This window comes from Phyllopteryx taeniolatus, chromosome 3 (assembly GCF_024500385.1).
Source record: "Phyllopteryx taeniolatus isolate TA_2022b chromosome 3, UOR_Ptae_1.2, whole genome shotgun sequence".
NCBI classification, from domain to species: domain Eukaryota; kingdom Metazoa; phylum Chordata; class Actinopteri; order Syngnathiformes; family Syngnathidae; genus Phyllopteryx; species Phyllopteryx taeniolatus.
The window spans coordinates 26,258,915-26,363,194 of record NC_084504.1 but is presented as its reverse complement, the minus strand read 5'-3'; the positions used below and the strand labels follow the sequence as shown (position 1 = coordinate 26,363,194).

The 104,280-nt window shown below is 40.8% G+C and overlaps 7 protein-coding genes across 15 annotated transcripts; 4 read left to right on the top strand and 3 right to left on the bottom strand.

Annotated features, from left to right (window-relative positions):
* Positions 1–242: 242 nt before the first annotated feature.
* On the bottom strand, positions 243–9,024 carry rmi1 (RMI1, RecQ mediated genome instability 1, homolog (S. cerevisiae)). 3 transcript variants are annotated; one of them, XM_061767934.1, is made up of 9 exons: positions 8,914–9,023; positions 7,681–7,868; positions 6,762–6,872; positions 6,017–6,166; positions 5,875–5,945; positions 5,670–5,793; positions 3,295–3,385; positions 2,985–3,216; positions 245–2,468 (listed from the first exon to the last, which is right to left on the bottom strand). In XM_061767934.1, exons 2-9 carry the CDS (start codon positions 7,834–7,836, stop codon positions 1,601–1,603), a joined length of 1,803 nt encoding a protein of 600 aa, XP_061623918.1. In that variant the 5' UTR covers positions 7,837–7,868; positions 8,914–9,023; the 3' UTR covers positions 245–1,600. The 3 variants fall into 3 exon arrangements, with proteins under 3 accessions (XP_061623916.1, XP_061623917.1, XP_061623918.1); XM_061767932.1 differs by having other exon boundaries at positions 243–2,468; positions 2,985–3,385; positions 8,914–9,024; XM_061767933.1 differs by lacking the exon at positions 8,914–9,023 and adding an exon at positions 7,957–8,882 and having other exon boundaries at positions 243–2,468; positions 2,985–3,385.
* On the top strand, positions 9,023–24,493 carry hnrnpk (heterogeneous nuclear ribonucleoprotein K). Of its 4 annotated transcripts, XM_061767937.1 has the most exons (17): positions 9,092–9,164; positions 10,345–10,423; positions 10,714–10,871; positions 12,888–12,985; positions 13,136–13,192; positions 13,885–13,928; positions 15,280–15,352; positions 15,435–15,548; positions 16,876–17,004; positions 17,930–18,249; positions 18,531–18,578; positions 20,475–20,514; positions 21,164–21,179; positions 21,439–21,471; positions 21,916–21,974; positions 22,306–22,475; positions 23,852–24,493. In XM_061767937.1, exons 3-17 carry the CDS (start codon positions 10,817–10,819, stop codon positions 23,880–23,882), a joined length of 1,287 nt encoding a protein of 428 aa, XP_061623921.1. In that variant the 5' UTR covers positions 9,092–9,164; positions 10,345–10,423; positions 10,714–10,816; the 3' UTR covers positions 23,883–24,493. The 4 variants fall into 4 exon arrangements, with proteins under 4 accessions (XP_061623920.1, XP_061623919.1, XP_061623922.1 ...); XM_061767936.1 differs by lacking the exons at positions 10,345–10,423; positions 23,852–24,493 and adding an exon at positions 23,585–23,783 and having other exon boundaries at positions 9,023–9,164; XM_061767935.1 differs by lacking the exon at positions 10,345–10,423 and having other exon boundaries at positions 9,024–9,164.
* A 1,368-nt stretch (positions 24,494–25,861) lies between these two features.
* On the top strand, positions 25,862–37,139 carry qng1 (Q-nucleotide N-glycosylase 1). 2 transcript variants are annotated; one of them, XM_061767929.1, is made up of 7 exons: positions 25,862–25,982; positions 26,333–26,416; positions 28,945–29,092; positions 30,698–30,810; positions 33,436–33,579; positions 35,929–36,124; positions 36,195–37,139. In XM_061767929.1, exons 2-7 carry the CDS (start codon positions 26,396–26,398, stop codon positions 36,422–36,424), a joined length of 852 nt encoding a protein of 283 aa, XP_061623913.1. In that variant the 5' UTR covers positions 25,862–25,982; positions 26,333–26,395; the 3' UTR covers positions 36,425–37,139. The 2 variants fall into 2 exon arrangements, with proteins under 2 accessions (XP_061623913.1, XP_061623912.1); XM_061767928.1 differs by having other exon boundaries at positions 26,333–26,527; positions 28,946–29,092.
* A 153-nt stretch (positions 37,140–37,292) lies between these two features.
* LOC133475293 (kinesin-like protein KIF27) lies at positions 37,293–50,459 on the top strand. Of its 2 annotated transcripts, none has more exons than XM_061767922.1 (15): positions 37,293–38,524; positions 39,095–39,292; positions 40,374–41,245; positions 42,868–42,999; positions 43,069–43,227; positions 43,378–43,544; positions 43,942–44,030; positions 44,112–44,249; positions 45,228–45,439; positions 46,265–46,312; positions 46,396–46,566; positions 46,887–47,063; positions 47,195–47,389; positions 48,267–48,465; positions 49,102–50,459. In XM_061767922.1, the coding sequence occupies exons 1-15, from the start codon at positions 38,227–38,229 to the stop codon at positions 49,557–49,559; spliced, it is 3,513 nt and encodes a 1,170-aa protein (XP_061623906.1). In that variant the 5' UTR covers positions 37,293–38,226; the 3' UTR covers positions 49,560–50,459. The 2 variants fall into 2 exon arrangements, with proteins under 2 accessions (XP_061623906.1, XP_061623905.1); XM_061767921.1 differs by having other exon boundaries at positions 43,909–44,030.
* Positions 50,460–50,585: 126 nt separating this feature from the next.
* Positions 50,586–56,782, bottom strand: gkap1 (G kinase anchoring protein 1). Its single transcript, XM_061767927.1, has 12 exons — positions 56,622–56,782; positions 56,115–56,363; positions 54,963–55,151; positions 54,805–54,882; positions 54,391–54,547; positions 54,287–54,315; positions 53,169–53,318; positions 52,893–52,979; positions 52,754–52,817; positions 52,007–52,077; positions 51,691–51,768; positions 50,586–50,732 (listed from the first exon to the last, which is right to left on the bottom strand). Exons 2-12 carry the CDS (start codon positions 56,346–56,348, stop codon positions 50,691–50,693), a joined length of 1,179 nt encoding a protein of 392 aa, XP_061623911.1. The 5' UTR covers positions 56,349–56,363; positions 56,622–56,782; the 3' UTR covers positions 50,586–50,690.
* Positions 56,783–58,238: 1,456 nt separating this feature from the next.
* Positions 58,239–62,830, bottom strand: LOC133475291 (probable gluconokinase). Of its 2 annotated transcripts, XM_061767920.1 has the most exons (6): positions 62,549–62,830; positions 62,391–62,432; positions 61,848–61,878; positions 61,677–61,763; positions 59,986–60,029; positions 58,239–58,962 (listed from the first exon to the last, which is right to left on the bottom strand). In XM_061767920.1, the coding sequence occupies exons 2-6, from the start codon at positions 62,426–62,428 to the stop codon at positions 58,599–58,601; spliced, it is 564 nt and encodes a 187-aa protein (XP_061623904.1). In that variant the 5' UTR covers positions 62,429–62,432; positions 62,549–62,830; the 3' UTR covers positions 58,239–58,598. The 2 variants fall into 2 exon arrangements, with proteins under 2 accessions (XP_061623904.1, XP_061623903.1); XM_061767919.1 differs by having other exon boundaries at positions 62,391–62,829.
* Positions 62,831–64,081: 1,251 nt separating this feature from the next.
* Positions 64,082–87,706, top strand: frmd3 (FERM domain containing 3). The gene is made up of 10 exons (XM_061767930.1): positions 64,082–64,407; positions 76,958–77,062; positions 77,479–77,521; positions 79,959–80,037; positions 81,734–81,831; positions 83,894–84,017; positions 86,189–86,276; positions 86,421–86,509; positions 86,736–86,799; positions 87,015–87,706. Exons 1-10 carry the CDS (start codon positions 64,297–64,299, stop codon positions 87,111–87,113), a joined length of 900 nt encoding a protein of 299 aa, XP_061623914.1. The 5' UTR covers positions 64,082–64,296; the 3' UTR covers positions 87,114–87,706.
* The last annotated feature ends 16,574 nt before the right edge of the window (positions 87,707–104,280 follow it).

Genomic DNA, 104,280 nt, shown 5'->3' with positions numbered 1-104,280 from the left:
GAACTTAATTCTCACTTGTGACCAAATATTTATAGTTACCAACCAATACAAAAAAAAGTTTACAATTTTTATTTTCTTCAGGCAATCTTAAGAAAAATTAAGTTTTTGAAAATATGAGCTGTCATCAAATGGTTGCGGTGTTACTTGATGGGTAAAGAAGAAAAAAAAAAAAAAAAAAAAAAAAAAAAAAGAGCATAATGGCGTAAACGGAAAAATAAAAGTGGCTTTTTCAAATACACAGGTCAAAGGTTTGGCGACACTGAATTTACTGTATTTTGTATACTGTATTCCATTGTTTTTTTTTCCCATGCATGGTAGTATTGAAGAAAATATGGAATATTTTAGCACTATTTTTACATTCTTTGTCTTATTTGTGTGGGGCACAACACCACACCACACCATTGAGTTCAACAACAACAAAAAGTGTTCTAAATGTTAAATCATCAGCATTTAAAAAGTAATTATTTGCGTTCTTAATGTGCTCTACTGATTGGTCATGCGGCTAGTTAACGGGTTGTAATTTTCATTACATCTCATGTATTGGATGGCTTTCATTGGATTGTGCATGCGTACCAAATGAAATGTCCAGTGAGTGTATTGTACCGTCAACTATTGTCAATTGTTCCACCAAATACATTTCATCCACTATCCATTCCGATAAAAACTCAGTGGACCATTGCATCATCGACCAAAGCTTAATTTGAATTCATTATATCGTGGCATGATCAGTTTGTGGAAAAGCAGCCACAAGCTCCTGTGCAATGGCTGATAAGAAACAAATGATTGTGTGTTTCTGCCTCCTGCTTTCATTTCTATCGTTTACTTTCTGTGGTGCAGTTCCCAAAAGGCAGCATTTAATCAAACCTTAAAACGTTTCACTTATCTCGAGGACTTAATGGAAGTTTATTAGAAAAAAAAAGTTCCATTTACAGAACACCAACCACCTTTCAAACAATTGTATACAGTTAAAATTAACAAAGCGTCAACAACAGTTTGTGTCACGCATACGAACTCATTAGGACAAAAACACAGAGGACCTCGGTAATGATGAGAAATAATACAAAATCATGACCACTTCCTCATTTTCCTTTCCTCATATTTGCTCCCCCGGGGGCGACTTTATTGAAGACCTGCGTTGCCCTTGGATATTCAATTATTTCCCCAGCGAGACGTAATGGATGTAATGAATGAATGCAAAGGCGGCAATTCATTACAGCAATTTGAATATAAACTCAGGTCCTCTGCCGCACTCTTCTCGTTACAGTTCAAAATACGCCCTACAATTCAGCATTTAGTAGGCATTTGACGTTTTAATGCGCACGGCATAATGAAGGACATTGCATGCAAGGAAATAGTTGTGTGAATAAATGAATGAAATCCCTCTCTAATGGCAGCATGTTATATTCGCGTGCAGCAGATGGGATGCATTGCGACATGGATTCACACGTTGTCTCCTCCAGATCGGAAGCAGAAGGGCAGCTTGATCGTAGTCATTTCCGCAAAAGGAAAAAAAAAAAAAAAAAAAAAGCACCTAGGTCTCATTAAAAGAACTGTGCTCATGTTAAATGTCTATGTTCTCATTACCACCCTGCTCCCATTCTCATTTCCTGTCTCGCACTCTCTGCTCCAGCTCGCGGCAGACCCCCTCGGTGACAGGCTCGGCCTGGGTCACCACCGCTCCCCCGCCCCCGCCCCCGCCGCCCACCTCCACAGTTATGAGGCAGCACATGTCCACCAGTTCCTCCTGACAACGCCTCATGCCGGCATCCAGCTGGGACCTGCGGGCCGGGTCACGCCTCATCGCTCCCTTCTCGGCCACCGTGAAGCCCAGCAGGCCCGTCAGGACCCGGTCGGACAGCTCGGCGTCCAGGTAGCCGCTCCCGTCCGACAGTGTGGCGCGGATTCGCCACAGGCCGTCGCTAGCATTTAGTTTTCCCAAGAGTGTGACGATGAAGGCTTTGATTGTTATGCTAGTGGGTGTGGAGATCTCGTCCAACAGGCACAAGTACGTAAACGGGGGTGAGGTTAGGGTGATGTCACCCGGTGGGTCCGTTTTTGCTCCTGCAGTCATTGAGGCGTGACTCGCCATATGAAGTACACTTTCTTTCCCAACTATTTCATTCCCATGTAACTGGCCGGACTCTGAATCTTGTGCTCTCCCCCCATAGGATTCAATGCCCGCGGCTGAAAAGTCCATGTCCTCCATGACGTCACCTCCGTCCTGGTCCACGGAAGGTTCATGCGGAGGAGCTGAGCGAAAGGAGTATTGCGGGCCTTCCTCCATATTGTCCAACACGAGGTCCACAAAATCCTCATCCGGAAAGTCGTCATTGTCGTCACCATGCCACGCCGGGCCTTGCCGGGAAGGCGAAGGTTCGACGACATCGGACTGCTCTTGCTCGTTATTGCGGCGACCGTTTGGGAATGCATTGAATCCGCTCACGTTGGAGGGCATAGAGGCTTCACTTCTAGAAGACAAGGTCATAAATGATCTAAAAAACTGAATTTACACTGCATGACTAAGTGCCCAATTACCAGTTAAATGCATCTTCAAGTGCTGATATCACTGCGTTTACATTTGACACCACCCACATGTCCACAACACCGAGGTAAATAATAATTAAAGCTGCCAGCAGCAATGAACGGCCCCGGGCACCCCATTTCGAATGGCGAATCTTCGAAATTATTATTTGACACCATGCTCCACCTTTATTAGGTGGCATAGGAATAGGCACAGGAACAGAGGAATTCAAGTGTTAGACCAAGTAAGATAGTTCCAATGTCCCAACAGTCTAAAATGCAGCAATCAGATTTTCTTTGTCTAGAAGCAGCCCGTTTCTTGCCTGATGTGTAATGTCTTTGCTCAGAACCAGAGCAACAAATGGTGACACACAAGCTTAAATCTAAAATGTCATGGCGATTAAGACCGAGATGAGGAGGTTCCGCGACAAAATGTCAAGACATCACATTGACAAACTGCCCACCTGCTGGATGAGGCACTCAGGCTCCTGACGTTTGAGGTTCGGGAGAACTGAGTGGAAAACTGGCTGAGCGTCCTGTAGCCGCTGTCTTGAACAGGCCTAACCGGAAGCCTCTCCACCACCTCCACCTCCTCCTGCTCCTGCTGCTGCTGCAGTTCCTCCTGGCCCTCCAGACCAGCCAGTAGTTCTAGATCATCTAGCTCTATGTCCTGCCCTCCCTGGTTTGTGGCATCATCTTGAGCAGTTTTGGTAGTGTGAATGACTTTGGTAGCACTTAATCGAGTTGAAACAAGTTGCCATGGAGCTTCTATACCTTGGTGTGTTGGTGGAGCTTCTCCCCTGACTTCCTCCTCCTGCTGCTGCTGCTCTTCGGGAAGTCCCAGGACCCGACATAGAATCCTTCCCTGTCAGATCAGCGCAGGTATGGCGTTTTTTCATTTGTTTTGGATGCGTTTACCTCATCAGCAGTCTGGTATAACAAACTATGATGGCATTCAGTAGAACGCTGACCTCCACCAAGGCCAGAAAACAGATGATATTTTTCCCCTCCAGTCCTGTAAGTACGCATTATAAAATAAGCGCTAACTGCTGGTTAAAATAGGTGTGGGTCAACACCCCACTTGGCCCCAATTCAATCAGACTGTAATACCAAAGGGTCAAAATACCCAAATACCTTAATATACTAACATTTTCTGGATGTAGTGGGTCAAAGCCTCCAATGTATATGACTATTTATATATCTACAGTGGGTACGGAAAGTTTTCAGACCCCCTTAAATGTTTCACTCTTTGTTATATTTCAGCCATTTGTTAAAATCATTTAAGTTCATTTTTTCCTCATTAATGAACACACGGCAGCCCATATTGACGGAAAAAAATCATAATTGTTGAAATTTTTGCTGATTTATTAAAAAAGAAAAACTGAAATATCACACAGCCATAAGTATTCGGACCCTTTGGTGTGACACTCCTATTTAACTAGGGTGCTGTCCATTTCTTCTGATCATCATTGTGAGATGGTTCTACACCGTCATTGGAGTCCAGCTGTGTTTGACTATACTGATTGGACTTGATTAGGAAAGCCACACACCTGTCTATATAAGACCTTACAGCTCACAGTGCACGTCAGAGCAAATGAGAATCATGAGATCAAAGGAACTGCCTGAAGAGCTCAGAGAGAGAATTGTGGCAAGGCACAGATGTGGCCAAGGTTACAACTAAATTTCTGCTGCACTTACGGTCCCCTAAGAGCACAGTGGCCTCCGTAATCCTGAAATGGAAGACGTTTGGGACGATCAGAACCCTTCCTAGAGCTGGCCGTCCGGCCAAACTGAGCAATTGGGGGAGAAGAGCCTTGGTGAGAGAGGTAAACAAGAACCCAAAGATCACTGTGGCTGAGCTCCAGAGATGCAGTCGGGAGATGGGAGAAAGTTCTAGAACATAGGTGTCAAACTCAAGGGCACATTATTTTATGTGGCCCTCGAAAGCAAATCATGCTCGTCAACTTCCGTGTTTTTTGCTCAAATCTGTGCCCAAATTCCAAATTGTCATAATAATAAACAATAATGTTGAGATATTGCATTTTTCTGGGACCAAACCCTTCTTCTACAGTAACTTAAACAATACTTGAACAAACTATTATCCTTGTCTTCTGATTTCAAAAGTAAAAGTAAAGTACGAGTTTGCTAAAAAACACCTGAAGGACTCCAAGATGGTGAGAAATAAGATTCTGTGGTCTGAGGAGACCAAGATAGAAATTGTTGGCCTTAATTCTAAGTGACGTGTGGAGAAAATGGCAGATGATCCCCTAATCCTGGTGTAAAAAAAACTTGTTGCATCATTCCCGAAAAGACTCATGGCTGTATTCGCTCAAAAGGGTGCTTCTACTAAATACTGAGCAAAGGGTCTGAATACTTATGGCTGTGTGATATTTCAGTTTTTCTTTTTTAATAAATCTGCAAAAATTTCAACAATTCCGTTTTTTTTTCCTGTCAATATGGGGTGCGGTGTGTACATTGTGGGGAAAAAAAACTACTTAAATGATTTAAGCAAATGGCTCCAATATAAATCTAAACAAATTAAGAGGGTCTGAATACTTTCCGTACCCACTGTATACTGTATAGCTATTGTTTGTGTGATTTTAACCATTTCATTTTTCAGTGTGCTTGGGTTCTCTGAAAAGTGCTTTTATTATTAACATTATCATCATTATTATTGTTGGTTCTTATGATTGTTACTTGGCCCCAACACAGGGAGATTAACACATCTTAATTAAGGTTGAAATACCACAGTTCTATTAGCTGGATCTTGTGGGTCAACGCCTCACTCAAGGCAAGTGGACTGTAATTGCAAAAGGTAAAAACATAACAGCTTCGTATTTGGATCACCACCCCGATTGACCCCAATACAAGCGGACTGGAAGAGCAAAAGTCAAAAACCAGAGCTTCATCTGGTAGATCTGGTGGGTCAAACCGCCACTTGGCCCCAACGCAAGCTGCAGGTAACAACACAAGTTTAAAATAACACACCTTGGTCTAAGCCCAACGTGCTCCCAATGCAAGAAGACCATAACAGCTTATGGTTAAAATACTGCTAACTAACATCTCAAGGTTATAATACCACAGCTCCATCTGATTACTTTTTTTAAAGTTAAAAACTACTTCTAAGTTTCCAATTTGAGACAATCAACCTGGTTGTTGTTCTCGGCCAGGTCTTCCACTTCCCCGCCCAGGACCTTCACATTGCCTGGCCCCAAAAGAAGCATCCCGAGTTTGCAGATCATCTGCCCTTGCAGCTGCAGCTTCACACCAGGTCTGGAGGTCAAAAATACAAACCATCATTTGTGTTTCTTCCATGTCTTACGTGACAGCTTGCAAATATGTGTCTTTCTTCACCTAAGAGCAGTGCTCAGCGCAGGTATCGGCTGATACTCCATTGCCTCCAGGCTCTGGACTCCATCAGTCACCTGCGACAAAGATGATGCTCATAACAATCAAACAATTAAAAGGCCATCTAGATCATATATTGTGCACTAACCTGCAGCAGGAGCATACGTGTGGGTCTGGCCTCCCACGACCTCTGATTGCTCTGTGTGACGGCCGAAACGTCGTCATTGGCGCAGTCGGTGCCCCTCCGTTGCTGCAGCTGACCGTACGCGGGCTGACTGATGTCCAGTAATGAGTCAACCTACAACAGAGAGGGAATGCTCCAGCACAGCACAGCACACTGCCTTTTCCATGCTGCCTTTATTTTTGCCTGCTGAGTGAAACAATAATGCCCTCAAAAATAGTGACATCTAAGACCGCCACCTGTGACCAAATAGACGCTACATGCAAAAATACAGTTTTAATACAGTGGATCCTCTATGATCAAACACAATCCATTCATTTGTTTGCATTCAGAAACCATATTTCCCATAGGAAATGATGGAAATAGAAATTCACCTTTATTAACTGTACAGACAATATTTAAGTAACATGTTAAAATTTAAAATGGGGAAAAATATTAAAGCCCAAGAACAATAAATCACTCTTTATTGACGAAGGCATATTGAAAAATTGGTCTCTAAAGATTTGTGGAAAAATTCCAAAATGTATGATTTTACAGTAGATGTGTTCCACTGGATTGTAAATTGAATCGCTGCACAACTTTATGTTTCGCTATGTCCTGGTGTTTCTTGCAAATTTAATTCTTACTTGCCTCATTTAAATTAATGTCCTCCCTTCTTTGTCTGATGAAGTTACGTGTACGTTCAAAAATAAGTGACCACAATAGTTCGTACCTGTACACAGAATGTACCGCTGAGCTGAGTCTTGTGGGCTTGAGCAAGTCCTTCAGGGAGAACCGGGTAGTCCAAGTTCTTCAAGTCAGTCAAGAGCCACTGGTCAAGCGCCTAATGTAATAAGGAATGGATGAATGATTTTTTTATTGAAATGTGGTTGTAAATGCAGTATTTATAGAACAGTCATTTAATTTGAAAACCTTTGAAACCTACAGTACATTGCAACATTACTTAAGTAACAATGTAAGTCAAGTTGACAAGATACTGTAGATTACATTTTAAGGATACTGTTGCTTTATTACTCAAAAAAAAAGTATAATCTGAAAATACACATACAAGCTATTTAGTCATTTTTTGCTCGGTTGTTTTGTTTTGCTCATGCAGGACATGTTTTCAGTTCAGTCTCAACAAAGTGGTTGGAATTTAGCTTGCAGCAAAGTTATGTCCAATTATTTTGTATTTCTGAGTACAAGCAATATGCAAGTGAATAAAAGAAGTTTTGATGCTTTTTGTTGTTGTTGTGACAAATAGCAAAGCTGTAGTTACATAAAATTGAGTGCAAAAAAAATCATTTTTATGTTTGTACTTAAGGACATTTCAGAGTTTATACTTTTTCTAGCACTACTTTTACTATTATTTAAATAAATTAGTTCAATCAGTACTTCTACTTTTACCAAGCATGTAAAGCATATGATACCATGCATGGTCATGGAATTAAAATGCTCATTTGGTTATTGATGTATTTTGCCTGTACGAATCACACACGCACACAGATTAGATTAAAGAAAACATGGTGCAGAGAAGCAGTAAAGGATAACGTTTTTTGGAATAACTATCCCATATTGCAAGAAAAGCTACATGGAAAATGTACATCTGCAGTATTGCTTTTTAATTGTCAGTACAGTAAGTTCCTACCTACCTGTTGGTTAATTTGCTGCTGCGACAGTCTGTCTGCACCTCCTGCCTCTTCCTGAAGCCACGCCACACAGGCCTCCAGCCAAGCGAAAGGCACCCGGACATGCCAGGTGGACTGCAGCCAGGCTTGGGTCACCGGGACCACAGCCTGAGGAGCCATCCTCTGTCTTCTATCTTCACTGACCTACCACACTGTAAAATGAATTATTATTATCTGACAGCGAAAGGATGGAAGTAACATGTTTACGTGACAAAAAAAGGAACAAGGCAGCATGGTTACCTCTTGGTTAGAATGAATGTCTTATATACTGAACACTCTATAAAGTGTCTCATTGATGTAAATATGAGCATGGATAGTTGTTTGTCCAAATGTGCCCTCAGGTTGACTGGCGAACAGTTCAGTGTGTGCCACGCCTCTCGGCCAACTGTCAAATGTTACTGGGGCAGGATCCAGCTCCCCGCGCGGTCGTATGGAAAATTGACAGGTGGATGTGACATAAACAATGTCCATTCGAAAATCCAACTTCTGTAGTACTTTCAAGACATCAGGAGAACCTGCACATATGTTTTGTGCCGGATACCCGATGGTCCATGCTAGGGTGTCCAGAGTAGAAATGTGTTTGCTGCTTCTTCTTGGGGGCGATGAAAGTGGCCAGCGGTCTCTCACTTTTGAAGTGACTTTGGAAATATCTCTGTAAAGTTCATTGTTTAAGTACTTTGTCTCTCCGGCTAATATCCAGGGCAGCTCTGTATAATCTGCTGTAACACCCATCCAGACTTCTTTGTTTTTTCAAGGTCCATGTTTCTGGATCATAGCGAAGTACTGGCTCAAACAATGTTTGAAAGATGTTAGTCTTCATTTGTCTACGTTATTCAGCTTTCCAGAGCTTCTGTAGTTTAATGGTAGCTTTCCAGACGTGTCCCTTTCTGACATGTATGCCCAAGCACCCGACTATTTCAAGTCTTGGAGGTGTTGGAGTTTGTTGTCATTCGTGGTGCATATTAGTAAAGCAGATGTTGTGTAGCTCATACACTTGATTTTTATTTAAGTTCATCTGTAGCCCAATATTTGCTGCCTGTATTTCCAAAGCCAAGAGAAGGTCTGGAAACATTCATTCACTCACTCTACATTCAATATAATTAACGCCACGTTGACAACAAACAAATTAACATAAACAACGAGCATAAAACAGACGCTTCAACACGTTGGCCATAGGTGAAAGTAAAAATAACATACCTCGAGAGTCCAGACTAGACAAAAAAAGGTGTAAAAGCGCCACTAATTTCGCAAATCAAACGACTTCCGGGAGACGAGGGTGTTGAAACGCCCATAATCGTGATTGATCGCAAGAAGAGCCAATCAGACGTTCGCTTAAGGGCGCCTTTTGACTCGCGCTCCGCCAATCGGCTCGCGCGTTCTGTTGCTTACTTTCTTTTCCGTAGCGAAGGAAGAGGGAGCCGCAGCGAAGAGTCTCATCGCGCGTTTGGGTTTGTACGCTAATTTGTTCGTTTTAGTGACACATTTAGATCACAAAATACCAAGGAATCGTCCATACGCCGTTATAAACCTTGTTGTTGAGTGGATTGCGCCCCCGGCGTCACCTTTTCTCAGTTCGCAAACATGGCCCGCGCCACTCCTGTTCAACTGATTTTCTAGCAAGATGGCGATATTAGCTTCTGGTAGCTAAACGGCTATCGACAAGTGCTCTGATGTGTACCCCTAAAGGCCCGCAATTTGTCGAAGAATACGCCCGAGGGATTGCTGAAGTGTCGTGGTTTCTTGTCCACGAAGCAATTAATGTACTGTTATAACTGGCGCGACTGGTATTTAATTGTAATGTAACAGAGGCGTTCTCGACAAAGCGCGTAGCTAACGTACGCGCTTCCGAGCTAGCCTGCTCGCGTATCCTCCTTCCACTCACGAACTGTCGTCAGCGCAGTCGTAGCTTTCACTGAGTAAACTCTTTCGTCAACATTTGCGCCCCAATCAATATATCAGCAATAGACACCAAACTGTTTATTTAATCATGGTTTTGTTTGCCTTTCTTTAATTGTATATATCTTACTGGACAAGTCGACGTGTTTAAAAGTCCATAGTCGGTAGCTCCTCGATCATTCCACACAGCTCCAGTCGCACCACGAGTTCAGTGGTACCTTGATTTACAACTTGAACTCGTTCGTAACAGTTGGCTCATAAATTAAATTTCTCCTTTAAAATTAGTTTAAATTCCATTAATCTGTTCCAATCGCCCTTGAAATCACAATTTATTGTTGCTTGTTTTAAGAAAAATGGCGCTATAGCGTCTTGTATAGGGATGGACCAATTATCAGTCGGGCAGATTATTGGTACCGGTATTTGGCATTTTGATTAATATTGGCATCAACCTTTTTTTTTTTTTTTTTTTAATTTATAAATATTGTTTTTAGAATCCTAGGGCCAATAGGAGAGCAATTTAAAACTTAGTGAATTTAAGGGAACTGTTTATTTATTAAAAATTTCAGTTGAGATGCTGATGAACTTCCTGCACTTTTTAATTTTTGTTTTAAAACAAAGAGTAGTAAAATATTAACATTTCAGTTTTATAGATATTTTTGCAAACTTTATTTAGGTGTGAATGTGAGTGCTAATGGCTTGTTTATATGTGCCCTGCGATTGGCTGGCGACCAGTTCACGGCGTACCACGCCTCTCGCTCGAAGATAACTGGGATTGGCTCCAGCACGCCTGTGACCCGAGTGAGGATAAGCGGTACAGAAAATTGATGGATCGATGGATTCTTTACTGCTGAATGTTTTTAAGGAATTAGTTATTTGTAGACAAAAGACAAAAATGTCTAAGATTGCAAATCAAAATAGTTGTTGAGTAAACATATGCTTAAACGCATTTAAACAAAGTTCAGTGTTGGAGTTTATATTATTCCAAATTTGGAAATTTTCGAAATGCATTGCTCAGTGACCAAACCCGTATTTCCAAGCAAATATGTTAAATTAACAGTTACTCCTCCCCCTCACCATCACACTTTTACATTCTGTTGACAGAGTACCACAGCCAAGCAGAGCCTGTTTTCTTGTCCCTCCCTGTTGTCACCTGTTTTCCGGACCGGTGTCCCCAATCCTTGTTTTTTCACGCTCAGAGAGTATCATGGACATAAAAGACGACCAGCAAGACGATTCTTCATTCAGCACAGAGACAAACGGTAATAATTGTGCGCTTTAAAAAAAAAAAAAAAAAATTATGCAGTAGCAATACCATGAATTCTCGCTATTTGTGGAGGTTAGAGACAAACCCTTAAATATTTTGAGGAATGGACATAATTGTTTAATCTCTGAATATACCTCAAACTATGATTCTAAAACACTATAATACCCTTTCAAACTCATCTTACAACATTACCGGAATGCACCGGAAGTAGAGCTGGGCAACATGGACGCATTTTTGTATCCGAATAATAGGGCTGGGCGATATGGGTGAAAAATGTATTGCGACATAAGTATATCAGTTATATCACTTTTTTTTTAATTTTTTAAATTTTTTTTATTTTTTAAACCCATTTAAAATAAGGACCCGGAAAGAAAATGCTGAATTTTGAACGAATCGCCACTGTGCATGTTACTTAACAGGTCAGCAAAATGATCCCTAAAGCTTTTTCTGTCAAACTTACTTTCTATTGCTATTGATCATGTCGATCGCGATTTATATTGAATATGTCCCCCTACCCGATAACAATATATTCTGATATATTTTTCCTTAAAATGACATGAAATTAATGGCAATTTTCTGTGATCTTTTCTCGATTTAATTATGAAAATGCATTTTATATGGATCACACAATTAAATTAATAAAAGATTCAAATATAAAACACAAATATCGAGTTGCCAAAAATATACCATCCAAAATCTGATAGTACAGCCACATTTCAAGGAATGCAGTAAAGTGCATAGAACTAATTACAACACAGTACTTCAAGGCACATTCTAGTTTGCTTACCATTTATCCAATAAAAGTATTACTCAGAGAAGGAAAGAAATTATAGGATTCACAGGATTATATCGTACGATAGAGGTTTTATTTGGTATCTACGATGTATATCATTACATGCGCAGCTCTAACCGGAAGTGCTTCGGATGCCGGCATGTATGCAGGCCCCGAAGCCTGGAACAATAAGTTACTACTTTCTTATTAGCCATTTTCATTACATTTCTGACTCAGTAATACATAGATAACTCTAATATTTTAAATGCGCCCATCCCGGTTAGCTCTTTAGTTGGGCACTTTTTGTACCTTGTGTTTAGCAGCTAGTAGTTACCAGCTGATCAAGGGTTAACTTCCACCACTGCCAAAAGCGATTCTGTCCTTTCTGTTCATCAACTTGAACAACTTACCACTCCCACTTTCTCTGGTGTAAACCCCACATGGCTGTCAAGCTGGTTAACTGTCACACAAGGGTATAATGAAATGAATGAATAATTTTTTTTTATGTAAAACACTAAAATGTCAAAAGTGCACAAGCATTCTGGAAGCTAGGCAGTTGGTGGCTAGTGTGAAAACCAAATGTAGCCGTCGGCATTGTTACTCGATGCCCTTTTGTTAAATTGCCCAAATGGATCAACTCAAATGCGCGACACAAGTAAAGAATGAGTGTAAGCAAAGTCTTTTTGTTCACATTAATTGCTCGATACCATCTCTGGTTGAGTCTTATCACGAGGAACAAAAACAGGAAGTAGAAACCAACTAAAAAGAAAACTAGAAACTGTGCTAAACATTGCCCAACACTTCTGGTCAGTCATCCACGTGACTATCTCCAACTATCATGACACTGAAGCATTCGCTAGACAAAAGTACTTGGACACCACTGCAGACTTTATTCCTTTAAATGACTGTGTACTTCAGTGTCATCTCTTTTGACTTATCACATTCTGCTTCCTCTCATGTGTTTAAAAAAAAAAAAAAAATCTGTCTTTAAAATCAATCCTTTATTGCTGGCTGAAATGAGGTCTGGGTAGTTGTGCTGGCAGCTTGTGTGATATGCAGATGCCACGCACAGGGACAGTCCAATGTCCGAAGTTTGTATGCCTTTTGAGGTATATCTTGGTCGACCTCCAAAACCGGAAAGTTTTAAAGCGTTTGGTTTCTGAGGTTCCACTGTATTTATTTTTAAGCGGTGTAAACGTTAGCTGGCTTCACGTTGTCTGTTTATCTCCTTTGTGGCAGGTAAGCGCCCCGCCGAGGATGGAGATCCGCAGAAATCGTTCAAGCGCTCCAGGAGCTCGGATGAGATGATTGAGCTCCGCATCCTCCTGCAGAGCAAAGTAAACGAGCCATCCTTTTAATTTTTTCTTTTAATGTTCCAAGTTGTATATGTGCTGACATGCCACCTTAATTTGGGATATTTGTGTGCCTTTCTTCCTCTCTGTTCCGCTGTCTGTGTAATGTGTGTTTATTTCTCTTTTTACTGATAGAATGCAGGAGCTGTAATCGGGAAGGGTGGCAAAAACATCAAAGCACTGCGTTCAGACGTGAGTACATGTGAAAGTTTTGTTCCTCTTTGTGTTCCCCCCCCATTTCCACAGCCTCTTTAAACCTCCTCCTCTAATGGGCAATGGGGTTTTTCTTTGATAGCAATGTCCCTGGGTAACTCTTTTGGCTTAAGTTGACCATGTTAACCTAGTTTAAGGTAGACGAGTCCTACTGTAAGTGTTTCGATCTGAATGAGGAAGTTCAAAGAAGAGCACAGTGTGGCGTTCAGGTAACCTGGCCAAGTCTTCTTCTTATTTCATTAAGTCATTGCCTCCAGTTTGCCCTCCCCCTCCCACTCCCCTCTCCCACTGTCTTCTGGTCTGTTCCCCCAAACGTTGAACTCTTCATGTTCTTAATATGCCATGACCTCTCTTTTTCCAATGTCAACCTTCTCTCCTCCTCTCTGCCAAGCCAATCTCTGAGAGAATTCAACACACATGATCAGTGTAGAGCCTGTATATTAAAACTGTTTCCCCTCTCCCCTCTCCCTTGTTTATTATTTTGCTGTTGACTTTTTTGCCCACTTCCTCCTCTGTTGCCCATGTTCTGGACGGCCCCTCCTGCGCCCGCCCACCTGACACCCCGGTTGGCCCTGCCCATAATCGCGCCCCGTTCCCTAAACGGGCGCCTTACTCGAATGACATCCGCGCTCGAATGGCCCCGGCCCCCCTGCCCATGCCACCACGCCCAGTACAATGCCAGTGTGTCAGTCCCAGACAGCAGTGGGCCCGAGCGGTATGTCCCTAAGCTCCTCCCTCTCACTGCCTGACTACAGGTCAAACAGACAAGAGAAGATCAGTCATAGTCATCCTGCCTCTTTCTCAGCTCACTGTATTTGATAACCTACTTGTATTCACTGTATTGTAGCCACAGTAAAAAAAAAAAAAAAAAAAAAAAGCCTAAATGTCCGATGCTGTCCTTTTACATGCCTTTTTTTTTTAGTCACATCAATTGTTGTCAAGGTTTTTCAGTCTACCACTGGTCTTTTTCCTCAATCTTGTTAGAATCTCCTTTTTTTTTGCCAGCCAAATTGCTTTTGTTTTTTTTCATTAATGATTATTTTTCCTATCTTCACCCTCTTTTAAATTGAGTTTTATGGGTGCTTTTTTTGTTAGTTTGTTAGCGCCATCAATGTTCAGCTGTCTCTTACGCCGACCCATTCTTTCCTTCTTTCATTTGTAAAACAAGCCTTAGATGGCCACCCATTCCCTGGTACAGTGCTTTGTGTGTGTGCGTGCGTGTGCGTGTGTCGCTCACCCGCCGTTTGCTTCATCTCGGTGTAGCCATTAATTGCTGCTATGGTTTGAATGTACAGGATGCCGCTGACACAATCCTGCTCATATCTGCATCATTTGGTTGCATTCTATAGCTTCTCCCATTATCCTATTGGCACCGACTACAATAGTGGAAATTTAAAATTGGCCTCAAGTACTCGCTCTCATTTTTTTTACTAGCTGTTTAATTTTTGGGCTCAGTGGATGCAGACGTCAAACTTTCTGTTCAAGACAATGAGATCATGTGGTTACCTGGTCTTTAACAGCTTGTTTGATGTTGATAGTCAAATTCTTAGAACTGTAGTGAGCATCCACCCCAGATTTATGCTTAACAATTCTCTTTAGCACTCATTGGTGCCTTTTTTTTAAATTTTTTATTTTTTTTCCTCTTCTCCTCCCCACCAGCCAGATTGTCCCCAGATTTCACTCTCCCAGTCTTGCCCCTCCAGTGGTCACTGATTGCTGTCATTTTCTTTTGGTTTTCCTTTTTTTGTCTCTCTCCTTTTTTTCTTTTTTATCTGATCTGGACCAAAGACCAAAAAAAAAAGTCTCCTTGTTGAGTTTTGTAACTTTTTGACAGCTACAGCGTGGCGTTTATCACTGCTCTACCATCTAAAGTTAATAGAATAATGGACTTAATAGTTGAATAAGTTTGATTAGGTTGAATACATGGACTTGTTGTTTTTCTTGTGGAATTATTTGATCTAATATGCTTTTCCCCATGCCTCCCTTCCTTTCGGGATGCCTCATGGGCTCCTGACACCCCCACCCTGTTTTGCCACTGCCTTTTCATTGGCATATGTAACATAAAGCATCCTGTGCATCTGCGCTGACATAGAGACCATCGGTGAGATCCTGCTCAAGATCATCCCCACCCTGGAGGAGGTAAGGACCCGACAGGTTTGCTGCCTCTCACACTGAACTGGGTTAGATGAGCTCTATTAACATGTTAACACATACTCTGCAGTACCAGCAGTACAATGGCCTGGATTTTGAGTGTGATCTGCGTCTCCTGATCCACCAGAGCCTGGCTGGCTCCATCATTGGAGTGAAGGGAGCCAAGATCAAGGAGCTCAGAGAGGTGTGTTTTTGTTTTGTTTTTTATTTTAAATAACGTGTAATGAAACATCCATCCATCTATTTTCTTAGCCGCTTCTCCTCACTAGGGTCGCGGGCGTGCTGGAGCCTATCCGAGCTATCATCGGGCAGGAGGGGGGGTACACCCTGAACTGGTTGCCAGCCAATCGCAGGGCACATAGAAACAAACAACCATTCGCACTCACATTCGCACCTACGGGTAATTTAGAGTCTCCAATTCATGCATGTTTTGGGGATGTGGGAGGAAACCGGAGTGCCTGGAGGAAACCCACGCAGGCACGGGGAGAACATGCAAACTCCACACAGGCTCTAACCAGTCGCCAGTGTGCCCCCTGTAATGAAACAATAAAATGATTCTCCTTGAATTATTGGCAGCACTTAACATTTGGATTTGAGTAAATCCTCTTCACACTTAGTAACTATAGAATATACATGCTTTTACAACAGTTGTCATGCATTCCTCTGCCTTCCAACTTATTTGCATGAATTGTTTGAACACCCCAGAATACAATTAACTTTAATTTTCTATACCTCATTTCTTCAAATACTGCCCTCCCCTCTAATGGCCGTTGCACAGCAGAGACATCTCATTTTTCCTACAGGGGTAAAAATATAATACAGGCGTCGCCCTAGACATTATCACAATGCACACCGCCTGCAAAACAGATGTGAAATATCTAAAGTTGAGGGTAGACTGTTGCATTTAGTCTCAAGTCTGCATTTCCAAAATTAGGGTTTTAGTTATTCAAGATTACAACACAAGATCCTTATGTCTATCTAATCAAATGTCTTAAAATGCCATATACACTGTAAACAAGACTGCAAACAACGTTAAACATGGATTGCAATATCTTCAGATAATATGTACCTACTCGCAAGCTGCAATCGCTGCAAAAATATTTTGTGCTTGGACACTACTGTATCAAAAACATTATCGCCCGCTTCTGGTGGTCATATTTATTTGATGAGGGGTTTTAAATTTGACCTGACCATTGAAAAATGTGAAATGTCTTTGTTAAATGTGCAGATATCCTGTATTTATTATATAATGTTGTTTTTAAAGACATTTAATATGAAAATACTTGAGCACAAGAACGCCTACCCTGATGAATTTCATACCCATAATAGATGCCTGGTACTCTCAGCAGTTGAGTAAATAAAGGCGCATGGCACCAAAGATTAATTGAACTATATATGTAAATACTGTATTTGTATGAACACGGCCATCCTTGTTTTGGATCTTGAAACATGATGTAATCCTTTCTCAGGATTGTAAACATGTCCTCCTGTGTCCATTTTTTTTCCCCCAGAACACAAAGACCAGTATCAAGCTGTATCAGGATTGTTGTCCTCAGTCGACGGACCGTGTTGTCCTGGTTGGCGGTAAAATAGAGCGCGTGGTCGAGTGTGTCAAGACCATGCTGGAGGTCATCGCTGTCGTAAGTGAGAGAGAGAGACACAAATGTGTTAGGCAGCCTTTTCTACACAGGATAAAAAATGTCAGGTGCCTAAGTTCCTCACATCCCTTTTGTTGCTGTATTTGACTTTTTTAACAAATGTCATTTTTAAGTTTGTCCATCCTAGAAGGTGTATGTGTCATACTACCTGTTAGTGCACGTTGTTTTACATTATATACTATACGTGTAAATTTATAGTCCGTGCATATTTGTTTCAAACATTTAACTTAAGGCTGGATTGACATTATATGATACAAGTGTCACATGTTTTTGTCGCACAATTGGGATACAAGTCATGGTAGTGTAAATGGGGGAGTTGGAATGTGATCTCTTCGGATCACAGTCAGGCCTCTTTCAAATGTGGATACCAATCCGATTCGTATTCAATATATGCCAATACGATTCCTCTGTCAAATCCGGAAATCTGAGCTTCTTGTCGTCATAATACACTGATTGATGTATACACACCCTAGTCTGCCAGAACAACACAAATAAATGCATTAAAAAAACAACCAGTGTAACTCTGAACACCAGCGAGAGCAGAGACTATTAAATATGTTGTCATTCATGAAACAAATGGTTGCCGATAGTGGCCACTGATGTGGAGTTTACCCTCATTTAAATCAATGGCGATTTAAAATTTGGGTGATGTGTTGATTAGTTGTCGCTGTCTGGTGTTGATACTTGTGAAGTTACGTGTGGACAATTTGCGCATCTGCACATGAGGGTTGTTTGTGTTCCATCAGTGTAAACAGTCATATCAGTTATGTATTACTAGAAATGTACATTAAATACAGTCAAAAAATGCATATGTATTAAATAAGAATTGGGAACTTGTACCGGCAGTGTAAATCCAGCTTTAAATGAGTAGGAGCACATGATCCCATAAATTCGTTTCTTTTCGCAGGCTCCCATTAAGGGCCGCTCACAGCCATACGATCCCAATTTCTACGATGAAACCTATGAATACGGAGGGTTCACGATGGCATTCGAGGAGAGGGGCAGCAGCAGCCGCCGGCTATTGAGCAGCTACCCCATACGAGGAAGCAGGCCAAGCGCAGGCGACCGTGGCTATGATCGAATTTCCTCCAGCAGGTCGTCTCGGGGACCGCTGCCCCCCTCTCGCAGGGATTACGACGACATTAGCCCCCGGCGGGGTCCTCCCCCGCACCACCAGAGTAGGAACCGTGGTCAGACTATGTCCATGGGTCGCTCACACAGAGGCGGGTAAGACATTCATTTCGTCCCTCTTATCACGCTTTAAATTTAAATTAAATGTACACGTGTGTTGTTTGCTTGACTATTTTAATTCCTATAGTGCACACACGCTTTACATTGTCACTTTCATTGGATAAATGGTGTCCAGTTTTTTGAATGAAATTCAGTGCTGTGCAACGCACACAAGGATGTATTATATTAGTATTTGTCCATTTCATGAAGTGTATGTTTTCATGCCAGGGTGTCTCAGTGTTTGTCCTTTTTTTTTTTCATCTCCATCTTTTCCACAGAGATGATCGTTACTATGACTCATACCGTGGCTCAGATGAAAGGTCAAAGTAAGTTTTTTTTGTTTTTTTGTTTTTGTTTTTTTTTTTGGTTTTGGTTTCCTGTCTCCCCTGGTGCTGCTCTAATTTGTCCCCATTAGTCCTTTATTTGTTAGTCTCAATATTTAATTCCTCATCCCAATTCCCCTTTTTCCAATAATGGTATTCTAAGTGCTGAATGAATAGTAGTATGCTCTCCATTTGTGCTAATGATCCTTTTTTAACACGTGGTGGTGTGGATGATTGTCAGATGCTAATATGAGACTGCTTGCAGGGAGTCTGTGGTTTACAACGGGTCTTGACACAAGGGGTTTTTGAAGTTACGAGCTGCGCACAATGAGCTAACTAGTTTGAGAAGTGGTTTAGGAATATATGGTTACGCAAGTTTTTTCATGCAATTATTTTATATTTATTGACTGGAAAATAATTACTGCAGCTATGACTTTCCACTATGCGATAGTGTTCCAACTTGCGTACAAATTCATGTTACCGTTGGAGCAATGGAACTCCATCGTAAACCGACTCCCTGTATTTGACTAAACTGTCTCCATCATAAACCCATTACCATTTTACCATTTATTGCTGACAAATAAAAGCAGACGTTAACTGCTGTAATATGAACAGGTTAGAAACACAACACTTTTTAAAAGTAAAGACCCTAATTTATAATGTAAATCGTTAAAAAAAACACTGTCTTTAGATCACAAATGACATTGTGTGGCAAGCTACCAGGCTAGTGCGACAATCTAACTCGTTACTCCTTGGCAAAATGCACAAACGGATGGACACACATGCACGTTACCAGTGTTTGTTCACAAAAGGCTGCTCAATTCCGACTGGGTCCAATGGTAAATGGAAACCAGTAATTGCACTAAACAAACACTTATGCAAGCTGGACAAAAGTACTGTAAGGTTTCTTGTATAATGCACATTTTCTTTTCCTTAAAAATGATTAGAAATGGAGGGTGCGTGTTATACATAGGTAGAAGGAAAATGGAAAAATTGCCACATTGTATACATGAATACTGTTACCTACCCCCAGGTTGTGAAAAAGGTGTACTTTTATTCCAATATGTAATGTCTAATGTTACAAATGTAGGTATAATACGGTAACATCATTTTCGCTGCTCACTGAGAATCATGACGCCACCATTGGTAGTGGCTCTGCTGGTCAGCCTCGTGCTTGCCCCCGGCCCTTCCCCGGGCCACTGACGTAGCCGGTCGACTGGCGAGGTGTCGAGAATACTGGTAAATTGTTTATTCCTATGTGTTTATTATGCATGTATTTATTTGAAAAAAACTAATAAAATATGCGTAATACTTAATTTTTTGAGCATGGATACCAGCAATTGTATCATTACAGAGACAGAGAATCCAGCCTCCGTTTTTGGAGGTGCATATTATACTAGAGAAATTACAGCATGTAATTGGAGTAACTGGAGCGTTTTCTGCTATAAATTAGTCTGTTTACTTCATACCAATCCACCTCGTCGATACAACAAATGATTCTAAACATAAGGAAATCAGAGACAGAAAATCAGATTCCAAACAAATGTCCTCGGCAGTAGAGACAAGGCTAGCAAATAAATGCACATTACGAGGGGTGGGAGCAGCAGCAGCAGCCTTTGGCTCTGATCTTCATCACCACCACCTGTCACTCCTCTCACCATAACACTGTCAGAGCTGTTCCTGTGACTGTGTGGGAAGATGGCTGGGAGGAAATGTGTTTATACTGTAATCTTGATCAGCGTGTGTGTGCAGGTTGACCTGGACCGCAATTTCTTTTCCTCTCTCCTCCCCTTGGAAGATTTTCAAGCATTTTTTTTCCCTAAGCATTTTCTATTTCTTTCCACCCCCACCCACGTTGTTCTCACCCCCCCAACCCTCCTGTGTCTCTTTCATCACCAGTGACAGAAGAGGCAGACCGGATCGCTACAGCGATAGCATGGTTAGTGACCCTCGCTAAGTGCATGCAGCTCGCGGGGTGCCGGCATCCTGAGGCTAGCGCATGCTGCTTACCACTGGTTTGTGACAAGCTGTGATTGTGCATCGTATTCCACTCACGCCAAAGCTTTGTTAGAACCCAACTCTCCCGCTCGTACATACCAGCCGTCCCTCTGAAATTACCGTAATCGCCGCAGCAGGAGGCATCCCATAATAATCAGTTATAATTGCCCTCTTACTGTGTACTTTTTCATGGCCAGCTTGTTTTTCTGTGCAAAGAGAGAGCGAGAGTGGTGGTGACCACAGTTGGTTGCTAGGCGATAACGCTTTGTTGACAGACTCGCTCTCTCTCGCCCGCCCGCCCTCTCTGAGAGCTGGCAGGATACTGCCTGCCGTTGCCCGGTAACAGCGTTTTGAATTGCCTGTTGCCCTGACGACGGCAGCCGCTGAATAGCAGTTGAAAATGGGGACTGAGGGGAGGCGGGGGGGGGGGAGGAGTCTGGCATATGGATGAAAACTGGGTGGCTTTTAGTTGAGTCTACTCCATTGATGATCTGTGCACATGCCGGCTGCAGCATGCTCTCCTTGCGCGGGATGCATATAGAAATGCGTCCTGTTGCTTAACGCTCTGCTTTTCTGTTTGTTTTTCACAGAGTGGAGGAGGATATGGTAAGTTTTTGATTTTATTATAAGGATGTAGTATAACAGGCAGTGTTTATTAAACAGCTTTTTAAATGTCTGTATATTGGCAATTTGGCATCAGTGATTTTGAACAGTCATAGACCCAGAGAAATGGCATTTTACATGCAGCAAATTCTGATCTTGTATGCAATAGAAAACATTTTGGGATTTTTGTTCATTATATTTGTGCATGCGTGTTTTTATTTGCCCAAAATGTCTTTGAGAATTGCTGCTTTGTGCTGTGCAGACAACAGTTCCTCCTGGGATAACTACCAGTCAAGTGAGTCCCAAGCTTTCATTTTAAAAAAATCTTTTTTTCTTTTTCCCCCTCCATTTTCACTGTTCAGTACGAATGTCCCCTAAGCTTGTAATGTAGCAGAGGGATGTCCTGCCAATAATCTGCCTTCGCAAGTAGTATCAGAGTCATAACAGCGTTACCGTGATTGTGGTGTGAAGTTTGCCACTCTCATCCCCCGCCCTGTGATACGTCACACCATGAGCAGACCATTGCCATCCTCTGATTCTCTGTTGGTGAGACGCAGTGTCCCTGTGTGAAAGCGCCTGCTGTTAGGGCAACATCCCGCCTTCCCTGAGCTATGTGTGAAAGGCACAGGCGGATGGATACATGCTGTAGTTCTCATAATTACTACCAATTTTTAAAAGAATACAATTTTCCTTCTTTTGTGCTTAGTTTTTGTCCTGCTGTTCAATGTTTTGCCGTCAGGTGGACGGGGCTCCTACAATGACCCGGTCATCACCACGCAAGTGACCATCCCTAAAGATGTGAGTAGACTTGTACTTATTGAAACCTCACATTAAACAGATGGCTGCAAATTGTGTACAGTATGTCATGGAATGCTTAGTATTGTGATAACAATACAGATTACATTACACAAATGGAAATTGCCTTCCATATAAGCCCCCATATTGACGTGTACTGTATCCCCAAAACACTTAGTTTTAATTAATCTCATTTGTCATATTGTTCCCATATGTGCCTGATTTGTATCTAATTGGAGTTCTGGTCCCTGACTAATATGTTTGTGCACCTGCTTGTTATCCTTTCCTCCTCCTCCCCCCCTCCGCCGCCACATCTTCCCATGGCTCGTGCCAGCTGGCGGGCTCCATCATTGGCAAGGGCGGCCAGCGGATCAAGCAGATCCGGCACGATTCCGGGGCGTCCATCAAGATTGACGAGCCTCTGGAGGGTTCAGAGGACCGCATCATCACTATTGTGGGCACCCAGGATCAGATCCAGAACGCCCAGTACCTTCTACAGAACAGGCAAGTTCTACTCTGACTTCGGTTTGTCTTATTCTCTAGTGCAGGGGTGGGGGAACCTGGAAACAATTATGAAAACAACTAGGATGAGTTTGTGTGAATGTGGTTCCTGCAAATAGCGGAAATTCACTCAAAATGGCAGCTTTGAAACTAAAATGGACGACGTGCCGTTCGTCTTCAGGATTTTTTTCTATGTCCCCGCCAGACAGGGCTACCGAATTTGGTGTTGAGGTGAGGGGCCTGACTCTTTAAAATATCCATTAGCGCCAGGATGCAATACTTTGGTGAGGTTTTAAGTATGTTAAAGGTGCTGGAAGAATATAAATATGCAATTTGAATAAAACTGCAAGGAACTGTTCTAAAAAGGGCTCCACACATTTAACCCACAAAAATTCATAATACAAAAGTCATATTTGTCTGGCTGCATCATATGGGTTCCTATGGCCATCGGTTGACGCGCAGAAGAAAAAAGGTTCCCTGCTCCTGCTCTAGTGACTGTTCAGCGTATTCAAAAGACCCATGTTAGTGTACATCTTTTTAGCAGACTCACACATGTAATTTAGGCAATTTAGGAGATGGTTGTCAAATGCATTCTTGCTGTATTTCTAGTTTCTCTTGCCTGCTGTCTCTCCACTAACACCCTTCCTTTCTTCCCCATGCAATCTGCAAGTAGTTCTAACCTTCCTCTTTCACGAAACGGTTACGGAGAGGCAATTTTGTTCTGTTTGCAATTGGACTTATCAAGTTGCCGTTGATTGGAAAAAGAAAACAAATACCCAAAAAAGGCAAATTTGCCCCCCCCGAAGCCGTTTCAGTGTGAAGCAGGGAGTGGAGTGATTCTTCCCCTGGCCGCTGCTGTGTGGAAGACTAGTGATTTTGTTGTTTTTAGTTAGATCAAGCGACAACAAATCACAGTCTGCCAAATAGCAGGGGGCTCCTCCTCTTCTGTCTCCCTTGGCAACCAGTAGGCACGTATACAACGCACCACTTCCTCCTCTTTGTCGAAGCTAATACAGCTCTACAACCTGCTGCTTGCTGCTGTCTAATTAGCGGTGGTGTTGCCATGGTAACTAACCCTGCCTCCCTTTTTCCTCCCTCTCCACCTCCTTCAGTGTGCTGCACCTGCTTGGACTCAAGGACTAACCACACCCCTCTCCCCCCTCATGTCCCCCCTGCCCCCCCAACTTTTTTATTTTTAATTTTTATTTTTTGCCCACTTAATTGTCCTCTGACTCAATCCTCCATCGCTCAGCCCCCCGACACCCCACCCACGCCCACCCCCCGCCAGCACCGCCGTAGTCTATGCTTTAAAACATGTAAATTCAAAATTATTTTTGACTTGTGAATTGATATTCTTTACATTTTACTCTTTATTTCAGTGTGAAGCAGTTCTCTGGTCAATTGCTGTAGACACCCCCCAGGATTGATTCGAGCAGATTGCCCCCTCCCTTCCCCCTCCCCCATACACACCCCCCTCAGACATTAATCTGGATTGTGGGTACTTTTTTTGGGGGGTAATTTTATTTTTGTATTTTTAATGCAATGTTCAACATTCCTGTGCATCAAAAATGTTCTGCATTGTTTAAAAAAAAAAAAAAAAAAAAAAGTTTGTTCTATAGTTTACCTGCTTACTGTTTCCAAATATACTTATCAAAAAAATGTCACCTGGCAGATGAAAATAACCTTATTTGTGATGCTTTTGGTTTTTGTGTGTGTAGTGCTGATTTACACATCCATTACTGGTCTGAAACATCCACAATGTAATTAATAATTTTGGGATGTGTCCGGACGCATAACAAGACACTGGCTAACTAGTAGAATATTCATAGGTGTTGTCGTGTGATTTAAATTCAGTAGTTTCTATCCAGTCGGAAAGTTGCAACAATGTTTGTTTGTAAATTTTACTGGAAAAATAAAGAAAACCCACATGCCTGTGTTCTCAACTACAGTTGATTTGATGTCCATGCTGTAAAACGTTTTTGTCCAATTGTAAAATGAATAAAGATGCCACTTTTTACTCAGCCTGTCTTTTCTTTTGTCTTGTATAGAGATATAGATGAGGGCCAGGGGGGGTAAGTTGTTTTTCACCCCAGTTGATTAACTTTTTTTTCAGGGCTTTTCAGTTAAAGAAAATAAACATTAGTAGGCTTAAAATGCATACTGTCAAAAATTGTCTTGATTTGTTTTTTTTTGTGGGAGGACGGGGACTCATGTTCGCTTGAAATAGTGCAATGGTTTGTCCAGTTGCCTCTTATTTTACCTGCTGGGGTTTAAACCCCCACCCCACCCCCCCCAATTGAATTACGATTCAAAGGGAAGGGGACAAAATTGTTCAATTGTTGTTACCCCCATGGTAATAAAAGAAAAACGCACAATGGGCACTGAAAAAATTTACAAAACAAATTACTGAAAATGTAACCTATGAAAATAAGACTGCTTTAAATTTGTGGTTCAGCTGATTCATTTTAAAGAACACACTCATGAAACTGCTGGACAAAAATGATGGCGCCTTTTATAACTTAATATTTTCTTGCACAACCCGAGGAAATCACTGCAATCAAACAATTTCTGTAACTGTCACCGAGACTTCTGCGCCTTGTCAACAGGTATTTTGGCTCAGTGGATATTGCACCAATTGGCTCAAGTTTGAAGAGTGCCGCCTTCAGACAGCGTGTAGCTCATTCCCCAGATGTTCAATAGGATCAGATCAGGGGTCAGGTCATTTAAGAATAGTCCAGTTTTTTTGCTCTGAGCCATTCTTGGGTATATTAGCTATGTGTTGGGTCATTATTCTGTTGAAAGACCTGTGATAGAGACCAACCTTTCTGACACTGGGCAACACATTTCTCTCAAAAATTCCCTCATGGTCTAGAGAGTTCATTGTACCCTGCACAGAATATAGACACCATTTTCCAGATGTAGCAAAGCAGCCCCAGAACATAACCAAGCCTCCCTGTTTTACAATGGTGACTGTTCTTTTCTCGGTATGCTTCATTTTTGTCTGAACGCAGAGTTGCGGTGCCTTGCCAAAAAACTCCAGTTTTGTCTCAGCTGTCGAAGGAGCTTCCTCAGAAGCTTTTGTTGCTTGTCAGTATGCCTTGTGGCATATAACAGTCTTGCTTGTTTGTTTGCTTTCAACATTGGTGTCCTCCCCTTGGCTCAAATAATGACGAATGGTGCAATCTGGCACTGATGTACCTTGACTTTCTTTTAACACAGGGGTACCAACAATTTCGTCTAGGCCTGTATGTCTTTTTTCTTTTTTTCTTTTTTTTTTTTTTTTTTTAACTTCACTAACTCTGTTTAGTTGGATGATTCCAAAGGTACGTGCGTGCTTATGTTCTCGCTTTTAATTAGTAACAGAATTGATGTTATTTCCGTTTTCCTCTGCTGAGTACTCCGTGATTGGCTGAGAGTCGATAACTGAGGCTCTGATTGGCCAGAATCCGTTGAAACAGGAAGTGAAAGTACAGCACGAGTCAGTGACAATCAACAGTCCTAATTTTGTTGGTAAGTTTTCATTAATGACGAATAAATGAGATTTTATCCCGTAACACAGACACGAATAAGCATGATGGCATTGTAGTGCTTAAACCTCAGTAAGCACGAATTTCTATTTGAAACGCTGTCACGTGATTTAAGACTGACTTCGTTGCCGAAAGGTTAATTGTACTTTTTAGTGTTGATTGGTTTACGTGACAAATCCTTAGCTGTACAGAATTAATTACATGTTAGCAAGCACCTTTAGGCTACTTTTAATGTAAATGACACGTAGGTTATTGGTAGTCTTGTGTTACTGTTCCTGAAACAAATAAGTCCAAAACAGGTTGGTATGATATGTTTTTTTTGTTTTTTTTTAGCCTCCATGGAGCCTCCTATGTTCCCCCGAGAGTCCGGCCAGTTTGTAGCAGAGCGGAGTCAGGATGTGTTCGTGGAGGAAGAAGGTGTGCGGAAGGTGGCAGAGATGCTTTATGCTCTGCGGGGTAGTGATGAGCTGTGTGCCAGTGGCTGGAAGAAGGCCAACCCCCTGGCCCCTGCAGCCACCTCTGACCAGGGGAGTCATAGATTAGATCCAATACAGATGATGTATTAAAAAATTGGGACCTCACACACAAGACAGGAGCTAGCCATAGGTGGTTCTAGCCCATTTTTGGGGGTGCTGAAGCGCCCATAAAATAAATACCAGCACCCCTTAAATTTGAGCGGCCCCCCCCGCCCAAAAAACTAAAAATAAAAATGTCACTGTATGTCGTTTTTAAACAACCTAGAAAAGTGTAAAGCCATACAGTACTTGGTTGTAATGTAATATTTTAACAAGAAAAATACAGCACCCCCACCCTATTGCCTCAGAAATGGTTTGTTACATCCAATCCCATCCAACTTTACCTGTCTTCCAGTGATATAGTCTAAGTACCCGCCTTAAACCAGGACACGTGGCACATTTCTTAGCTTCATACCAGCATGCTATTAATATTGCCGATCCTCATTTTTATTGTATTAATCGAAGGTCACTGTTTTTGTTGTTTTGATAGGAGTTGAGTTATTTTCTATCTAGGAAAAGATTCAGGTGGTCAGACAATACTCTCCCACTATCCTCTCCTTGAATTGCATTGAGAGAAGTTAGTTGTTGTGTCATGTACATGTAATAATATTAAAGCCAATGTGCTACTAAATAGCTTACCAACTGGAAGCCGTAACAATATAGGCATTATTACTCTTTTTAGGACAGAGAGAGGGGAGTTCACATATTATTATTCAAAGTATTCACAAAACTCAATTTCTATTCATGTGTTTTACATTTTGTGCATTGCATTCCATATAAAAGTCCCAAATAACTCAGAGGTCCATTTTTGGTACTCACTATAGGGGGGGGTGATTTAATCCCCACACACGCACAATTTAAAAAAAATAATAATACAAATGCAAAGCCTAGTTAATGTGTAGAAGTGGTTCTGTATCAAATGTATATCCCCAGAAATTAGGGTTACAATGTATTTTTTTTTTGGGGGGGGGGTCCAATCCTTTCTTCTTTTGCTGTGGCTCAACATTTAAATAACCTTAATTACAGGTGACAGTTTAGTCACAGACTTTATGAAAAAGTGTTGTGCTTTTCTTCAATAGATGTGGGAGTGAAATTGCTTTAAAATGTACACAACTGAAATGTATTTTGCCTGGCCAGGAGCTCAGCACCCCTAAACTTCTGATCCTGGAATTGCCCTGTTAGCTAATTAGCTATGTTTTTGTATGAGTCATGAATAAAAATGCCCCCACCTGCCCTAGAATACCAGGTGGTACAGTCAGGTCTATTCCAAATGTCATTCTCCATCAACAAGGATGAAGCCTGCTAGCTAACAAGCAGACAGACAAAACAAACAAAAACAGGACATGTCTCAATTTTTTCCATTTTTCATAGAGAAATAATTTATCTTTTTGCCAGTGAAGTCCTGAGAGAGAAGCCAGAATGCAAATGGTTGAGTCCTGTCTGTTTCTAATGTCATTCTTCATGAACATGGTATTAGGGTGCTAGGTAACAAGCGGAAAGACAAAACAAACAAAAATAGGACACACTACAATTTTTTCATTTTTGTTAGAGACATTTATTTTCTCGCATTTTGAGTCACAATGTAAACTTTACACCCCTCCTGAGAATGCAAACGGTAGAATTCCGTGTCTTTTCCAAACATATTGAGTCATTTTCCATTAACCAAGAAGTAGCCTGCTAGCTTACAAGCAGACAAAAACAAAATTAGGGCAGACCACAATTTTCAACTTTTTCACAGAGAAATCTATTCTTTATAGCCGATTGAGTCATATCTACTCCAAATGTCATTCCACATTAACGAGTAGCTGGCTGGCTAACAAGCAGACAGATAAAAGAAACAAAAACAGGGCAAGCCTCAATCTTATTTTATTATTATTATTCATTGTTATTATTATTGTTATGATTTTTTCTGTTTGAGCGAGGAAACAAATTGTCTTTTAACAGCAAGATGTATTGTTCCACAAGGAGTTTTTGGGTGGTAGCATAATACACAATTGTTTCCCGTTGAAGCGAACGCTGCTGATTGCTGAAAATTGCCACGCCAACAAACAAAAAACTTGGCCAATCCATCTTTGTTTGTTTTTTTGTTAGTTTTGTTAGAGACATATATTTTCTCCTTTTACTTTTTGAGTCACAGCGTGTGCGAGCTAACAAAGCAAATAGTCAAAACAATAGCAAAAAGATTTTTATGGTTGTTTGAGACTTGATTTGAAGCCTTTCTCTCCCCTTCAATGTAAAAAGATACAGTGCCACAATCATACGCTGTCCTTTGTATTGAGTTAGGCTTGAGGAGATTTTGTGTTTGGCCTTAGCAACGAAGGCCGTTCATCTCCCTGTTGCAGCCACGTTCTTGTGGGAGCGCACGCCGCTGGCAGAAACTTGCCTCCTCTGCTCTGGTGTCTGGCTCATTGTGTCGTTCCGACCACGCAGGCCTTCAACTGGGTGTTCGTAGTGGACACCGTGAACTTCTCCTTCTGGCCCGATGAGGAGACACGGCAGTGCGAGGTGACCTTCCGAGGGATCACGCACACAGGCTACATGACCTTGTGCGCTGCCGTCACCAGAGCCATGGAGGAAGGTAAGATGATGTCTTTCTATGACCACCTTTTCTAATACAAGAAGAATTACCTCAAAGTAGGGTACTAATTTTTTTTTCACACAAATCAAATTTACAGTTTTAATCAATTCCCCCCTTTGCTTTTAGAAAAAAAAATGGCAGTGACATTGAAAACAAGTTTTTTTTTTTCCACTAATGGGATTTTCTGATATTTACCGAACAGCCTTTAAAACAACACGTTTATTCCCCAGCAATAATTTGCACAAATGTCCACAGAAGAAACAAAAATAATATTTTATTTACTGATCATATGAAAATAAGTACCCTTATGCTTATGTAAAAACATGGTGTATGGAAACAATGTTTGAATAAACTCTCCATTTTAAATGTTCAACAGTGTTAACATCATCAAATAAGCCGTTGAACTGCATGGCTCGGTGGGTCTATGTTTTCGATGTCCAGGTATTTCAAATTGTACAGTAAGTTATACAAGTAAGGCAAGGTGACCGAGTTAAGCACACACCTCTGGTCAAACGTTTCCACAAGTGGATAAACGGAATAATCGGTGCATTGATACTGTGATTGCTATCCACCGGGCTCCTTTCTTGTCGTACAAAACAACGTGAAAATGGTTCTGCTCATAGTTCCGTCTCTTAACGCATTTAATAACAAAAACGTAGTTTTACGTATTTTAAAACTTCATCACCTAATCCCAAAGACGTACTTTTACGTCTTTTACGGGTTTTTTTTACGCCATAGGCTTCAGAGGGGGCTGACGTCACTCCTCACTTTAGGATTAGGCCAGAGAGCAATTTTAATGCCCGTTAAAAACGGACACTAGATGGCAGTGAATCATACTTAGAATTTTGGTATAACTTACCTATGTTCTACCACTAATTACTAAAGAACGAAAAAAGGTAGAAAAAACTTTTTTTTTGAAAGATGCAAATGTAATCTTTCTTTTTGGTGTGTGCCATGTTTATGTAGCCATAGAAAACAGTATTCTGTGTGCCTTGAAAGATGAGTCAAAATCACCTAAAATGTCTGGTACTGAGGGGGGTTCTCTTGAAAAATGGCTGGTCGCTTTTTAGAAAAGTAGTCACTATGAGGGTTGTAAAAGTCGCTAAATATAGCAACCAAATTGCTAAGTTGGCAAAACTGACTGTGCTTTTGTAAACTGGCTCCTGTCTGTTCGCAGCCATGTTTTTTTTAGTGTAAGCAGAGAACATCAGGGCTTTGAACTACACAATCTGCTGATAAAAAAATTATCCTGACAAAGAAATTCTAATTAATCGTTAAAATGTATTAATTGCCAAGTCATACCTCACAGTATGTACACACATCTTCTCTTTTAGTCCACTTGCTGTGCAGCCGCCACTTCCAATTATCGTGAGCACGCACTTTACTTGAACTTGGATCGCTGGGGGAATTGCTCGTAGCGTCGCGTGCATCATTTGCAATTAGACTCGGGAAATGTATCAATGATGTCTCGTATTGGAACACTGCTTGCAGTGAATCACATGAAATGATGTCGCTGGAGCTTCTTGACAGAAATGACTGCTATTCCTGTGGCTTGAACTTCATACCCGGGTGTCCTCCTCGACCTTGCTTCTGTTGCCTCCGCAGGGGTGCCCATTACAGACCCAAAGTTCTTCTCCCAGATGACGGTGGATGAGCTGGCCCACATCCTTCGTTCTGACAATGAAACGACCATGCCCATGATTCAGGAGCGCCATCAGGTTCGAAAATGATCATCTTCATGTTTATAGTTTAACGTTCTTGACTGTCACAAACGTGTCAAAAAAAAGCTTTAGCACAGTAGACAGTGGAACCTCTTGAGGTCAAATGCAATCTTTTGCAGGTGCTCAATTTGTTGGGATTTTGTAAAATAAATAAATACATAATTGAAATAACAGGAAATAATGTAATTTAAAAAAAAAACTGTTCTTGGGTAAAACTGTGGTCATCATAAAAGTTTTGTTCGGTTACATTTTAACATTCTTAATTAAAGGTCGGAATTGGCAGTTTCTCGCCTCACTTCACTAATCAGGTCATTCGAATTTCTCCAGCCTATTTACGTCACTAGCAAAGATCTCCGCCTACATCTCCGCGCAGAGGCAGCGCTGTCAACATAACAAACATGCGTGCTCTCACAAGTGGGTCTTCTACATGGAGGAAACCAATCAGAGGAAAGGGGGCGGTCTTAGCCAAATATCGACAAAGTAGATACAAAAGTGGGTCAAACAGAGGTAGCTGTCAAAGGGGCCTTTTCTGGACACTCGCATGACTAAAGGTGTTTTTTAAAAATGAAATTGACACTTTTATCCCAAGTCCATTTTAGTGAGTCAATCTATGGAGGTCTAAATAGCCAAAATATGGGACCTTTTTCTTTAACATTCTAACATGCAGGTAAACCTCCAGTTGTAACTGTACAGGCCTGCTTTGACTCGACCTGCAATTTGTTAAGATGAAAAAAAACTAAAATGTCCTCTAGGAAATAATTGAATAGTCTGTTCCAGGGTGAAATTGTTGCCATCCTAAAACCTTTTTTAACTGTATGGGTGTTTATTGGATTACGGGCCTTTTTGTGTCCTTGATGTAAGATTTCAAGAAAAAATATATTTAAATTGATTTTTTTTTTCAATAACCAGCAGTGGGCGTGCCTAATTATAAGTGTTGTCTAAAATTTCATGTTAATATTAGTATATTTTGACATTTTTAAAAGCGGTTTTATGGTGGTATTTTACAGTTTTCACCCTGTCCCTAGCACAGGGTTTGCATATATGAAGCTCTATCTTTCTACTAAAAAAAATGCTAAAATGGTGTAACTTTTACCATAAATTCCTTAAAATATAATAGAATTAATGATTTTTCATCATATATGCAAAACATTTCAAATTCTGTCTTTTATTTTGACTAAAATATGCCTGTCATTACCGGCACCGACCATTTTCAGATCAATGAAGTTTATTCAAAATCTGATTCTTTAATTCCCTGTGTCATTTTGTCTTGTCACTCAAGCAGAGAAAAGTCAGACATTTTGATAACTGGAAGAGTAAGTTTTTTTTCCTCATTTGTACCCTTAAGTCACATCATATTTTTATTGCATGTCATTACCAAAACGACTGTTAATATGTGCTAAGATTTTCCTGTAAAAACTTGATAATCATATAAAAATGTTGTACAGGACTAGCTAGCTAAAAGAAAAATTTAAGCTAACTCTACCAGCATAGCACAGTTAGCTACAAACTTTGAAATGTCAGTACCATCACAAGATTAATCAATTTTTAATCAATATGGCAATGTGGCGGTAATAACATTTCTCTCGGGTATCTGACAAAAAGACCAAATAATCAAAAAAAAAATCTTATATCAATATATATATATGGAAATGAACAGATTCTGACTCACAGAAAGATGACAATTAAGGTAAGGTAGGTATATATAGTTTTTGTGACATTTTATTTTTGAGAAAAACGAAAATCAAAAGTGCCCGAAATCACCCACATAGGCAATTTACACTAACTGTAATGCAAATGTAAAAATATGTTAATATTGAGATGTTAAGAAATACAAAATCTTGTATTTAAAAAGTGTATGTAAAAAGTGAATTATGGGGAAGATGTAATGCAAAGCTGCGTCGTGTCAGCTGTCATTTTTTAAGTGTAAAATGTCAAAAACTGTAAAACAAAGAAACAAAACAGCAAACCAGTCTCGAATAGCCAAACGTCCTTAACAAGTGACGACGCGTCTGGTGACGCTGGCGATGTTGTTGCTGATCCGTAGCACCATCATAGGAAATCACTCGCGCACAGGTTAGTACATCATAGCGTATCATAGCGTTCCAGCAGCGTGAGGGATGACATCGGAGCAATCTGATTGGTAAGTGCTTTGATCATCTCGCGACATCGTTGTTTATTCTGTCCCCGATGTCGCCTTTCGATGTCTTGTAAAAAAAAAAAAAAAGTAATGTTTTCCTTAGTGCAAATGCTACTCCTTTACTTAAATGCTCATTGTAGGGATGATTGCATTAGCATAGCACTGGCTTTTTATTTTATGAATTTTTTTTCAAGCTCAAATTTACAAGTGATGGCACGGCATTGGCTGAAACGAGCGCCGGTATCTTCACCAATGCTCCTCACAAGTCACTATCTTGCATATTTGCTTATTAGCTTGGGGTTTGCTATGATAGGCTGCGATATATGTACCGGCCCCATAGTCCTCAATTTGGCTCGGCAAAGTCATCCCTTCCGCCATTACAGCCGTAAGCGCCATTTCCTGTTACCTTTAAAAGAGGCTCGCTCTGATGGTTGGTTGACATAAGCGCACCCGTGCTCATTTACATGCCGAGTTTGTCTTACAAGGTACTGACTGAAGGCGGCCGTGTGCTGTTGCAACACGGTGGAAGCTTCCGGAGTTTCATAAGCCAGGCCGGCAACGACGCCCGCAAGATGGTGGAGCTCGTCGTGGAGAATATGCCCTCCTACCGAGACGAAGCCGTTTACCAGGTGTGAATGTTTTACACAGTGGTAGGCTCGCATGGACTCGTGATTAGCATGTCTGTACCCTACTTCTGAGGGTTCGGGTTCAAGATTACACGTTCTCCCCGTGCTCACTTGAGTATTCTTCAGGTACTTCGGCTTCCTCCCCCAAAAACATGCATATTATGTTTGTTGTCCGTTGGCTTGAGTGTCAATGGTCATTTGTCCATTATACCAGTGGTTCTTGGAACTTTTTACGCATGGTACCACCTATCTAAAGAATGCTTAGCTCTCCAAGTACCACCATAATGTCCACAATTAAAATACAGTAGTGTAGTAGGACCATATGTTCATCGAAAGCCATGAATCCTAAAAAGTACATTTAATTTTATTGTTGGCCGCTGTAGCATTTAGTAATGTTTGAACTCTGCTTAAATATAGGAAAATCAAAAAGCTGCTTAAATACTGATTCAATTAAAATATATTGCACATCAAAAAGTTGAAAATAAATGTTATGCTCCAGTTCACCCCCGACCTTCATGAGGCAAACGCTGTCAAAAATGCATGGATTGATGGCTATGAGCCGGTACGGTCTCCGACTGGTTGTGTATATCACAGTTCTGGGGACTGGGGTTCAAATCCCAACCCCCGCCTGTGTGGAGTTTGCATGTTCTCCCCGTGCCTGGGTGGGTTTTCTCCGGGCACTCCGGTTTCCTCCCATGTCCCAGTAACATGCGTGGTAGGTTAACTGAGGACTCTAAATTGCCCGTAGGTGTGAATGTGACTGCAAATCGTTGTTTGCTTCTATGTGCCCTGCGATTGGCTGGCGACCGGTTCAGGGTCTACCCCGCCTCCCGCCCGAAGATAGCTGGGATAGGCTCCAGCAGCCCGTGACCTTTGTGAGGATAAGCGCTATAGAAAATGGAGGGATGGATGATGGCTATGATTTATGAGCTGATCATCAGCATGTTCAGGTGAAGAAGCTGTGATGTGAGCACTCCATCTTCTGGCCTTATTTTGTTGTCACAGCCGTATTCCAAAATGGATCAAATTGATTTTTTCTCCCCTTAAAATTCTGTGAAAACGTTTTTGAAAATGTATTCTTTTTGTTTACAATTTGGACTTTGCGCCCAATTTTCCAAGTGGCTTTTCTGAATATGTCAAACAAACACAAAATAAACATTTTAATACTAATCATCGTCATCATCGCGTCAGCAGATCTCTGAGACTTCAGCAGTGAGCATTTAAAGGATTGACTACACAAGTTTTTCCATTTCATTTTCATCTTTGGCTTTTTATGTGTGTGAAGGTGATGGCAAAGAGGAAAAGTATGAAGTTAATCAAATACAGTATAATAATATTGTTCGCCTCACTTTTTCCACACAACTTCAGAGAAAAACTCTCCTGCATAAGTCAGACAAAAAATATCAAATGATCATTGTCGTCATGTGTGTGTTTGCCACATTTTGTTACATTAGAGTCATATTTCCAAGTGGATTAAATGAATCATTGTTTTTTTTCATTGAAAATTGAAAATTGAAAAATGCTATTTGGCTGAAGTCAAACAAAACGTGACCTCCCAACCATCATTACCAGATGTGAGGTCAGAAAACCTGCGAGACTTGAGCTGAGTGAGCAGCTGAAGGAGGGAAAACACCGTTTTTGCTTTTTCTTTGGCTTTTTTGTGTGTGTGATCGCATCACAAAAGGTTACCTGTGATGGCAAAGAGGAAAAGTGTGACGATTATCAAAGACAATACGGCAAAGCAAGAGTTCTGATGTTTTAGCTTCATCTTTGACACGTTGTTACTTTATAGCCATTTCCACAATTCATTAAATCAGTGGTTCTCAAACCTTTTATACCAAGTACCACGCAAAAAACACTCAGCTCTCAAAGTACCACCATCATGACCAACATTACAATACAGTAGCATAGTAGGCCAAAGTGCTCATCAAAAAAACGAGACAGAGGTTATATTCATGAAAAGTATACACCATTCGTTATTGTAAGACGCTGTAACATTATGCAGTTTGAATGTTAACACTGCACTTGATTATAGGAAAATAAAAAACTGTACTTAAATGATTAAAATAAGTACTTTACCTATAAAGTAAAACAAAAATTGTATCTAAGTTCTTCAAGATTAAATACAAATGCATTGTACTAAAGCGTTAAAAAGAACTGAACTGTACTGCGGTAGTGATTCTTTGGCATCTGTGTACAGTACAGTACCACACTTAGCGAATCACCGGATGAATATTTTTCTAAGCAAATTGAACATTGAAAATTTGGGGGGAATTAAAATAAAAAGTTCATAAAAACCAATCCACCTTACAGTATGTCGTCATGACAACAAAGTCCTCTGCTCCGTTTAAGGGGAAGCGGATCTCGTTGTACAAGAGGGCTCAGATCCTGGTGGCAGATTTCTGGGCCGTCGCGGCGGCCAGAGGCGAGGCGGACATCGTCAACATAGACTGGCTCACCATGTTCGCGGACTACCGGGTCCCGCAGGCCCTCGTCTACCTGGGCGCGCTGCGATACTCGGACGCTCTGATGCGCACACTCAAAAGCGGTACTGTGTCCCAACATTAGTTACGGCTCCACGATCCACTGACATCCAATATCCAAATTTCTGCTTTCAGGCGAGCTGTTGCATTCGGGTGACCGCAGGGAGGTGGAGATCCGGGCGTGCTCCATTTGGGCGGTGGAGTGCATCAAGGCCCGTCTGGGCGAGCTGGCGCGGCAACAGGGCGGTGACGGCGGTGGCATCAACTCGGTGCTCATCGACTTCTACCTGTGGCCGTACGCCAAGAAGCACCACCGAGAGATGGCCCACATTCCCATACACCACACGCGATGTGTTTACTACTGACAAGCTGCATGCCGACTGTGTCCCAGACTAAGCCAAGTGCCTGTATGTACATTATTTCAATAGTCCTTTTTCCTATTAGTCATACAGTGGATGCCAAAAGTCTGCACACCCCTGTTCAAATGCCAGTTTTTTAATGGTATAAAACAAGACTCAGATAAGTTGCAAAACTTTTTCCAACCTTAATGTGGCCTGTAACATGTGCAACTTATTTGAAAAAGTGTAGAACAAATGAACTATTTTAATTGTTGAGTATTTATTATTTCTCATGGATAGATCTTTCGAAGTGCAAAATTAACCCCAAAATTTCAGGAGGAACCTAAAAGACAATTTTTACCTTTGCAGGAGAACTTAATTGGACCACTTTAATCTTTTCACCTCACATGCCATGGTAAATGAACGGACCAACAAATTACCTGGTTCAATTAGAATACAAACCGTCAAGTCGTCTTCATCGTGCTGTTGACATTTTGAAATAATGAGACCAAGCCGCCAGCTAACAATTGATCTACGGTACCTTGCCATTGCGAGGCTTTAAATAATAGAATGTTCTAAGACTCTTGAGACTCAGAGGGAAGTGTCCACAACAGGCTGCGAAGAGATACGTAGAGACTGGAGGAGTCACAGAAAGGCAGAAAAGTGGACGTCGTTGCAAATGTATTGGTCGATTCATGCAACCCTCATAGTTTTGATTTGAAATATATCTTTTGTGACACCATCCTGGAACCTTTCTGACACATTTTATTTGAAACCCCCAAACGCCTCATAAATTATTTTATTTTTTTTCTGCGGTTCACAACATTTTCTATGTACTGTACACACTTGTTATATAAGATTTGATAATCATAATACAACAATAACAGATCAAATTAAAATGCATATATTTTGAATTCTTTATTTTGAACGTGAAAAACTAACAGACAACAAATAAGATTTGAAGTTACATAGTAGGAAGAAGTATAACTTTTTTACTCCTAACCATATCTCTACTTCCTTATAATCCTATAGAACATTAATATACAGTAGCACAGTAATATAATAAAAATAATGAGTTGGAAATAATATGCACACATCCTTATTCCTATATACACTAATACAATAATAATTATATCAGTAACGTACCTTGGATTTTGATGATAAGGAAAAAAAAACATCCTGCAACAAGCAAAACAAAAGCAACCATAAAAAAAACTAAAACCCTCATAAAATATAAATATAACATTGTTTATTGTGTCATAGAATGCTGTACTTTTAGGCTTGAGAAAAGAAGCCAACTAGCTCAGAATACAACGTTCGGCCGCCGTTCAAGGGTGGATGCGACTCTTGGAAGTTCCACACGAGGGCGCTGTTCAATTTCGAATGCCTTCAAATCGTTTCGTCAAGTTGCTTGTAGAACGTTCCTCGACTCCAGCGGCGGTTTCCATGCCAACCGAGCAGCCTCAGCAGACGCTCAAATGTCAGCAACAACTAACGAGCAACAGGTTTAGCGGTCAACTCTCCTGAAGAGATTTAAAAGCGAGTAAGTTGAATGAATTCGATGTCCCGCAGATGCGGACGAGTTGATCAAAGCGAAGCAATTGGAGGATTCGACTGAATTGAAGAACGTGTTGGTGACGCGCGTTGCTTTTGCAGTCGCCGTTATTTGCCTTTATTGTCTTGTCTCGCTCACTTTCACCTTTTAAAACTAGAAAGCGTCTTTATCTGCGGGGTTGCTTCGGTGCAAATATGTTTAATCATTACAAAATAGATTAGCACAAGGGTGGTTTTGAAAGGGGGGAGGGGGAGTCCACACCGTTGACGTCATCATGAGCGAGGTTCGCATCCGCGTGGCGGTTCGGTTGCGTCCCCTCCTGCCCAGGGAGCTCCTGCACGCCCACCGGGAGTGTCTGCGTGTGGTCCCCGGCGCCGCGCAGGTCATCCTCGGCTCCGACCAGCTCTTCTCCTTCGACCACGCCTTCGGCCCGAGCGCCAGTCAGGGCGAAGTGTACGAGTCGTGCGTGCGGCCGCTGACCAGGTGCCTGTTGGACGGAACCAACGCCACCGTCTTCTGCTACGGGCAGACCGGCTCCGGGAAGACCTACACGCTCGGTGGGAACAAGATGGGTGAGAAACAGAATCATCGATCTGGAGAGATTTGTTTTAAATACGTTATTGATTTCAAGTTAAAAGTCAAGCAGAGTTTTTTTTTTTTTCATACTGATTGCTAAAGGGATGCTGCTGTTTCTATTTTTTTTTGGTTAATACAAAAAATAATACACAAAATACATAATATTGGTTGCCTTTGTAATTAGTATGAATGATTTTATTGGGGCAACACAAAATTATAAATCGTTTTAATTAAATACAAAATGGAGGCCTTAGACTGGCAGACAGTTTTTTTTTTTTTTTTTAGCAAAAAAAAATATGAATTAAGATTTAGTAGTAATTTGTAAAAAAAAAAAAAAAAAAGTTAAATCGGAGCTACTGCTGACACTCAGCGCCTGGAAGTGACTTCATTAAACAATAAATAAAAATGTTTATGTTTAAACAAAAATAAAACTGAATGAATTTTATATTTACCAGACATCTGCAAAAAATAAATAAATCTGTAAATAAATTAATTTGATGAAGTAAATACAATGCGATTTTGTAGTAGGACTTTGTGCAGCGCAAACCTCTGCCACCATGTTCCAGAGGCAGAAGGAGGCATCATCTCGTGCTTGGCCAAGGATGTGTTCTCGCTGCTGGATAAGAGGAGGCGCTGCGACGGCGCGGAGGTCACCGTCGGGGTGTCCTATTTGGAGCTGTACAAGGAGGAGCTGCGGGACCTGCTGGAGCTCGACACCTCCCACAGAGACCTTCAGATCAGAGACGACTTTAGGGGGAACACAGGTCAGATGAATGACCTGCCACTTACAACAAAAAAAAACGTTTTCTTGATGAGGAGCTCGCAAATACAGTTACAGTGTACATTAAGTTTTTCTTTTGTCACAAAAATATGAGTAAAAAATATTCAACTTTCTCGAAAATATCCAACTTTATTCTTCGAAAATGCAGGTATGACCTTTTTTTCTGAAAAAATATGATTAAAGAATGACGTATTTTTGAGCATTAACAACATCTCAATTACTCGTGTTTGTTCTCAAATATGAACCCTTTTTATCTCAATTATATCTGACTTTTTAGAATATACAGCAGTCTCCTTTTTATCGACAATGTATGGCATTGTACTTTTTGTCCAAAATATACAACTTCTTTTTGCCATAATCTGACTTTTTCTTTTCTCCCATATATACGATTGATCTCGAAATTAGTCTGCTTTTCTTGAAAATATTCAACTTTTTTCATGAAAATTTACAACTTACAGTATTTTGAAAATACAGCATTTTTAACTATTTTCTGTAAAATGTACAACTGTTTCTCAAAAATATTTAACTTTTTCTTGATATGATATAACTTGTCTCAAAAATATTTGAGATATTTTCTTAATAGAAAACTAATGACTTTTTCTTAACTCATTGTACCTTTTTGCAAAAACCAAAAAAAGAGTTTTTCAAAAATCTGACTTTTTCCAGAAAATGTGCAACTTTTTTTTCAATATAGTACTTGAAATATTTAGTACTTTTTTTGTTAAAAAAAAGAATAGTTTTTCAAAAATCAGACTTTTTCCTGAAAATATACTTTTTTTTTTCAAAAATATACATGATTTTGTTTCTCAAAAATATAGTACTTGAAATATTTGTATATTTTCCCTACATTATGACTTTTCCAAAAAAAAAAAAAAAAAAGAAATCTTGTAAGATTACATGTTTCCTGAAAAAAATCTAAGACTCATTTTTAAATATTCTACTTTTCTCCCAAAATATATGAATACGGACATTAAAGATTTAACCTCCGAACCAATCTGTAGCTAACCAAAACCCAAGAGCCTCAGATGATTTAAAGTGACACAAAGGTGATTTGGTGTGTGCAGTGGTCGTGGGTGCCAAGGAGGTGGCGGTCTCCTCCTGTGAGGAGCTCCTCAACGTCCTGGAGGTCGGCAACGCGTTACGCCAAACGGGTGCCACCCGGATGAACGAGCACTCCAGCCGCTCGCACACCGTCCTCACGCTGTGGCTCCGCCAGAGCGCGCCGGCCTGCCCCGACAAGCCAGAGCATCTCTCCAAGTTCTGCGTGGTGGACCTGGCCGGATCAGAACGCGCAGGAAAGACGGGCAACACGGGCGTCCGCTTCGAGGAGTCGGTGCACATCAACACGGGCCTGCTGGCGCTGGGCAACGTCATCAGGGCCTTGGCCCATCCCGGGCGCCAACGCAGCGCCTACATTCCGTACCGCCACGCCAAGATCACCCGGCTCCTCCGGGACTCGCTGGGTGGCAACGCCTGCACCCTCATGGTGGCGTGCGTAAGCCCTTCTCACCACAGCTTTGCAGAGAGCCTGAGCGTGCTCAAGTTTGCTTCCAAGTCCCGCCGCATTCGCCACCGTGCCGAGGTGGCAACACCCGACACAGACTCCGAGGAGACCTTTACCGCCATGCTGACTTCAGATGACCCGCCTAAATATGATGTCCAGCCTCTAAAGCCTTCAGAAAGTGATTCCACGCCGGAACAGGAGGTGATCCGCAGGGAAGTGTCTCTGGTGCATCAGGCTGCGGATCTCCTTGCAGAGGTCTGCGGACCGGACGTGCAAAACGAAGCTTTGATACGCAGAGTGCACGAGTGGCAGAAGAGGGCGAAGGCCATCAGCCAATCAAGTCGCAGCAAAGATGTCAGCTGGCCAGACGAGGGAGACTCACCTCATTTGGTCACTATCGTGCAGCTCAGACAGGACCTCAAGAAGTGTCAGGTGAGGAAGATGAAACTGTGTATGCTGTTCCACTTCAGTGCTGTAGGTGGCAGTAATGCTCATAACATAGTGGGGGCCAATTACAACACAGTTTTTTTTTTTTTTTTTTTAAATTTAATTTAATTGTTTTTTTTTAAACCACATCTCCAGCGGCCGGATCTGGTGGGTCACTGCCCCACTTGGCTCCAGTGCAGCATCCAAGTCACCAACCTTAAGACACCATCCAAGCAACCAATCATAGCAGCCATACAACCAACCAAACTACCATACCATCCAACCCACCAAATCACAACATACTGCAATATATATCCATAACATCCAGCCAACTAACCAAAGCCCCCAACCATAGAAGTCATCCAACCATGGCAACCTTCCAACCAACTAATCATAACATTCAACCAACTAACCAACCATAATATCCAACCAAGTAACCAAAGCACTCAAGCAACCAACCATAGAACACATCCAACCAAACAAACAAACAACCACAATATATAACCATAACATCCAGCCAACTAACCAAAGCACCCAGCCATAGACGTCATCTAACCATGGCAACCTTCCAACCAACTAATCATAACATCCAACCAACCAACCACAATATATCACCATAATATCCAACCAAGTAGCATCCAACATACTGCAATATATATCCATAGGATGTTATGGCAACTAACCAAAGCACCCAACCATAAAAATCATCCAACCAATAAACCGTACAACCAACTAACAATAACATCTAACTATACCAACCAACCAAAAATATCCAATCACAACACCCAAAAGTAATATCTGACCAACCAGACATAACTAAAGCATAACATCGTACTATCAAGCCAACCAAACAATACAATCATAACATGTAGCAACAGCTGTAGAAATCATCCAACCAACCAACAATAACATATAACCATGCCACCCAACCCAAAATATCCAACCACAACACCCAAAAATAACATACAACATAACATTCATCCTACTATCAAACCAACCAAACAATAACATCATAACATGTAACAACAGCCGTAACCTTGGCAACCATTGAACCAAAACACCGCAGAATAATACCCACCTGACAACATCCAACCATCACGTCAACCTTCATAACCAACCAAAAACAATCATATCCTTAAACCATAGCATCAACCCCAATTGAGAACCAGAATATCCAACCATCCAAACAACTAACCAACCATAATATGAGAATGACCAAAAAAGAAAAAAGCCAAAAGCCATCCAAATAATCAAAACATACCATATCATCAATAAGCTATTACTTCTCACCAATCATAATATCCAACTAACCAAAAATAATAGCTGAATATCATCATCATCATCATCAAAATAGCTAAACATCGCATTCACCCGTAACACCCAACCAAAAGCATCTGACCAACCAATTCTAACATGCAACCATAACAACCATCAAATCAATCATAACATCTAATATTCACCATCCAACCAACCATAACATCCTACGCAACATCCAAAATAACATACAACCATAACTCAACATAACATCTAACACCAACCAACCAACCAACCATATATCAAGCCATAGCAACCAAACAACTATATTAGTCACTCAAAACCATCAAATACTTTCATACTTGTCTTTTCAGGAGTCTCTGGAGACAGAGACCCAACTCTTGGCGCAAAAAGATGCCAAACTGAAACAAGCGGAAAAAGAAGTGCAGGAACTCTTACAGAAGCAAAATGTCCTCCAGCAGACTTTTTGTGAAGAGAAGCAACAGGTGAGACTGCTCGCCATTTATATCATCCACGGCCATCGCTAACGTTTTGAATCGCTGAATCTTGTCAAGACGGAGCGACTGGTGGACCAGCAGATCCTCATCGACCGCCTTCGCTGCGACCTCATGGCCGTGCGAGGTAAAACGCCAGGGACCTCCTGCCGGGCTCAGCACAGACCACACAGTGCCAGTTTGATACGACCCAGCTGCGGACACATGCTGATCAGTAAGGTCGGTGGCGTGACTTCAGTGTTAGCATTAGCATCGGCACATGTCACAGGACGTTTAGAAGCACCGGTTTTCCAATAGGGAACAATGGACATAGAAGCCTCAAACGAAGGTAACCGATGTCATGATAATTGTATGTGTGTGTGTGTGTAGATTCGTCCCGGTCTGCCTGCCGAGTCGCTGGAGAGGCTGATGGCAACTTTTAAGATGAGCAACCAGCGCTTGCAGAGCCAGGAGGAGGTCAAGGACTTCTGTCCTTTGCTGAAGCAAATGGCAGAGGTGCAAGGTCAAGAGAAGAACAACTTTCTCAGTGGACTCGGGTAAGAAAACACCTCGTTGGCCGTTTTGGTTTAAAGCTGCTTTTTTGTTCCTGTTGCGACATGGTGGCCATTCACCTACCCAAAGTAGCCTGGGCATTCAACAGTGAAGAACTAAACTGTTTGCAAAAATATTATTTTGACCTAAACAGACATACCATGGCAAAAACTTCCTCAGCTTATTTTTCAAAGAATGTCATACGCCATTGGTAGTCGAAATGTCATAAGCTCAGATCTCCCCATAAATTGCATTTCCAGGCAGCCCACAGCCATTCTTATCCCCCTTCTGTCAAAACTCTTAACTAAATGCTACCACTACCTCTTCAATTCTGCACTTTTGCAAGCAGTTTTTTTTTTCATGTTCCAGTGTTGCGATGTTGAATCCTTCCTCCTCCTTCAGCTGGAGCAGCAGGCAGAAGAAATCTGTCCTGAAAGAGAAGACCTTTGGAGAGGACCACCCATCAAAGCAAAGACCTCAGCAGGCCACTTGTACAACATCACTTTTTTTTTAAATTCATTGTCTTCTTTTATACCTATGGAATTCTATTCCTAATATACTTATTCTCTCAGGGGTCGAGCGACAAGCTGCCGAGCACAGTCGCGTGAAGGACGCGAGGCAGAGGGCCAGTCTGACTCAGAGGAGAATCCAGATGCTGTCCGCCAACATGTGCTTGAAAGAGGAGCTCGTCAAAGAGATAGAAAAAAACGGTGTGTACTCAACCTTCCCAACCTTTATTGAGCCAAGGCACCAGACGAACATGTCCCAAAAAGTATGAAGACAGTGGGCCTTCTTCACCTATTTGATATTCACACCTTCATATTCACATTTTTTGTGTGTGTGTGGAAACTATCCTCAACTGATCACTGAAAAGAAGTTATTGAAAAGTGACTTGACCTGAGTCAGACATTTTCTTCTCACTCCAATATTTGTTGTGACTGAGCGAGCTTGTATGACTTGACTTCCGACTTGCTCAATTGAAATTGTTGAAATTGAGCGGAGACTCGATGGGACTTGATTGATTTTTGGGGATTGCTTGAAACTTGAAGGTTAAGACTTGAGACTTACTCCCACCTCCGAATAGGTGTCAAGGAAGTACGTTGAAGCGCTTCATCTCGATTGAGAGCCGAACATTTTTGTTTGACATTTTTTCCCCGATGGTTAGTGGAAGTTAAGCGTCTTCACAGGATGTGAATGTACGAGTACATTTCGGGTGCATTTTTTTGTCAAAATCAAATCATGCGTTTATTTTTAAAAGGAAATATTAAAATGAGTTTGAAATGATCTTAAAAGTGTTTTGGAATCAAGTTGTATTTACGGTTTAAACTATTAACTTGGGCAATTACATGTTCGGGATTTGTGACGGGGGTCTGTCCCTGAATCCCCTGGGTTTATAATACTGAAATAATGATAATTGATGATGATAACAATAATTCTGTTGTTTGAGTGGCAGCGGGTTAACACACAGGTGAATTTTACGTTCCGCCATCTAGTGGCAAAGAGCGTTCAATTTGCTGCCTGTCACTATACATCATTGGCATAGATAGTTGAAGATATATTATTTGAGGTCAATCAATTATGATCCTCAGACCAACTAAGTGAAATTTTCCGCAACCTAATTAGCTCCCACGACACAATGTGTCGCGGCACAGTGTTTTGGGAATCACCGACCTATTCTACCCCTACAGAAAAGGAGATCCTGGCGGCGGTCCGACGCGACGCGGGCGACCAGCGAGAGGACGGCGCGCTGACGTGGTTGTCAGAGCAGAGCCGGCGGGCCCGCTTAGCGCTGCGTCAAAGCCTGCAGCACATGGACCTGCTGAAGGCTCAGCTGCAGCAGAGCCTCAGGCGGCCCAGCCCGGAGAGCAGCGACAACTCCGGCGAGTCGGAGACTGACAGGGTTCGTATGGATTTTACGAGCGCCCGGGACGCAAACACACCACCGCCATAAGCCATGAAGAGTTCTTTTTTTTTTTTTTGCGAGTAACTGGTCGCATATATGATTGTCTCTTAACGAGAATACAAGATGGAAGAAAAGATTTTGGAAAAATAGTGGAGAAAAAAAAAGGTCATTAAAACAACAAAACCTTTGCATAGTGATGCTTCATGACTCCAAAAAATAATCTCCATATTATTCTGTAGCACAGCAACTCGTATACTTATAGACATTCATTCATTCATTCATTCATTCATTCATTCATTCATTCATTCATCTTCCGTTCCGAGCCTATCCCAGCTATCATCGGGCGAGAGGCAGGCTACACCCTGAACTGGACGCCAGCCAATCACATATAAGCAAACAACCATTCACACCTAAGGGCAATTTAGAATCTTCAATCAACCTACCCTGCATGTTTTTGGGACGTGGGAGGAAACCGGAGTATCCGGAGAAAACCCACACAGGCACAGGGAGAACATGCAAACTCCACACAGGCGGGGCCGGGATGTGAACCCCGGTCCTCAGAACTGTGAGGCGGATGTGCTAACCAGTCGCCCACTGTGCCGCCACTTATAGACACAATCATTATATTTTATGTATGTAAAAAAATATCTATTATAATCGTACTTTTGTGGGGGGTTTTCCCCCATAGTTTTAGTTCATTGTATTTTATTTTTGACTCATAGCCGATTTTTCTTTCACTATACAGATTGTATCTCGACTCATTTATAGGACTATATAAAAATAAAGAGTGTTAATAATGATATTAATGTTTTTGTTGTGCAGGTGGACAGTGTTCTCAAAAGCAGAAACAAGCTGGGGCCAAAGGAAATGGTAACACAATTGCATTACTGCCATTTTGTGTACGTCACCTCTCTCTTTTTTTTTTTTTGCTAACTCCCCTGTGATGGCCGCAGGTTAACGAAGCTTGTTGGCTGGAGGAGGCCGAGGAGCTGGAGCTGCACAGGAGAGCCACGCAGCAGGAGCTGGACGAGGAGTTGAGCAAGAGCGAGGAGGTGCGCCGGCGCAGGGACGCCTGCTTGCAGCGCAGGAACGCGATGGAGACTGAGAGGCTGCGTTCCAGTCAGGTGGGTTGGCTCCATTTCTTTCGCACCAAACTCTTACAAAAATGGACAATGTAAAGCTTTTTTAGCACTTTTGTGGTTCAACTTGTATAGTTGTGCTGGATGACATCATCGCTGTCTGATTTAAAAAAAAAAACAATATATATATTTTTAAAATTTCCCTTTTGGGGGGTGGGGCCAAACCCAAAAATCCTTATTAGTGCTTTATCTCCACTTTATTACTTTTTTTTTTGTTTTCAATGTAATTGATTTTGTTATAAAGTCCACTTTGACTTGGCATACATTGTTATTTAGCGGTAATATTGTGTAATATTATTCCACAGGTTCTGAGTCAGGACCTGCTGCACGTATCGATTCGCTTGGAAACGCTGGAGGAGAAGATGGCGAGTAGCACGAAGCAGGCGTCCGTGTCGGAGCTGGAGAAGGAGAGAGAGATGCTGAGAAAGAGGAGAGACTGCCTGGATGCGCAGCTCAAGGACAGCACGGTGCTCGCTGTGGAGGTCAGTGTTGACCGCGGCGAGAGTGGCAAAACTTTTTCTTTCGAGGGCCGTATACAGAAAATGTATACCAACACACAGAAAGCCAAATAAAAAGCAAAAGACACTAATTCCTGGCTCTTATCGTTGTCAAGGAGGAGCAGTTGGAAGAAGCCGTGCAGGTCCTGGAAGCAGAGTTGGACTTCAAGGAGCGATCCATCCAGGACAAGCAGGACAAAGCGCGGAGCTCGGCGCCACGCAACAGCGCACGCCTCTCTGATGTCACCGCCAAGCTCAGGGCGCTCTCGCAAGCCCAAGGGTTGGAGCTGCTCGTCAAATACTTCAGCAGAGTAAGAGCGCGCGATTCGTTACGTCCGGATGCTTCTTCGCGTTCACCCACACAAGCTAATGAGAGCAAATAGAAATATTAAAGAAGAAACATTTTTAAAAATGTAACATACTGTATATAGAGAAAAAAAAAAGTAAACGCAATGAAGTCCTCTGAAGAAGTTTAATTTATATGTAATTTTTATTATTGATTTTATTGTATTTACATTTGTTTAGCAGTTTTATTTTAAAGCAAAAAAGTCTTATCTTTTTCTCTAAAATTTAATGTTTATAGTTTTTACATTGTATTACAGTTAGATTTAGCACAAATGTTTTCACATTTTTAGTTTAGCTTATTCCTTCAAATGATTATTCATATATAATATAGATTTTGTTTTTAATATATTTTATTTCTTGTACATACTTGAACATTTTTCACTTTTATCATCTTATAAATTTGTATACATTTTTTTTCAAACATTTTGCACACTCATACAAAATGTTAATAGATGAATACATTGAGAGGATTCATTTTAATTTAGTTATTATTAGTATTTTAGTTTAATTCTTTCAAATGTTTATTTTAATTATTACATTTTACTTACATACTTATATATTTTTTTTTACATTTGTTTCTTCCATTTATTTATTTATTTTCCTTTTTATTTGTACAGATTTGTACTCACGCATTTAGTCCCCTTGTTTTTTGTTTTGTTTGTTTTTATTAGGCGTTTTTAGCTACTTTATAGGGACAAAATACAAAAAACAGCCCTCAGTATGTTGCAGTGTAGTTGTACACTGCCAATAATCAACATATGGTTAAATGGACACCTTTCTACCAACAATGTCAAGCAGAAGTGATCATGATTATCTTCTGTGTTTTATGTTTTTGGGCACCAGGTGGTGGACCTTCGCCAGACGCAAGCTTGTTTGCGTTTGTATTGCGAGGAGCTGGAGATTTACTGCGCGGAGCAGGAGGCAGCGCGCGGGGAGTTGGAGGCTGCCGTGCACAACTTGGCCTTGGACGCCGACCACAGGCTCACCCAGCAGCAGCAGGAACACCACAGGAACATCCGCTTCCTCATCAGCAAACTCAAAGGTCAAAACGCAACACAAACGCAATCGCGTCGAGCGTCCTGTGGCCATCGTAAAATCTTGATTATATCAACTAAACCTTTATTAAGTTGCTTATCTGTCAGTCTGGCTCTAAACTTAAATGCTGCTATTGTTGGTTATTTGTGGTGAAATGACCAAATTATTACCAAACAGTATTGTATATTTGTTCCTCTGTCTCTGCCACTGACATATAGTGACTGGCAGAACAGTTAAATGCTGTTCCATTAGATGGCAGAAGGTACAACAAACCTGTGCATCCACCACTCGCAGAAGACATGGCTTCCTGCGACTATATCAACTTTGTGTTTAACCAGACATGTCCAGATTTCACAATGAGTACAATTGTAAGTAAGATTGAGACGAAGTGGGACAGAAAATGGATGGATGGATAACTTTTTTAGGCAATTTTCCTAGGTAGAAGGGGTGCCTGGGTGCTATAAAGAATTGGGAAACACTACCAGTGCTGTTTAACAACATTGAATAATCTGTTAAAAAGGCTGAGTGGTGGTGTACTTTCGACTTTAAAATGTTTATTTGTAACTGTTTATTACACCTTTTGTTAATGAAGTTAAATTCGTACTAAGCTGTAACACTTTGTTCGTATCGCCTCCCTTTTTAGATGGCAACTCTTCAGAACAAGCCCAGCAGGTGATCAAGGATCGTTTGCAGAACCTGGAGAAGGAGTTGTTCTTCTACAAGCACTACAGCCGCAAGCTGAGGAAGCAGCTCAGAGAGACCCAGTGCGCCCAGCAGACTCCCCTGGAACTCAACGCGTCCAAAGACGCCAAAAGATGCTCGCGCCAGCAGAGCCCCTCCTCGTCTTCGTCGTCGGCCGAGAACGCCCAGATGCCCGCCGAGCGACAGATAGGCGCCATGGCCCGTTGCCACGGTTACAGCGAGCGTCGGCCGCCTCCCCCCCACGGGACGCGGGCCACGCTCGGTCTGCGTCGCAGGAGGCTGAGGGAGCTCGCAGGGCCAGCGCGGGACACCGTCGTGGACACCGGCATCGAGATGCTGTCGGACGACTCGCTGGAGGCGTCCACCGGCAGCGAAACGCCCGACTTTGCGGCCATGTGAGGTCAGTGGGCCTTGACTAATATTTTTACGATTGTATTCTGTTAGCTAACCAACAAAACATGAAATGGTCTATGTCAGAGTTACTGTGAAATACTATGAACGAATGTTAGGGTCACATGAAATAGTGCATTAAAAACATTTTAATTTTAGATGTAATATTACAATAAAAGTTTTGCATCAGTTTAGATGTGAGATTTATGAGGGGGGGAAAAAAAGTGTTGTAATATGGAGAAAACAATAATTGTATGTAATTTCAGTTCGAAAATTGTAAAAAAAACTTATTACACTAACTTTTTTCGTATTCTAACTTCTTTTGTAACTGACATTTTTTAGTACTTAAAAAATATTCCCATTTATGGCCTGTTTTATTTTGCTAATATTACAAATAAGTCATTTTTTTATTCGAAAATGTAAATTAACAAAATATAATTGAGTTTGGAACACTCATAGCAGCTAACTACTTGAAATTGAAAATCTTGCTCATCCAACAATATGAATATTCTTCCACAATGGTGCATTTGTACATGATGATGCAAGAAACTCCCCTTGTATTGTTTGATTTAATCTTATGAGTGTTTGCAATTATTGTGATGTTTACTCTTAGGAGTACAGACTTTGTACAATTTGTTTGATTGCTGTGTAATTCTTCTGCTTTTGAATAAATAAATGACTTCCGGCCACTATATGAATATAAGTATTGTTTGGCTGTTTACCAAAGTGTTTGTTTCCTGTATTAACAATTGTTTAAAAGTCAAATATTGCAATTGTTAAGTCAGTAAAAATATAAATGGTAACAAATGTAACTAATTGTTGAATCATTATTTAAAATAATAAAAGCAACATTTTTTTTTTCACTGAAAAAGCATTTTATTTACTTAACAGTGGCCAAAATAGAAACAGTTCACAAGTCCCAAGTCTGTCAAACATTTTGGCATTTTGAACAAATATCAGGCACTCGTGTCTCTATGCACTTGTGCCTGTTGGGGGCAGCAGTAACAACCGTTTTTGTGTGAGCGAGTGAAGAGAGGCGTGCAATTACTACATGCTGGCAGTCCAACAGAAAAAAACAAAAACAAAGCAAGAACATGTTTATTTGCTAGCATGTTGTTGTTGGGACTTCGAGTGAAGTCATCAGAGATCCGCCTCGGAACTTTTCTTCCCTCTCTTGTTACCCTGGCAACCACAAAGGCACAAACGAGTTGAAGGCAACCATTTTGTTGTTGAAAAATGAAACAAGACTGCAATAAGGTAAACGTGCTTATCCTTTAAAACGCCTAACATGTAATGGAGAGGGAACAACTTGTGATGTCCATGCTCGTCATGAGCCATTAATGCTTTTAGCTACAGTACATGCTATGCTACGTTAGCAATTGCCTTTTGGGTTTTTAGTCTGTTGCACGTCCTGCTGTATGGTTGTTATACATTATTCAACTTCATTGAATGTACATGCGACGTAACATTTTAAAGTCAAACAATAAAACATAATACAATGAAGATGGAAGAGGGAATGGATTGATTAATACATTTGCCATCACTGGTAGCCTTCTGCTATGACTTCATACTTGTGGAGCTAATCCTTTAGCTACTCACTGAGCTGAAGTCTGATGATTCACACTACCAGTCAAAAGTTTGGACATACTTTAGTTGCTACTGTATCCAAACTTTGACTGATAGTGGAAAGCCGCTTTGAAGTTCAAGATTTCTTCGACTTTTTGGGTTAAATTGTACCATTTTGGGGGGAATTCCACTGCATTAAATAATGTATCGACAATAATAAGGACGGAAGCTACGTTTTGGGAAGAGACTCGCACAGATTCACCATCTCGTGAGTACACAACTTGTAGCTTGTTGTCTTTAATATACAGCTGTTAACTTCTTGTTTTTAAATTTGTACAACAGGAGTGTTAAAAAGCGTCACTTCCTGAAATGCATCGCTGTCGTGAAAGGGAAAGTAGTTTTTTTTTTTTTTTTTTTTAATCTTACTTTTATATACAGGTTCAGGTCTTTTTACACTTGTGTGACAATTACTAATGTTCAAGTGTGACCGTGGAGGTAATTATTCTTTTATGCCTGTTTGACCAGTTCATGTCTGCTGATATCATTTGGAGAAACTAGCGTGCTTAAGAGTCACCTGATGTTTGGGCTGGTCAGACTGTAGACCTTTGACTTTAGATCGTTCTTGTTCCAGAGCGGCGTGTAGTAAGGTCACCTATAAACAAGAATAAAAACCGATTAATTAACGCCACAAGCAGTGACGAATGGGACCTTGTGTCCTCTTTTTCATGGCATAATGTCAAAATCCCACATTAGCTGGCGCAGGCAAAAAACATTTCTCACAGACGACATTATTGGGAGTCATTTGGAACAATTGATCAGAATATAAATCCAGTTATGTTGCACATAATAACATGAGCCATTTACATTCAAAAAGAAAAGTGCAAGCCAACCTGCGACGAGAGCTCCTCTTTGATATGCAGCAGCTCCTCCACTTGCAGCAAGATCTCTGCTTTGTCTTTCACTACACACACACAAAAAGACAATACTCATTCAAACCTATTCAAATACTATTACTGTATCATTATTTTAACGGGGGTTATCATATTTATTGGGTTTCATTTGTGATTATACTGCATATTGTTAACAACAAACTCAGAAGTCATGAAAAATTGTGGTATGTAAATATGTAAGTATACAGTTAATATTCTAATGTAATCTGTTAAAAAGGGATTTGGTGGTGGTGGGGGGGGGGAGGAAATCATGTTATCTGTTAAAAATGAAAAACTAAATGCAGTTTTGGTTCAGATTTTCTTTGCAAATGAAAAATACAACTGAGCTCATTTAGCAAGAAATAAGAAGTAGACACTATTTGCTTTAGTGGACCAAAGAAAATTACGTGGTCCCGTTTTACAAGCTTCTTGTTTCTTTGGTGCAGCACGGTGGTGCAAAAGTGGCTAGCACGTTTGCCTTGCAGTCCAGGTTCTGTGTTCAAACCTTGACTCCAACCCCTTCCCACATTCCCCCCCCCCCCCCCAAAAAAAAAGAATCCTCCTTCTTTGAAGACTGAATTTTCCATGATTGTGAATGCAACCAGTCCAGGGTGTACCCTCCCTCTGGCCCCAAAGCAGTGATAGGGTCAAGCTAGCTCGTGACCCTAATGAGGATAAGCATTAGAGAAAACAGACGGATGGGCTCACTCTCTCCTTGCTGGAGCATCTTAAGAAGCTGCCCGTTTCTGGCTTTCACCTCTTTGTGTTTGACCTGCAACACATGAGCTGAGTGGTCAGTGTGCCTGCAGTGTTGCCCACACACTGCACGACGCATTCAGGGTCCGACCTCCCACTGTCCGATGGTCTTCTTCAGCTCGAGGATCTGCCGGTCCTTCTTCTCCAGCTCGTACTTCAGCTGCTCGGCACGAGGGTCCTGCAGCAAAAGGAAGAGGAGGGATGATAAAGCAGAGGCTGGGCTTTGACTGGTCGGATAGAAAGGTGCAGCGGTGGGAAGTAATGAAGTGCAAACACTTAAGGAACATTTTTTTTTAGTCATCTGTACCTGAGCATTTCTTTTTGAATCGCACTTTGTGGTCCAAATCACCCCCCCCCGCACACTTACTGGTTTGCGTTCTGCCGAAGTGTTGCCGTCTTGTTTGCTGCTGTACTGCTCGCGTCTCTTCTCCCGCTGGATAATTCGGTTGACGTCGTCCTCCAGCTTGTTGAAGAACCGCTCCTCCTGACCCGGTCCCACAGCAGAGTTGGACACTTCCTGGTGTGGGGAGTGACACGCTGCGTCATAAACACTCCCTTTGCATCTGAATATTGTATATGATGATGCGCTAGATCGGGGGTGGGCAAACCTGTGCTAAAGAGCTACATTAAATTTTATTTTTAAACCGAACGGATTGGCCATTTCATGTGTAGATGAGATCAAATAAATACATGGGGGGGGGGGTGAAGGGTTAAAATGTGAATTAAAAATTAAGTCAATTAGTTTCATAATACAGTCTATTAAATTTAATTAGGCAATCAATTATTTCATTTAAAAAAATCATTAATTTGCACATTAAGTAATCCAAATATGAAAAATATAAAATGTTAAATGAACTCTACAGTATGGTTTTTATTTTACCATTTTTATTTTATTATGTACACTAAATAGCCAATTATTTAAGATAAATTTAAATCTGCTATGTATGTCAAATGGTTTATTTTATTACTTAATTTATTATTTACAATAAATAAATTGTCCCTTTAATATATTAAAAATGTCAAATGTACTGTACAGTGTAGTGTGTTTTTTATTTTACCATTTTTGAAATTTTATTATTTACAATAACCAAATATTTAATAGAGCAAAAACATTCAAATGTGCTCGGTATGAAAAAGTTTATTTTACTATTTCTTATTTTATTAAACATATGTAAAATTGTTTATTTTACTAACATTGTTTACATTTATAAATTGCAATGAATCAATTAACAAATTTAATAGATTACAAAAGCGGAATGCATCTATAATATTGTTTCGTTGACAGTTTTTTAAAATTCTTCTATTATAACAAATAACCAATTATTGATTCATTAATTATAATTATTTAATTGACCAATTTTAGGGGAAAAAACAGCTAAATGAATGCAGCATATAATACAGAAGTCTTGATAATGCAAATGCTCAGTGGGCCGGGTTAAATAACTGAACGGGCCCTCAGTGGCCCACATGCCATGAATTGCTCACCTCTTTCTCCTGTCGCCGGCTCACATGTTCTAAACAGAGCAAAAGTACATGAATGATGCATATTTAAAAAAATTGGGCTGGTGTGATCTGAGAGTTTGTCTGACCTGCGTTGCCTTCAGCTTGGAAGTCCTGAAGAGAGACTGTCTTTTTCTCTTTGGCCTGCGGGTTCTTCTTCTTCTTCTCCTTCTCCTTGCCGCTACTGCCGCCGCCGCCGCCGTCTTTGCGAGTCTTCGGCGAGGACGCGTGGTTGCTGTTGCCGCCCTGCCGAAGAAGGTGAGATGGTACGGACCAATTCAAATGAGTGCTCTTGTTAACAATTTGATACGCTTGTGCACAATGCGATATATTGCACTTGTATATTTATACATGTAAAATAGGACTTGGAGTGTTGCACGTGTAACTTGTTGAAGGGTAGTATGACTAGAAAAAAAAGATGATGTGTAAATATGTAAATGTCCATTATTTCCTATGGGACAATACTATAATGTAAATGCAGTAAGTGTGCTTGTTGGAAGTACCTGTTTGTTTTTTTCAAACTCCAGTTTGCTGAGAATCAAGGCTTTCTCTAAGTCCGCCTCGTACAGCTCAGATGTCATCTGTGGTGAGAGGAAGGAGGAGGACAAGTTGTAGACGTGCCGCACACGTATGAGGTGAGCTGGGCCCGATCCCCTCTCACCTGCTCGTCCCTCTGCTTCCACTGCTGCCAGCCCTGCTGTGATGCCGGAGAAGCACCGTGCGCCGCCGGAGAAGCACCGTGCGCCGCCGGCGCGGCGCTGAGGAGCCCGCTGGCTATTCTCGAAAGCGTCATGCACGCCGGCTGGCCCTGGGACTTCTGCGGGATCTTCTTGAAGGCCAGATTGCGAAGCTGAAATCGGAGACAACGCGCGTGCTACGTCAAGTCTGAAGAGGAATTACTTGGGTTAACGGACGGGAAGGTGTCACGTCACGTCACGTCACGTTACGTTCATTGCCAAATGCCAACAAGTCATCTAAAGGCACTTTTTCCATACGGAACAGATTTAAGACCTCAATATGTATAAATCAGGATTTCAGAAAGAAAAACGAGCATTTATTGCTGTAACATGGATTTACTTCAAGGTCAAACACAATTGACAAGTCAACAAGCCTGCTTGATAATAAAACAGCCCAGCAGGGCTGACCGTCGGCTTCCTCCCACATTCCAAAAACACGCATGCTAGGAACATTGAAGACTGTAACTTCGCCGTAGGTGAGAATGCGAGTATGAATTATTGTTTGTCTATGCGCTCTGCGATTGTCTGGCGCAAAAGTCAGCTGGCGTAGGCTCCACCTCACCTGCGACCCTAATGAGGACAGGCCCTCGAGAAAACGGATGGCCGTGACATCACATTTCTCCACCCATAACTTGGCAGCTCGGCCAGGTGAAAATGCGGAGTCGCTTTCAAGCCACTGCCGGACTACACTTTGTCTTTGACACTATCGTGCCACGCCCAAAGTTCAACAGAACTGTACTGAGTTCTGTTCCGTGCACATGATTGAGATGGTGAAGAAGGATGTAATTCATGTCATTTACTTCCTTGTCCTTCCCTACTTAACATCATTTCCTGTTTCATGATAAAGTAAGAATATAATCGGCATTTCTTTATGCGTTTGTTTGTTTTTGTACTTTGAGGTTCAAAAAGTAGTTCTTCCCTGTAACACACGCAGTCGAGGGGGGCGAGGTAAGCAGTGGGCTCATTCACACATCAGTCAAAAACAGCAGGTGTAAAGTGTGTCATGGTTGTTGATCCTTCGCATTGATGTTTTGAAATGACTGGGAAAGGTCTGAGTTTGTGTCCCCCTTTCTCACCTCGTTGGCTTCACTCTGCTGTTGTTCCTTCTTCTTCTTCCTCTTGTCTTTCTTCTTGTCGTTGCCCTGAGACGCTTTGCCCCCTGCGGACTTTTCCGGACGCTGTTTCCCGGACCCGGCTTTGTTGGCCGTCTTCCCGGCCTCGGAGGCGTCCGAGTCGGAGTCCGAGTCGATCTGAAGCAGGGCGAAGCGCGAGGCGGTGGTGGGGACCATGATGGTTGCTGACGATGCCATTGAGGAAGCCTGATACTGATGAAGAGAGTAGGAACACTCTGGTGAGGAAAACATTCAAATTGCTACTATGTTTTATGTAACGTTTAAGACTAGATACAGACTTAAGTGTAAAAATGAGACGTTTGTTTGGCGGCTAGCTGCGTTTAGCATCTTCGCTTGTACAAAAGCGAAAGCCGGTGTGCGTGTTGTTTTTTTTTTTCTTTCTTTCTTTCTTTTGCTACAAGTACACAAATAACGACACACGACAGCCTACGAGGCATAAAATGGACTTACGCTGTTTTTACCAATACCCACGGTGACTTGTGTGGAAGAGTGGCAATGTTAGTCGCAGTTATCCAAGTCTTAATTTCACCTGTTCGAAGAAAAGAGAACAGAACTGTTAGCTCTTCCTTGATAGCTGCTAGCTGGGTTTGGTACGGAAACGTAGCAGTGCCAAAAAGCAACTAATTCGCTGTTTGGCATTTCTGAAGGGGAAAACTGATATATCCTTTTTTAGTTTTCTGTAAAAGACATCCATCCATCCATTTTCTTTACCGCTTATCCTCACTAATCATATAATTGGGTTTGGTTTTTGACGTAGAAAAACAATGCTCTTAAACATAATCAAAATTGCACTTTGGTAATTTTATTTGTGATTTTTTTTACCTTTTATGTATTAATTTCATTTAATATTTTTTAAATACAAAATATTCAATTTTACTTTATTTTTATTGATTTTTTTTTATTACACATTAATTTGTTAATACATTTTGTATTTGATACCAGATTTGTAAATATTGATTTTGTTACTACTACTACTACTAATAATAATAATCTCTTTCCATTTTTATCCATCCATTTTCTGAACTACTTATCCTCACGAAGGTTCCCAGGTGTGCTGGCACCTAACCCATCTTATACTTTTTCTAAATATTATGTATTAAATTACATTTAGAATACTCTATAAGATTTGTTCCCTGCAAGTAAGAAAATGTACAGTTCCTTTTGGGCGGTGGTGCTATTATTTGCCACATTAACACTCACTGTAGGGGGACAATAAGTGACATATTCCTCCCTCAGATCAGATTCTATGCACAACAACCAATCAGGAAGCGGTTTCCATGGGGACAGAGCAGCAGCCAAATGGATCACAAGGTACTTTTTATGGAAGCATTTGTTCAAGTATATAAAACCGATTCACATGTCGCACTATAATTATTGTGCCTCTGTGGGTGTAGTACCACAACTGGCTTTATCTGTCTTAAACTTCGCTCAAGTAGTTAGGTGATGTATAACATAATGAGTGGATTTCTGAATGCAATAAAAACACAGCGATTCTCAATGTAGTACTCGTAAAACTAGTGGTGCGTGAAATAATCACTGTTCACTTGTGTTTAACTTAAGTTCAATACATTTGCATTTTATCTTTAAAAACTGTTTAAAATATATTTTTTTTCATTTAACTTTTAGGTGCAATACAATTTAATCGATGTTACAATGGCTTACAACATTATTAAAAGCACATTTTTTGAAAAAAAAATAAATCAATTTTTAGATGAGCACTTATGTCTACTATGCTACTGTATTTAAATGTTAGTCATGATGGTGATACTAAGCATTTTTTTAGGTGTAAAAAGTTGAGAATGTCTGCGATAACATTCTCACATGTACAATAGATGCATTTTGGTGTAATATTGTATTGTACGAGTATATGTCAATGTACATTTCCCCATACAAGGTGCTGCTTATTGCATGTTCAGCACATCATTAATTTGTTACGCCAATCAATGAACAGCTGTACTGGAGCAACTTTATTCTATCTTGTAATGTCCCACAGCTAACACTAGAGTGCAAACACGCTCCAGTTTATCAAACGCTCAGTTTCATTTTCAATACAAATAACTAGTGCAGTTTGTTTGATTTCAATTTATTTGTGGTTTTAAAAAAAAAAATATATATATATTTCAAACATCACATAATATGTGTGCGTGTGAGCTACTTGACAAACTGTTGAGTGTGTGTGTGTGTGTCTCCAGGGATCTGGGCGGGTGAGGTATAAGTGTGGCCATACTTTTTCTTTTTTTTTTTTTTCTCCCCTTTTTTTTGGAATGACTTTTGAACACAAGTCAAAAGGCAGGACATGGTTGTGCAGTGGAGGTTTGTCAGAAGTGTGTGTCTGAATTAAAACAAAAAATGAAAAATCTCAAAGACTACACAAGGTACAAGTCACAGCTACAATTAGTGAGATGAATTTTGAAGGATCTTCAATCTTCACTTTGGAGACGTGAAGCTGCTGAGGTGCTTCTCCACCTCCGCGGCGACGTCAGGGATGCTCCTGCTCACATCCAGACGTACAACATTCTCCTCCTGATCCTCCACAGGGACCTCCAGGACTTCAAACTGGGAATCCAGAAGGTCTGCCGTCATGAAATGTCCCTTGCGGGCCACCATCCTCTGGCGGATGACCTCGCAGTCTCCGTGCAGGAAGAGAAAGAAGACACCGGGAAGGGAGTGAGGAAGTGGGGGGGAGGCGGTGGAGAATGGGAGAGCTTTAGAGCCGTGGAGAAGGATGAGTCTGTAGAGGCGTTTGAGGGCGGAGCAGGCCACCAGCGCATCAGAGCTGGAACGTCTTTCTCTGTGATGGAGGACACACACGTTAATAATTTACGATCAAATTGCACGACTGTAATTCGTCGTTTCGAGTAAGCCTTACAAAAAGACAAAGCACGCAAATGTACATTCAATCCATTTGATACTCGCTGAAATGAGGTGTTGTGAAATCTCTCACGTGACGTTTTGTGTGACTTTAAAGCACATTTTTCGAGAACATTTTCATCAAATCCAAAATTGTACAACTTTGCTTGACTTGCTATGCCAAGCTGGTGGTGTCCTATATGACTTTTGCACCGTACTCTTCATAGTGTAACACTGGTGGCATCATATGATCAAACAAAGAACAAATATGATTTGTAATTGCAGATAACCAGCCTTATAAAGAGCCTGACATCTGAGGTATGAGGCGCAACATTCCTGATTGTGTCTTCACTCACTCGAACACATTAGACCACTTCCAATTGTCATTGTGCACTGAAATGACCCAGACCAAAAGCAAAGTTGAAAGGAGTTTTGTCATTGGTGACGTGGCATGACTCCTTCTTGTGACTGCTTCCAAGTCAACCCATAATTCAGAAAACTCCAAAATTGTATTGCTAAATCAATGATAAGTTGTGATAAATCATCTATGGGCATATACTGTACTCTTCCCAGAACGTGCAAAATGAACTTCATGGCAATTTTGCATGCGCAAACTTTTCGTAATTGAGGCCCAAATTTTGCCATTCAGGTGTGAGGGAGCGAGGGGCAAAGCAATGGTGGAGGAAAGTGAGGGATGAGAGGAATTGGAGAAGGAGAAAAGATGACCAGACCAAGTCTTTGATGTTGCAGATGATATGGTGGCACACTTTCAGATACTTTCATATTTTTAAGTCTCTCTCTCTAACTCTCTTCTCTCTCTCTCTCTCTCGCTTGTCCCAATCTGGTTCATCCCACCCCCAGAAAACTGGCACAATAGTTTTGATCTTTTTATGGCAATTTCATGCTTTTGATTACGAAGCCCCCGGCCCTTCATCATTGTGCGCGCGTACGCCTTTAGTCAAACCTTTCAATGACGTCATGTAGTCTCAGAAGCCAAGGAAATCTATCCTGAAGAGATAAGTGAAAACATTATGACTTATTAATATCAGATGTTTGCAAGAAGAAAAAAAAACATTTAAACAGTCCCTAAATTGCAAACTTAAGCCTTTTTTTTTTCTCTCAGGTAATTTACAACCCCAATTCCAATGAAGTTGGGACGTTGTGTTAAACATAAATAAAAACAGAATACAATGATTTGCACATCATGTTTGACCTATATTTAATTGAACACACTACAAAGACAAGATATTTAATGTTCAAATGGATAAACTTTATTGTTTTTAGCAAAAAAACTTAACTTGGATTTTTTTGGCTTCAACACGTTCCAAAAAAGCTGGGACAGGGTCATGTTTACCACTGTTTTACATCACCTTTTCTTTTAACAACATTCAATAAACATTTGGGAACTGAGGACACAAATTGTTGAAGCTTTGTTGGTGGAATTCTTTCCCATTCTTGCTCGACGTACAGCTTCAGCTGTTCAACAGTCCGGGGTCTCCGTTGTCGTATTTTACGCTTCATAATGCGCCACACATTTTCAATGGGAGACAGGTCTGGACTGCAGGCAGGCCACTCTCGTACCCGCACTCTTTTACTACGAAGCCACGCTGTTGTAACACGCGCAGAATGTGGTTTGGCATTGTCTTGCTGCAGGGGTGTCCATGGTAAAGACATCGCTTGGATGGCAGCATATGTTTCTCCAAAACCTGTATGTACCTTTCAGCATTAATGGTGCCTTCACAGATGTGTAAGTTACCCAGGCCATTGGCACTAACACAGCCCCAGACCATCACAGATGCTGGCTTTTGAACTTTTGAACATTAAATATCTTGTCTTTGTAGTGTATTCAATTAAATATAGGTGGAACATGATTTGCAAATCATTGTATTCTGTTTTTATTTGTTTAACACAACGCCACAACCTCATTGGAATTGGGGTTGTACATATTCACATAAATCGAAAACATAGTGACAATTTTTGCATTATCATTAAAACACAAATAAAAAAAATAATAAAAGCATCCTTTGAGTTCTTGAAAGGCACTATATATAGTAACTATTATTAATATTACTAATAATTATAATATAACAGTGGAAATAAAATAACAATGCATTATTATTATTACTATTAATAATAATGGATATCCCCCACAAAAAAGTGAATGTGTATTTGCGAATAGTGGACCGCAAATGTGTAGAGCATTACGTGAGGATATATCAAAGAGAAACGCATGATAGTGCCATATTTTTCCAACAATGCCAATCGTATCGAGCGTAATCCTGCAATTGTGCGATAATTGCTATTTTGTCTCATCCATACTTTCCATCTATATGAATCCATCCACCCATATTTTTACAAGAGCATATATAACATATATATGTCAACCATACATATGTTATATCACGATTTTCCTACCTACAATCTGGGTTGGGAACCAAGGTGCAATTCATGATGATATTTTTCCAATGATACCGATAGTATCATGATATATAGCGATTGTGCGAAAATCAACAGATTGAAACAAAAAAAACCCTACAAATAACAAGTGATATTTTATCCCACCCCTATTGAATATGATTATTATTATTTATTTGTTGATTTTATTTTTCAATTTCCAAACTCTTGAGCATTGCACTGACAAGGGCGCCAACTGACCCGGTCGGTGAGCGCTTCGCCACGAGCCATCTTGGCCACGTTCTCCTCAGGGTGGAAGCTGTCGCCTTCGTGCAGCGGCCACCCCAGCTGATACGTAAACACACAACACACAAAGTTCAGATGATGACGTGGTCAAACATCCCCTGAGATTAGGCTCATGGGTACAATCACCTTTTCTGACAGGAAGGCCCCCAAAGAGCTCCTACATGAGAAACACACGGCACAGCAGTTCATATTGTTGATATACATCAAAAAGAGAAAACTCAAACGAAAACGTTACCGTCTTAACTCCTCTCCATTATATTGTTAAACTATTGTTTGCACCTCTCAATGCACACAAAATTTTGGTAGTTCAAATCGTCGTCAGCCTGTAGTGCGAGACAACAGTTTAAGCAAGCGTCACATTAACTGGGTTTGCATTTTCTTTGGCTTTTTGACAAGAACAATGTGAGAAGATACACACTACATACGTGTAATGTTTTGACATTTTACACCCAGTTTATCTCATTTTTACACTTACATGACAATTTCTTTGGTCGCTGGTAATTTTATGGACTTTAACTTTATAAATCATCTGACCTAAGTAAAGTTGAATCATGTCTCCTACTTTCACCTAAATATATGTTAAAAAAAAAAAAAAAAAAAAAAAATGTTCACACAAATATCTGTACTTGTACTACAGTATAGAGTGTGAGTACTTTGTCAAATACATACTTCCCACAACCCGACACTCCCATGATGATGTAGATCATCCTGCTGCAGACACCAGCACACGTTTTAACACTCCAGACGCATATTTCCATATGACGAAATCAATATATAAGAGCGGAACCATTTGTGATACAGCTCTTGTCATGATAGCGCAAGTGTACCTAATGTTGTGTCCTGTGAGTGTAACTTCCGTGTAAAGACCTCACGACAGACATTTTCTTATCTCGTTGTTCAGGAGGCGAGCCCAGCTAGCTGACTTCGGAGTCACAGACAGGCAACCCTTTACTGGCACATTTACACTGAGTGGCGAATGTACCAGTAACTGGCACACTATCAGCGGTTCCACGCCAAACAAACAAGTCAATTCGTCTCGGCGAGTCCACAGAGCGAACACCACGGGAACATTAGCGAAGATGACGTGGCGTGAACGTCCCCACTACGTCAGCACGTTTTGCAATTAAAGGGCCAGTGTCCACACTTTCTCACGAATTCAAATGTAAACGTTGCATTTATATCATATCACGTAAGCTTTGCACATATCTGTTGTGCATTCATATTTTTTATTTGAGAAAACAATATTCTATTTAATAATTCCGATCCCCACCAAATAAAACAGGATAATTCAATAATAATTTGTCTAATAAACACATTTCAAATAAATTATCACTCCCCGCTCCAACAATGGCGATTAACAATTTCTTTTCATAAAACAAAATGTTCTTATAATCTTAGGACTTTTTGGTTTTAAAAGTATGATATAAAACAGGACGATTCCTCTCCAAGAATACGTTAATTAAAATAGGGTTTATTGTAAACTATGAACATTATTCTTAGAATATTACTTTTTTATTCTGATAAAAGAATAATTTGCCGATTCAAAATATTACAAAAATAATGACGCATTTTATTATTCTAATAAAATTAATTGTTTCCTCATATATGAAACTATTCTTGTCAAACTATTTCTCGACAAATAATAATTTAATTAAAAACAATTCTCATAAAATATGATATTATTCTCATAAATAGGATTACAGTTTTCTTCTAAAAATATGGCAGTATTCTGCTATAATTATTAATTGGTAATAATACTTTAAATTGCTACAAAATGTAAATAAGAGACTAAATTATTTTAAAGTTAATTTGTTTTCATAAACATATGCCATAACTCCCGTAACTTTATCCCCCCCCCCCCACCCAAGAACAATTTATCGACATATTGTTTAATTTAAAAAGATTTTCTCCTCAAATTATGGCTTTTTAAAAAACTGTTGAATTTTATAAAAAAAAAAAAAAATGTTTTAGAAGAATAGAATAAATGAAAACGTAACACTATTCTCTTAACATTAGATTTTTTTTCTCCTAAAAATAATAAATTATTCTTGTAACATTCTGACTTTGTCATTAAATACGTCTTATTTCTTACAACTTTACAACTCGCCCCTCACAATAAATACATGGGTTTTTCTTCAGTCCAGTACTACAACCACAATAATGAACACACTGTCAGACTAATGCCAAAACTGAGCATTCTTATCTTTTTAAAGGCAATTATTTTCCCCATACAGTTTCTTATTACAGTTCATTCGTCTGTACCTAATAAAGTGGCTGGTGGAACAGATAATTGCCCGAGGTATTTGGCCATTTCTACTGAACACGTCAGTGTGACATCACACATTCCTAATGACATCATATTGTGGGCAGGGGCCCTTTAAATTGGATCTACAGCGAGAGAGAGAAAGAGACTGACTCCATGCTGTCTGTGCCGCAGCTGTGGGCAGCGGACATGCTCCATCTGTCCATCCTCCTCCTCCTCCTCCTCCTCCTCCTGCATCCGTCCATCCATCCATCCCGGCCTCCGATGCGCTGACATGCCGCGTGGAGCTTGCCGTCGGAGCCTCACACGAGGATGAAAATGCTCCGCTTCCGCAGCCCCAGCATCCGCTCCTTGGAGAACCACCACCAGATCCCGTGCACCATCCGCCTGCTGGACGACTCTGAGATCTCCTGCAGCATCCAGGTAGGGAGGCGTCATCGCAATGGGTAGAGCACGTCGAGGGATACAGTACAACACATGCTCGATGCGTGCCGGTGTAGTTTTACATAACGTTTAATCCACAGGCTCCAAAATGCAAAATTACATCAACAAAAAAATAAAATAAATAAATAAATAACAACAACAACAAAAACGTGGCAGAACATTTCCTGTTAGTGCTTATATGCATGTGTGGGGAGAGAAGTTAGATGGGAAGTTTGCCTCTGAGAGCAGCAAAGAAAGATGGAGTTCCATGGGTGTGGTGGAGCTGATGCTAGTCATCGTGGCTTATAAATATTAGGATAAATATTATTATTACGGGCTGCCATCAGTCGAAGTGCATGGTCCAGAAGTCCGAACGTCTGCGTGTGCACATAATGTTTATTGTTTAGATCTCAATCCAGAAAATACATGCACAATCTTATTTGTTCACTTTTGACTGACACGCTCAGGGAATTATGCATGTATAAAAATATAGATTACGAAAAATATAAATGCAACACTTTTGTCTTAATCCCATTTTCCATGAGCTAAACTCAAAAGATCTAACACTTTCTCTATATTAAAAAACGGCCTATTTCTCCCAAATATTTGTCACAAATCTGTCTAAATTCTTCTCCTTTGCCGAGATAATCCATTCACGTCACAGGTGTGGCATAACAAGACGTGGGTGGTTGGCATTGGGTCCCTGCGGCCCCCGCTGGGTGGCCGGTTGTCGGGGCGCCTCGGTGGGGCCGGCGGACCGCCCTGTGTGGGACGTGTCCCGTCCTCCGGGCTGCTCTCCGGTGGACCCCTGGGCCCGATCCCGCCCCTCGATTGATTGGGTGGGGTCCTCAGCCGCCGCGGTGCGGCCACAGCAATTACAGGACACTTCTGTCAGTCTTTGTGCATGTAAAACAGTATCAATTCACTTGCATGTATCCGCAGGCACACACGCCTTACTGCAACAAATAACTCATGAAACTGCAAATCGCTTGTGTATCGCCTCACTTATACTCTCGTCCTGTAATTTACAATTAATGCCACCGCACTTCAGTTGCACAGCCGGTTCACGACCCTGGTCCTGCATGCTTCTTCTCCTGTCCTTGTCCTGTTCTATCTTGTCCTGTCCTCCAAAACAAAAACTGATAGTATCAAAGTGCGTAATCGTGATCAATAGTCACAGAGAATGTATGGCCAGCTTCAAAAAGTTAGCAGGGCTAGCAATACTAAGCTAGCATTGGCACTGTAAACAAGCTGACGTCAGCGACAGCTGCTACATCGGTAGCATGACTTATTTGTAGTGGAGTGTTACTGTAACATGCTAAATGTTAATAATTGAAAATCAAAAAGAGTTCGTAAACTTACGCATCGAGCAGAAATCTTGCTAATTCCTGAGTTTTTAACAGATCATTTTACTCATGTACTTGCACTTTTAACAAATATGACTAAAGGTGATTTGCTTGTGTAAAAATAGTTGGGTCTCTGTTACCCGCCTATAGTCAAATTAGCCACTTGTTGCTTTGCGCAATCGGCATTCATTTGCAGTCCTGAGATGGAAAGGTGAACATCTCCTGATCTGGACGGAGATTCCGAGTATCCCGAAGTCTCCAATAACTCACTAGATTTGTTGCTAGTTTCTGTTTTGAAAAATAGTCGCCCAAAACCACGAGTATCCACTCGCTCCATCCCAATTTCCTCGCTTGGACCCCGGTAGTCATGGTACTGAAATCCATACTGGGTATTTCTGGGTAAGTCGCCCCCTCGTAACCGAGTGGTTTGAACCAGAGTGTAACAAGTGGATATAAAGTGTGCTGTAATTCTACCTCTGTCGTCTTTGTGTACTTTGACCAAAGCATGTCAGAGACCTTTTAGTGAGACACTTTGTAACAGTTTCAAATTGTGAAAGAAAATCCATAATGTCTTCTTAACTCAGCTTACAGTTACCTTATTAACACCCCTTGCTCCAGTTTAAAAAAAAAAAAAAAAAGTAAGTTTTGTGCAACTTTAGAGGGATTCGACATCAAGGAAAGGAAATGGGCTGATATTTCTAGCTGACTGCTTTTTATTTCTCTTCTTTTCTTTTTTCCTCTTTTCCGGAGTGTTCTTTTGTGTTGCCATTGTGCTGTGTGCTTGTTCTGTGTTCCGCTGTGCATATTTTATGACCCCCTCTGCCTTGTCCTGCTCTCACTCACTCACTCACTCACTCACTCACAACGGCAGCAGCACCTTTCTTTCTTGTCACTGTCTTAATTTCTCCTTTCTTTCCATAACGTGGGTCAGTCGGGGCACACGTATTGCAGATGCCAAGCTGAATTGTTGTGTGGCATAAAAGCGTAATTTAATGAGCGGCCATAAAGACAACAGGCAGCAGTTCATACACTACAGCGCGTGTTTGCACACGCAGTGTACGTAGCGCAAATACCCAATCCATCGACAACGTCACCAATCAATCAGAGGCTAAGATTGTGAGCAAATGCTAATCTGTGCTTTCAACAAAACTCAAAGCAGCTCTGCTTACACCCGTGGGAGATATGAGTGTTTGAGCATGATGATGTTTTCAGACAGTGTTGTGGCTTGAAAGTGGTTCTGGATCTTCACCCAGCCTGCATGATCATATCATGGGCAAGGGAATCTCAGTGACTTAGCCCCACTGCGACCGTGACTTGCTCACGCTTTTTCAGAAAAAGGCAGCCAACAGAAGAATTATTATTTATTTTCATTTGACATTTTGGCGGGTGGGCAGGCACTCCAGAGACCCAACTATTTGCATACAGGCAAATAAAAGGTCAACTATCCGTAATATGTCCCCTTTAAGTTCAGAGTGGGATATTTCCTAGCAGCCCGGAATGCAGCCGTAGTATACGTATATACTCGTGTGTGTGTTTGGTGTATTGCAGTCATGCAACACACTCCAGAGGTACGACAGGAGAGACAAGTGGACATCAGTACACAGTTGACCTCACCTCTTCCCTGCAGATGCATGCTTCCCCTTCTTCCTCCCATCTTTATTCCATCCCTCTCTCGCTTCCTTGACCCCTCCCATACTCTCTCTGTCTCTCGCTCTTCATATCTTTTTTTTTTTTTTTTGTTCCTCTGCTCTCTCGGTCTCGTTCTCCCGGCGTGTCTGTGACACATCATGTATAATTAAGAGAGATCAGTGTTCCTCATGCGGCCGACAGCCTTCGGAGATGCTTTTGCGTGGCCGGCGGGTCTGGGTGTGCGTTAGATAAAGACATGATGACCACCACGTATCCTAGCAGAGCGTCTTCTGCATTATCTCATGCATTCCGGTACCAGCGTGCCCAAACACTTTTGCCTTTGTTGTCACATCATGAGACGATACTGCAATACTGCAACTTTGAGGCTTAGTGTGAGTCAGTCTGCTTGGTTGTTGAGTCCGAAGTGTTTGGATCACACTGATAAGGGGAAAAAAACTATTAAAATGACACGCAAATGATGTATTACTGCCAGATTACAATGATGTCATTGTCGTAAATTGTCTATTGCATAAAATACAGATTTTGAAGTGTAAATGTGCAGATTTTTTACACAAACATTTATGCTCATATTTTGACTTTACTTTGGAAAAGAATAATATTATAATCCAAATATTACTTTTAATATGATGGGAAAATAGATACACAGAACATGTGTATAGAATATATTGCCTTTATTCTGTGGTTTTAAGGCCTCCGGGAAAAGGAAAGTGAAGTGCAAATATTAAGAGAAAGGTTACGTGAAAAAAATTGTAATGTTACCATAAAAGTATTTACATTTTGGGGGAAAAAACCCATATTTTTCAAGAAAAAGAGAAATATTCATAAAATTACAATACAAAGTTCTTATACAAATGTAAATGTAACCGATCCTATTCTCTAGCGTGATGTCATATAATTCTTTAGGGAATTATAATTGAATAATAATTAAGTGAATTGAAAAATCAAATAATACAAGTTAATAATAACAATAGTTAAACAACAATTCATGATTTAAAAAAAAAATAGCTGTTTAGGATATTATTGCCGAGCTATTAAAACATTTTTCATGTCTTATTACACTAAAAACAAAAATTGTACGAATTACGAGAGAAAATGTCTAAAATAATGAGGGACATTTTATTTTCAAGACAATATTCATAAAATGATTACATTAGCATGTAATACAATTGAAATGAGGTCAGTGACCAACCAGATACCCAATTAAACGTCTCGTCTATGATGCGTGTACGTATGTGCTTGTGAACGACTAAGCGGACTGTTCTTGAGCACAGTTGTTCTTACAAGTAACGTTATGAGTAGATAGATGAATTTACAAATTATATTGTACAGTAAAGAGCCTATAATTAGTGGGTTGCAGGCCTCCTGCAGGTCACCTTATCAATACAACATCAATATGTTGGGATCGTTTTCAGTCATCATTTGCCTTTTATGAGACGTGCGTGGGTGCGTGCGTGCGTGCGTGTGTGTGTGTGTGTGTGTGTGTGTCAGACTGTTACAAAGATAGCATATGCAGCAGCGACGCGGTTCTCGGACTTGTTTGGAGTTAAAAATAGCTGGGCAGTTTCTATTCCCGTCTCTTTGATGGTCATCAACTCAAGAGGTGTAATCTATTTTCGGATTTCTACTTTTGCATTGAGATTGCATTATAAAAGGTATGAGTAAAGGGTTATACAGTAGAAGGCTGGAATACATACCATCACATATGCAGGTCCGGAAAAATTAAGAGACCAAAAGAAAAAAAAACACTGGACCTTTTTTGTTATTTTGACCATTTTTCTTTTCTTTCTTTCTTTCTTTTTTTTTTTTTTTTTTGCAAATAAATGCTCTAAATGACAATATTTGTACAGTGGTGCCACATTTGGTACACCAATAGGAGCAATTACAAGAACTCTACCAAAGATACTGCCAATACAAAAGAAAAAAATAATGCTCAGTAGAGGTATTCTTTTTGCAATGTGTTGGTTATTGTGCTTGTAGTTTGTGTACAAGTGTACTGCATCATACTGAGAGTTGTCGCAGTATAATGTCTGGTTTTAGTGCAGGTTCTAATACCCATTAACACAAGCATCCTTATGGCTCTGTTACAGCTGCGATACTACCTTCGAAGGTGGAAAATTGCCAGGTTGACAGTGACGCAGTAAAAAGAGCTTCTGATAGTACCGCTAAAGGGGGAAATTTGCAGACATTTACAGGCGCCTCAGAAGGCGGAAAATTGCTGGGTTGAGTTTGTCTGCCCCGTTTATACATCACGGTGACATGGGGCGAAAAGGAATAAAATGCAGACTTTTACAGGCCGTGTAAAAAGAGTCTTGATACTCCCCTCGAGTGGGAAATTAGCCATTTTCTCCTCATTTTCTGTTGATGCCATTTGTACAGGAAATCCACCTGAAAAAAGGCCTCTGACACTACCGAGGAAGGCGGAAAATGTCCAGGTTGACCCTGTCCCCGCCGTGTTGCTGTTCTGTTTAAATGGCAAAGACACAAAGCAAGCAGAACCTGTCGACATTCACAGGCAGTGTAAAACAAGCTTCAACTACTACCCCGAAGGTGGAAAATTGCCTTTCCAGAACAGTGTCCCAAAAAGAAGCGCCATCATTTACAGGAAGTGTATTACACAAAGGCTGTAACAACTATTATGTTTATTTTTGTATTATAAGAACACATAATATCTTTTATGGGATGTGTTTCAAATGTACACGCAAACGCAAACACGCACACACACTAAGGGGCTTTTTTCTGTGGATTTTCTCATGGATTCTGTTTTCCGCAAACATGCTGTGGTCTGAAGATAAGACAGCCATGCAGCCAATCACAATAGTGGCGTTGCTGCTACAATCTCCCACTTCTCTCTCTCTTTCTCGTGTGTGTGTGTGTGTGTGTCTGTGTGTGCACTTTTGCGTGGTGGCGAGCAGTGCAAGAGGCATTGATGGCTCTCCATTAGAATAGAAACTGGTCCAGCCCCATAAATGGATAATTTATGGCCCTAACTCGAAGCTTATTAGCCGGTGTGCCCAGCCATGAACTCACTCTCAGCGTGCATGCATTTGTACCCGCCCCACTCCACTCTGTACGTGTGTGTGTGTTCATCTGGTATTCCAAGAGATGATGAGGTAATTTACCTCTCTCGCGCAGGAACAAGGTCACATCACAGTCACTGTGTCACATGACAAAGAACCCCCTGCCAGAGAAGAGCCAAGATGCAACCGATAGTCAGTGTTGGACTACACAAATCAACATATCCGCCTGAAGTTCCTGTTTTTTTTTTTTTTTTTTTGTTTTTTTTTTTTTTTTGCTCTCGGTTCTTGTAGTTATTGTAACTGAAACCCAGTCAGATATGTTCAGATCTGCAGACCCCACCTCAATAGTTCCTGGACCCCTCGCAAGTATGACCCCCCCCTCCCAGCAGCAGGGTCTTCTTTTGGCCCCAGAATAAAATTTAGACAATAGCTCTCGCGGTCCAAGCACTCAATGGTCCTCCAAATGTTCCTTGTATCCAACATGAAGAAATAAATGACTTTTTTGGCGTGAAGCAACATGCTTTTTTTCTGGATAAAAATCTTTTAAATCAAGCAAGATCTATAAAGTCATGTTTGGATTGAGTTTGGTGTGGAAGAACTTCGGTTCCAAGATTCTCGTTTTTTTTCCCCTGTTTGAATTTCAAACCATTTTCCCATAAGCAAAAAATGGGATCTCTGCTCATCATAAAACCTTTAAAAAGGCAACATGCATTTTTGCATTTTACCATTGTTATCCATCATACAAGTGTAAAAATAAGTTGACCACTATACAGCCTTTTTTCTTTTAATTAATTTCCCCATATTATATTTTTTTCTTGTAATATTACCTTTAAAATGTAAATATAAATGTTGTGTCTACTTATTAATTTTTGGGATGATAAAATACTGGTGTGTGGAATCTGTCAACAAAATATAATGTTTGTAAATTAAACAAGCAGTAAAAGTACAAGATTAATGTCATCAAGTTAAGAAAATAAAATGGTCATAATGTGACAAAAGTTTGGTTTTTGGGAGAGAAATTATAATATATCTGAAAGTGTTGCTCTTTTTCCCCCGCATAAAAATGCTAAATATACTATTTTATCTCCATAGTTATGTGACTTTATTACCACTATTATTATAATTTCTTTTTTTTTTTTTTAATTGTCTATTGTCAGTGCTATGTCCCACAGTCTCGACTTTGCTGCCCTGAGTCTCCACTTGAATAAAATGACCAACAACCCCATAGGCACTTTCACATTCTCCTCCATTGTTGGACGTTATTGCCACTAGTTCCTCCTGATGCGCTCAATACGCCACGTTTTTTTTTTTTGCTGTTTTTTCCCCAGCAGCCACGTGTCTCTCGGAAGGCCGGCTTTATGGCTTCTGTAATTGGCACGACAGTAAGCTGTATTGACCTCATTGTACGAGGATTTTGTAATAATCACTTTGCCTTTTGACGCCATGAACTCAGATTAGTCGGGCCCAAATTCCCACCGACGCTCTTCCCAGAAGAATGGAAGCCGTTAGCATTTATAGAGGGATCGTCTCCATATTTTCTTACCTTTGGAGGTAATCGTCGGTCATTTCCAAGGCTATTCTATTTATGTGGATAGGCTGCATCCCATAATATCAGCCTGGCGCTTGGCTCCTGAAGTCTTCAGCGTGTCGCCTCAGAGGACGATTTGCATCCTGCATCCCCGGCTGGACTCTAATCTTTTCAAATGGTCCAAACACCAGCGAGTGACCCACTTCGACTTGACAAACTCAAGTCAGTGCAGTTAAATATTCTTCATAAGAAAAAAAAAAAAGAACGCTTTTACTGCCAGAAAAATTAGCACATATAATGTGAGGGATACTTTTAAGTTCTATAAAATGGTGGGTGGCTCAAATGAGCATTGATGTGTGCTTTATAGCAAAATTTGCTTCCAACGTTTTTCTAAATACCCCGTTCTCTATGCTCAGCGGAAATAAATTTAGAAGGCGAGGGCTTTTTGGCTCAAAAAAGTATGTAACAGACACAAAGATCAAATCCATTGTACTGCTAAGTGTTGACGGGATTTAGTTTAAAACAAAAACAAAACGCTGTAGCTTTGTAGTAATGTACTGTATAAAAATGTACTGTAATAACACAATCAAATAGAATATTTTTTTTTTTGCTTGAATTCAATGGACATCGTGCTACTCCTTCTGGTGTGGGCGTCTCGGCCACCAGGGGACATTATATTACATCTGTAGAAAGAGAGACGATGCTGCAGCAAAACATGGTAAAGATGAAGAGTTCGCTCAAGTAGAAGAGGACAAAACAAAAAAGCACTCTGATCCATTTAGGCACAAATCGGCAGTGATTCCACCTCACATTCTGCCAAGAGAACACCAAAAGCACCCAATTGACGTTTCTTCGACACTAAAACAAAATATCAATGTTAAAAGGAGCTGTGTATATACTGTATATTAGAATGATCGTGCGCATTAACAAGAAGAGAAAAGTCAACATTAGATGAGTTATACACTTGACATTAAGAACTAAATGAATTGTTCCTCGTGTGTTCTAAATCTCTGTTTACCCACATTGATGAGCAACATGTTTCAAGTCCCGTAAACCCCAAACACCCACCCAACCCCACCTCGGCTGCACCCTCCTCAACCCTGCTCTGTCTTTATAATTGATGACATTTCAGCTTCACGTTGAGCCAATTAGCTGACCCGTGCCATGATAAGAAACGACTAAAGTGGATAAAGACCAGTCATAATTGAGCTGACATTCTTATTAATTAAACAACACCGGCCCTTTAAGTGGGACACTCGACCCAGGGTCCTAGTGCCTGGATTTGTGGTAATCAAATGAACACTGTTGTGACAACTTTATGATCTATAGAAAATGTTTCATCAAATATGCAATAATTTACCGTCATTACACGCAACTGTGGCCTATCTGGTGAGACCTCTGCCCAATCTGTTTTGTTTTTCTTTGGCTTTTTTTTGTGATAACATAAAATCGACTTTACTTCCATTTTGCGGTTGCATCGCAAAAAAAAAAAAAAAAAACACGTCCTGGCTACTTTGTACAATATAAACAGTATATATTTATTTTTATACTTTTTTAAATTTTATTTTATTACCTGTACTGACATTTTTTTAAGAATACATTTTTAAGCTAATGTAGAAATGTTTCTAAAAAAAAAAACCTGTCAGTACCGTTAATAAAAATTTTACCATAGCCAAACACAATGTAATTCAAACAACATTAGTCACCAAAAGAAGCACTCAATGATAGGCTAGGTTGAGGCTCATTTACAGATTATGCTACTATGCTAGCCTTTAGGCTACGTCTACAGTACGATGACCAAAGCTAGGGCATTTCTATTATTGTTATCTCGTGAATTATTTATTTAAAATGTTCAGACGTTTCTTAAATAAATTTCTATTATAATTAAAAAGAGTTTTACCATAGCCTAACATAATGTAATTCAAACAAAATCAGTTATTAAAAGAACCACTCAATGTTAGGCTAGGCTGAGGCTCATTTACAAATTATGCTACTATGCTAGCCTTTAGGCTGCATCTACAGTACTGTGACCAAGGCTAAGGCATTTCATTTATTGCTATCTCCTGAATTAATTAGCCAATCCCTCACTGACCCTCTTAACTGTGTGTGATTTTTGAATCAACTTAACTGTTGAAAGTAGACAACGCGACTGCTGTTGTGAATATGAGACTTCACTTACCACTTTGCAAAAAGAAAATCATCATTTTCAGCCATTTACACTTTATTCTCAATTGGTCACTTTGGTCAAATGACATGGAAGGGTTTGAACGCTTGAGCTTTTGCCACCTGGAAGAACGTGTGACATCGTGATGAGTTGTCGTATAAAGTTTGGGAAACACTGGACTACGGAACGCTTCAATTGTATTTTCATTGTTTCACCTGGGGGTCATAGGGGCCATTCATTATTCCAAGCTAACAATTTTCACTTGGATTTTCAGTGAATTTCTTTCTTATTATTCACTTCTTGTCTAAAAACTGCCCTAAGTGACTTTGTACTGCAAGTACGGTGTGGTTGGAGGTCATGTTCCAGCATGAATACTTGATGTTTTTTGAGTTTTTGCGGATTTAGGACGGACACAGGAATGAATATTTGATGGCATAAGTGCTTTTATTTTATATCGCTTGACGTCTGGACGTGGCTGGCTGCACAAAGCTTGTCGGGCACACACACGCGCGCACACACAAACACACGCTGCAGTGTACTTTGCTCCTGTTAAACTGAAGCCACTCTGTGAGGTTTCTATTGGAGCGTGTGTATGTGAAGTAGAATACAGGGCACTTTGCCATCATTAAGTGAAGCTCATGTAGAGACTGACCAGGTTAATTTTTAATATCCGGGCCTTTGACAATATAACAAAAAAAAAAAAATCCTTCCTCTTGTCAGACATGACATAGACGCTGAGTCTCCATCTCCCTCTGTGAGTCAAGCGTCGTCTTTATTTAGCGCCGTCTCTGTCCTCTAGTGGTGTTTGGCCTCTCACGCCGCCTCTGTTGTCTGTCCTCCAGTGTCTGCCCCGGGGACGAGGATGAGTGTGACTCCATGATCCGTCTGCGTCCTTCCTGGCAACGTTCGTGTGGTTGCCTTTCCTCTTTTTTTCTGATTTCATGGCTCCATAACACGCTTTGTCACGAGGGGAAAAAAAGTCCAGACAGGAATGAGGATGGACACGTGCAAGTAAAAATACACGAATGTGAACAGAGACAGTTCATTAGGTACAACTGCACAATCTAGAACTCCATCCATCCATCTATCCATTTTCTGACCCGCTTAACCTCACAAGGATCGCGGGAGTGCCGGAGCCTATCCCAGCTATCATCGGGCAGGAGGCGGGCTACACCCTGAACTGGTCGCCAGCCAATCGCAGGGCACATATAAACAAACAACCATACGCACTCACATTCACACCTAAGGGCAATTTAGAGTCTTCAATTAACGGGTAACATTTGCATTTGAAATCAACTTTATCTTTATGAAGCTCTCCCGCAATACAAATGCATGAAAAGAAAAGAAAAGGAGCGCTCAAGCTGTGCGTGTGTTTTTGTTTTGTTTTGACGTGTATTTGTGTGAGTGCGTGTCCCGGTGAGCGAGTAAATCTCAGCGAATGCCCGCAGGACTCAAATCAATCAGTCCTGCTTAACTGAGCACAAATTCAACCTCCATCAGCAGGTTATTGAGCAGTTAGAGGACACGCTCCCTACACTGATCGCTATAGGACTTGAGGGGGGACACATGATGTGACAAAATGGCAGTGTCAGGGCTTATTATTGACTGATTTTGCAGAAAAATATGTATCATGCTATAGAGCCATAGGAAAAATGGACACCGCTCCCAATTTTCATCCTAATCACCTCCTAAATCCACGGTGAGATGATTTGGATTTAGTGAGACGTGTTGTCTTGCATGGACTGTTAGGATTGTGTTTTAAACAAGTATCTCCATTGGTCGATGTGTGTGTGTGTGTGTGTGTGCGTGTGTGTGTGTGCGTGTGTGTGTGTTAGCACTGTACATGATGAGTAGCTATTGACTGAGAAGCAGAGTGTTCATTGATCACCGTGTGTGTGTCTGCTTCGCCTTTATGGACTGAACATCCGGCCTGTATTTACTGGCACTGCTTTACCTCAGCTAATGCATCTGCACTGCAAAGCTGCTGATGCTTTTCTTCTTATTATTATGATATTTACAATCGTAAAACTGCAACGGCAGAGTTGAAGCCAACAGGGAATTGTTGGCTGGGAGTACAAAGCAGCCAAGCAAAAGAAGAGAGTTGGATTCTATGGGATTTGTTAGCTTTGATAGGAAGCTTTTGGGTGCAAAGCCAAAAAGAACTTCTATTTAGGAAGTCAGCGGCAGTCTTGAGCCCACGTTGCCAGGCCCCGTGAGCGTGGTGAAATACGACCCTCATGCTCGCACCTGACACGTTCATGCCCCCGCTGTGGACCTCTGGCATGCAAAAGCAGTTTCATAACAACTAGTACTAAAGCACAGCACCTGTACATTTTTGTTCATCCTGCGTACAGTTTTCAGCTGTATTTTATTTTCGTGCAATTTTGCACCAGATTCAAGTGTGTGACTGCGCATTTGCGTAACCAAGCATTTGACATTTTGTTTTTCTTTTTGGAGCAGAGCGGTAGATAGGGCTCGAGTGGTGTTGGTTCTTTCACGAACGACTCGTTCAAACCGACGACTAGTTTACGTGACCCTACTGAATGGAGTCACTTCATGAACTGATTCCACACTCGGTACAAAGAATAGGGAGGTAGGGAGGTAGGGAGGTAGGGAGGTAGGTAGGTAAGGCAGGTAGGAAGACCGGCCTTGTTCGGTGTTTGGCGATGTCAAGCGCCACATGGCGACATTAATTGACACACCATTTCACCATGGCAAGAAATGTGCTGTAAAAATATGTCATTCTTAATCCTTGGGTATTTTCAAGACACCTGGTAAGTGTTTTCTATTGTAAAAAGCACAATACATTCAAAGGTTATTTACAGTATTTGTATTTTCTTTCTAGAGAGACACCAAAGGCCAGTTCCTGTTCGAGCGTGTGTGCAATCACTACAACCTCCTCGAGAAGGACTACTTTGGTATTCGCTATGTGGATCCTGAGAAACAGAGGGTAAACATCACACACTCGTATGCCAACGTTAGCCTTTAAAAATAATGTACCCGACATGTGCATGTGCAGAAAAGACATGTAACCAATACTGTTGACATTTTTATTTTAGCTCACAGCAGGATAAGAATAATAAGCGTGTGTGTGTGTGCGTGTATATGTGTATATATATATATAATAGCAGTGCTCTCCTATAATACATCAAAAAGGCACAGCATTGCCAAGTGTGATACATCATTGGCTAAAATTATGCACAAAAGTTGTTGAGGCGATATTTCATCTCAATTAGGAAGAGCTTTGGATTGTTTTTAATGTTAACGATGAGTTTTAGAATTGAGTTTCAGAGTGCTTAATATTTAACAGCGCGTAATAACGCAACCTTAATATTTAACTTAGGTCTTTTTGTTATTCTTTTAAAGCACTGGCTGGAGCCGAATAAAGCTGTGGTTCGACAAATGAAGTGTAAGTCTATCTATCTATCTATCCATCCATCCATCCATCCATCCATCCATCCATCCATCCATCCATCTATCTATCTATCTATCCATCTATCCATCTATCCATCCCTCTCGCTCTCTCGCTCTCTCTCTCTCTCTCTCTCTCTCTATCTAGGCATCCTCTTGTAAACGACATACTGACATACTGTACATTGTAACAAATCATTAGGTCAATAAAGCATCATTATTTATTGGTGAAGCATGTCATACTATCTAATAATATGTTTAATAATTTTATTTTTTTAAATGTCTTAATAGTATTGTTTTATATTATATTTAAAATGTGTAAAAATAAAGACCTCCCCCTAATAAACACACATCGTTTACTTGACATACATTGTAACAATGTTAATTAAGCATTATTAATACTGACCATATGAACTCTTTTTAAAAACGTTGATATAATGTTGTTTAATATTATTTTATAAATGTGTAAAAATGAAGGCCACCCCAATAGACACCTCCCCTTCACATAACTTCAATTGCAATGTTGTTCATCAAGCATCATTACGTTTATTTTTTTTAATCTATTCATTATTGAATAATAATGAATTATTATTATTATTTGCATATTCCAAATATGCAAAAATAAAGACCTCCCCAATACATTCACTTGAAATGTATCACACTGCCTATCATTATTCTTTAATTCATTTTAACTTAATTCATTATGTCAATTAATCAAGCATCAATAATATTTATTAAGCATCATTCACAATTTTTTGCTGATTTTTCTTTAAGCAAATATTTGTTTCAGAATAGTTTGTTTTAAATATTAGTATATTGTAAATGGTGTTTTTAAATTGTCTAAAATAGATAAATAAATCAAGGTCTATTGTGTAAAATCAATCAATAAATAAGTAAGTAAAGGTCTTTCCCCCAATAGATGCCTCCCTCCAAATAGATGCCGCCTCTATCTGCAGTTGAGTAAATAAACGTCCCCGGCCGCTTTGTGAGGAAGAACGCTCGTCTCTCTCTTGCTTCCCGTCTTCTCGGCGTCTTTTAATGGTCGGGCTGTTCTTCCTGTTCTGCAACATATTGATAATGCAACGGGGCTATTAACGGCGGAACATGAGCGCCAGAGAATGAGATCGCGGCGGAGGAAATGTGAGACGCTGACAGATAATGTCGCGAAAGAACGAAAGAATGTCCATAAAACTGAGACGAGGAGCTGTGTTGACAGAGAAGGAGAGAGAGAGAGGAAAAAGACGAAAAGAATTGAGTCGTCCTGACGTGTCTTCTTCTCCCTGTGGCGGAATTGTCTCCTAAAGTAGGACGTGACTTATTTTTATTTCGGACATTGACGTCACATTTGCATACATGTGCCAACTCTGCTTTAAAAAAAAAAAAAACATCTCATCCAATAACGTGCTCGTTTTTTTTTGGGTGGGGTGAGCAGCCGGTGGGAGCATTTCGGCTTTCATATTTTTTAACATGTATTATGTATTATGTGTGGGTTCTTTTTTTTTTTCCCGGTGACATAATGCCGCTGAGGATCATCCCTTTAATGTGGAAAATCTGCCCAGATTCCAAATTAAAACATCTGCTCCGTATGTTTGCTTTTTTTTTTTTAAAGTTTATTGAAAGATGCAATTCAGTTTTATTTCTATGCAGTAATCCCGCACCGATTCACTTTTCACTATTAACAAATTTGCCTATTTGTGTGTTTTTTGTTTGTTTGTTTTTTTTGCTGTAGAACGTATCCCCAGCAATTTGCTGAATAACTCACCTATTCCGTTATTGTGCTCTTTCTAAAACAAATCTGCCAAAGCCCTGTATAAATCACAAAGTTGTACAGTAATTGGTGTCAAAAAGTAGTGACAAGCTTTGTCTGTCGGAAAAGAGCCTGGGTTGTTGGTGGATGTTGCATGTACTGTACATGCACACTTCCGGTGTATTTTCTCTTCATCAAATAATCTGCAAGCCATTTATTTATAGATGAGTTTGACATTAACATGTTATGGGATCATATTTTGTGGCACAGTCACGGTTTAAACTATTGAGGCAATTATATGGATATCTCTCTTGGGGTTTGGCGCCATGTTTTCTCGAGGCACTTTACATATGGAGCAAGTATAGAAGCTCAAATGGCACACATTGACATCAACAGAATCCCGCATGAGCAAACAGTAGGCGACGGAGGCAAGGCAAAAACGACGGAAAAATCCTCAAACGCACCCTCGAACAATTGGGTTGTGATATAGAGCACGGGTGATGTGAATAATGCATTTGGATTCACCAGTTCCAGGGGGGAAAGCAGCTACATTAATGTAACAAATAATAATCAATAATCTCAGAGACAGAAACCTGGAAGAAAGACCAATAGGCGTATCAAGAAAATGTTCACAATTGGTTCATGTGTGTGTGTGTGTGTGTGTCGTGTGTCGTGTGTGCCTCTGCAGCTCTGCAGCCCTTCATCATGTGCTTCAGAGTCAAATTTTACCCACACGAACCCATGAAGATCAAAGAGGAGCTTACAAGGTAAAAGTACCCTTTAAACAATAACTGCCCTACTTTGTAATCGGTGCCATGGTAACCAGGGAAATATGAAAAAAAAAACTTTGCAAGGAACAGAAACAAATTGGACTTAAATGGGGTCCTCAGTTTTGAACAGCATTCCATTTCTGTGACCGAATTTGTCCATACATCGCAATCCGCTATAGTCCGTCACTAATCTAACGCACTAGTAAAGTCATTATTACAGAAATGTTTGCATGAAAAACACTTTTAAAACATAAACATAAAAAAATCAAATGAAAGCATGAGCATGTTTTCATGTGCTATGTGACGCCAGATTTTTACCCTAAGAACGTCGGGACCCTCGCAAACCTGCTGGATAGGTTAGAGCAGTGATTCCAAACCTCCGTGCTGCAAGCGATCATCAGGTGTGCCTGAGAAACCAACAAGTTTCCCTTAATTGGTCCGGAAATTATTATCTATTTACTACAAATCATCTTTTTTTTGGTGACATTTTTGTTGGTGGTGTGCCGTGAGATTGTTCTCATGTAAAATGTGCCTTGGCTCAATAAAGTTGGGAAACGCTCCCATGGAGCATTCCCGCCAACATATATTTACAAAATATGATCGTGATCTGAGCGGCATGGTGGACATCCACCTCACAGCTCAGCGAGAGTTCCAATCCAGGCTCCCGACTTCCTGTTTGGAGTTAGCATGTTCTCCCAGTGGCTGCACTGGTTTTGTCGGGGCACTCGGGCTTCCTCACACGTCCCAAAAAACAAAAGAGAAAAAAAGTTTGTTTTTGTGTATGCTATCTGGAAAAGTAGGAAAAATAGCACACCAGTCATAACATTCATACTTGTGGTTCCTTCACACTTTCATCGAATGCGCATGGACGGGTTAGCGGCGGCCACGCATAGGTAACCATGACAGCAAATGCATCCCTTGGCTGCGCCACTGCCGTTTCTGATTTCCTCGGTAAAGCGACACGCTGCCTGCCGTTCAAATTTCAAGCCGTTTCCATGGTTACGCCACCCCAAGGCTATGCTTTCATGCCATATCACAGCAACGCCTTCTCTTCACTCATAATGTAAATGTTTGAACATTTGCTGTGCAAATGTTTTCATATTAGCCAGATTTGAGTTCATCGGAAGTTCATCATTCATTGTTTTTTTTTTTTTTTAAATATTCCACTCTGGAGCTTGAAAACAAATGCAAATGGTATATACTTGTCAGAATAAAAGTATATAAGTTATCTCATGTTGACTCTAATCCTATTTCAAAGCATGCAATTAGCAGTATAATGTTGATTGTGTATAATGTTGATTGTATCATGTGTATTGAAGTTGTCTGTGAGTCTGTTTACATGTTGCTGCTCTGTGCTCCCCCAACTTTATAGCAGCAACAGTTGTGTAACTAGGAACCGCCCTAAGAAAATAAAAAGAGAGGGATCGACAGAGTGTGTTCAGAGCGGTAGGAGTTTGTAAACTGCGAACAACTCTTAGCGTTCTCCTCGCGAGTATATCAACCATCTCTTGTCTTCCTTCCTTGTTGATTGTTTATTAAATGTTCTAGGTTGTTTGAGCCTGACAATACTAGGTAGGTTTCTTTGTATGGTGTTGTATACAAAATTTAGTAGTAATAGTATCCGTTTCAAAAATGCAAATGGCATTTCATCTTGATTTGCATTTTGATTCCCTTTTCTTCCTTGTGTCCGCAGGTACCTGCTGTACCTGCAGCTGAAGAGAGACGTCTACCACGGCCGTCTCCTCTGTCCCTTCGCGGAAGCTGCCTATCTGGGCGCGTGCATTGTGCAGGGTGAGGCCGCTGTTTGGATGAATAAGTCAAGTGTAGTATGCATTCACACAGGTGTCATTTAAGCTCAAACTTGGTGTGCGCCGTACATCCATCCCTTTATCTGTGCTCGCGTTTTGCTCTTTTGCTGCACATCCGAAGCGCCGCCTCCACTGCAGTGTCCACCTGTCAGATTTGTCTTGATATCATCACCGTGCTGAGCACTGCAGAGGCGGCTCAGGTCACGTTAATAATAGTTGAAATACAGTGAGTTCTCATTCACCACAGGGGATATGTTGCAGACCCACCCACTATAGGGAAAATCCACAAGTATACAGTAGACTAGACTCTCGAGAGACCATATCAAAAACTTTTTTATATACAGTATATAGTTTTAACCAAATTTAAACATATTTTAAACACTTTATAAATGTATGTGATCACACACAAAAAATGTGAGCATAATAAGTATCGAAAAAAATAGAAATGTAACCACTGGGGTTCGGTGATGTGGCAATCTGACAGCTTTGAAGTCCTCTTACTTCACTAACTTCCTGTCTATATTCTTTTCTCATCTTCTCTTATTAGCCCTTGTTGAGGCGGCTCTTTCTTTTGGAATAGGTGTCGTAAAAACCTGAAAAGTGTTTTTGATTCCGGACAGTACAATCACTTTTTATGTGTAGAATCCTGGTCAATTCTTAATTTAACTCACACTACAAGATGTACGAATCGAACACGGCACACGTAGCCCCTTCGCTACTTTGCACTTAAATGCATACTCATGGTTGAGAGGAATGTGTGCACGGATTAGGAATGGTATTAGCGAAGCCCGTCCTGTCTGGAGTGAACACGTCTGGTCGAGTGCTCTGCGATTGGCTCGTATTAAAGCACAGAAGCCACAGCAGAGTCCCCTCGCTTCCAACTGTCACAATGTAATGAGGACAGGGCCCCCCTCAGGGTGACGACTTCAGAGCTGTGGATTAGTTTTAATTAAGCGACGCTTTGATTTCATCATTACTCTGGTGTGTAATTGAGAGTGGATTTCAGAGACAGTTGGGACATTTCATGTGTTTACAGATCAGGGTTATGCACTAATACCCGCGTAGTCGTGGTGCACGCTTCACAAATTCACTGCTGGATATGGTTGAACTCCCAAAAAAACAGAATTATTAACTGTATACAAATCTATGTAAATGACAGCTTTTATAATGTGGAATGGTGTTGTAGGCTGGATTGGTGGTTCAAGTGACACAAGTCCAGTGCTTTCCTCTCAGTGGCACAACTGGACTATGCATCACGGCAGCGTTAAAAAAAAAAAAAAACACGTAATCAGTAATATTCAGATGTCTGATAGTACTCCAGAAACTTCATCACTCCATTTTGTGTCAGTGCTGTTTATATACTGTAAAATAGTACCACGGTGAAAACACTGACAGTGACCATTATGTGTGTGGGTGTCTTACATTTCCTAATGATTATCGGTTCATCGTATAGAAAAAAGGAAAAGATCAAAGTGCATTCGTGGGAAATCTTTCTCCATTCATCCACAAGAACATTCACATTCTTGAGAAATCAATCGCATGTCTTTTTTAGGAAATGATGGCTGCAGATAAGTACAACAGTAACAGTTTGAAGTCTGAATTATTTTGCTATAAAAACACTAATAACCGCATTTGTTGTGCCTTTGGCTCCATTTGAAAAGCTCATGAGAGAGAGGCTCTTTAATTAAATGCTGCTGGAAGTTTCATTTGCACAATGCTAGTTTTTATTCTGTTATTTTTTTGTTCATATGGTAAGCCATAACAACAGAAGCTGAGCTGTAATGTATTTGTTTCCAGACGAGGCATGCGGTACCCTTACCTAATATGTCTGTGCTGAAAAGGTTAAAAATCCTCCATCGTATTGCATGTTTGCTCCTGCACTTGATTCTTATCATTTTTTTTGGGGGGGGCTAGTTTGCAACGTAAGTCAAGGGAACATTTTTGCCAAGCTTTAACGGGCCATGTAACATGACGTAAAGGGCAAGATCTGGCTCCTGAGCCTTGAGTTTGACACCTGTGTCATAGACCATTTTGTCTCCTTTCAGCCGAGCTGGCGGACTATGACCCAGAGGAACATCCGTCCGACTATATCAGAGACTTTAGGCTTTTTCCCAAACAGTCGCTCAAACTGGAGCGGAAGATCATGGAGATACACAAGACTGAGCTCAGGTGAGAAAAATTATGTATGTGTCACTTGTTTCTTAAAGGCTGTTTAAGCTCTACATGCACTAAACGAAAATGGGAGAATAGACTTGAAGATGATGAAAAGAACAGCTTAAGTGACTTGGATGGTTGGAACTGGGGGGAAGAATCTATTTATAGCTGGTGTGAAATATGATTAAAGGCATGTAAAAACTGGTGGCGGAATCAGGAATTTGTTTTTTCGACACTGTGTTGGATATAAATGTCACTGTCGCCTCACGGCAACAAGGTCTTCTATTGGAATCCTGGATTGCGGGCTTTGTTTTTGGTCGTAATCAACAAAATCAATAACTTTATAGTGAAATGTGAATGCTCCGGAAAGTCTACACTTGTGAACTTCTGGAATAATCTGCTTCTAATGTCCCACAAAACGTCTGAAATCGTCACACAACAGACTTTATCTCAGTGAAGCAAAAATCAGTCAAATGTACAATCATACTGTAAGTATTCACAGCAATGACAGCCTCAGGTCTTTTCAAATGTGATGCCAAAAGCTTGGAACATGAACAGTATCTTCAGTTTTTCCCATTTCTCTTTGCAGCACTCCTTTGCCATTTTGAGAGCTGCTCTTTTTGAGATGTTCAGTGGGTTTCAAGTCTGGGGTCTGTCTGGGCCACTCAAGGAGTAGTCCCGAAGCCACTCCTTTGTTACCTTGGCTGTGTGCTTCGGGTTATTATTGTGCCGAAAAATAAAATGTCACCCCAGTCCGAGGTCAAGAACCGCTGCTGCATTAGGATGGTTTGGCCTAGCGATGTGCAGTGGCGGGTTTCCTTCAAACATAACGTCTGACATTCACGCCAAATAGGTCAATCGTTTTCTGATCAGATCAGAGAATTTTGTCTCTCGTGTCTGAAAGTCCTTCAGGTGCTTTTGGGCAGATTCCAGCCTGGCTATCATGTGCCTTTTACTTAGGAGGGGCTTCTATCTGGCCACTTGACCAAACATGCCTGATTGTTGGAGTTCTGAGAGAGACGACTGTCTTTCTGGTAGGTTCTCCTCTTCCCACAGAGGAGCACTGGAGATAGAGTGACCATCGGTGGAAGCTACTTCAAAGCAGCAGAATTTTCTCGGCACCTTCCCCAGAGCTACGCCTCGGGGACAATCTTGTCACGCAGGTCAAAAGACTATTCTTTTGACTTCATGCTTAGTATGTGCTCTACAATACACAGTCAACTGTTGGATATTTTAGAGACTGGTGTGTATCATCCCAAATCATGTCCAATCAACTGAATTTACCAGAGGTGAACTCCAATTAAGCTGTAGCAACATCTAAAGGACGATCAGGCAACGTCTGCGAATACACATTGTCGTGACGGGTTGTTGTCTGTACAATTATAAAACATTTTTCAATCAGGCTGTGACATAACAAAATGTATGCTGTATATTGGGCTGGGAAGTAAAACGTAATGCTCCACTCTCCTTGTCTTCCCTGCACAGACACGGTGAGTTCACAAGATGCTCTTATCCCGCTCCTGCAGGATGCGTTTGTGTGTGTTTGTATGTTTGTTTATAGCTGAGCTGCAGCCTGCGAGGTGTGTCACACTCGAAGCTTTTAAGCATCAAAGACAAATCTTTCATTTGTCAACAGCGCCGGGGCACACGATGACAAGAACGCCCTTTGTCTGCCCCACCGGGCCCAAACGACAGTAATCACGCCACATAGCTAAGAACGCCGCTTTTCTGATGCCGCACGTACTTCCGATTGGCCTTTTCTGCTCTCTGCATAGTAACAAATGTTTATTACTTGACCTTGAGACTGGCGAGCAAGTCCTTCACTGGAAAATGTTTACTTTGAAGCGGCGCCAAAACATGTTCGGGGGGGGGAACTGTTTTCTGCACTTTTTTTTTTATTCATAGCTGACATGCTGCAGGCATTACGAGTTATTTTTTAGTGTTATGTTATTATTCATCCATTTTCTATGGCGCATGTCCTCATTATAGGGTTGGATGGATGGATGATGGATGGATGGCTGATGGATGAATGGATGGATGGATGGATGGGTTTTCTTTACCATTGTTCATGTCACTTTTAGCCTTTCTAAGTCAAACTTCAAGGTGTCTGACCGCCAATGCAATCTTCCAAAGGTGCTCTGCATTGATTTGTGCGTTTAATAATGCATAATTTCTCTGTTACACAGGGGTCAATGTGCTGCCTTAGCGGAACTCAACATGCTCCAAAGGGCTCACAACCTTGAAACATACGGGGTTGACCCTCACCCATGCAAGGTAGTTGTCACTACTTTGTGTAAAGTCCATTGGGTCTTAATGATAATGTATCCTGTGTTCTTAGCTTGATAATCATGTGGACATTTGTGCGTGTGTTTCGGTGTGTGTGTGTGTGTCTGTGTGTGTGTGTGTGTGTGTGTGTAGGACTTCACTGGCTCCACAGCCTTCCTCGGGTTCACAGCGACCGGTTTTGTGGTCTTCCAGGGAAACAAGAGGATCCATCTTCTCAAATGGTAATGAAAAATATCCTTACATCGTGTCTCATTCACAAACCTGTAAGCAAAGAAATTAAACAGGAAATTATACTGTAGTCCATAATATTCCCATTTTCTATTCTACTTTCTATTGACATAATTTTTTACACCACTTATCTATCTCGAAAATGGATGGATGGTGTTATTAAAATGCCACCTTCTTCGACGGTCTCAATCTCTCCTGTTTGTCGTGTTCTTTCTCCAGGGCTGACGTCAGTAAGCTCAAGTTTGAAGGGAAAACGTTTTACGTCATCGGCATTCAAAAAGAGGTGAGTGCGCCGGCCACCAGGCCTTCACGTGTCGAGATGAAGGAAGAAACTTCATCGGCGTCTTAACGCGTCTCATATTGACACAGTCACTGTGTATCGTATGACCTTTCTGCTGTCCCTCCTTCCTGCTTTTCCCCTTTGAGAACCTTAAACACAACTCTGCTGCTTTGTGCCCCATCACACACAAACTGTGTATTTGTGTGTTACTGTTTCAGATCTCCTTAACAGGCAGGATACACTGTAACAGGATGGTGGGTGTGTTAACGTCCTCACTCCCATCAAGTGATGTTACCCAAACACAAGACGCCTTCTAGTCCAAAATAAAATCATTTCCCCATTCAGAGTTACTAAAAGACATTTTTTTGCCTATTCTGGAGCTAATTTTAATTGTAATTGCCTGATTAGGCATTAGGTCTACCTAATGAATAGGGTTGAAATGGTTTATAGTTTCCCGATAAGTCGTGACGAAATTTTAAATCAGACAGCGAAGAAGACATCAGACGCATATTCTGCGGTGCTACAAAACACAATGAAAAGTGGCCTAGATGATGACAATATTTTTTTAATTGAAATTCATGCGATAGCGTCTTTCGTCTAATATATGTTTTCAAATTTTATTTTGGTTGTTTTTGTAAGCTTTTGTTTTTTCAATAAACATTTTTGGGTTTTTTCATTTTTTTATAATTTTGCATCATGTTTTAGTATTGTTTCCAATATTTGTCTTTTCTTTCCAATCTGTGTATTATTCATCTAACAGCTTGTATTTTTTGTGTCATATTTTGATTATGTATTTTTATTCCCAAAAATATTGGCTTTTTTTCCTCTAAAATATGTTTTTGTATTTTCCTAAACTGTTTGTATTTTGTCATCTAATATTTGTGTATTTTTGTTCGAATATATTTTTTTAGTTTATGGGTCAAGTTTTTTCATTATATTCTTTTGTCTAATATTTCTATCTGATATTTTGAATTTTGTTCCTAGAATTTTTGCATTATTGTCCTAAAACTTTCTTTTTTTTTCTCCAAACATGTTTGTATTTTTCCCTAAAAATGTTGTGGTTTTGTCATATTTCAGCATTTTTACTGTTAATATTTTTGTAATTTTTTTTGTCTGTTACTGTTTTCTAAAATGTGGCTATTTGTGATCAGAAACTATTATATCTTTTGCATTTTACCCTAATTTTTTTGTGTTTTTCTCATAATATTTGTGTATTTTTTTTTTTCCTGTTTGGAGTTTTCCTGTCACAGTTTTATATTTTTGGAGATTTTTCTTTGTATATTTTGAGCATTTTTGCTTTGCCTTTCCTCAGCTCATGCAAGTGTACCTAATGTTTTTACGTCACACCCAATTACGAATCCCTGACATATTCCTTTAAAACAGTATCATGATAATATTGATAACTGTGATCATTTTGACCACAATAATCTTGATTGGAATTTTTCATACCGTTTCATCTCTTCCATTGAAATTGCCTTCCTAAATTCCATCTGAATTTCATGATTGATTCATGAGATTTGAAATGCCAGCCTTGTGTTTGGGTACACTTTTCATGAACATCTGGGTGTTGCAGCTTTGATGCCTCACTCACATCCGTGCGTCGTGCCTTCATTTCACAGCTGATTGTGTTTCACATTGGAGACTGATTTGCATCGTTGATTGGGTGTAAAGGCTCCGTTACGGCCATTATCGTTAAGTAAAAAGCCGGGTTCGGTCTCCAATGTGTTGGCTGGCCAGCCAACAGCTACTGCCAACCGCTAGTGCTAGAGTGCTAATCCAATGTGATGACTGCTGCTTAGTTTTATCTTTGTGTTTCTGTCTCTTCTCTCCGTGTGTAAACATAGTCGTCACTGGTGAGTACACGAGGAGGCGGGCGGTACCACAAATCACCGTTGTGCTTTATTGAATCTTCTGATATGATGCCTGTAAAAGCACCACCCTCACATCACACGCATCCACTGTGACATAGACCGTTCATGTTACATTAAGAGGAATTTTGTTTCTTTATTGTCCGTTTGTTGGGTGTCCTTCTTTGTGTGTACAGTAATCTCCCCCATATTCTTTTTTTTTTTTTTTTTTTTTTTGCTCCCCCCCCCCCAGCTTTTTGCTGAAAAGGTCATTTATTTTTTAGGATAATGTTGTAAAATGAGTTTGAAATTATATCATACTGCTTTGGGATCACAGTTTGTGGTATACGTATTTACAGTTCAAACTATTAATATAAGGAATTGTAAACATTTTTGGAGGAGGGCATCGCTAACTCACTTTTTTTCCTCACTATTTCCCTGCCAGTAGCGGGGATTACTGTACACCAATGTCTCAATTTGTTGTCTCATGTCATGGTTTGTTGATGCTATCGTGCGTTTGTAACTCATTTTATTGTCATCTTCATATCAGTATGTTCAGAAAGCTAAATGTGGACATAACACTAGATACATATGATGCTAATGTAATACTGATCAGGTATGATTTGCTGAGAGATAGTATTGTGGATGTAGTTTGCAGAAACACGTGTGAGCAGTGCAGCTCTACTGTATAAACCACTGAGGGATCAAAAACAAAAACAAAAACACATTTCCTCAAATTGTGGCCACGGGCATTTTTTACTAAACTGCAGAGACTACCATGGATTTAGCATTTGCATTATCAAGAAAGTCTTGTAATATTTGTTGCTTTCAATTTAAAAAAACTTCTAAATTAAATAATTGGCCACAATAGTGATTCTAAATAAAATAAATAATAGGAACATAGACAAATGTACTTACTGTATACGTGTTTTAATATAATAATTTGTTGATGAATCATAATTCAATTAATTCTAAATAATGCAGTTAAAACACGAAAATCAAGTATTATTTTATCATTAAATAAAAACTATTTCACATGGACTTTTTCACTTTCTTTTTTTTTGAGCTTATCACTGAATGATCTTGCCCATCTGTTCATTTTGAAAATCAGATGTGGTCTTTGAGCATAAAAGTTTGTTTCTGTCGATTGTTTGAAGGAGACTTCTTCTTCCATATCACCATGAAATGAAATGTGTAAATGCCGCACGTTGTTAGTTTTTACCCGAGCATACATTCATTAGTAGCTCCGATCAACAAAATTAGAGCAAAAACTGGCAACTGATAAGTTGTAGTGGCCACTGATTATTCCCATATTTTCCATGACATATTTTCTCAAATACTGACTTTCCCTCCACAACATGCCATGCCTCCATTAGTCAAAAAGTGCTTCATCCACCTAAGAAAGAAATCAAGGCTTTCTACAAATAAATGCTTCCCCTTTCCCATGTATTTCTTTCTTTGCTTTAAATATTGTATCTGAGTTAATATTGCTCACAAACCGACATTACATACACTGAAAAAAAAAGTCCTTTAAATTAACTTTTTTAATTCGAACAGCTACATCGGTTACACCTGATTAAAATGTGTTAAACTAACATATTGTTTGGTTGTTTTTGAAGAAAAGAGGGGAAAATGATGTCAGTTTACTACATTTTTTAATATATATTTTTAAACAAAGTTTTAATTAAAAAAAACTATTTATATCAAATTGTGCACCATATAGAGAAAATGTAATGGTTTTTACTTACGGAAGAAAAAAAGAAGAGCAAACCATTATATATAGTGGTGAAAAGTTCATATTTGTGATTCAGATTTATTTCATATTATTATGACCAGTTAAAATTATTTTCCTAAATTGCACAAATAATTTGTAATAATTCTAACACGTCTTATTGTTTTGAACTTTTTTTTCTGTTTACTACATTTTAATTATGTGCACCTGAAAAATACTTTATTTTTTTTTTTTTTTTTTGCAGTGCAGTTGAGCCCATTTGAACGCTGTTGCGAACCAAAACAGCAGCAGCTACAAAGGCACATAAAGTCCCTCAGATGAGTTACAGACAGTGTTTTAAGTTGATCTTATCTTATGTATGTATGGTTCACTGATCACTGTATGCCAATATTATTCAAAATTTTGCAGTTGAAAAATGCCCCTGGCCAGACTTTGCGGTATATATCTGAGTGTATGAATTATTTTTGTGTGTGCGTGTGCGTGTGTGTGTGTTGTTGTTGTTTAACATCCCTCACTGCATGACCTCATCACTGTTTGCCCTCACACGTCATCCCCCGTTTCAACCGCCCCACTTTGTGTCACTTCTTTTATGCGTTTCATCAACCAATTCACAGTTTTGATGGTTTTATGTTATCACCATAATGCAGAATAGAAGAAAACTATACCTCCGTTAATTATTTTTCATCCAGTGGGACCAAGGACAGCACGGTTACTATAACACACACACATGCACTTGCACACACACGCCCAGTGCAGCACGTGTGTAAATCCAAACGACTTAATGTAAAGTGATGTTTGACACAGAGGGGAGATGAGAGTGGAGTGGTTGAGCCACTTAAGGAAGGTCAGTGTTTTCGTCGTCGTTGCTGAGCCATTTTACGATCTAAAGCGTTTTTTTTTTAATTAAAGATAATATAATAATTTAGTGGGCGCCACGGTGTAAAACTGGTTAGCACATCTGCCTCACAGTTCTGAGGACCCGGGTTCAAATCCGGCCTCGCCTGTGTGGAGTTTGCATGTTCTCTCTGTGCCCGCGTGGGTTTTCTCCAGGTACTCCGTTTTCCTCCCACATCCCAAAAACATGCATGGTAGGTTAATAGGCGACTCTAAATAAATTAGCTAAAAAGACTGCTAAGTGCAACAATAGACTGCTTTTTCTCTATTTATTTTTGGACGTAGACTTATCACTGACAAAATGGCGTTAGCCCACTCTCGTTCTTAGTGGCTTATGTACAATGTATAAATATAGCTATAGTGGCCTGTGACATCATGCCTGTCTGTGTGTTTCGCCGAGTCATACTGACGTCATTGATATCCCTACCTCGGCGCTGAGCAGAACTGATCGATGTTGTCATATTACCAGACAATATGTCCATCGTCCATATGTCCATTGTCCAGGCCCCCCAGGACCTCACCACTGACCTCTCTCCGCTGAACACTGAAGCTTAAACGACTGCGTTTCCAATTGTGGCCGTCAGCCTTTTTTTTTTTTTTGCGCAGCTCGCCTCTATTGACATCTTGCATTGATTTTTTTGCCGTAACTCATCGCCTTGCTTCTTCTGCTTTTGTGCTTTTTGTTTGCAGAAGAAACTGGTGTTAACGTTTCACACTTCGACCCCTGCAGCGTGTAAGCACTTGTGGAAGTGCGGCGTTGAGAATCAGGCCTTTTACAAGTGCGTCGCACACGCACACATACATACACAATTGAATTTCACGAATTTTCTTTGACTGTGGAGGATGTCCTCGCAAGAATTTTGTAGAATGTCATGCAAAAAGTAAGCAGCGGGCCGTACATCATCTTGAGTAGGTCAGTATCAATATTTATCAGATAACATGGCAAAAAAAAAAAAAAAAAAAAAACATTTATTTACAGACCTACTTATTAACACATTCACTGCCATTGACGGCTTTAGAAGTCAAATATCCATGTTAACTGGGAAGGCTGGCAGTGAATGAGTTAATCAAAGTTGGCTGTAACAAGGTTTGGTCTGACTAATCAATCGGAGGACGGAAACATGCTGACATCATCGAGGGCCAGCCGCTGCCTTGTGAGGAGTAATTTTAAAAGCTAATTGGTTAAAGAAACAGTCGCATTGCCAATATAGTTTATGTATTTATTTAAAATGGGACAGTGCATATTAATTACAGCCATTGACTAGTTTTCATTAGTTTTAATTGCATCGGCCAGCACTGATTCTAAAAGCCCTGTGCAGATTAGATTGCTATTATTATAAACCGAAATCTGATTAGATGAAAAAAAAAATAATCAAACTAAACTCTTATGCACTCTATAAAACTGTCCCCAGTAGTTGAGTACGTGCTTCATTCTATTTCAAATTCAAATTAAATTTGGGTACATAGATACCGATTTTTCACACCTCAACATATTTTAAAAATATGATACATAAAATAAGTGTGCTTACTGCTCTTATAGTGTGCAGTGTACGCCAAATGACCAACACAGAACACCACACATGTAACAATAATGCTCGGTGTTGAACTCAGATAAGGATTTGCTGTTGTAAATATTAAACATGTTTGACATTTACGATTGTCGGCATTGACCGTTTCGCCGAGCATATCGGGAGCTAAGATCGCTCTTAGCACACCTCATACCACACACTACGCTACCAACCCTGTAATCCAGGAACTCTATGATATATTTACTATCCATCCATCCATCCATTTTCTGAGCCGCTTCCCCCCACTAGGGTTGCGGGCGTGCTGGAGCCTATCCCAGCTATCATCGGGCAGGAGGCGGGGTACACCCTGAACTGGTTGCCAGCCAATCGCATATATTTACTATTAATGAACAATTTTGCAGACTATTCCTACTTTTCATGGCTCTTTTGCCGATTTCTTATAAAAAATAGAGTTTGACAATGGCCCTAGAGTTCAGCATGTTTCCGGGAACAACTCCGGTGCATGTAATTGATTTATTAACGAGAGCAGATCAAGTGTCTCGAAGAGAGCGAAGCAGACTCATGTCATCTCACGTGTCAGACAAGTATAACATCTGATTCAATTCAGTTTGTAAACTAAAGCGCCGTACGATATTGTTTTGATTCATACTGCGCTGGTGACTAATAGCCACCACTTATCAATCACACAAATTACACACAGGTCGCTAATGTTTTTGTTGAGTGCTTGTGCAACAGATGCTTTGTGATAATGGAGCTATTTGTATGCCTCATGTCTCCGTCTTTCGAATAGGTGTGCAAAGTCAAGTCAGATTAGGACCATGTCGAGTAGCAACATCTTCTTCAAGGGCAGCAGATTCAGATACAGGTGACACACACGTTTTTAATGTGTTTGTAACGTATGTTGTGTGGCTTTTCCTGCGCTGTATCTACATGTTCCTGTACATGTCACTAAATTAGAATATCCATTTTTGTATATATATATATATATATTTTTTTTCAGTACAGGGAATCCCAGCCAACTCGCAGTTCACTATTCACGAATTCAGCCAATCATATTTGTTTTTTTTCTTTTGTGGAACCTATCCTCACCTATTCGCTGAAAAACTCACCTATTCACAGTTGTTGTGCTCTTTCTATAACGCTCTAGGATCCCACAAGATGGAACTAAAGCCCTGGCTAATAGGAAAGTAGTAATTGATGTCAAGGAAGTACTGTACTGTATGTCGAAGTTATGCCTTGCCACTTCTAAAATGTTTCTATGTCACCGAAGTGCTAAGTTTAACCTGTATTGTTAGCAGAAGTTACGGAGAGTCTTTGGCGCATGTGTATGTTTTCGCTCTGCTGAGTGGATATTGTAAGATGAGTTTGAGTTTAAAATTATATTAAGTGTTTAAGTTTAAGTGTTTTGCGAATTAGTTTGTGGTATATTTAGGGTTTAAACTGTTAATATAGGCAATTCTAAACATTATTTTTTTTGGGGGGGGGGGGGGGGGGTCAGTTGCTTGTGTTTTTTTCTCCTTAGGTCATTCTCTTCAAGACTTCTTTATGAAACCGTTTGATGTTTGTGAAATGTGTGTTGTTGTTTTTTTGCAGTGGAAGAGTAGCCAAGGAGGTGATAGAAGCCAGTTCTAAAATCCAGAGAGATCCACCGGAGGTGCGCAGGTAAGTTGAAAAAAAAAATAAATAAAATGTGGTCATTCACGCACAAACACTGTCAGTGTCTTAAAAAAAAGGTCCTGTCTACTGTTTAATGCACAAACATGGAATGAATATTGTGTTGTGAAGACTACTTTGTTTCTTTTCACAAAAATGCAGTTATTTAGTGTGATTTTTAAAATGGAATATTTGTGAGTGTCTGGTTTAAGAGTGGTATGTGTTGTTACCATTGTTTTTTTGATGGTATTAGATTTAATTACCTAAAGCGCTTCCCAAAATGTGCTGTTTTTTAAATTAATTTCTGTACTTTCAGACAAAATCCTACCAACTCTTATCATCCAGGGCCATCGGTAACGATACAAAAGAAAAACACTGTTACCCCATAAATAGACAGTTTTTGACCAATACAAGCACCGTAGCCAACCCTCATGGAGACACTCGCCCAAAGAAATTTCATGACCTATGTCAAGATGCCCCACAATGTATTTTGTCAACAAACGCTTTATTTTGTATTTATTTATTTATTTATTTATTTTTCTTGTGATACGAGGTGTTCAGTGTTTGGAAATAAGTTTCAATACATGTATTAAGTGGAAAAATATCGGTCTTACGCCTTCGTTCAAAAAACCCAAAAAACATGATGTTTAGGCTGACACGGTTCCACTCCAGTCCTTTTGGTGCCTGTAATACACATTACATCGTTGTTTCACCACAACACTTATCTGCTAGATATGCTGGATCACTGCCCCACTTGGCCCTAATGCAAGTGGACTGTAACGATGCAGTGATAACCAATCTATATTGTATTTATCATTCCTTTACCCACATGCAACCTTTTATATTTTTTGTGAAAAGTAGCCAAAACAAGGGTCAGTTCTCTACTAATTACAGTGCTACACAAGTCTGAGGTGTTGACGTTTGTCTTTTCAGGTTGCAGTTTGGTCAGAGTCGAAGCTTTAGCTCTTTGAGCCATAAGAACCTCATCATAAACATGGAACCTCTGGTACCAGCGCTGCCCTCTACCAAGGAGTACGACGAGACGGCCACGGAAAACGGTAGGCGGATGTTTCTCGTTATATACGCGCACACGAACGTGCGTCCCGCAGGGAATTTATATGTGTGCTCGCACGTACACGCCCCTCACACAGAGCGCTAATTGAGCAGCTGATGCTCCCATCCCTCGCTCAGTCCAGTCTCCCTGGAGACGGCAATTGCCGCATGCTAAAAATACCCTTCCCATGATCCTCCCTGAGGGTGCCGCCATGTCTGTGTATGCATGCTTGTCTCCGTGTGTGCGCATGTCAACATTTTTAATGTACAGTGTGTAACGTCAGAGCCCTCCGACTGAGTATAAAATTAATAATAATTAAAATTATAATTATTATATGTGATAAGTATTTACACTATATGTACTGATGTAGTGTAATTACATTCACACTTGTCTCTTATTGCTTCAGTCCCTTGTAACGTGAGGATGTAAAGCTTGAAATGATGGTACAGAGGTACCTTGATTCCCTCGTAACACCATTTACAGTAGTTGTTCATCAAATCAATTTTCATTGAAATGAATTGAAATGCCCTTAGTCCATTTCAGCAACTGTGGCTCTCCTGGACCACATGTGAGGGCATTACAGTAACTTTCATAGTTTTTGTTGTTGTTGTCGTTTCTGTTTTTGATTCACTCGAGGAGTGACGTAGCTGAATCTCGCTGTTCCCTTCATTACTTTTTGTTTGCATGTCATCATCGATCTCCATCAATATTGTTTGTTCTTTATTCTGTTGCCATCTGTTCTCATCTGATTAATTAAGACATCAATCTAAGGTATGAAGAGCATGGGGTAAGACGAAAGGGAGCTACGGTTGACACCGTATGGATGTGAGGGATCATCAGGGGTAGTTCAACCTCGTCGGTTTCCATCACAACTTCACCTTGGAAGCGTCAACACCGACTGCAAGGACGTTGGGATAAAGTGTCGCCGACGTCTAGAATCACCATCTATATTCAGAGCTCTAATCTCCGACATTAGAAGAGAAACAGGAAGCTGACCCGGCGTCATTGTCGACCTTGTTGTGTTTGCACAGCTTGTCCTCACACACTGTTGCACGAGGCTATCGCTTATGGATGTTCTAATGGGGACTGGACCACACTCCTGCCGTGTCCTATTTTGTCAAGGAAACTACTGGACCTCTGATACGGTGTCATAGGTAGGAGTGCAATAGGAGTCATTTTCGATCTGTACTAATGTAGCACTAGTAATACTCCAAAAAGGTACAAAACATAAACTGCAGTGTTAAGCATCCAGCAACCAGGACCAAATTTCATCCGCAGTGAGACCTGCAGTCCTCAGCCCAGGTCTTCGAGACTTGGCAACTGCCGCCCCTAAAAATGTAACCTTCTGAGGGAACCACCCCACCGACAGGCCATTGAACCATGCAATACCATACCATGCCATCCAATGGACAATAACAAAGGGGGTTCAGTAGGAATCTATTTCTGTCCTTGAGGTACACTTTGTGCCAATGTTCCCTGAGGGCTGACTCCAGATTTTATCTTTCTGGGCCTTCTGTACTGTATGTTCCCTGCTACTGCACCATTTGGGGTTCAACGGTCTTGCTCAAGGGCACTTTGACAATGAAGTGAGCTTGCCTCGCCAACAACCAGCCCCCAATTTTCATTTCAGTGGCACCTTTGAGGGCACCACCCCATTGACAAGCAATCCGACTGCTTAAGATACAGTGAAATAGGAGTAGAGTTGTGAGTTGTGTCAATTTCGATCCTTAAACTACAGTTTGTACGAGTGTTTAATATGGCTTAGCTCCAGGTTTAACTTTCTGGACCAATAAGAAGCAGGTATTTTCCCTGCACCATTTGGGTTTCAGTGACTTCTCAGGGCACTTTTAACAGTGCTAGGTAGCTGAGCTCAAGCAATCAGCCCCAGGTTTTTACTTCCGCAGTGGGATTGGAACTTGCAACTCTTCAATTCAAGTTCTCACAGACTGACCGAATGTCGCCCCTCAAAGCGGAACTTTTTGAGGGTACCAACCTTGACAAGCCATCGTATCTTCATAGGTACAATGGTGCACTTTTTGCTTTGCAGTGTAATGCATCCTTGGGGTCCAACACATTTTGGGAAAGACCTTCGTAAGCGCCAACCGACTAAAAGAAAAGAAGAGGAAAATGATCGCCATCCCATCCGGGTCAAGCCTACCTCTCTGTAATCACAGTTAGATTAGTTGCCCCTTTTCCATCAGGATCCCCTGGTTATATTTAGAACCTGAAGCTTTGGTTGATCTGCTGCTAATGCCTTCGCAGTCTTTGTCAACATGGTTGACATTCACACGAGGGGCGGCCATGTCTGTCTGTCACAGAGAGGGAGAATGTATCTGTTCAGTGTCGCCAAGTGTCTCTCAAGTGTGTACGTAGAGGCATGTGCGTGTGTTCAGACGCCAAATGCAATCCAGTCAGTCGATGTAAGGGCGTCGCAGTAGACAGTTGGGTGTGAGCTTTGTCATCGGACCCGATGATGGAGGTTCTTGAGCACCGAAACGGCACCGACGTGGGAGAAATACGTTTGGAGTTGGAAGGCGCTGAGCGACCCAACCGTGGTAACCTTTGTAGTTTGCCGCCAGAGGAGCTTGAGGTCCAGGGGATGCACAAGGGAGAGGCCGGGCCCCTGGAAGTGTTCCACTCGACGGAGGCCTCAGAGGACCTGCCGACATCATCCTCGGTGGTCGTGGCGCAGGCCTTGCGGTGCCAAGTGAAGATTACCACCCAGCGCAGCCTCCATCTACGCATCGCCAACCACACCACGCGGGATGTGTATGTGCGGCTGGTGGGTCACGGGGGGCAGATCGCTGGGATCAGCGCCGGAATGCAAGGGAACACACTGGAGCCAAGTAAGAGAGAGGAGATCTATGGAATCTTTGGATTTAGAATATCTGTACATTCTTAACTCTCATACGAGTGTACTGAAATTGAATGTTAGGAAGAAAATATGCTCTGTGCGCAAATTTCCATTCGTAGTCTCTCATACCCATACCAGCAATTTCAAGAAAACAGACAATACATTTTAGAGTACACGGAACAATGTTTAATTACATACGGTAATATTTAAAAGTACTGCGATTGGCTGGCAACCAGTTCAGGGTGTACCCCGCCTCCTGCCCAATGATAGCTGGGATAGGCTCCAGCACTAAGATAAGCGCCTCAGAAAATGGATGGATAGATGGAATATTTAAAAGTAAGTAAAAAGTCCAAGGCCAGAAGCACACACAAGGATTTTTCAAATCTTAAAAGATGTTTTATCTGTGGCAGACCCCACACATAAAAACAAAAAAATCAGTCATTTAACAGTTTTGGTGGAATTGTGTGTAGTGTCCTCCGATAATCTCAACACAGGACACACATAAAGATTATGTTCTGATGTTATGATCCCGAAGTCTCATGTGATCACACGTGATCTCACAAAAACAAAGACAAGTAGACACTTCCGGGTATGTGGCGATGCCACCCGGATGTTTCTGAGGGCACCGGAGGCAGAACCGACAGCTGTTCTAACTCCAGTTTTTTGTGCACTTACCTGATACCGTACAGACATTAGTATTATCAGGTCTCGTCTCATTCAGTGTCGAAGGTCCATTTACAGTATGTGGTTGTAGCTTTGAGCTCTTGTGTTGGATGTCGTTATATTGTGCAGGCGTACCTACCTACTGGACTGTCCAGTGAGTGTCAAATGTACGCTGCCTGTGTAGCTGAACATGTCCGGTTTGTTGTGACAACCAGTTAGTGCAACGTGTGAATGCAGTCGATCATTCTCACTCTCTCAGGTGTCATACTCTCTGAACAGTACATGCATGTGTGTGTGAGAATGAGAACAATTCATAATGCACAAGCTGTGTGTTTTTTCAAGTAGCTACTTGAACTGTACAGTATTCATTAGTTAACGATCTTAACTGATGCAAATTGCAACATGCATGAAAGTGACTCCTATAATGTAGCTATTAATACAACCCCAATTCCAATGAAGTTGGGACGTTGTCTTAAACATAAATAAAAACAGATTACAACGATTTGCAAATCATGTTCAACCTATATTTAATCAAATACACTACAAAGAAGTGCTGCTAAACTTTATTGTTTTTAGCAAATAATCATGAACTTAGAATTTTATGGGTGCAACACGTTCCAAAAAAGCTGGGACAGGGTCATGTTCACCACTGTGTTCCATCACCTTTTCTTTTAACAACCTTCAATAAACGTTTGGGAACTGAGGACACTAATTGTTGAAGCTTTGTAGGTGGAATTCTTTCCCATTCTTGCTTGATGTACAGCTTTAGCTGTTCAACAGTCCGGGGTCGCCGTTGTCGTATTTTACGCTTCATAATGCGCCACATATTTTCAATGGTTGACAGGTCTGGACTGCAGGCAAGCCAGTCTAGTTCCCGGATTCTTTTACTACAAAGCCAAGCTGTTGTAACGCATGCAGAATGTGGTTTGGCATTGTCTTGCTGAAATAAGCAGGGGCGTCCATGAAAAAGACATTGCTTGGATGGCAGTATATGTTTCTCCAAAACCCGTATGTACCTTTCAGCATTAATGGTGCCTTCACAGATGTGTAAGTTACCCATGCCATTGGCACTAACACAGCCCCATACCATCACAGATGCTGGCTTTTGAACGTTGCGTCCATAACAGTCCGGATGGTTCTTTTCCTCTTTGGCCCGGAGGACACGACAGCCACAATTTCCAAAAACAATTTGAAATGTGGACTCGTCGCACCACAGTACACTTTTCCACTTTGCATCAGTCCATCTTAGATGAGCTCGGGCCCAGAGAAGCCGGCGGCGTTTCTCGGTGTTGTTGATAAATGGCTTTTGCTTTGCATAGTAGAGTTTCGAATTGCACTTACGGATGTAGCACCGAACTGTATTTACTGACATTGGTTTTCTGAAGTGTTCCTGAGCCCATGTGGTGATATCCTTTACACATTGATGTCGGTTTTTGATGCAGTGCCGCCTGAGGGATCGAAGGTCACGGGCATTCAATGTTGGTTTTCTGCCTTGCCGCTTACATGCAGTGATTACTCCAGATTCATTGAACCTTTTGATGATATTATGGACCGTAGATGATGAAATCCCTAAATTCCTTGCAAATGTAGGTTGAGGAACATTGTCCTTAAACTGTTTGACTATATTCTTACGCACTTGTTCACAAAGAGGTGAACCTCGCCCCATCTTTGCTCGTGAATGACTGAGCAATTCAGGGAAGCTCCTTTTCTACCCAATCATGCCACCCACCTGTTCTCAATTAGCCTGTTCACCTGTGGGACGTTCCAAACAGGTGTTTGATGAGCATTCCTCAACTTTCTCAGTCTTTTTTGCCACCTGTCCCAGCTTTTTTTGGAACGTGTTGGAGCCATAAAATTCTAAGTTAATGATTATTTGCTAAAAACAATAAAGTTGATCAGTTTGAACATTAAATATCTTGTCTTTGTAGTGTATCCAATTAAATATAGGTGGAACATGATTTGCAAATCATTGTATTCTGTTTTTATTTATGTTTAACACAACGTCCCAACTTCATTGGAATCGGGGTTATAATAACCGACTACTACAGGCTGCAATTTTAAGCAGACAGTATTAGCCTGTCCCTGGAGTCATACCACATGACTCCAATGAGTCATTGTCGTGGTGAGGGGTTGGGCACCAAAACTCATGCCGCTAACTGCCCGTCTCCAAGTTTGTCAATCATGACTGGTGAGGAAAACAGACAAACCGGAGAGTCCTTTTTATTTAAAGAGCTTGTTAACAAAGCTGAGATTCAGTTTACATGCTTCCTGTGTAAAAGATTTCACTTAAAAATATTTTAACAGGAAAGCCAAATATCGGAAATAATTTATATATATATATATATATATATATAATAGATTCTTTTGTAGGTAGATAGTAGCACGATTGTCCTCCCAATTACAATGTAATCGCTCAACGGTGTCAATTGTATTCCCAACATTGAACCTCCAAATCTCCTGAAGGAGACATCGAGACTGTGTGTGATGTTTCCATTTCTCGGTCTTGGTGACTACATTCTAAACAGGGATGGCCAGACTTCTCCGTTTCAGGCCACCGGCTTGGAGACATAGTTCCTCTACTGCGTCCTAGGTTTACCCAGAGGTCTCCTGCACAGACACCACAAATGAAACTCATTTCTTGTCTTTTTAGTCACTCGCCTGACCTTTTGACCACGGATGACGGTGGAAATGTAGATCAAGCACTACCTCAAGAGTGTTCAGCTCTTTACGAGGGCGATCCGATACTGTGACCACATCAGTACTGACCCAGCACAAACCTGTGGTTACCGCACTCGCGAACAAGACCATAAGAGACTTGAACAAGACCCAAATCCACAAAAAGTTTAATTCAGATACATGTAACAGGAACAGTTTGAACAGTCTGAACGATTATGCTCCCAATGTTTGACGGACTGCCAAAATCATATCGCTAGCCATGATGTCCGCTAGCTAGAGGCTGAGATGCACTGTGTTGTTTTACAAATTGGGTGTGTGGCCATTGGCGAGAGTTACACTTCCTGCTCCATACCTATGTTCTCTGTTGGAACCCTAATAATTCCCTAATTGCATTCCATAATTGCTCCTCCATTTGATTATTTTCATTTTTATGACAGATAAATAGTTTTGGAAAAAATTTCGGGGAAAATTATGGCAGGGGCCACCTCAAATGCCTCAGAGGGCCAGATGTGGCCCACAAGCCTTGGGTTTGACACCATGCGTCACACCTTGGTTGGTTGTTTTTTTCCCGTGAACATAATGAACAAAACCGGTGATAAGGGCAACCACCACGGAATCCAATGTCAATTTATAAATCCAATTCGACCAGTGACACGAAGTACCAAAAGACCCGCCGTAGCGCACTCCCGACTGGAAACATTTTGCCAAGAACAAGCACAACAAAGTCAAATATTCGACAACGCATTCCCTTTCGTACTGATCTGTGTAAATTTGTGCAAGAGCAACCTACAGCCGTGTTTTCTCTTTGACTACTACTTTGTATTTTGCACCTTTACTTCAATTCTCAGGCCAAACTATGCTTTGTGCTGCATTTTGTCAATACATTTTAAAAATTTGGATTTTTACATTTTTTTGTTGTTGATCACTGTCTTGTTTTCCCAACTACTCCTTTTGTCTCACTGTGGCCTTATTGTTGACTTTGCTACCATGGTAGCTGCGTCCCACTTGCTCCTCGTTTTTTTTCCCACTCCCTCCCTCCCTCTTCTCGTTCTGATCGCTCTCAACTCCTGTTTTAATCAGATGGTACTTTAGCCTTGGAGCATTTTGCTAAACTGTCAAATATCCAGTTACTGGAGCATACAATGATGGATGTAATTGTGTTAGTGATTGCAGACGGTCTTCACGCCACGTCTCATAGTGGTTTTGTTGCTATGATAATCTAATATCATGCGATGCATGATGATCTTTGACCACTCTTGCTCACTAAAGCAGCAGCGTTTTTGCTAACTAAAACAGCAGCACCTACAGAAGCTCTCAGAGGATTTAAAGTTGTTGAAAGTGGCTGCATGTTCCCTCTTGAGTATTAGAGAAGCTCTTGTTTTGTGTGGATGTCGATTAGCACTCCAGTGGACTCCGACATGCGATCGCTCCACAGTGTTGTGTACGTTTATTATGGAGCCACGTGACTGCTTCAGCCCATTCTACCTTGACTCTTGCTGTTTCAATGCATTTCTGCTTCTTATGTTGTAATATATAAATAAGCTCCCCATAGACGCCACCCACATCTGCAATTGCCCCAGGCAACTATATGTACAGTATTACTGGTGTGTGTGCGTGTGTGTGTGTGTGTGTGTGTGTGTAAAAATATATCCAGCTGTCTTGGATGCATCAAATCTGGTGTCGGTCCAGGAATGTTCTGTGATGTTTGACTCAGCTTGTCGACACTTTGCAAATCCAGAGTTTATCTCTGGCCTTTTAGAGACACACACACGCACACAGACACACACATACACACGCATGCGCTCAAGTAGGCTACACAGGCGCACAAAAGGAGGAACCTCTTGCAGGCTCTTTGTCCAGCGGTCCAAATATGATGCCTCTATACAGGCAAGCACACTCACTGTGACAGTTTATGTACTGCAACTTTTATTTTAGAGTGCACCCTGCGTGTTATTTGAAAGATAAGATGACGTTGATGTTGGGTTCCTTGCAAAAGTCTAGCTCCCCTCTTGTACAAGCGTGTGACCGCCATCATGTGGCCATTATTCAGCATTTTCTGTGATTTGAGGGTAAAAAATGAAATTGTCCATTCATCATAGACTGTTTGGCTTATAATAAAGAACTATGACTAATATATTTTGAAAAGAGTGTCTGATGGTGTTGTGGTAGACTCGCTTGGCTTTAGTGGCGGTACTAGGGGTTCACTTGGTGTAAATGTGAGTGTGAACGCTTCTTCTCTGATTGACCTGCAACCAGTCCAGGAAGTACACGAAGTCATCTGAGCTCCAGAGCCCGTGACCCTCAACAATAAGAAGCATAGAAAATGGTTGGATAGATATTTTTAGCACGTCTGTCTCACAGGTCTGTCGTTCTTGGTTGCAATCTCCGTGTGGAGTTTGCATGTTGTCCCTGTGCTTGTTTGGGTTTTCCCCGGGTAGTCCGGCCTTCTCCCACATCCAAGGAACATGCATGGTAGGTTCTTTGAAGACTCTAAAACTGTCCCAGGTTTGAATGTGACAGTGACATTTACTTTTTACAATTTTAAATCAAAAAATACATATATATAATGTGTTTTTTTAATA

Coding starts and splice junctions, on each gene's coding strand:
- rmi1 (XM_061767932.1), bottom strand. CDS start 7,836: ATGGCTCCTCAGGCTGTGGTCCCGGTGACCCAAGCCTGGCTGCAGTCC. Junction 3,386..5,669: donor TGGCCGAGAACAACAACCAG/GTTGATTGTCTC, acceptor CTGATCTGACAG/GGAAGGATTCTATGTCGGGT. Junction 2,469..2,984: donor CTGAGTGCCTCATCCAGCAG/GTGGGCAGTTTG, acceptor CTTGTCTTCTAG/AAGTGAAGCCTCTATGCCCT.
- hnrnpk (XM_061767935.1), top strand. CDS start 10,817: ATGGACATAAAAGACGACCAGCAAGACGATTCTTCATTCAGCACAGAG. Junction 18,250..18,530: donor GGTCGCTCACACAGAGGCGG/GTAAGACATTCA, acceptor TCTTTTCCACAG/AGATGATCGTTACTATGACT. Junction 21,472..21,915: donor CTGGGATAACTACCAGTCAA/GTGAGTCCCAAG, acceptor TTTTGCCGTCAG/GTGGACGGGGCTCCTACAAT.
- qng1 (XM_061767928.1), top strand. CDS start 26,338: ATGGAGCCTCCTATGTTCCCCCGAGAGTCCGGCCAGTTTGTAGCAGAG. Junction 29,093..30,697: donor CACCAGAGCCATGGAGGAAG/GTAAGATGATGT, acceptor TTGCCTCCGCAG/GGGTGCCCATTACAGACCCA. Junction 33,580..35,928: donor GAGACGAAGCCGTTTACCAG/GTGTGAATGTTT, acceptor GCTCCGTTTAAG/GGGAAGCGGATCTCGTTGTA.
- LOC133475293 (XM_061767921.1), top strand. CDS start 38,227: ATGAGCGAGGTTCGCATCCGCGTGGCGGTTCGGTTGCGTCCCCTCCTG. Junction 38,525..39,094: donor GCTCGGTGGGAACAAGATGG/GTGAGAAACAGA, acceptor ACCATGTTCCAG/AGGCAGAAGGAGGCATCATC. Junction 44,250..45,227: donor CAAAGAGATAGAAAAAAACG/GTGTGTACTCAA, acceptor CTACCCCTACAG/AAAAGGAGATCCTGGCGGCG.
- gkap1 (XM_061767927.1), bottom strand. CDS start 56,348: ATGGCATCGTCAGCAACCATCATGGTCCCCACCACCGCCTCGCGCTTC. Junction 54,548..54,804: donor AGTTTGAAAAAAACAAACAG/GTACTTCCAACA, acceptor CTTCTTCGGCAG/GGCGGCAACAGCAACCACGC. Junction 52,078..52,753: donor GATGCTCCAGCAAGGAGAGA/GTGAGCCCATCC, acceptor GTGTGTGTGTAG/TGAAAGACAAAGCAGAGATC.
- LOC133475291 (XM_061767919.1), bottom strand. CDS start 62,479: ATGGAAATATGCGTCTGGAGTGTTAAAACGTGTGCTGGTGTCTGCAGC. Junction 61,879..62,390: donor GGAGTGTCGGGTTGTGGGAA/GTATGTATTTGA, acceptor TTTCTCATGTAG/GAGCTCTTTGGGGGCCTTCC. Junction 60,030..61,676: donor GCGAAGCGCTCACCGACCGG/GTCAGTTGGCGC, acceptor TTATCTCTTCAG/GATAGATTTCCTTGGCTTCT.
- frmd3 (XM_061767930.1), top strand. CDS start 64,297: ATGAAAATGCTCCGCTTCCGCAGCCCCAGCATCCGCTCCTTGGAGAAC. Junction 80,038..81,733: donor ATCAAAGAGGAGCTTACAAG/GTAAAAGTACCC, acceptor TTGTGTCCGCAG/GTACCTGCTGTACCTGCAGC. Junction 84,018..86,188: donor ATACACAAGACTGAGCTCAG/GTGAGAAAAATT, acceptor TCTGTTACACAG/GGGTCAATGTGCTGCCTTAG.